The sequence below is a fragment of the Diospyros lotus genome, chromosome 14 (genome assembly GCF_014633365.1).
Source record: "Diospyros lotus cultivar Yz01 chromosome 14, ASM1463336v1, whole genome shotgun sequence".
NCBI classification, from domain to species: domain Eukaryota; kingdom Viridiplantae; phylum Streptophyta; class Magnoliopsida; order Ericales; family Ebenaceae; genus Diospyros; species Diospyros lotus.
In genome coordinates this window covers 32,656,582-32,800,760 of record NC_068351.1, presented here as the reverse complement: position 1 = coordinate 32,800,760, position 144,179 = coordinate 32,656,582, and the positions used below count along the sequence as shown (strand labels likewise).

Genomic DNA, 144,179 nt, shown 5'->3' with positions numbered 1-144,179 from the left:
GAGCAGGGTAGGCAGAAGCAGGCAGTATACTCTTTTTTTTGGAACATTGTTCAAAGGCGGGGAGAGGTGGAGGGGGGAAGGGCCATAATGGGAAGTTGCAGTCTTGCAGAGGTCTCTTCTTGGCCTTGGAAAGTTGGCCAAGCCCTAAAAGTGTTGTCTTCTCTCATGCTCTATGTTGATTTTGCAATGGATCTGAGTATTCTTTCCTGAAACTTAGCTTGATTAGAGAATACTATTGAACTGGCAGACACATTTCCTAACGCTATATAGTTGAAAACCTAGGCTAATGAAGGTGAGCAGTCCTGTATGCCCCAGAAGATAAGGATATATAATGTTTCCAATTACTACTTTGTCCTTCCTTAGCCAAGTGGGGAAAGCTTAAAAATTATAGCCATGCATCCAGAAAAAATAAAGATAGCTAATAGAAGCAGTTGTGTAATCATTCTTAATTAATACTTGTCTTCTACCTTTGCAATAACAGGACGGGCCATTGAAGTCCCCAGCAGGTACTTTCTTTCATAGATAGCACCAGCACGCAAACATGGAAATATGTAGTCACTGACGAATTCCTCCTTCAAATCCTTAACAACTAATTGACAAGCCCCACTTGCCATGGCCTTTTGTTCCAAACCATCCAATTCAATTACACCCTGTGGAAATTTAACATTTGCTATCAGCATTTGAAGCCATAGCATCTACAGAACTTAAAATACTCTTTTATTTAATGGAATTCAACACCAAATACATATTACATAAAAATTGAAAGTTTAAAGTGCATCTGAGTAAAATTATAGCATACCTGTCCAACATCTGCAGTGAAGCAAACAACATCACAGCCATAGTTCTCCCTGCATTATGCAGAACCAGACAAGAATTTAAGAACAGGTGAAAGAATTATTTTGAAAGAAGAGCAGATAACCATGCACCAGAGTTGGAAGCACTGAGTCTCAGAGCAATCAAAAGCAAACTAATATATAATATCCCATGCATGAACAGATGGACACATGTACAATTTGAAGCATGAAACTAAAGAATACACAGCCCTGGGGCTTGACTAAAAGTAACTCCTATTTACCCAATAATAAGAATTTTTTTTTATATAAATGGTTAAATGTACAGGTTTAATATAGATGTACCGCACCTAGTACACTAGTCGTTCTGCGGACAAGAAGTGTTTGCAGAAAAATATATATGCTGTAGATATAATGCACAAAGGTTAACATGCTTTGACCATATTCCAGGATTTATTTTAAAAAAGAATACCTGAGCCATGGGACAATGACGGAGGTATCTAAGCCTCCGCTGTATGCTAGAACCACTTTATTTAGTTTTCTGCGTAGAAACCTGCCATTTGTAGACGGGGCAGTGTCGGATCTTTCGATCTCTTTTTCACTAATTAAGACGGCTTGAATAGCTGCAGGCCAAAACAGTAAAGGAAATGAAAAGAAAATTATAATCATCATCTAGAACAAAATACAGCAAGAGCTTGAGGGACCCCCTAAAAGGAATGTACAGAGAATATGCCACTGGGTAACTAAACACTCACTATTGAAATCTATCATAAACTCCGTTCAAGTTCACAGTCAGGAAAGAAGGAAAGAAATATACCCGGCTGAAGGCCTGAAACTACAATTATAAATTGATATTTGATACGTAACTCGACGCGTATGATTTGGGAGACATATGCAACTCCTATACAGAGCGAAGGTTGACTCTTGGTGTAGCAAATGCAAAACACAGAAAGCGGTTCATAGAAAAGAGCCATAATAAAACCAATAAAACAACTAGGCTGACACCATTAAAATAAAAACCCCTGGTAACAAAAAAAATAATATGGTCTCCTATTGCTAGTGAAAAAATATCCAAAAACAACCCTTTTTGTTTTAGTTGCCACAAGTAGCTGTGACTAGGTCTACGAGAAATAACAAATGCAAAATATTAAAAAAAGTATGGCATCAAATTAACTTCCAAATAAAGCAAACAATATCGCATGACCACAAATATAAAGGTTGGTTGGTAGTGACTCGGTACCTTGGTTGTTACTAGCCTTGGCAATATTCCTATTGCTATGAACAACCGCGTGTCCATGGAGCTCACTCGCTTTCGCCCCCATCTGCAATACACGTCATAAAATTTGGTCAAAACAAATAAAATATAACACAAAAACCCACCCCAGCTACACATCTAGCACGCCTTCAACCCCACCCCGACCGCCCCCAAAAAAAAAATATTATAAAAGAACGCGGAGGAGATCGTGCGGAAAACTACATCTTGAAATGAAGACCATTTCTTCGGCCAGCAGACATTTTCAGGATGCAAGAATGTCCCTGCAGGTAAAATGAATCTCAAACGGAGTTAGGAACTCGTTAACATCATAACGCCAGAAAATATGACAAAATTTGGCGTACTCGCAGCATTTCAAACAATATGGCGAACTCAGTGGACGAACAGATATACATCAGGGTTCTGATTACTAGGCCACGTTCGGTTTGTCAGAAAATAACAGTTGGACTGGAAAATGAAAACAGTTGCAAGACGAAAGGCAAGCCTAATTCCTGGATCTAGCTCGTGACTTCCAAGTTACGAAGACATGACTCGTTGACTCTTCTAAAGGCTACAAGCCATAGCCACATCTAGAAACGACGCATAGATGTATAAACATAACACGCAGAAAGACATGTATCATGTATGTCCGTATGTACGTAAGGATGAATGATTACCTCGGTTGGATCCGGAGAAGCAGAGATTGGAGGAAGATGATGAACACGGCGAAATGGCCTGCAATTTAGCCATTGCTGTGCTCGAAGCTGAATTGAATCGAATCGAACCGAATCGAATCGAATCTCTCTCCCTCTCGCTCTCCGAATCCCTCTTCCTCTCTCTCTCGCTCTCGCTCTCGCTCTCTCTGTGTGGATTGAATCTTCAGGGAGGTGGCGGTATATATAAGCGGTGGAAACTAGCAGCGAAACGCTGGCCAACAGTAAAGTCTAGGGTTTTCGTGGAAAAGCCGTGCGTTAGAAAAATCAGTGCCTTCCCAGTACGACGTCGTTTCATCCAGCCGACAAAGCGCTTGCAACCTCACGCGTCCTCTCTTGCGCTAAATCAACGCAGTTTAGGCCGTCTTGTTGACAAAAGTCTCTCCTCACTAAGTGCCGTGAAAATTTTCGCTCCTTCCTTTATACTTCAATTTTCACACGTTTAGATACGTATTGGTGTTATTGAAGTAATTATTTTTTTATTATTATATAAAAAAGTTAAAATATAAAAATTAATTTAATTCAAAAATAAAAATTTTAAGATATAATTAAAATAACGAAAAATTTAGATGAATAAATACACTAAAAATATAAGTTTGGCTAAATTTATTATTTATTTTTATAATAGAATATATAGATAAATATCATTTCTTAAAAATAATATTGAAATAAAATCTAGTAAAAAATATTATCAACTATAGATTTAAGTGGTTTTTGACTGTTATAATTTAGCTTTTTTTAAGCACAATTTAAAAGATGTTTTAAAAAATCACTTTAGTAATAAAGTTTGAATCACAAAAAATTAAATATTTACTTATGAGATAAAATTAACTACTACCCCAAGCACCAATATTTTTTTAATATTTAAGTAATTATATTGATTAATTAAATTATTCAAAAATATGATTTATTTATCTGTCGATAAAATTGTTTGAATGTTAAAAAAAAGATATAATAAATGAATTTTATCAATAAATAAGATGTATTTATTATTATTTAATTATTGTCATTAATTCAATTATTAGCATGGGTGAGTAACATTTTGGTTAAGCCGTAATAACTGAACCGAATCGATAATTTCGGTTCAAAGTTGTTGGTTGGTTCAGTTCAGTTTTCAAGTTTAGCAATTTTAGTTATTTTGATTCGATTAGGTTTTTGTATTGAAAAAAATTAAAATAATATAACGACATAAATGTCAAAAACGATGCCGTTTTTGCACTTTGTTATTTTAATTTTTTTCAATTTTTTCGGTCGGTTTATTTTGTTGGTTTCCAGTTTAAGTTGTAGGTTGGTTCGGTTCGATTTTCAAGTTCAAAAATTTCAATTATTTTGATTTAGTTTGGTGTTTGTATTAAAAAAAATCAAAATAATCGAATGAACCAAAATGTCAAAAACGATATCGTTTTTGCACTTTCTTATTTTAGGTTTTTTTAGTCAATTTGGTTATTTTATTTTTTTGATTTATTTAGTTTGAGAATCTTTTCTATTCGATTTGGTCTTTAACACAAGTTTAGTCTATTTAATTTAAACAATTTGATGAGGTCAGTAGAAAATTAAGAATAGATACCATTAGTAAAACTACATTTTGTTTAAGTAATGCAATTTTATTTATTTAATAATCATTTTAAGGGTATTATAATAGATAACATGAGTAAAATTAAGGGTAAATTTAACCATTTTGTTTAAGTCATTTTTACAAGACATTTTCTATAATTTAATGTTAGTATTTAAGAATCATGTGTTTATTTATTTATTTATTTATTTTCAAATCATCCTTTTCATTATTAATAACTTTAAAAAAGTAAGATAACACGCTCTATTCAATTTCTAAGATATATAAATGTTGTTTCCACATAACAACCTCTCGATCATCAGAGGCCTCTCATTCATTAGCCAACCATTATTTCTCTAAACCTCCTGATTATTTGTCTCAAAGTCTCCTAAACGTCAAGATCACCTTTATTGCCTTACAAATTAATTGTTATATTTTGACAATAATAATAAGTGTCATTTATTTTAAAATTATAATTTAATTTAATCAAAATACAATTGTGTCTCACACAAGATATGATCTATTTTTTCAATTCAAAGGCACATGGGTGTGACCAGAGCTGTAAAAAAGGTTGTCCTACAGGTTAAAACATCTGCATCTTTTTATGTCAGTGTATGATCGCACGAGTTGTGTCATGTTGGGGCACTTGGTCCATTGTTTGGTTCTTATTAAAATGCAAATATATTTATTTATTTTTTACAAAAAATGTGTGTCAGGTGTAAGTCTACGAGTGACCTACATATAAGAGAAAAATTAATTAGAGAGTCTACGAGTGACCTACATATAAGAGAAAAATTAATTAGAGACGCAAGTGAGATTGCCCATAATCCCTTTGATACTTAAGTCAATTTCATATCCAAAGTGAAATTATAGATTTGACAAAATTGTGAACATATCTTTGCTAAACGAAAAATCTCTTATTTATAGGGAAAAAAAGATTGATAAATGGAGAGAGAGCAACAATGTTCAATAAACATTTCGAGCTTTCTTTTGGATTTGGAGGTGAAGATTATGGGGTATGAGAGTCTTTAAAATAACACTTGTCGAGTGACTCATAAATTCTCAGGAAAGTCTCTCGGTGGCATCAAGAGAGACTCCCATGTGAGATTACTCGATTTCAGTCACTCAACCATACCAGTAATTGAGTAACCTCTCCAGCCTCTAGGCCACACCAATCCTTCAGTTAAGCCTCTCGCGTGTCTCTTGTGAGTTTCTCACAAGCCTCTCACTTAAGTCTCACAACCCTTGGACTGGTATCTCTCGATCTTTCGTGCACCCACAGGGTCTTCCACATGGGCAAAAAAAGAGGTCATAATAAGGTTGCCCACCCCCTATTTATAAGGACAGCCTTGTTGCATCTCCCCCCCCTCCTTATTCTATTCTTTTTTATTTATTTATTTATTTTATGCTTTTCCCTTAACTCTGGAAATAAGTACCCCAATGAACACTTATTTGGGCATGAGCACACTTCTCGAGGACTTATTCAGAGATAACTTGGGTGCAAAAAGTGAAATCTCTCACCTTAAGGGCTCTCCGCACATTGCCCGACGCACGTGGGAGGGATTAATCACGGTACACTACAACACACCAGATAGGAGACACAATACATGATGTCCACAAGGAATCACCCCCACAGGAGGGTGAAACTCCTACACTGCGACTAACATGACTCGAATCTACATTTTTTAATGCAATCTGTTACCTGAAAATCAACCGTGCTATGCCCGTGAGAGTCTTCTTCAGAGATAACTATCCCAAGGCTAGGTTATAACAAGACTAATTTATATCGCTTTAATTTGTGTTAACACAATTTGATTAAAAATCAATAGAAATGAATTAAATTTTAACAATAATTAAAGTTGAATGGTTATGCTGATAAGAATTAAAATACAATGACTGATTTGTTACAAAAATTCATAGACTAATAGCATAATTTACCTTTTAAATATATTTCAAAATATAGGATTCTTGGGGAAAAAAATATACAAAAAATATTGGTAAAAAAAAAAAGCAATAATGAGGAATCCTGGTATTGTTTAATGCCATGCGGATCAAACATCTTTTCTCAATAGAGTGAAGTCATTGTCTCACCGTCCACCATGATTTCTGGTTAAAAGCCATGAAAAGCACCTTAAATCACGTGTCACCTAGGCTTTCTCACATTATTTTTTAAAAAAATATTGTTAACTGATGAAATGTGAGGGTAAATCCTCTAAGAAAAACTTCGCGACTAGTTATGCTTTCAAAATACAGATCAAATGGTTGAATTATGATAAGTTGAGATTCGTATCAGTACATCATGAGTTCAACTTATTGTCCTATGCAATGAAACAAAATTTCTATATGCGATTTATCTCATCTACCAAAATTTATAACACAAGCGACGGGAGACCGCGCAATGACAGTAATCCCAATATTCAACTAGTTATAATTCATATTCAGTAAATATTTTGTAAGTATGTATGTATTAATAAATTGTAAATTACGATAGAACATATTCCAAGCAACCCACAAAGATAATTAAAAACACGGGATCAAACCAAAGAAAACTAATCTCATAACATACTTAAATAAAATTATGTTGAAAGCTAACAACATCATGAAAGATCTACAAGCATATAATTCGAGCCTTTGTCTCATCTTCCTCGTCTTTTCCATCACTTGTTCCTTGTTTCTCTTTTTTTGTATCTCTCAAGTTGAATGGTCGATGACCACCGTGAGAAGTTCTAACAACAATCTATAGGGGTGGCCGACGAAAGTTAGTTACGTCAATTGTTTATATTTTTTGTTTTTAATTATGTGTTCACGTAAATTTCATAAATATTATTATTAAACGACACTGAACATATCACGTTAATGTTAATACACTATTTTTAAATTAATTTTAAATATTTAATAAAATTATATTTAATTAAGCTAATTGTAGTATAATCATTAAAATTAAAGAATCATGCTATTTGTACATTATTTATATATATCTTGGACTGCACAAGATACATATATGATATAAATATTCCTCGCCTTATTACGTCTCACCACTTTGGATGACAGCATTTTAGATATTGGTATATAATTGTGCTACTCAATATGTACACAATAATGTATTAATAATATTTTTTAAAATTAAAATTATCGGATAAAATAGTAAATTCTCGGAAAGATTCGGTATTTTTTTACTATTTACCCTTTATGTTTTAAATGAAAGAGAGTAATAATTTAAAGTCAAATCAAGGGTGTACTTGAAAGTGACAGAATGATTAAATTATGAAGCCTGCATTTGAAAAGCACATGGCGGCCAAGTGGCGTGGAAAGACGAGCCCCACGTGTTGCGGCTGCTCTGCAAAAAGCTGTTATTACTGTTGTTTACCTTTCTTTTAATATTTAAATACTCAATTATAATTCTATAAGAGTAATATTTATTTATAAATATAATATATTAATATATAAATATCATTAAAATATTATAATTAAGTATTTCAATAGTATTTAGGTTTTACTTAGAGTGACTTGGTTTATTTTTTTTTTATTCATTTAAGGTGTCCGAGCTTTGTTCAATTAGTCTTCAGAGATGGAGAAAAATTTTCTCCTGATGCATTATTTAGGTAAATTTGAATGCAAACACAATTTATAAATACTAAGAACTGGATATTTAGTACTATTTAAATAGGACTTAATTTATACTCTTGCCATTGTCTTCTAGTTAAATGTTGCCTTCCAACAATAATTTATTTTTCAAGTCGTGATACTAATTCAAATTTTAGTATTTCATGTAAAACTTCAAGTACTTTATCATTACACTATGTCTGCAAGGCCTTCGTTTTTAAATAACTTAAATTTTGTAAGAAAAAACACAATCAAATGACACATAATAAAGTTAAGTAATTTTTATCTTATTAAATTTATTTTTTATCTTATCAAATTAATACAGTTATATCTGATAATAAATTTGATTATTTCATTAGATAATTACTATAATATCTGTAGAGATATTTACATGAATTATCATGTGAGTCATAAAATAACTCTTATAGTTCCCACATAAACGTTTTGATCAGTAACTCAAACATTGAAGATTTGAATAATATACTAAAGTTAATATCAAAGTGTCTTATTTAAGTATCAAAATATTTACGTAAAAATTTTAACGTACCCTTTAATTGCAGAATACAACTGGCTCGACGGCCACTTAATAAATTCACTTAATAATATTATTATTATAAATATAAATTTTAAATATATATAAATAACATTTCCGAACCTTTTGAGGAAGGAAAGTTTGAAAGAGATTCTACGAGGGCGATGGGGGTGATGGGGATCTTTGACCAAATTGTCCTCCGCAGATTCATTGAACTTTTCTTTCATTTTCTTTTGCTTTCCCTCCCTATTTTCCCGGAAAATGCCAGAGATGCAGTGGGCCCCCCAGCCCCAGCCTCCTCTGATTCCATTCATGTTCCATGCTAGCCCCTGTCTGGGCGCTCCCTATTGTTGGCCGGAAGAAGATGACAACTTTGTTAGGAGAAAAAGAGGGTTGCAAATGGGGCGTGATTGAAAGTGGAGACAGCTCACTCTGTCACGTTTGGGCGAATGCTAATAAATATATATTTTTTTTATATAAATATTTAAATAATTATTTATTTTATAAATATTTTAAAAAATTAAAATATATATATACACATCCCGAGCATACCCCGAGAATCGCGAGACAATGTTAAAAACAAACACACTAAACAAGTGAGCAAAAAAATTATTCAAAAAGAAAATTAAGAAAGAAAACTATACAACAATGTACATGAGTTCGACGATATTTTTCAAAGTCTGCACCGAGAACTAACTCCTAAGCATCCAAAAGACCACTTTCCCGAGCATTATTTCGGCTTTACACTCTAGTGTTATAATTTATTTTTAAAATAAAATGAGTCTCGGTGCGATAGTAAAATTATTTAAAAAATTAATTACTTTTTAAAGGTAGTGAGTTCAAATCTTGTTAAAATTATTATTTTTTTAAATACTAAACATAAAGAGTTTTAAAAATACTTTATTGATATAATTTCGTAATACCAAAATATAGTATTTGCTCGTAAAATAATTTAGATAATGTCTATTTAAATGTATCTTAACTAATATTTTGAGGGTACTCGTTAACAAAACCATTATCATTTAATAGGAAGATTTGGATAATAAAAATAAAATACATTAAACGCACAATGTTTAACAAAACCCGACACTATTTAGTAAACCTCTTTAAGTATTTTTAAGATTTTAGATTCTCGTTCTTTTTTAGCTATGAAATCTTAAAAGTAACATTTAAATTTTGTTCAACGTCTTTTCAACTCGATCCGTCTAGTTGAGTTTTTGGTACTTAAAACTTTTTATATTAATACTTTTCATTTTTTTTTAAAAAAATTATAAACTACTTTTGAAAATATTCTCTCACAAATATAGCAAATTTTGTGGGTAACCACAGATTTAATGAAAAGTGAATAATATAACAAATAAGAATCAATAGTTATATATATACTTTTTCATACTCATGTCACACAATTGGAGTTAAAAGTGTATAATTGGAGCTCCTTTGAGCCTTATTTAGACACGTTAGCATAAAAGTTAAGCGTGCAATTATGACTTTTGTTTTGTGGACCTTCTAACTTTTGCTTATTTTAATTATATCTTTACACTTATTTAATCTTTATATTTTAATATTTTTTATATAATAATTTAAACTTTTTATTATTTTAATTATATTTATCTAATTATATTTTAATTGACTCAAAAATATAAATATATAGATGTAATCGAGATAATAAAAAATTCAGATCGTCATGTAAAAAAATGTCAAAATACATAAATTAATTTAACATAAAAATATAGGTACATAGATATAATTAAAATAATAAAAAATTTAAATTTATATATGAAAATATAAGAATAAAAATGGGCACCTAATATTTGTCGAGTCATTCAAGTAAATTAAATATTCTCATATGGTATCTAAAGAAAGACTGCTATGACCAACGAGATTCATTTGAGAAATTCATTATAAATATCTAGATAGATTCTTTATCTCGTAATTAAAAATACGAAAGCAAGACAAAAACCTAACTGCACCCACCAAACAAAGACGGCTAAAACTTTTGATGGATTTCTTAAACAAACCCAAGGAAATAAATTATTTTATTTTTTTTTTTTGAAATCATCCAACCACCAAACAATACGAGTCAAAATTGAACACCAAGCCCACCCACAATGCAAGCAAAATACATTCGCTAATGCTTGTACCATTGTCAACTAAAATAAGTTATTATATTTGTGACTCCCACAAACATCACGTAATAATAAAGTATAAACAGAATAATAAGAGTATCGAAAGTTTGAATTTTAATGATGTTTTAGAAATTTTTCATCGTAGAGGCAAAATTATGGTGGGTCATATCGTTTTTCTAGATGTTTCGTCCACATGACCAGAAAGTGGGGCCCTTTAAGAAGGAAGCTAATCCTTGAAAAAATAACCAAAAAAAATAAAGAACCGGCAATAGGGGGTAATGCTTGTACTATTGTCAACTAAAATAAGATATTATATTTGTGTGGAAAATATATATTTTAATCATAGCAATGGTTGAAAAGATTCTTAGAACAAAATGATGAATACAACAAGAAGGAGCAATAGGGAGGGGTGGAGGTCCCCAAAAATCTTAGAAAAATTTAGTCATGTGAGGGCACTTACCCTAATGGCCCCCACCATTTGTTACATTCATCTACTTTAAATGTTATTTCACCAGTCCTCCGAATCTTGACCGGATCCTCCTTCGAACTCTGTGCGAATCTGTTAAATTTAATTCGTTGTCGGTTACGAATCTTTGTACTAAATTGGAATCTATTCACTTAAATCAACGTTGTTAAAATCGAGTAAATTACACTGTTACTTGTACCACATCGGTAAATTTATATTTTTATGTTTTTTTATAATTATTTTATTTTAATTATGTATTTAGATATATATTTTTGAGTTAATTTAATTTATATAGTTTGATTATTTTTTCGCCTATTAACTTAATTTTTTTATTATTTTAATTATACCCTTATACTATTAATTTTTTAATCAATTTAATTATTATACTTTAATGTGTAAAATAAATAAATTAATTTAACTCTTTTTTATATTTTAAAATATAAATATTAAATTGAGTTGAAAATGTAAATATATAAGTATAATAGAAATAACGAAAAGTTTAAATTATCATATAAAAAAAAGGGTAAAATATAAGAGGTTAATTGATTTAAAAATACAAATATAATGATGTAATCGAAATAACGAAAAATTTAGATGAATATATAAAAAAAAATGTAAAATTACGGGGGCAAAAATATGAATTTAGTCTATAAAAATTTGTCGTTAATTATATAATAATTTTTATTATGTACTTATTAAATTTTAATATTTATTAAGAAATTTAGTTATTTTTTATTTTTCGTCCAATTTTGTTAATATAAGTTGAGATGATGTAATCACCAAAATTGCTCGATTGCGGGATTTAGATTAATTTTAACATTAAGTAATTTTAGAATCTAGACTTATGTATATTACGTCAATTTTTATTAAAAGAAAGATTAAATTTTAACGAGATTAAAAGTTTAACGGTTGTGCCAATAAAAGTTAAAATACAATAACTAACTTATTACGAAGCTGAAAGTTAAAGACCAATAATGTAATTTATTCTTTTTAAGAGTCAAATCAAGAAAGGGAAAAATAGTTACAAAAAGGTTCACGAGTTAATCATACAATTTAGTGGCGTGTTAATTAGTCATAGATGGTTGGTTGGTACTTGAAGTTTTACTAGAAGGCCTGGCCTGGCTGGATAGCCTTTACAAGGGCCCACAAGTATATATATATATATATATTTATTAATACACTATCACGAACGTGTTTCACGATTTCAGCAAGAGATGTAAATCAAGGAACCAACAGTCAGTTTCTATCCCTAGCATCTCTCCACTGACGTGAGGGCAGTCTGACATTTTCCAATTTGTCTGTTAAGTTTTCTTCCTTTGTCGGATCTCGAATACGAAATTTGAGGACCCAAAAAATAAGATTTTTTCTCTGTCAATTGGGCCCAGCAGCATACTTACTTACTACTTACTACAGGCAAACTCAGATGAGTGAATCCAACGTTAATGTATAATATGAGTTTTTTAAATAAAATATTAAAAAAATTTGACCAAATTCATATACTTTTAGAATTTTATAAAAACTAATAATTAAACTCACAGCTTTAAATTTACTTTCTTCGGAACAATTAAACCGTTTGGTGGGGGAAATATTTTTAAATAATAAAAAGGAGAGCCACTTTTTCTTTTGCTTTTATCATAGCCCTACCCTCAATGTGTCCAAGAAAATAAATAAATAAATATTTTTCTTTTTTATAGATAATAATTGTATTAAAAAAACTTACAAAATTACAACATATTTCAAGTCGCACAATTAAAATTATAAACACGAGAAAAAATTATCTATACTACTATCAGAGAAAAATTGTAGATAGATTCAATGCCTGAATCCGTCAATTCGCTACATTTCCTAAGCGTTATTTTGGATTTGGACTCGAGTATTAATATTTATGATGCCAACCCCTAGTTATTCAACAACTTCATTATCTAGAGTGCAAAAGGTATATTTATAATTCAAATCACCATTTTACGTAAAAATTGACAATTTGTATAAAATTGGATGCATCGACAAAATATGAATTGCAATTTTCTATTACGATGATACATCCACACCATTATATAAGGTTGTATTTGTTAAAATAAATAAGATGCAGTTATATTAAGATAAAGTTTGAATATTTTTCGAACCAAGACATTATATGATCAAAATAAGGCTACGAAACATTTCATGATTTTTATTAAATTGTTTGTTAAATTCTTTGGAATACACTAAATGAAATATGCATCATTTTTTTTTTATTTGTACGATTCAAGATAAATTTATCTGAAAAATCTCTGAAAACCAAGTCACATGACTTTCTTTTAAAGGTTAACAGATAAATTTAATAAATATAATAAAAAATATTTTTGTTTAGAAAATTTCCATATCTCACAATTTCTTGTCTATATTTTGATTAATAAACATTAACTAAGTAAATATCAATTTTTTATATTATGAAGTACCCTTTTGCATTTTGTTTAAAAAAATAAAAATCGACTACATTAGCGATATCTATGGCTGTGTTTTATTTACTGTTTTCAAGTCATTTTTAATTTTTAATTTTTTAAAATAATAAAAATGTGCTCTCTTTACTGTTTTTAAAAATGTATTTTTGAAAATAAAAAAAAATTATAAATAAAACTCAAATCAACTAAAGTTATTTTGAGTGTTTTCATCCAAAACAAACTCTAAATTCAAAATATATTTATTTATTCATATTTTATTATTATAATGGAAAAAAATATTACAAAATTCTTTAACTTTAAAATGTATATATATATATTTAATAATACATTAACATTAAATATTTCTAATTTATTGAATAAAATATCATTATAAAATTATTTTTAAAATTTCAAAGAGAATATGTATTCTAATTTTTTTGTTTTGAGAAATAATTTTTCAAAATAATAAAGAGAACGTATTTTTAATTTTCTAAAAATAGACTATCAAAATATAAAATTATAAATAAATTCAAAAATTAAAAAGTAAATAGAATGTAGTCATGTAAGCTTTTAATCTTTAATTAAAAATTAATTTTATTTAAAAAATAATAGGTACACTGTAACTATCAGCTGTCACTCAATAAAAACGATTAACAGTTGACCCTTTTGTTCGAATATTTAAAAAGAAATAATTGGTTCACTTTTCCAAAGGGTTAAAAACATTTGGTGGGAAAATATTTTATTAAAAAGAAAACTCTTTCTTTTGCTTTTTAGCATGGAAAGAATAATAATTAATCTCCCTGCCCAAGGTGTTGGGAGTAAATAAATAAAATAAAATAAAATAAATTGGATGCATCTCAATGAATCATTAGGCTACAATCAAAAGGACAAAAAAGGAATCACAATTGTTTAATAAATATTCTCAATTCACTTATTATTATAATTATGTCATTTCATATTTATATAATATTAAAATCATTTAATAATATTTTATTTTATTTTTTTACTTTAATCCACGTGTTGAGATTGCCTTGAGTTCAATTTTTTTTTTTTTTAATCCTATGAGAATATGATCGAATCTAATTTTATTTGTCTTATCTTTGAGACTGTCATTAATAACAAATACATATGACAGAAAAATATATATTATTTACATACTTCAATACGACCATTGTACTGTCAACTTTTAGGAGTTCTAAACAGCGAATTTATTTTAATAGTGATTTAAAATTTAAATTTAATTGTGATTATGATATATTTATAATTGAAGGTATATCTTATTCGAGACTTATTAAGATTTATTTTTTTCGTAGCTCATCTGATTAGAATTAGAATTTGTTTAATTATTTTATATATATATCTATAGATGAGTGATAAATTTATAAATTTGTACTTAATACTATGAATTTTTTACAATTATATTACTATTATAGAACAAATATCATCATAGTGATTTTTTTTTTCGATTCGGGTTTTTCATGTAAATTTTTTGTGTTCGTTTGTATATTTAATGATTTGATTATGATTTGTTTTCGATCCTAAATCTTAACAGAATTCTCAATGACGTGATTATTACTAGAATAACCACAACATAAATCCCATAAATCCTGAATATTTATGGAGACAAAGATTTGTATATAGAATGATATATTGGAATTACGCCTCCTTGCAGACGTCCCGCCACAAACACCTCTTTAGTGACAAAGAGGTATTCCCGAATATGATCCACTAGCGACTGCGTTGGGGGATGATTCGAACTTGGGAACCTGGTCAACCCACCTTCTCCCGCTAACTACTGAGGCAACCCCGTGGGGTATAGAATGATATCTTACACTTGTGGAATGAAGTAGATAGTTTAAATAGATAAGTTACTCCCTCAATTATCTTATATAAGAGATATATAATAATATGACTTATCTCTTTATCTTGTATAAGTACAAGATAATTACCATTAATAAATAATTAAGTCTGTGTAAGTACAGTCATACTTAGTATATTAACTCTATGAGAGATTGACATATCATCTTTTTTTATAAGGACATATTACTTAGTGTTAAAATTGTAAGGATTCTCATATTTAATGGATGGATGTGAGTAAAAAGTTAGACCATAATCATAGATTAATGATTGAATATCGTAGCAGAATGTTGATCGTTAATTTGATAGGAAAATATAAGATAGCAATAGATGTGATAATTAGAAGAAAATTTAACTTAATGCTAGAGGCTTTCAAGGGACAAGTTGGGTTGAAGCAAAAGTTAAAATGTAGACAAATCTAAATATAAACTTTAGTACTTGGGGAAAACAAATAATGGAATAAGGATTATACGAATGTGGCGAGAATAAAAATAAGATTATTGCAAATAAAATTATTTTGGGAGAATAAACTATAAATGTTATTAGCACTATACATCATATTTTGCAGACGAGAGAAAGAGAGAGGGGATTGGTAAAAGAAATTTCTAAACAAGATAATAATATTATTATAACAAACAACTTAAATGGTTGTGCTAGTGAGAAATAATGGGCACAGGAGATGTATGTGAAAAAATAAATAGCGAGAATTAAAAATGATTTTGAATTTTGGTAGAGGATACGAGCTTGTTTAGAGCGAGAGATAAATCAAATATAGATTGAAATGGATATTAGTGCTCAAAGTATGATAAAAATGTTATAAGAGACTTAAAAAATGGAAAGGTTATGAGTGAAACAAAGTATTGGTAGTGGAATAAAGAGGTATGAGAGAAAATCGAAACTAAGAAAGTTTGCTATACGACTTACTTTCCCTAAATGCCATAATGAAAAAAATCTAAAAGGGTATAGTTTTGTCCATAGAACAAAAAATAGGGCATTAGCCAAGCAAATAATGATAATTTAGAATATATTAAAAGGATTGATGCTATGAGATAGATAGAGTGGGTCAACCAATTTGGGAGTTTTAGATAAAAAAGTTTGTAGGGTCTTCTCAAGAGTATTAATTTTTTTTATAAAAAAAATAATACACTTTTCTATGAATTTGTTTATCATTTTTATTAAATTAAAAAATAAATAAATAAAATTTAATCAATTACAAAATACGATAATCTCTTAATGATAGTGAATTTTCAACTAAAATATAATATTTGAGAGATAAAAAAAAGCCAAAAAATCTATTACAATAAACAAAGAAATAGTACAAATTGAAAAGAGAAAATTAGAAACAATGAGATTTTTTTAGGGGTGCAATTGAAATATTTATAATTAAAAATAAATTTACAGTCTTAAAATCTATGGGATATTCAAGAAGAAACGATAAAAAATGAGAGGAGAAAATTTGGAATAATGGAAAGAAAGAACGTATAAATTGGGAAAAGAAAATAGGGAAGACAAAACGTTGTAAATTGATAGTTGTGTTGTGTTGAGTGTTCGTAAAAATTTAAATTGAAAGTTAGATTTTATTTTGGGTTCAAATTTGTCTTAATAAAATATGCATTATTAAAAAGAAAAAAAAATTATATAAATTGCAAAATTTTGGAGCCTTTGTAAATGCGGAGCCTTAGGCAGCTGCCTAGATGACTTCATGGTCGAGCCGACTCTAGATGTAGACTCTTCAAATATTATGTCTTATACTGATGGTTCGAACCCTAATAGAAGGGAGTGTAGAAGAAAAATACAACAAAAGTATTTATGATAATCTATATATATATAGAAACCTGGGAGGGGTCCAATTTGGCACAATAGCTCGTGGGTCGTGCCACATGGGCTGGCCTGCTAGGCCCAAATTAAAAAATATATATATTAATACAGTAAGATTGAATATTGTTTTGATCATTTTATTAATGCAACTTCTTGATTGAACAATATTTCAACTTATCCTAACTTTTTCAATAATAAATAAAAAATTATCAAATACATATAAACTTATAACTAATACAATAAAAAATACAGAGAGAGGGCACTTTAACGAATTACATCTCAATATATTTATTTTTAATTATAATTTTAAAAAATTATACATGGCCATGCCTTAGACTCTCATCCTAACACCACACGACACAAATACCATTCACAATAGTTCGTGTCGACTCATTCAATACAAGTGTCATGTAGATTGTAACTTTAATCTATACAAGTTATAATTTATGCATACGATCCATAGTAAGATACAAATAAAAAAGAAAAACACAATCGATAAGTAATCTTGAAAGTCAATAGATAATTTCTTTCACAATTTGTAGCAAATAATAAATCTCAATCGACATTCTCTTTGTAAAATAAGGGTAATCCTACAAATAAGGCTCTCCTAAATTTTTTAGGAATCTCATTTACTAAAAATACATTTTACCGTATTCTTAAAGATCATCTACTTTGCACCTTAGTCCGGACTTTAGAGGGGTTATGAACCAACTTTCAAATAATCTCATTTACTAAAGTTTATTTTACCGAGGTGAGGCGAGGCGAGGCGCGACGGTTGGCGATCGCGCGGCCATGGGAGAATGTAGAGAGGAGGGAGGCGAGGGCTCTGCGTGCGGCCATGGGAAAAGGGAGAGAGGTGAAGCTGTGCAATGACATCCTTGCAAATTTGCATTAGAGGCGAGGGTATTTTAATCTTTTTGACCCTATTATGTAAGTCTCTCGGTGAGGCTTTTTGCCCCTGTAGTAGAACTCAATACCACAAACAAGGCTCTCATAAACCTTTTACTATATTTTTAAAGATAATTTACTTAGCACCTTAGTCCAGACTTTAGAGGGTTCTGAACCAACTTTCAAATGCCCAGTTGCACCATCTTTCTTCAGAGAAATTTCACGACAGAAGTTGAAAAAACTAAGTTTCAATAATCCAAAGACTATATCAAGCCATTCATTGTGTCCAAAGGATACTTCAGTTTCATCTCAGCTACATATATAGAACAGACAGATTGCAGTAACTATAAGAAGTAAGTAGATTAAGAACCTGCAGGCTCCGGCTGCCCCTCCCCTTGCTCCGGCAAGCTTTGATCGCCAGATTTCTCTGTCTTTTTCTTTTGAGCTGCAGCTGAACCGCCATCGCCAGATTTCTTTGTCTTTGCCTTTTTCTTTCGAACTGCAGCTGAACCGCCATCGCCTGGAGGATGCAATAGCCGGCACTCTAGCATATCCAGTAACCGTATTTGCAACTGCCTGTTCATCTCCATCACATTTTTCGCCATTTTTATGGCCGCTTCTTGGCTTGCTATACATTTTTCCATCCTCATTTGTAGTGAAGCTGCTGATCCTTCTTCCTGTCGACACAAATGAATGTATAGTAGAATACTCAGGTGATGCTTAAAAGAAGAACAGTTAAGGACACTGACACAAACACAGAAGACAACGGCAAATGGCACCATAATTTCGATAAAGATAAGGGCAGCGTGACAAGAAGATGAAGGGGAGAGAACCTCCAAGTCAAGAATATACTGCTTCAGTAAACCGGTGCTTGGAAATTCATAGGCAATGTTACGATCTTCGCCAAAAGAAGATGAAGGTAGGGAGATTAGGGGTTCTTTGTATGAATCTGCTGGATTAGAAACCTTATCGAGCACAGAAACTCGGAAATGGTTAGAGGCTCTTTGATGATTCATCCTAGGTTGAAGTGAAGACTGGGGGATCACAACCAAATTTGATATGGAACCTGCAAACAAATAAGAATGGCATTCTTGAGTATTTAACTTTCCAAGAGATAAAGCACATACAAATTCAACGTCACAAGAAAATGAAGGAAAGAATGCAAAGCCATTGTCCTGATTATGATGCCACTAGATCCTGTACCGAAGAGAGCCTTGTGGGCTAGATTGGTTTTGTTCGATAAGATTTTACTTTCTACTGATCGGAAATAGTTTTACTTTGTTGCAAGGATGTATAGAGGAAATGGACCAAGACTATGCCATTTTTGGTAGCACAAATGGAATCACTATAGTTCAAAGAAACTACTTACAGTTTGTTAATTTAACAAGTTAATTAAGATTTCTGCAGATGCAAAACAAAATGTTCACTGACCCTTCAATCTTCAATTATGTAAATATATGTTCCTTAAAAAATTTATTCATTCCACTCTAACAAAGGCTAGGACTTTGTGTGAATATGTATGTGTGCATATAAGATGTGAAAATCCCTGCCCCCTTTCAACTTTGGATCCAATGTTGAACGCCTTAACTCCTGTAAAAGTGAAATTATTTGGCTCTTAAACAAAGCTTGTCCTAATTTCTTTGTTATCCTCCATTATCTTCAAAATTAAACAGCAAATTAGCAGGAAGAATGCAGAAACTCCCAACAAGCAGAGACCCGCAAAAATTGGAAAAGAAAAGGGTAAATACCAATGACTACAAGAGATTGTACTTGCCTTTCTGATGGTTGAATTTGCGGATAATTACATAATTAGTAACATCCCAAAGGCAGGCAGTCCAATCTTCCGATGCAGAGACCAGTCCAGTCCCGCAGAATGCCAAAGCAGTTATAGCTCCACTGCATGAACAATTGATCAATTATAAAATTATAAATTTTTCATTTGAAGCAGGCGCAATAGTTTCTTGATCAGCTGTAAAGACGATCTACATCAACACACTTCTCTATATGTGCGTGCTTTGAGCATGCTAACTGTATTTCACAAAGATTATAAGGTTAGTTATGGGGAGCCCTCCTTCACCTATGTCTTCATATCACTGAACTTCTAAACTAAAAACAGTTTACTTTTGTGCCCCATTAGTATTGGAGGAGTAACTAACATAACACTGTTAAATGAAATAACTTTACCTTATTTTATTGTATTATTAAAAAATACTCAATACACTATTTTAATGTATTATTAAAAATATTTTTAAATTTCTAAATATTGGGCAAAGTGAACCCAGCATGAGACAGACTCATTTGGGCATTGTTGAAAATGGGCAAGATCATAATTTTCAACTTATTCATTTGACAGTATTAACTTTAATTACCCCCTGCAGTACCACAGGTAGTGTAAATGTAAATGTTTCTTTTTTTGGTTTAGATAGTTAAGAGATATAAGGTCTTAGATGAGAGGGTCTCCCAGATGATTAACACGAGACTAGACTAATCACATAGTGAAATTCAACTAGCTTGGCTATTACAACCTGTTATATTCAGGTTGATGAGTTATACATTTTCTTATGGACTTTAAGTTAAAACATTTAACATGAATCCGATCAAGAACAGCTAACTGCAGGTTCCCAAGCAACCGGCATTAATGGGATCAGCAAAAATACATAAGACTTTTAAACTGCTAAAACTGGTTAGATTCAGTAATTTCATGAACTATTACCATGTCTAAAGAGACCGTATTGTCCACATTACCTGTGTCCCTTCAGCACAATCGGTTCATCCTCTGAAACAATAGAAACGTACTCCATTAGTCCAGCATCAAATGCATTCAAGAAAATGCTTCCATCTGCAGCTCCAGAGAACAACATGTTTTCTTCTCGATCAAGAACAATTGCAGTTACTGGTGATGGAAAAGCAGAAGTTTGCAATAGGCTTCCTGTAAGCAGGTCCCACACCTAGAACATATAAATTGTTTTAGTGACTAAAATCTTGAGTCATAAATAGGACTATGAAATACTCTGCATAAGATTGTAACCTTGCATGAGCCATCAAGGGAGCTTGATACAAAAATCAAGCTTGAGCTGGTTGATGTTGTTAATAGGCTGCTTATTGCAGATGAATGCTCTGATGAATGGTGGAATATTGATGGCAGGTTCCTGCAGTCTCTCTCGTCCAGCAAACTTCCATCAAATCGAACCATAAAAATACGATCACAGGGGTTATAATTGATGCTTTAGTAATAAAGAAATGTACCCTATCATAGTCCAAGATATATATTATACATATCATTTTTATTGAAAAAGAATACTAAATCAGCAATGGCATATGACCTGTTGAATTTGAAGAATGGAAGATTCGGTTTGTACCATATCACAGACCAGACAATGACCGTGCCATCTTCTGAGCCAGAAATAAGAAATGAATCATCAAGAGAAAATTTCAAGCAAGTTATTGGTGTAGCATGAGCACGCCAAGTTCTAAGCAACTTCCCGGTTGAGACCTACAAATTATCACAATATTCTCAAGCAGGAAAATATATGACTCCTCAAAATAGAAAGAAAGAATATTGGCCAGCCCCAAATAGGGCAGTCCAGAATATTGGGCAGAATGCTGGGTGTGTTGTAGATATGGTGGCATCACTGTGAATGATATGGCCTCCTATTTAAAGAAGCTTTGTAGCTTACATTTCAATCATCCTATCTAATTTGGGTGCACGTTCCTAGGGATGATCACTTAAGTACCCAAAATCTCTATCTCAGGCTGGTCATGAGCCTGAGTCCCTTAATCAGCAATGCTTAAAAGAAGCATAGGCTACCAAACCACCACACCCCAGGTAGCCCCACATGGGAGTTTCATCTTAAGTTCCTTATACAAGGACTCCAAAGTTGGGAATTACTGGGCAGGCCACAAAGAAGCTCCCACAAGCTTGGGTGCGGGGTGAGGAATACTGAGGGATATGGTCAGGGGAGCTTGCAGCAAGGAACAAGGCTAAAGGGATCTAGTCACAAGGGACAAGGCCGAGGAATTTAGTTGTGAGGGACAAGGGGGCCTGATCACGGGGGACTGGGCCAAGTGATTTTGTTACTAAGAACAACGTTGAGGGACAGTGTGCCCAGGCACATGCAAAATGTTACCTTTTTTTTTCATTCTCCTTTCCATTGAAAAATCCTAGTTCTGAGGATGCCTGAACGTTTTAGTCTCTAAAGGATATCAAAGGGGGGGAAAATATCCTTATGTTCATGCTTAACATGGGAGAGACAAGACATGCATATGTCCTGGAGCTGGGGCTTAAGAGATTCCTGACCTCCCAAACATATGCATTTCCAGAAGGAGCCCCACCAGCAAGATAGAAGCCATTCTTCATGCATGCTACTGGTCCAATGGCCTCCATTGGATAGCTTCGAACTGATGCTTGAGGCTGAACATTAACACCATGTATGAGGTAGTAAGTTGAGTTTCATATCAGAAATCTGGTAGGGTATTTAAATGGAGAATATTACCAAACCATAAATCAACTTCACTAGTTAGTCTTTTTGCAGCAAATTATTCATTAAATTCAAATTATTGTATCAAAAAATTCACAATGGTCGATGAAATTGAAAGGGGCATGTGAAAGTTGAAAAGTCAGATAGCTTTCAAAGATTCACTAAGGTAGACAGTGATTTGAATTTATAACGCCAATCTTTCTCCTGCATGACAAACAGCTTCTTCAACTAATCCAAAGACAAAATGGTTGTCTACAGAGAATTTAGGGCTATTTTTAAAGAAGAGATTTGGTAATGCAACAATGATCTGTTCAACATTTATTATTAATTGGGATCTATAAGGACCCCATTCTTTCTAGCTCCTTTTTGTGCTTGAAAATAATATCTGGCCGATGGTTCTGCAATATGTTATCTTTTAGAGAATGTGATAATCCAATAGATTTTTGCCAAAAAATAAAAAATCATTGTGATAGATGAAGATGGAAAAAAAAAGGGATGAAAAATTGCTTCTGTCTCAACGTTATAATGCCAGTCTCCTTCCCTGGATTGGATTTCAAATAACACAAAAATCATACTAGTAACCAGTTTACCACACATCGAAAACTGTTGGTTATCACTCAAGATGTCATGGAAAACAGAGGAAACTAAAGTGTGTTGTCTCTTCTTGCAAAGTGCAAACTATCAAGCATTCTCTGTCAGTAGTGTCTAGCTAGTTTTTGTTCCGTTCATTATGATAAAAAACCAACAAGCATCTAACTACTTTTTTGTTTTTTCAGCATGTATGACAAGGATCCAATTAGTCGAAAACAGTAAAGAGCTTTTTCTTTGTCGCTATTTGAAATTTTTTTATTCAACAGTGTGAAAGTCACTGAGCCACCATTGTTTTTTGATGCTCTAGATCATGTTTCAGATGAGGAAAAAAGATGACAGACAGACCAGATTTAAACACATACAAAATCAATTCAAATCTTGACATTAATTAATTTCATAATTACACATAAACCAATTATGTTCTAGGAACAACCAATGGAACAGTGCTTGTGATATTTGACAAAACTCCAATTGAAAGAACAATGCATCGTTCTTGGGAAGGGAAGATTAATTAGATCTCGCCGTAGGGGCAGACCTAGGATTTTTTACCTAGGGGGGCTTCAAAATTTTTTCCCAACTGTGAGCTTCACCAATAAGAGAAAAACCAAAAGGCAAAAATTGGAGTTTAAGAGCTTTACGTGCATATTTAACATAATTCATTAACTTAAAAAGAGAAAGCAAAAAAAAAAAAATGTGCAATACAAATACCTTATAAAACTACTTAAAGCCGCAACCTGCTCATGCATTATCCTTAGGATGGCCTCAAGGAGAAATATATAAGAAGATACATCAATAAAGCATATGGCTAAAATCATTTTAACACATATGATAATATTAATAAATAAGACATACTAAAAAGACAATCCTACCAAGGTTCCTTGACTAAGGCAACTTCCATATATCTTATGAAGATAGACTTAACTTATCTTTAACCAATATTCTAAATAAGAATACAAAACATATTAATAAGCTTAAGAGAATATAATATAAGAGAATATTAAAGTTTTGGCATAAATGCAGCCATCATCAAAACATCCATAACATAAAACTCAACAGAGTTCACACAACTTGCTTGCAAGCATTTGATTACACAGTTTTTCACATCTCACAATCACAAAACACAAACCTCCTTGAAGAAATAGGCCAAACACTCCTTAGCTTCAAGAAAGACGTCATTTTTCTTTTGCTTTCATCAATGTAGCACAAATGATCATTCAACAAGCTTAGCCTTCTCCTTAGAGGTACAAACTTTATTACTTTTCACATTCAATATGCTAACATGAGCAATGAAGCTCAATAACAGTTTTAAAAATATTATTTAACATTAACATAATGCCACACAACATACTTGAATGCAAGATAACGAATAACCATAGCATATGCATGCTTAAAGATGAACAAAAGCCATTTCACCCCTAGGCTGTTCAAGCCCGGGGGGGGGGGGGGAGCTGGGCTTGGCTCCCCTTGGGATTGGGATTGGGCTGCTCTTGGGGGGGGGGGGGGGTGTTGGGAAAAAAATTATTATTTTTTAGGCCACAAAATCTTTGTTTTTTTAAAAAAAATTCCCACCCCCTGGTCCGCCCCTGCATAGTGGGTTAAGGGTTCTTGAATCCATAAGAAAGAATGTAAGATTTCTGAAAAAATGAAATATGATTAATTGGTGAATGATTTTATATGGAGATTAGAGACATTGAAAAAGGTTAGACTTCATGAAACAAGCAATTGAAGAAAATACAAAATTACTAAAAATAGAGCAAATGAGAGTTAAGACCAAATCTATATTCTAAATTGTATAGAAAAGATGATAACAAAATCTTGCAAAAATCAGATTCTATTGGGACAAAAAGAGGGTATCCTTAGAGCACAAGGCTCCCCACTTTGAAAAATCTCTAAATCGAGAATTAAGAAAACTATCAAATTTACAATTCTCCAGTCCCAAAACTCATCGTTTTTTAGGTGTCATGTGTGAAATCTATATACAAGTCCTAGCTTAGCCAAGCATCCTGAAAGTAAAGCATGATCGCGACGGGACAAACAACATAGTTCAAAAATTTTGAACCTTATCTCGATCCCGGCAATTGGAGCAACGTCGAAATCAAATCATTCACAAACAAATAAATAAATCTAACCTTTAGATTATCGAGTCGTTCGCGGATTCGAGTCGTCCAAGCGTCCGGCCTCTAACTCGTGATACACTGCACGTGTCCGTTGGCAATGAGAGCGGAATAGGAGTGCTAGCTCCTTCTTCTTTTCGAGGCTTGTGTATGGACGGAAAAAGAACGCCCTCGTTTCGTATTGATGCCAAAAGAAACGAGGAAGAGTGATCGGCAATAAGTTTTTCAACTCTTGAAAAACAACACCAAAAAAACCCCTTAATTTTGGGCAACCCATAAAGGGATATTTATAGTGAAATATCCTAGGGTTTCTAACACCCTAATAGATTGGGCTAACTCATTAATTCTAATTTAATTATAATATTAAGTGGGCTTATTCTAGTCCAACTAGAAATATAATTAAATGGCTCAAATCCTTTTATAAGTTTAAATAAAATATTTTGGCCCAAATCTAATTCAAGCCCAAATATAATATTTAATATTTAGCCCAAATCTAATTTAGTCCAAATATAATATTTAATTTAATATTTAGCCCAAATCCAATTTAGTCCAAATATTAACTTAAACCCAAATATATTTGATTTCCTATTTGCCACTCCAACAAATAGAAAATTATTAAATTAGAAACTCCTTCCTAATTTAATTAATTTCCATTTTAGGAAACTCTTTCCATTATGACAACTTTTCGTCATATCGACGTCATTACGCCTATTTGTTCTTTTTCCGTGAGAACCTACGACAGCACAACTTCTTGCCGAAGTGTCCCACTTAACCATACGTCCACTCTCCTGGTTTAAGCCAGGGACCGTGCCTATTGCGTATGACTCATTAGGCTTCCAAATATGTTGGCAATGTGTCGGTACAAACACATAAGACAAGATTGGCCTCTAGCAAGGCATCATGCCTACCCAATTATTCAGAAGGATTCATAATCCGCAAATAACCTTTCGCAAGCATAGTTACCGTGTAATTCGATCATCTTGTCAATGTATCTTATGTGATCTCAAGTATGGCAGTGTGTTGCTTGATAACGATCACATGAGTTTTCTTCGGTCTTCTGGATATCTTCACTTAATAGAAAGTAAATCAATAACTCATTATTGATCTCTTTTACCATGGCCATGGATTTAAAGTGAATATCTACCGAAGGCGCCTTAGATACATCATCCTCTATCAAGGGATAGACGAGTCCCATCTTGGTTATACACCCATCTCCATAAGCCTCACGATATACCCAACGATCGCCCACGTGCAGCCTTTATCTAGGCCCATCGAAACGATGTCAAAGCATACCGGTTTTCTTATGAGATGACCGTGACAACCTCAGATCCAAGGATTAGTTACACCCATCTCGTATGAGAATTCCATTAACATATAACCAAAATGGATTCTTATGGCGAGTCATGTCCAGTGACACGTTCTACAACATTGGTCACCTATGTACTTGTCTAGGCATCCCCATGCCTATGAGTGTGAGAGCCCCATTGCTATCACATAGCAAAAACATAGCACATACAAGTCTTACCGCAATTGTCAATGTCCATTCTTGACATTGCTACGACTTGAGACGTTTAATGATGTTTAGAAACTGTGATGCATCATCTCATATCTTTATAGATTAATCACAGTATATATCATATGGACTTCTATCTAGTTTCATTCGGTTATTATAATAATAACAAGAAACTAATAGAATGACTTCTTGTGAATTTGAACAACTCCTTATTCAAATAACAAATATGATTACAATTGTCAGTGTACAATTTGCCCAATTTGATTGGGTCTAGAACACCTATACTAACACAATGCATATGCATGTATCATGTATGAAAAAAAATCTAGCAAGAATCATACCCTTGTGGGGCAAAAAAGGGATGTCCCTAGTGCATGATGTTCCCCTGTTTGAAAAATCTTTAAATCAAAAAATTAAAAAAAAAAATTGCAAATTTACTATTCATGGGTCTCAAAACCCATCTTTTTAGGCATCGTACATCAAATCTGTAGACAAAACCCAACATAACCAAGCGTCAATATATATGTATATAGCTATATATTGAAATAAATCTACCAAAAATTTGATCATTTAGGGACAAAAATTAAAAAGAAAGTCCTTAGTGCACAATACAAAGATCTCGCTTCTAAAAATCCCTACATACAAAGCCCAACATAACCAAGCATCAATGCACGAATATAGAAGTAAGATAACAATGACAACCTATCAAAGCCCCACTTCATCGAATTGTGGAAAATTCAGTCTCCGCACAGAGGGGGAAACTCTACATTTCATCAAAGCTCATGCGAGTTCATGATATAAACTAAAATTTCTTGACCGATCAACAGCAGGCGAATGCATGCATTAATTAAGCAGTGGAATTGAAGCACTTGAGCGATCAAAATGGTGGATCTGGAAGCCCCAACTAACCCCAATGACATCCATCTATCCATATATGAACATACAACTGCAGAGCCCAATTTCACAAGACGACCTAAAAATTTGAGAGGGATAGAGAGATTATTACCTTGTCCAAAGGCCACATGAAGATGACGCCGCCGGCGACTGAGCCTCGCCGGCTAATCTGAGAGGCCACGAGACACTGGTCCGCCAAGCAGGCGAGCCCATGAGGCGGCGACGCCGATGTCGGAATGTGTCCAAGAACGTCCCCTTTCTCTATGTCCCAAATCGTTATCCCAATGCCCAAACTCTTGTCGCTGCACGCAACCAGCGCCTCCTTCTCTCCGGCCATGGCAGCTTCCGTCCAGCTCTTGCTTGCGCCACAATTAATCATCTCTCCCTCTCTCTCAAGAGATATGAAACCACTACTAAGGTAAAATATGAAAAATATAATTATACCTTAGCGCTAACGCTAACGAGACTCTTTACTTTGTGAAAGTCGGAGACGATCATTCTCGTCTTTTGTTATATAAGATAATTTTACGAAATATAGTAAGTTGTTGTACTATTATAATATAATATTCTCACAATCTCTATTACAAGAATAAAAGATAATCGTTCACGTTTCTTGTGAGAGTCGGAGACGATCATTCTCGTCTTTTGTACGCAATTGACTTGTCAATTATAAACGAATCGTTTTATGGTTAAATAAAATATTTTTATAAAATATATAAGTTCGAGACTCTTTACTTTGTGAAAGCCAGAAAACGATCATTTTCGGCTTTTGTATGCAATTAACTTGTCGGTTATAAACGAGTTGCTTTATTATTGCATAAAATATTTTTATATAATATGGTAAGTTATTACATTAATATTTTTATAATATCCATTACGGGAATAGAAAATAATCGTTCATGTTTCTTGTGAGTAACCGACGACTTGTTGGTTATGAACGAGTGTCCTTATCGTTAAGTAAATGTCGAAGAGAAATACAATAAATATTTATTGAATTATAAATTATTTAGTAATTTTTGATATATACATCCAGTGCATGCTTGTCACTCGGACGCATGGGGCTGGCTGTTCAACAGTTGTTTGCCATGCAGAGACGCCGCCAACGTTAGCAGGCCACGTCACTTGGAGTCAACTGTTTGGTCAAAATGGGAATTTCGTTTGACTTGGTGGCTGGCAAATAGCTCTGTCCCTAGGAAATTTATAAATAAAATTTTGAAATAATTTTTCAATTAACACTCTGCAAATAAAATTTAAATTACAAATTTTGTAAATGTCATGTTATGACTTAAGTTGATATCAGGTGGTTGAATTTCTTATTTGAGTTCATGAATCTTATGATTAGTTACTTCATCTTTAAGAAAGTTGGATCAATATTAAATTCTTTTATAATAGCGTAGTTGATTCTTTTATTTAAGTTCATGAATCTTATGATGTAGGGTTAAGGTGGTGATTTGATTTGAACCGAACCGAGATTGGAATTCGTAAATATTCTAGATCGGTTGGGTTGGAACTAGTCCAAAACAGTCCATACTCATTTTTTCTCTATTTATTTTTAATATAAAATTATAAAATATATCAAATGTATTATATAAGTATTGGATATTATGTATTATTATTTTTAATTATTATTAATATTTAATAATTATAGCCAATATTATGTCTTAAATCAATATTATATTGGACCAAACCGAAAACCAATTATGACTAGTATTAGGATCGAGGGATCAGACCAATCAATTCGATTTTTCTAATTTAGGTTGAAATTTGAACATGTTTAATGGGACCATCTAAAAACTTTAATAAAATTGAGAATCGGCATTTTTTTGTGAGCTAGGCTCACATTTTCATTTATTTGGCATCTTTGTTGATTTTTTCTATGTTCATGAATCTTGTGGCGTGGGACTACATAAACTTTAAAGAAATTGATAATCGATAATTTTTACACAATAGTGGGCTCGAGTTATGACATTGTTGGCATCGTCATGGTTTTATTGTTTAAATTTGCAATTTAGCATCTGAGAGAAAAGTTAAATACTTGAATTTTGACTAGTATAATTGTCTCTATCTATGGTTACATTTTATTAATTCGGTAATTATACCTTACATATACTAGGTGTAAAGATTTTCCATTGATATTTTGTGACATGAGCTGGAGTGGTCATACGTAAGATAAAAAATAAAACAAAGAAGATCCGAAAAGAGTTTGGCCTGCTTTTAAGTCTCTTACTCGTAAGTCCAAAAATAAGCCCAAGACTCTTAACTGACCCTATTTGCCCATTTAACATATCATATCTCAATCAATGACATGATTTTTGGACCGTACTAGTTTTATTAGGCCCGACCAAATAATAAGCCCATAACTCGTATGATTAGAGTTATTTAATCTTTAGATAAATTTTGTAAGCGTCATGTTATGACTTAGTTGATATCAGGGGATTGAACTTTTTATTTGACTTCATGAATTCTACGATTAGAGTTACTTAGGGCCTGTTCTCTTTGTTGTTTTCGACTTATTTTGAGTTTTCAGTTTTTCAAAATACTGAAAACACATTCTCTTTGTTATTTTTAAAAACACATTTTCGAAAACAACAAAAAAATCTACAAAGGAAACCCAAAACAACATTTTGTTGTTTTGGGTGTTTTCTGTGAAAACATGCAGAAAAATGGAAAACACGGAAAACGCACGCACAGGACCCCCCCACCCTCCAATCTTGCATTTTTTCTCCGTCTCTCTGTCTCTCTCTTCTCCTCTCTCTCTCGTCTCGACCAAACACCACACCCGCCATCTCCTTCACTGCCGAGCCGCCATCGACCTCGCCCGCCACTGCCAAAAGTCGTCGTCGACCGCTCCCCTCCCCCCGCCATTCAATCTCTCAACCGCCATCGACTGCTCATCTCATGTCTCATTTTTTCTTTCGACTACCCTCTATCTCCGTCATAGTTGCGAGCCGCCATTGACGCCCTCCATCTCCACCACCGCCATAAGCAACCATCATTCTCACCCGCCACCATCGACCGCCCCTTGCCATTAGATCTTGCTGGTTCTATAATCTCTCATCTTTTCTCTCAATCGCCCTTTGCCATTAGATCTAAGAAGATTTGACTGTTGGATCTTACTGGTTATTGGGTATGTCGGTCGATGGGGCCTTGTGTATCGGGTGGCTGCCTCTGATCATCGGAAACCACCAGCCACGGTGGCCGGTGGCGACTGGCAGTGTCGAAGCTGTAGGGCGCCAGGGGAGAAAAAGAACAATGAAAAAAGAGATGGAAGAAAAGAAAAAAAAGGAAAAGGAAAAAAAATCAAAAATGAGAAAAAAAAGAATTAAAAATATTATTATTAAATTTAAAAAAAAAATTACATATTTATTTAAAATTTTAAAAATATAATATATCTATATTATAATTAAAAAAAGATATATTATATTATCAAGTGTATAATTTAATATAAATTATTGTTAAGATGTATGTTAATAATTTATTAATTAAATTTATTATCTTATTTTAATAATACAATTTTATTCAAAAAAGTTAATTTTATTATTTAATAATTAAATACATTGAATAAAATATCATAATAACAAAAAAGAAATAATTTTTCAAAATTTCAAAGTAAACGCGTTTTCTAGTTTTCTGTTTTGTGAAATAGATTTTCAAAATGACAAAAAGAACACGTTTTCAAAAATCTCAAAACAGACACTCAAAACACAAAATTAAAAATAAATTAAAAACTCAAAACTAAAACATAAAAAGAACACCACCTTAATTTTTAAGAAAGTTAAATCGATATTAAATCTTTTTATGATAGTGTAGTTGATTCTTTTTATGATGGGGCTATGGTGGTGATTTGGTTTGGATCAAATCAATATTGGAATTCGTAGATATTCTGATCAGTTGGTTTGGGAGTAGTCCAAAATGGTCTATACTCTTTTTTTTAATATAAAATTATAAAATATGTCAAATATATTATATATGTGTTGGATATTATGTATTTTTTTATTTTAATTATTAATAATATTTAATAATTATAACCAATATTGTCTTAAACCAATATTATATTGAACCAAATCGAAGACCAAATATGACTAGTATTAGAATTGAGAGACTGGACTAATCAATTTGGTTTTTCTAATTCAGGTTGAAATTTGAACACCCTTAATGGGGCCATCTAAAAACTTTAATAAAATTGAGAATCGACATTTTTTTTTGTGAGTTAGGCTCACGTTTTCATTTATTTGGCATCGTTGTTGATTTTTTCTATCTTCTTGAATCTTGTGGAGTGGGACCATGAAAACTTTAAAGAAACTGATAGTCGATAATTTTTACACGAAATTGGGCTCAAGTTATGACATTGTTGGTACTGTCATGATTTTATTGTTTAAATTTGCAATTTAGCAAGCGAGAAAAAAGTTAAATAGTCAAATTTTGACTAGCTAATTGTCTCTGTGGTTACATTTTATTAATTAGGTAATTATACCTTGCATATACTAGGTGTAAAGATTTTCCATTGATATTTTTGTGACATAAGGAGGAGTGGTCGTGTTATGCATACGTAAAATAAAAAATAAAACAATGACGATTTAACATGAGTTTGGCATGTATTTGAGTCCCTTCCTCGCAGGTTCATAAATAGGCCTAAGGCTCTTAACTAGCCCATTTAACATATCCTACCTCAATCAATCACATAGTTTTTGGATTGTGCTAATTTCATTAGATTCGGTCAAATAATAAGTCCATAACTCGATAATGGGCTTGGTTCCTAGGACTCATCCCATCAACATCAGCTCAACAACATCCTTCATGCCATCAACATTAGCTCAACAACATCTTCCATTCCCTCAATGCCATATCTAGATCACCCGTATAATACCCAAGAAATTATAATTATTTGAAAATAAGCGTTTTATTATAAAAACGAAATTTCGGGGACGATTTATATCTAAATAGCTCAAAAATTTGATCGAATCGACTGTAGGGAGTGCCCTGGAGTCGAGATGCCAAAGGAAAATGATATGACCGTAATGAGTATTTTGAGGCATGATTTATGGCATCGAAAGAAATAAGATCGGGAACGATTGTCGGTATAGCTAAAATGCAGCTGCCAATTAGGTTGCAATACCGAATTGTTATAGACGACTTACAAGAAGTCAACGGAAACTTAAGGGGATTTTGATTTTTCATAAGGATCAACCCTTTAATGGTTTCAGGAAGAAACGAAAGGATTTAGGGCAAAAAACGAAGATTCGGGCCTAAGTGCAGTTTTGCAAAATTACTAAAGGGATGTCAAAACAATGTTTTTTCGGAATCTTCAAGGGTCAAATGAATTTTTTAGGACTTAAGGGTCTTAGATGAAATTATGGAAAGTTAAGGGGCAAAGTGAAAAGGGTCAAAAAGGTAAAGGCCAAAAGTTAAGGGGCTAAAGTACAAAAAATCAAAAGTTTGGCCAATGACCAGCACATGGTCAGTCGGCCATGACCGATTTTGGCCACAGGGTTGCATGAGGGATGGTCAGGAGAGTATCTTTTGTAAAGGAAGATTCGACAACGGCCACTGAGTTGGCCGGAAAAGCAAGAAAAAACGACCGAAAGTGGTCGCGCGATCGAGTGCTTGCAACTCACTTTTTTGGGTTGGATAAGGGTGCCTCGAGGTCGATCCAAGATAGGGTTATGCTCTAAGGGCCATGGGCTAGCCGAGCAAGGGCTTTTGAAGCATCGGATTTGCCTATAAATAGGCATCCATGGTGGCCGAGATTTTCAGAGCTTTGAAGCTCAAATCGAGGGCCGTTTCAAATGAATTGAGAGTCAAAACCATGGAGTTTTTGTTGCCCATGGCTTGATGATTCTTTCTGTGCATTTTGAGATATTTTGAAAGAGGTTTGATGGCGATTCGAGGCTTCGCCGGAGATAGAAACGGGCGACCGATCTGAGAGTTTGGCCGCTAAATCGGAGGTCTTCCCGAACTTATTTCGAGGCCCAAGTTATGCCATGTTGATCGAATGGAAGAGAGGGATCAAATGGCATCAGTTTCCAATTTTTTCAGTGTACCGTGGTCGGGGAAGATGACCGGTGCGTGGCCTGCACGCGCAGACCACGCGCCAGCGCGTGAGGACACGTGGGTGCTTGAAAATTTGTGCAAAAATGTCCCAAAAATCGAGAAAAATATTTTATGGAGGTTTGTGCAAGAAGATTTGGATTTGGCCTTCCCAATATCTCAATTTTTGCATCGAATAACCTCGTTTTGCATGAAAATACAACATCCGGGTAAGTTCAGTAATTTTTCTTTGAAGTTCATTGGATATTATGAATTTTTGTGGAATTAAATTTGAGAAAATAGCCTCGATAGTATTTATCGAGATTTTTAGAAGGCAAAATGGAATAAAATAAAGGAAAAATCAAATAAAATGGAATATTGAGATATTTAGTGATTAAATATGATTTTTATGATTTATGTGCTCGAAGAAAAGTGATTGGTGTAACTTTCGAGAGTTGGCACAGAAATCGAGGCCGAACACGCATATTGAGGCAAGTGCACATTTTTCGAGGTATTCCAAATCTCGTGAAAATGTGAGTTATCCTATCATATATGATATGATTGTTTATTATTCATTATATTTATGAAAGATATGATTGTTTATTATGCATTATATTTATGAAAGATATGATTGCTTATATATGCATGATATTTACGAAAAATATGATTCATTTTATCATATTGCATGGAAAGTCGTGATATTTATATGGCACGATATGATTGTCATATTGATATTTGTGCATGGAAATGGAATGTCACCCTATGAGTGTAACCGTAATTTCTCAAGGGCAATTGATGGAATAACGTTAAGATTATTTTGCCGGAGGTGCCAAGATTCTACCTAGGATTCCGTGCGGGGCTGTGCCTGAAAAGTTACACTAGAGCAATATTTGTTCATGTATTTGCATCATGCATTCAAGTATCATGTTTTTAAATCCTCACTAGAAGATTCATCTTCTAATCGGGTTATGCCCCTAGAATATTCAAACGTTTCAGTTAGGATTTACAAATATGGCAAGGAGATGATTGAGACGTAACGACACGTGATGATGTGGCCGATGAGTTTGGCGAGTTGTCCTGGTGTTTGTTTCCTCATGAGGATTCATGATATATTATTATATTGATGATCATGTATAATTGTTATGGTTTAATGTTCTTGAGGTACTTAGTTGTTATCTCTTGATAATGAGTCTCCATGTAATTAAGTATTTAAAGATGTAATGGTACGGATTCTTATTTTATGATTAAAGTGGATTGAGATTCTGTACCATATCAGGTTTCGATTTTAGCTTCCGCATTTATTATGATTACTTGTTTTAACTTATTGATTCTTATTTAGTATGCTGAGAAGGTAAAACGAGATTGTCGGGAAATGATTTATATTGAAAAAAAATATATATTCCCAAAGTTCATAAACTATTTAACATTCGGGAAAAATGGGGCGTTACAACTCGAGCCCATGACAGGGCTCAACTACCTCGAGATCCTCGACTCCTTACTCACCTGCAACAACTAATGACACGCAATAGATCATCCCCTTTTTCTCCTATATAAGCTAGCCAATCACCGGTCAATATATGTTATTTTTTTAAATTATAAAAACTCTGTTACTTTGAACTCTTACTCGAGCGCTAGAGTACTTGTAGATACCAGTCACCCCCCGCCATGTAAATCATTGTTGCCTCCAACTCTCCATCTAATCACCATTTTTAGGCCAGAAGGAACAATTTTATTTTCACTACTCTCTTAGCATGGACAACTTATATAATGACACAATATCCAACAATAAGACATGCCATTAATTACATTTGTATTATATCATTATGACGTCATTTCTAAGTATACATATTCACTTGAGTATTAGATGATTCACCAAGGGAGAAAACATTGGCATTTTTTATTTTTTGCTGAAAAATACACTTTGGGACATGCTCAATCTCAAAGACTATCAATACAATCTTGGATATGAGGTTTACTTAAAATGGATACAAGCAAGTTGTAGACTAGGTGGTGATCGACCCTTCAATTCTCGTCAAGGTTAAATACCTAATTCCTAGCCAGCAGAGTTATCTTTATCCATTACTACATTTTTTATTATTTAGCCAATTATATTTTGCACATATCATATTCAAAAGTTCTCAATTGATGATTTTTTTTCCCAAGTGGGTTAATATGTGTTTTGCATATCTAACTAAAAAAAATAAAAGATTTTCATCTCTATGTTTATGTGTTAAACCATCACTAAACCATGGGGAGAGCGATGCATGGGAGAGAAACGAATGTGAGATGAAAGATAAAAGAATAACGAGTTTAATTACAGGGGTAAAATAATGGGCAAATAGAAAAAAAAATTAAACTTTTTCATGGATTTGTAAATTTATCAAAATGTTTTTAATTTTGATAATGGTATCTTAATTGATTCAATTTTGTGTAATTTTATCTAACACTTAAAATTAATTTAGGATGCGTGTGTCATTGTTGACGTGTCTTGTTACGTCATACAAAATATATATGAATGAAACTCATATGTACACGTATATAAAAATAAATAAATTATACATGTAGGTCCCATTCTTATGTATTTTTTATGACAAGTGGCCGTCACTTTAGTAATAATACACACCTCTCAAATTAACTTTATTGTTAGATAAAATTGCATCTAATTAAGTCAATTGAGATACAATCGTAAAAATTGAAACATTTTGATAAATTTGTAAATTTACGAAAAAGTTTGAATAATTTTTATTATTTGCTCTAAAATAATTTAATATGCACATTACATTAATAATAAGGAAGGTGGTTATTATTTTTTTTTCAAAAAGCTGGCTATTGGTATTTTTTTTTATCAAATATATTATCAATTCAAACAAATGCTCACCACACACTTTTTAGATACTATTTTTCTGCTACGCTTACTCTCATTGCCACCTTATCATCACTATGGTTATTTTTGTTATTTAAAATTTTTAATAATTTGACTTCCACCAAAAATAATTTCAATACCGATGAGATAACACAAAAAAAAAAAAAAAGAGTTATAAAAAGAGAATGTTTATGAAGATATAGCATTATAGGTATAATTTTGGGTGTGCAAACTATCGATTTAGTTATTAAATTGATCGAACTTCACAAATCAAATAAATTGAATTGGGGAAGATAACCGAACCAAACTGACGGATTAATTCGAAAATCAAACTAATCGATAATCAAAAAAATTGAACTGATTAAACTGAATAAATACAAAAAATATTGATAGAATTGAAGAAAATGACGTTATTTTATAAATATCAAAATAAAAATATTTTAAAATTCGATCGATCCAGTTATTTTAACAAAAAAAATCGAATTGAAAATTAAACTTTTGAAAAAAATTAATCAAATCAAATGGAATCGACAAATTTGATCAATTCACTTAAGTTAGTTTGAGTAAATTGAATGTTTATTCTCCCGTACTTATAATACAACCCACAAAATCATCAAATTGCAAATAACTAACATTAAGTTACAAATTTTATACAAATAATATAGCATTCGAATATAAAATCCATGCCATTCACAAACATGATTCTATTTTTTTATTTTAGACCATGAAGACAATATAAATTTGGAAATTCAATCAAATAAATTACAAATAGATCATGTTACAAAATTTGATCGATAATAAATCACAATTAAACCAATCAATAACACATGAATACAAAATTTCACTTAAAAAACTCATATAAAAAAAATAAAATATCACTAACCAAATATTAGTAATACAAAAAGTGATATTAACACATGCTCTGTTTTTGATCTCATGTGACCTAACATCTATTTATAGACTTAAAATCATATGTGGATAAACACATAAAATCATATTCTAATCAGAAGATAACACGTGGGGATATTCTTCTAGATAAGATAAGTATCACGTAAATTCAAATTTGATAACAACATAATCACACTCAAATAAGAAATTATAGTCACGGTCAAATTATGAAATCTAATCACAAATAAACAAAAAAATTGAATCATAATTATCATAAATCATTATAGTACAACAAAATAACTACTAACAAAAGGTTGAAGAAAAATTATAAAAAAAATCTATAGGAAATAAAATCTAAAAGCCTATTCTCTAAACCATAAATTGGAGAAAGATTGTGACTTCTTCTTTGTCACCAAACAGAAGTTAATTGATAAATTTTAAAATATATATTATAAGTCTTTAACTTATTTAATGAAAGTACTACTCATTATCCATATTTTAACGTAAAATTACAAAATTATCACGTCATTTTCCCACGTAGGGAAAGGGAGTTAGCGTGGAGTTGTGCGAGGAAAACTCATAATTCCTAATAGAGAATTTGTCTCACTCTTCAGAATGGAGTATGTAGTAAAGGATTCGATTATCGATATTGAGAGTAACAAGTTTGAAAAAAATAATAACGAGTTTGCCCAAATTAATCAAAATTACATGCAATACGCATAAAAAAAACTTGTCGCTTGGAGCAACGAGTTTTGAATAAAAGAGTAGCGTGTTTGTCTCAAATAACATTAACAAAACTACTTACAATTTGTCATATCCTTCTTTAAAGGACTTGCTATTTGAAAAGAGTAAAAGTTCGGTTTATTCGAACTAACAAAACCAACTCGACTGAACTTGTCGGTTCGGTTCAATTCAGTTTTTTTTTTCAAAAGTTTGATTTTCAATTTTTGGTTCAATTTTTTAGTTTGAAGAATCAAACTAACTTAGTTGACAAAACTTTAAAACGATATTACTTTGATATTTATAAAATGACGTTATTTTTTTTGCTTTTGTGTGTTTTCTATCAATTATTTTGACTTTCTTTGATTTTTTTGCATTTATCTAGTTTAATCAGTCCAGTTTGATTTATTAGGTTTGGATTCAGTTTGTTTGGTTATTGGTTAGTTCAGTTTTACGAGTTAATCGGTCAATTCAATTCAATTTTGCTCATCAATTCAATTTAATCAGTTAATGAATTTCGATCGATTTGATAATCGAATCGACTGTTTGTAGACCTCTACTCGCTATTCTATTAAATAGATTTTATCTAAAACACAATAAATAACGTAAGTAAAATTCGCTACCTCAAAATAGTAAATTTTATTCGCCTAACTCTAAGTTGGCCCTCATCCCCAATATAGAAAATTGAAGTGAGGATTTTATGATATTATGTTAAAATGCTTGGGAATAGTAATATTTAATTAAATAATTTTTAAAATAATAAAAAGATATTTAAAATTTTATCAAAGCTCATTGGCAATATGGGGCTACTTGAAAGTTAAAACGATTGAATATTTATATATATAAAAGTAAGATAGTCATTGAAAATAGTTTACTCACATAGTTTCCTATTTAAATTGTGTTAAAAAAACATATAGCACAGGTTCCAATGTCATTGAAGCATTTCCTTTTGATTGTCTTTTCGTTAACCAACAATTAAATTTGTTGAATACAACAAGTTTTAATATATACAAAATAAATTTGCATGCATATTTAGGACTCTTTATACAACAAGTTCCACGCAATAAGATGGTCATTGCACATAGTTGACTCATTGAATTTCTACCATAACATAATGTATTAATATTCCTACAATTTGCTTAAATTATTTACAGAATCTTTTTTTCATAAGTAAATTATTTATAAGAATAGTTGATTATCGTGACATTTTTTATATAAATATTTTTCATTCGTCAAAAGGTATCAACCTTTATAATGTTTCAGTTGTAACTTTACCAATCTCAAATGCTAAGTTCATAATATTACAAAATACATTATTATTTTGTGTTTTTCCATATAAAACGTGCTACGTAGAGAATTTCGAAATATGAAAATTATCGAGCCCAAGCAACTTGTGTACATGTATGGGTATATCATGCTATTGGTACACGATCGGGCAGTAATTATCCACATAGATATGTGGACTTCAGGCAATTTGTGCTGACATATATAAATAAGAGAAATTAACATATTGTAAAAAACATAACTCATTGATAATAATTTAAATACAATTGCACATAAATCATTGAAAATCATGAATATGAAAAAAAAAATGCCACTTCATATTTCCCGTGCTTACATATGTCATTTAAGTCATGTGTTGATGCATCATCTTCCCATGCACACAACTGTTGGTGCATTTAATTGATCCAATTTTTGTTTCTACACATTCCTTTAACATATCTAAATCATTTTGTTGGCATATTATCTCTTACATTTGTTCTATCCTAGACCTATCTTTTCACCATAGTAAAGTTCTATAGATTTTGTAGACAAAGGAATTTTGAACTTTTGGCCTTTTCAAATTTTTGCTGAAAGTTGACCTACGTACGGCCGGGATGACAGAGCTTCGTCCCAAATCGATAAAGCATATAAGGATTTGTGTACAAGAAACAGGTGCTTCCATATGTCATTTAAGTCATGTTTAACTCATTTAATTGCTTCCACCTTGCATTGCATTTGCTAAGTCTGATTACATTTATGAACATTCTAATGGCTTCATGCTACCAATTATTGTTTTTTCTTTTATTTTTTTTATCGATTTGCTTCGTGTTTATCTTTTTCTCTTTTGGAGATTGAAAATATATTGCGTAGCAGAAGGAAGAGTCTTCGTGAATTTAAATCAATGCCATTTCCGTATGAGGTCGACATTTCACTTTTAGAAAATAGGCTTATCCATGATGAGATCCGATATGATAGAATGTCTCTTGCCAATGATCACAAGTTGTTTGTTTTCAGACTGACAGATGAGCAGATAAGTGTTTATGATACGATAATGAATGTTGTTCAGTATGATCAAGGTGGTGTATTCTTTTTGTACAGATGCAATGGCACGAGGAAGACATTTGTATGGAAAACCCTTTTTGCAGGTTTGCGATCAAAAGGGAAAATTGTTTTAAATGTGACATCAAGTGGAATTGCATCTTTATTCTTGCCTGGTGGTAGAACAACCCATTCAAGATTTGCGATTTCTCTTAATCCAGCCAAAGACTCCACGTGCACCATTAAAGAAGGGAGTCAATTGAATGAATTGATATTAAAGACAAGCTTATTATTTGGGATGAAGCCCTTATGATGCACATATATTACTTCGAGGCGTTTGATAGAAGTCTATGAGATTCAAAAATCCATCAAGTTTATACCAACCATTTGGAGGAAAAACTGTGGTGTTTGGTGGGGATTTCAGGCAAATTTTATCAGTCATACCAAAAGATAGTATGGAGAATATTGTGCATGCAACAATTAATTCGTTTTATTTGTGGTGATACTGTAAGGTGTTGAAATTGACAATGAATACGAGACTCCAAAATATCATCGATAATGATCATAGTGCTGACTTGAAAGAATTTTCTGAATGAATATCAAGGATCAATGACGGGATTTTAAGTGGTCAAAATAATGGACATACAACTGTGGAAATACCGAATAATATTTTGATACATGGGTTCGATAGTATGATTGAATCGATTGTTGATATCACTTACCCGTCATTTTCAAACAACATTGGTAATACATCATACTTGCAAGGTAGGGCCTTGCACCAGCATTGGATGTCATTGAATCTGTTAACGATTACATGGTTTCTATTAGTGATTGTGAATTGACATACTTTAGTTCAAATACAATTTGCAGGTCAGATACAAATGTTGATTTGTTGGAAGATCTTCATTCCACATAATTTTTAAACAGTATCAAATGTTTTGGTGTTTCTAACCACGAGTTGAGATTAAAGGTTGGTATTTTCGATTATGTTGTCGAGGAACATTGATCATACCATCGGACATTGCAATGAGACTAAGCTAATTGTTACAAGACTTGGAAGTCACGTCTTGAAGGCTACAATATTGTTGAGTACTAATACAGGGCATAAAGTGTTTATTTTGAGAATGTCGTTGATTCCCTTCGATATAAGGCTGCCTTTCAAATTTCAACGGAGACAATTTCCTATGATTGTTTCGTACACCATTACTATCAATAAGAGTCAAGGCCAGTCTTTGACCCATGCAGGTATTTTTTTTGAAGAAACCTGTGTTTAGTCATAGACAACTATATGTTGCAATATCAAGAGTCATAAGTTACAATGGGTTAAAAATGTTAATATGTGATAAAAAGGATAAACAAACAACTTTGACTACAAATATTATATACAAAAAAGTCTTCTAAAATTTATTTTAATTACAATAAAATAAAATTGTTATTTCTTGGCTAATTCATGTAATATATTAAATTTATTGTAATACATATTATATCTTTTAAATTATTATTTTATACATATTTTTATTAAATATTGTATTTCGTTCATCCCACGGGTGGCGAACAAGGGTCGAGAACTAGTTTGAAAAGAAATAAATAGAACGTCAGTCACGTGCACCCGGCACGTGCTTTGCTGCTTCTGTTCCCGGTCTCCATCTCCCGTAAAATGATAAGAAAAAGATATTTCACTTCTTCGCCATAAAAATCATTCGCTCTGCAGTCTCTCTCTCTCGCTCTCTATCTGCATTTCCCGCTTCGAACACGAGCAAAAGCAAGCCTTCTAGGGTTTCCAGTTCGCGGTTCCGAGTCTTCGAGGCCTCTTGGCAGTTCAACCTGCTCCGCTTTCGCAGTTAAATTATCGGGAAACGAACAGCAGCGGGAGGAGGAGGAGGAGGAGCAGCAGCAAAGAGGGGGAAATCGCAATGGCCGCTATCAACGCTATCTCGATCTGTCCGTACAACTTGTCGTCTCGCTCGAACCCTAGCAAGCGTCATGTCTCCTGCTCCCTCGCCTCCCGTTCTGAAACAGGTAACGCGCTGTTTTTGACCTCGTCGGCGACTGGTTTGGTTGCTCAGAAAGAGGGCTGGCTGGAGTATTATCTTTTCCTTCGCCGAAATGTGTGATTATGTTGCTTTTTCGTTCTGGCACATTTTCCTGTTTGAGCACACGGGTATGACGGCTTAAAGAATTTTGAGTTATCATGTGATTGTACAAGTATGTTATTTCGCCGTTTTTGTTGTTCGTCTGAGCGTTGATTTGCTGAACTGGTTCCTCCATCGTTTGGGTGTGTCTGTGAAGGAGTAATTGCGGTTGCTTGTTTGTTACAAGCAAATTCTAATGCTGAAGGGACCTTGTGCAAGTTGTTGTACGGATTCATAGTTGAAATTGGAAGTTGATGGTTGAAGTTCCCTGCATTGTTAACATAGTTTTCATAAATTTATTATTTTTTTTATAGATTAGTGACTTATGTGCTTTACTTTTTTCACTCCCCTTAATGTCTGGTTTTATGCACTTCTGCACCTGGTTAGCATTAAGAAAGGATGATTTATGCATAGACAAAGTTTGTAAATTCTTAGGCCTGTTTTTGGTGTCCAAACTTTTGGGATAGGACTGGGATTGTAATGTTTCTGGTGTGACGACTTAATTCAGTTTGTGTTTGGCTTGTGCTTGTTAAAAAGCTACAGTTGGAAAGGCTTAACTGAGCTTGTGTTTGTTATAGCTGTAGTTACCTACCTGCACCCTCTCTGTTATTCAGTTACTGCCACTCTGTACATCTGAGAAATTGCATAAATACCTTATTCTCTGATTCACTGCTAACATTTTCTCTCTTTGAGATCAATCAAGTCAAAGCTTTCTCCTTCTGCATCTCTATTGTTTTTCTTTCAAGATTTCATCTCTGTTCTTGAAGACATCTTTGCATCTATTGCAGAGTTTCATCTCTGTTCACATATAGGTCACAGGAAATAGAAAGTTGGAATACCTTGAAGTATTAATATCATATTTCTTCATTTATATTTTGAAACTACCTGACAGATTTTATTTTATGTAACATGAAGTTTTGTCTTGCCTGTAGAATGCAAAAAAGCTGTTTTCAGAATCATGAAATATCTTATGCAGTTATTTTTTATTTTTTTTGTTCTGTTAGCTTATGTTCTTACCTGTTACAAGGCCTCTTGTTTACAGTTTTCAAAATTACTTTACTTGGATTACTGGTATTATATCCGTAATTTAGGTACAAGTAGACGTAAAACACCCCAGAAAAAACGTGGAAGATTGGAAGGGCCTGGAAAAAGTATGGAAGACTCTGTCAAACGGAAGATGGAACAATTCTATGAAGGGTCTGAGGGTCCTCCTCTCCGTGTCCTTCCAATTGGAGGCCTGGGTGAAATTGGGATGAATTGCATGCTTGTTGGAAACTATGATCGTTATATTCTGATTGATGCTGGTGTTATGTTTCCTGAGTAAGTCTTAACTAACTGATCCAGTTTACATTATTTTTTTTTTGATAAGTTGTAGCTTGGTTTGCTCATCATTTGTTGGGCCATCTTAATGCATATACAAATTATATGCTCTCATGTATTTCCCTATTTTCTTGTTCTCCTTATATTCTCCTTTTAGATTTGTGTTTTTTGTCACATGATGAACTACATGTCCAATTCACTGATTTTTTCTACAATGATACACAACTTTTTGCTGCTTTTGATCCCTGTTCCTAGTTCAGGATCGAATTCTGTTAATCAAATTCCATTCATGCAATGAAAATTTTGAGCATTACAAATTTGTAGGCATTGGTTTTATCTATGTAATTCTTTAATTTGACTTCCTGCTTTCTTTCTGATGCACTGCCCTTGGAAAACATGTTGTGCATCTCAGCCATGACGAGCTTGGTGTTCAGAAAATTATACCTGATACCACCTTTATCAAAAAATGGAGTCACAAAATTGAAGCAGTTGTTGTAACTCATGGTCATGAAGATCACATTGGTGCGTTGCCCTGGGTAAAGTTTCTTTCACTTTTTTTCTGAGTCACATGCTTCACTTGTGCTCCAACTAAGAATAAGGACACACCATTGGAGAGGTTCATATTTTAATTACTTGTGCAGTTGAGAATGCACTGTTGAAGTAATTCCTATATAAAATTACTCTCTATGTTGATGATTTACTTGGTAAGAGGTTAAAGTTCAAATGTGAGGGTTGGGTAGCTAAACAATAAATGGTGGAGATTATCTTCATTGGTACTGAATGTTGTGATGGCAAAGATCCATCACTTTGCGTGTTGATTTAGGATGAGGTTGCAGTGCAGTGTGCCCCCAACTAAATTTTTCCCATCTAATTTTCTGCCCCCACTCATTTTTTTCTGTTATTTTTCTTTTTCTCTTTCTGGCCTTTGAACATATTTTTGTAGGAATAATGTGTAAAACTTCAGGTATCTACCCTTGTTTATTTATTTCACTATACTTATTACGTGTAAGTAACTTTTTATAACATATTTTCTTCTTTCCTTTTTAATTTATACATACATGTCAGATTGCATGTGCTCTTACTTATTTGGCTTTATATTGGAATAATTGAGGTTAAATATATATGTCACAACCCTAGGGTTTACTAGGGTTTGAATAGGAAATTTAGAAGAAGAAAGAACAGAATTGGAGGGAGAAAGGAACAGATAGAGTGAAGGAAAGGAAGAAAGAGAGAATGAGAGAGAGAGAAGCAGAAATGAGAAAGGGATTCTGTATTATTCTCCAATGATACCTTCCTTACTGCCATGGGTCTCTATATAAAGCCTCTAGCTCAATTCATCAACTATGCAACCACCTAACTAACAGCCAAAACAGATAGCTGTTCTACAGTTAGCTTTTACCCACCTACCCCTTTCAGTTAGACCAATGACTCATACAAGGTGAGTGTCTCTCAATTACAGTTATATCCCTAGGGTCGTGACAACATACTCATATTTTATTGTTAAATTTTGTCCAAAAGCTCTTTTCATTGAGTTTGATTTAAGAAAATATTTTAATTTGGAACTTAATAATTTACTATATCCATCAATTATTAGATAATGTATGAAATGCATGAACATCAATCATTACATTTTTTTTTTACTTCATAATATTATTAGTTTGTTCTTTCATGATTTGGATTGTTTTTATTTTTTCTTAAAAATAAACTAAACTCTTCACTACAATATATTGTGAATTAAACTGTTGTTACAATTACAATTTTATGAATATTCTTGTCTCATATTTAGAATTGTAAATCAGATTTGATTATACAAAATATATCCCCTATAGCTATTAATTAAATAATAATTTTGTGCGTTATTTTGTTTTAATATGCCCATTGAACAGAAGTTCTAGATCCACACTAGATAGGTGATATCTACATCTTAGAGTGCCACCACATGTAAGGTTGGCTGACAGAAACATGTTTCTCATTTCCATGTAGCATTTTTGATGGCTAGAAACTAAGTTGATCCTCGTTTGTTATGAGTGAGTTCAATGTTTTCTAACATGTTTTAATAACATGGTCAATTGGATGATTTTAAGATGGTTGAACTTAAAATTTAGATAAAATCTTCTTTCTATTTATGTTTTTGTCTTATCCGTTGGCTCTCTTTCTTGATCTGGTAACTTTCTTGCGTAGTCTCTTTGTTTTATGTGATTGGCACACCTCAATTACCAGCTCCTAAGGCCATCTCTAACCACACTCCCTATTCTACTCCTTATTATATTATAAATAATTCACTCCCTATTCTGATTTTGCTTAGAAAATTATACGTGCTCCAACCACACTCCTTATTCTCCTCCCTATCACACTTGTTTATTAATAAATTTTAATTTTGTTTTTTTTACCTCATTTATAATTTTTATTATTATAAGATTTTTTTACTTATTTGATAATTTAATAATAAATATGACAGTATTAGATTTTTATAATATTTAATATATTTATAAATAAATTTTCTAATATTTTTTAAAAATAATTATTTATCAAATTTATTTAAAATATTTTCATAATTCAAAATTTAATTGTCAAATTGTGTAAAAAATCACAAAAATAAATACTATCCTTGTGATATAATAGTTATTATTTTAAATACAACATTAAATAATCTAATTAAGTAATTTTGACATTCATTTTTAGGATCAATTTCAAAACATTACATTAAAACATATAGAAAAATTATGTAATGCACAAAATGAATTAAATACACATAATCAATAATCAAATACACACATACACATATAAACAGATACTCACATACACATTATATTAAAATAATGAGATACACACATATACATAATCAATAATTAAATACACAAAATAATCAAATACACACAAAATAAATAATCAAGTACACAAAATATATAATCAAATACATAAAATAATTAAATATTTACATACAAATAAATATATAATCAAATACACAAAATAATTAAATACATGTATATAAAAAAATAATAATCAAATACATAAAATATAATTCACTCAATACTTTAATACATATAAAATGGAATAGGGAGCAAATTTCAACTCCTCATCTATAGGGAGCTATTTTAACCAAAGTCAAATTTTGAGGAGTGACAAGACATATAGGGAGCTGCCTTGGAGATGAATTCAAGCACTTCCCTCCTCATTTTTTGACTTAGGGAGCTGCCTTGGAGATGGTCTAAGAGTTCCTATCACATATGAAAGCCATTACTATATGTTTAACTAGCACTAAAAAGTCTACTTTAAGTAAAAGTGGTAGTAGAATCACTAGGAAGGATATTTAGGTGCTCCGTTAAAAGCAAAGTCAAGATGAGAGGGTTGAACTAGAAGAATAGCTTGTAGGCTTTTGTTTGCCAAATGAAAATAATAAGATTGTATTATGCCTTCAAAAACCATTTATCCGGAAAAATTCCTTAAAGAACTATTTCATTTCATTGAGGATATTAACCTCTTTGTTATCTGGTTAAATAAAATAAGGGAAAATATTATTGATTGTAAAGAGAGAAAGAAAAAATGAATTGCTAAGGGAAAATGGACCTAAAATTTGAGAATTCTGATTGACATATTTAGGTATTAATGCATGAAACAAAAATCTTAAAATAAATGATAAGACATAAAAGGATGAATGAAGGTCACTCAATTACATAATCATGGTAGTCATCCAATCACGCAACATTCCAACAATATCATGCTAATCACACAATCTATTAACACTCCCTCAAGTTGATACATAGATGTCTCACATGCCCAGCTTGTTCAGAATTGTGTCAAAATTATTCTTTGCTATTATTTGGTTAGAACATTTGCAAGTTGATTTTTTGTCATCATATATTGTGTGCAAAATATTCCTTTTCACAGTATCTCCTTGATGAAGCATTTGTTTAACCTATTTAGTACTATTATGTTGAATAGGAGTTGGTACTTACAGCTGGTTCTTTATCACCCAAAAAAAAAAAAAAAAAAAAAAGATGGAATCTCTGTTTTCATATCCCTAATATTTCAATAAGACCTTCAGCCATAGTAGCTTACACATCACTTAGGCTATAGCTGTAAAGTCTGCGGTTGTAGTGGATATTGCAACTATTAAATGCCTTTTACTAGGTCACTTGACTAAATGACCTCCTACAAACGTGAATTTCTAGAGGTAGATTTCTTATGCTTAATAGGATTGCCCAATCAGCATATGTAGGCCTTTATCTTCAAGTGATCATGATGTGAAAGCAACCTGCCAAGTGAGAACTTCCAAGTGTGTTCTGTAAATAGCTCCATATATGTCTCATGTGATGAATGGATAAACTAACTTAGCACCCCTTCTTTATATGCAATGTTTGGTTTAGTGTGAGACAACTAAACATTGGTATCATTTCAATGTATGATAAGCAGTCTTGGGCACACCTTGTGATTTGGGTTTATTCAAGTTGAACAGAATTTAACACCTAACTAAACTGTTAGATTGAAGAGAACGTAGGAAAAATATCCCTCGTTATCATGTATTGAACCATATGCCAATCTCTTATACAAAATGTTTCCTACTTAAGTTAGAATTCTACCTAGCTTCAAACACTATAAAGGTATATCCATTCTAAGATACATCTATTACTTTACATTATCTCTATTATTTAGGTAAACTTATCTTCACAATCTTATCTCCTATAATTTTTTTGGTTATCTAGGAACTCTCTTCTTCTTCTTTATCCGCATCATCTTGGCTTCATCTCTATCTTCATCTCTCTCTTGTAGCACGTTAATGACCTCATCTTCTTATCATAAGCACACATATTCCTAAACACCCCCCCTCAAGCTGGTGAATAAATATCTTCCATTCCTAGCTTGCTAATTAAAGCTTCAAACCCCGGTCTTGACATGGCCTTTGTAAGAACATCTGCTTCTTGATTTTCTGTAGGAACATAAGTTAGCTGGATTCCTCCTTCCTCAATTTCTCTTTGTATGAAGCTTCTATCAATCCTCACATGCTTCATCCTATCATGTTGTATAGGGTTATTGACAATGCTTACGACTGACTTGTTGTCGCTGTATAGCTTAGTTGGTAATTTTAGAGGCATTCTCATATCTTCCATTATCCTTGTCAACCAAATTAATTCACAAATACCTTGAGCTATTGCCCTGAATTTTGCTTCGACACTGCTTCTTGCAACCACGGTTTGTTTCTTACTCCTCCAAGTGACAAGATTTCCTCATAGTTTAGTGTAGAAACCCGAAGTAGACATGCTATCAGTAATAGATCTGACCCAATCAGCATCAACAAATCCTTCTGCCCCTATATTCTCACCTTTCTTAAATAACAAACCTTTCCCAGGCATCCTCTTTAAGTATCTCAAAATATGGTAAGTAGCATCTAAGTGTTGTTGAGTAGGTGAGTGCATAAATTGGCTCACAATGCTTACTGCATATGTTATGTCTGGACGTGTGAGTGAGAGATAGATCATTCTGCCAACAAGCCTTTGATACCTTTCTTTATCAACTGGAGGATCATTATCCTTTATGAGATATTTCCAATTTCTTTCTAAGGGTGTGTGCCTTAGTTTACAACCTAGCATACCTGTATCTTTAAGGAGGTCCAGAGTGTATTTCCTTTGAGAGAGTTGTATGCCTTGCTTGCTTCTTGCCACTTCCATTCGCAAGAAGTATTTCATTTCTCCGAGATCTTTAACCTCAAACTCTTTCTTTAGTCTCTGTTTCAAATTGTCAATTTCTGAAACATCATCACCGGTTATAATTATGTCATCCACATATACAATTAGGATACACCTTTTTCCATCTGTTTTACACTTGGTGAAAAGTGTATGATCTGCTTCTCCTTGTGTATAGCCAAACTTAGTGATTGTTGAGCTGAATTTTTTGAACCATGCTCGTGGAGATTGCTTTAGCCCATAGAGTGATCTTTGTAGTTTGCACACTTTGCCAGTTTTTACTTCTTCTCCAAACCCAGGTGGGATTCTCATGTACACTTCTTCTTCTAATTCCCCATTTAGGAAAGCGTTTTTAATATCTAGTTGGAACAATTTTCAATCTAGATTTACAACAAGAGATAATAGAAACCATATGGAATTTAACTTTGCTATAGGTGCAAATGTCTCCTCATAGTCTATTCCATAAGTTTGAGAGTGCCCTTGTGCTACTAACCTTGCTTTGTATCTATCTACATAACCATCTAATCTATACTTGATAGCAGTGTTCTAAAAATCGGGCTAGGCGCCGCCTAGGCGCTAGGCGGCCGCTGGTCGCCCCGAAATTGCCCTAGTCGGGCCTCTTAGGCGCCGGCCCGAGTAATCAGCCGGCTTGGGCGCCTAGGCAGCACCTAGTCGGCCAGTGCGCCTAGGGCTTTTTTCGGCTTTAAATATTAGCTTTTTAGGGCTTTTTTTGCTAAATCATAAATCGAACCTGTTAGCGTCTCCCCCTCTTCACTCTCTTCTCACCTCAACGCCGTTAAGCTTCATCGGCCCGCTAGTAGCTCATCGCCGTCGTTGCGTCTAGCTCCATCCTCGCCGCCAAGCTTCATCGTCACCGCCTCTTATCTGTCGCGTCCTCCTCGTCCTTGTTGCCTCAGCGTCGTCGTCGCCGCCCTCGTCCTCGCCGTCGAGCTCCATCTCCGCCGCGGCAAGCTCCATCTCCGTCGACTCATAACCTCTCTCTCTCTCCCCCCCTCTCTCTCTCTGTGGGTTGTTCGTTTGCTGTGTTTCTGGTTTCTTTTTTATGTTTTTTATTTTTTATTTTATTTCATTTTCTTTTCTATTTATATATAATTATTAGATTTATATTTAGTTTTTATTATTAATTATATATATTCTATAATATTTCCAAAAAATCTGCTGCTCGCTTATAGTATATTGATGTTTTTATTATTGATTATATTTATGTTTTTATTATATTGTAAAACATAAATTATTTTGCTATTTTATTGTCTTAATTTGAATCATTTGATTATTTTACAGCCATGATATGTTATTGTTATTTTGAATATTAAGTGAGGTTATTGGTTATATATAGGTTTCTATTGCAAGTTTCTTCAATTAAATTAAAAATGTCGGATGGGACTCGAAGTATGAGAGCATCGTCTGATGCAGCTTCAGTTTTTAAAAGGAAGTCCAATGATATTGGATGGGAGTATGGAATGTTAATTGATCCGAAGAATATGGATAAAGTTAAATGTAAGTTGTGTGGTAAAGTTATGTCTGGCGGAGTTTATAGAATAAAAGAACACATAGGTCATATTTCCGGAAATGTTTCTGCATGTCCAAAATCTTCTCTGGATGATAAAGCCAAATGCAAGAATGCTATTGCCGAGGCAAAGAGTAAGAAGAAGAATAAGAAGAAGGAGGAAGATTTGATGAGATCTTCTGTTAATATTTCTGAGGGGGGGGATGATGAAGATGAATTGAAAGAGTTAGGTAGCAAAAAAATGCCCCATACTCTTGGCCCTATGGATAAGTTTGCAACCTCCATCAGTCTTGAAACTTGTTTGACGAAAAGACAGCAAAATATCAATGAAGCACTCTTTAAAGAAAGAACACAGACTGTTCGTGAGTATTGTGCTAGATGGGTGTATGAAGCTAGTATTCCTTTCAATGCTATAGATCATGATAGCTTCGAATTGTTTGTTGAGGCGATTGGTCAATTTGGCCCGGGCTTCAAACCTCCTAGTCAATACCAGTTGAGAGAACCGTTGTTAAAGGGAGAAGTGGATAGAACTAAAGAATTACTAAAGAAGCATGAAGAAGAGTGGGCACAAAATAGGTGCTCCATTATGACAGATGCTTGGATAGACAGAAAAAGAAGGAGCATCATGAACCTATGTGTTAATTCTAATGCAGGTACTGTTTTTTTGTCTTCCAGAGAGTCTTCAGACGAAGCACATACAAGTGAACTCATTTTTGAATATGTGGACAAGTGCATTGAGCAAGTTGGCCCACAAAATGTCATTCAAGTAGTAACAGACAATGCTGCCAACAATATGGGAGCGGCAAAATTATTGAAATTGAAGAGGCCAAATATCTTTTAGACATCACGTGCTATTCACACTATTAATTTGATGCTTGAAAGTATTGGAAAACTACCGAAGTTTAAAAAAGTCATTGATCAGGCCAGGAGTTTGACAATCTTCATTTATGCACACCATAAGACCTTGTCCTTAATGAGATCATTTACAAAGAAGAGAGATATTGTGAGACCGGGAGTCACTAGATTCGCTTCTTCTTTCCTTACTTTGCAAAGTTTGATGAAGAAAAAAGCTCAAATGAGGACAATGTTTACTAGCTCTGAATGGGATGAGTGCAAATGGTCAAAGACTGTTAAAGGGAAAGCAACATATGCTACTGTGATGAGTATTCTTTTTGGAATGGTGTGAATTTATGCCTTAAGGTTTTTGCTCCTTCGGTGAAGGTGCTTCGAATTGTTGATGCAGATAAAAAGCCTTTTATGGGCTTTTTATATGGAGAGCTTAAGCATGCAAACGAAGCTATTAAGGAGGCCCTAAATAATATTGAGAAGAACTATTAGCCTATTATAGAGATTATTGAAGCAAGGGTGAAAGATAGGCTAGATAGTCCACTACATTTTGCGGCTTACCTTTTGAATCCCTATTACTTTTTTAAGGATATGGGTATAAAACTTGATCATGAAGTCATGGATGGATTTTTTAACTGTGTGGAGATGTTTTATGATGCCAATGGTGAATTGCAAGGTCATGTTGTAAATATTGAGTTGCCAAAATGTACTCATAAAGAAGGAACTTTTGGAAAATCGTGGGCAACTCAAGGGTGTGCAGAAAATGATGTGCTACTTGCTAGTGATGCCAGCAATGCACAAGGATGGATTGTTGAAGGAGGAGATGATGAAGAAATTGATCCTGGTACGGGGCTTACTTGGGAAGTGGTTGGTGAAGCATCTGGAGTAGACGAGATGCTTCAACCTCGAAAAAGTTCTAGGATGAGAGAGCTTCATGAAGATGATTTCCAATCAGAAGAAGAAGAAGATGAGCAAGAGCTCAATGAATTTGATTTTGAGTCTGATGAAGATCATGTATTAGAAGAATATGGAGAGGAAGAAGTCTAATTAGATAGTTAGATACTTAAATTCTTCAAGTATGGTTTATGTTGCATTATTGTTGCTTTTATCTTATTGAACCTAGAACTGATCTACAACAATTTGTTTTCTCATGCTTAATTCTATATTTCACTTGTCATTCCATTATTGTTGTATTATTGGTTTATGTTGCATTATTAATGCTTTTCAACTTTGATTTAATTGAAAATAATATCAAATTACATCACAAAATTTAAAAAAAAAAAAAAAAAGCAGTTTTCCTAGGCCTTAGCCTGGCGCCCGACTAGCGCCTAGCGCCTAGCGCCTTTTAGATCATTGCTTGATAGTAAATACCCATTTGCAGCCAATGATCTTTTTGTCTTTTGGAGTTTCAACAACATCCCATGTGTGGTTCCCAATCAAGGCTTTCATTTCCTCCATCACTGCTTCCTTCCACTTAGGATCTCTTAGAGCTTCTTTGATATTTTGAGGTACTGTTGTTATTGCATCAACAGTAGTTATGATAGTTTTCATTATTCTATCAGATTTCTTCATAGTATCAGAGCCCGATTTTGAGTTTCTGTGGCCATCAATTATTTAGAGTTCTAATTGTAAAAGAACTCTTTAACTTGCGCCATGGTTGATGATCAAACAGCCAGTATAGGGACTTCTATTCCTCTTCCAACAAAGAGTAGTCCAGTCCCTGCAACCTCGTCACATTCTTTCGCAGCCTTCGATGGATCTTCCCTCCAGATTACTTTACACAAGCTGAATGGAACCAACTTCCGAGAGTGGTCTTAATCAGTTATGTTTGCGATTAAAGGAAAAGGGAAGGTAGGCTATCTAATTGGAGAAATCGTAAAGCCTAGCCAAGATTTAACAGCATATGGAGTATGGGAAGTTGAGAATGCCATTGTCATGGCATGGCTAGTGAACTCAATGGAGCCAAAGGTAGGAAGAACTTACCTCTTCTACAAAACAACAAGCGAGATTTGGAATGCGGTTTGAGAGATTTATTCAGATATTGAAAATACCGCTCAAAGCTTCCAAGTTCGATCCACCATTCGATCAACAAAGTAAGGTAACAACACTGTAACTGAGTATTACAATACCTTGACTGAATTATGGCAAGAGGTTGATCTCTTTCATGAGATCACATGGGAATGCTCGGCTGATGGAAGGAAGTATAACAAGATGGTGGAGAAAGAAAAGATATTTGACTTCTTGCATGGTCTAAATTCAGATTTGGATGAGGTAAGAGGACGATTGCTTGGAACTAAGCCCTTTCCCTCTATGAGAGAAGTATTTGCCGAAGTAAGAAAGGAGGAGAGTAGGACGAAAGTGATGCTACCTAGTGGTTCAACAAACGAAGGAATGTTATAGAGTTATGCCTTAAACATATCTCGTGGCCGGTCATCTATTACGGCTAAGGGAGAGATGCAACGAGATAGGCAATTGTGTGACCATTGTAATAAGCCCTATCATACTAGGGACACCTGCTAGAAGCTGCACGGGAAACCAGCCAATTGGAAACTGAGGAACCAGCGAAAAGGAGTGCAGTTCGCCTGTGTGGTGGAATCTGAAAAGGGGAATTCAGCACCAACACCAATCTCTTTAACCTTAGATCAACTAGAAGCTCTCCAGCAGTTGCTGAAACAAATCAAGATGCAGAAGACAATCGAAAGTATGGACATCAACAGCAATCAGGTGGTATCCTTAGCTAAACAAGGTAAGATTAGTCGTTCTTTGTTCTCCAAAAGGCTGACCACAGGTGTTTGGATTATAGATACCGGTGCATCAAATCACATGACATGTGATCTTGAAATTCTATCCAATTTTAAATCTTGTGATTAGAATATTACTGTATTTATGGCTGATGGAACTAATACTTTAGTCCAAGGAAGGGGCACAACTTATGTAGCAGGGCTAAGATTAGAGTTAGTTCTTTATGTGCCAAATTTGAGATGTAACTTGTTGTCAGTAAGCAAGATTACTCTAGATAAGGACTGTTCAGTGATATTCTCTTCTTCCTATTGTGTTTTTCAGGACAAATCTTTGGGGGAGGACGATTGACAAAGCTGAAGAGAAGGGAGGTCTATATCAAATCGTTAATCTTGATTACCAAAAGGAGTGTAGGTCATTTGTTCAATCCTCTTTAGCTGCAGTTTCAGATTCTGATTTAATGTTATGGCATCAAAGATTAGGACACCCTAGCTTCGAATATCTTAGAGTTTTGTACCCTTCAATTTCTATCAATAAATTCAAGATTTCTATTGTGAACATTGCATTCTTGCAAAACTAACTAAGAGCACTCATCCGAAACATTCCTACAAACCGTCTCAGCCATTTCATTTAGTCCACAATGACATTTGGGGACTAGCCAGACTTTCAAATCTAACAAACACTCGGTGGTTCATCACCTTCATTGATGATCACACACGAGTTTGCTGGGACTTCCTCATGAAAGATAAATTTGAAACTTGTATGGTTTTCAAACGGTTTCATCTCATGGTTAAGAATATTTTCCAAACTTCCATTTATTTTAAAAAGTGACAATGGTTGAGAATACTTTTCAAATGACTTTAACCATTATCTAAATGAACATGGTATTGTTCACCAAAGCTCTTGCCTATATAACCCTCAACAAAATGGGGTAGCCGAGAGGAAGAACCGACACTTACTTGAGACGGCTAGGGCTCTTATGTTCACTCAATCAGTTCCACATTCTTATTGGGGAGAGGCTGTTCTTATAACATCCTATCTCATCAATCGTTTTCCTTTAAAGACCTTAAATGATAAAACTCCCTTAAATGTCTTTCTTGAAGCTTTCCCTCACTATGCCAAGGCCTTAAACACTCTTGCCCCTGAGGTCTTCGGGTGTACCTCATTCGTACATAAAAACCAGTTAAATCCATCCAAGCTTGACCCAAAAGCACTTAAATGTGTGTTTGTTGGATACTCTCCTACCTAACAAGGCTATAAGTGCTATAACCCAACAACCCGCAAGTTCATTATTTCTTGTGATGTCACCTTTCTTGAGAATCAACCATTCTTCCAAAATATTACTCAAAATGAAAATCCAGTCCACACTTGGAGTACAATCATCTCCGTGCCTCTCAATCCCCTTACTAGTCTTCCCTTTATTGAAACTCATTAAGGGAAGGAGAAAGAGGAGACTGAAATCCAGCAGGGTGATCAAGACCTAACTAAACCTCTAAAGGTTTATTTCAGAAGATCTAAAGCTGCTACTCTTCAGCCAACCAGTCTAGAGGTAAGTCCAAACAAGACAGTTGATACTGATATCAATATACAACAGCAGCTTGCTGATGGCCTAAGTGTCCCAATTGCGTTGAGGAAAGGTAGAAGGATGTGCACCAAGCATCCTATTAATGATTTCATCAGGTACTCAAAATTGTCTCCCTTCTTTAAAACATTTACTATCAGTTTAGACAGTGTAGCTATCCCTAGAAACGTTTATCAAGCATTGCAGGATGAAAACTGGAAGATGGTAATTATGGAAGAAATGGCAGCCTTGGAGAAAAATGGTACATGGGAAATTACGGATCTTTCGAAGGAAAAGAAGGCAGTTGGCAGCAAGTGGGTATTCACTCTAAAGTATAAATCAGGTGGAAGTCTGGAAAGGTATAAAATAAGGCTTGGAGCTCAAGGATTTACTCAAACTCAAGGTTTGGATTATGAAGAAACGTTTGCTCCCGTGGCCAAACTCAATTCAATTCGGATTCTACTGTCCTTAGTCGTAAACTTGGACCAGAAACTGCACCAATTGGACATAAAAAAACACCTTCCTAAACGGAGATTTAGAGGAGGAGATTTACACGAGGATGTCATCGGGGTTTGAGAAAGACAATACAAGAGATAAGGTATGCAAATTAAAAAAATCTCTATACGGCTTAAAACAATCACCACCTAGAGCGTGGTTTAAAAGATTTAGTGATACTCTATACAAGCTAGGATATAAGTAGGGACAAGTAGATCACACACTCTTTACAAAGATCAAGGAGAATGGTAGGAGAACAATTCTAATAGTCTATGTGGATGATATCATTATCATGGGAGATGATAACCAAGAAATTGAAAAGCTTAAAGAACAGTTAAGGCAGGCCTTTGAAGTAAAAGAGCTGGGGGAACTGTGATATTTTCTTGGTTTAGAAGTTGCAAGAAGTAAGAATGGCATTTTTGTATCCCAAAGAAAGTACACTCTTGACTTGCTAAAAGAGATGGGCAAACTAGGGTGTAAATCAGCAAGCACACCTCTAGAACCTAACTAGAAGAACAAAGAAGGAAAAGAAGAGCATCCAGTGGAGAAAGGCATGTACCAACGATTGGTAGGCAAACTCATTTATTTGTCTCACACAAAACCGGATATTACCTATGCTGTGGGTATTGTTAGCCAATTCATGCATTCATCGACTGGGAGACACTTGGAAGCAGCGTATCACTTCCTTAAATATCTTAAGGGAACACCGGGTAAGGGTCTACTATTTACAAAAAGCCGAGACAGAGGGATAATAGGTTATGCAGATTTTGATTGGGCAGGTGTTGTGGAAGATAGCAAATCCACATCAGGCTATTGTACAAAATTATGGGGTAACTTGGTGACTTGGCAGAGCAAGAACCAACAAGTGGTAGCTCACAGCAATGCTGAAGCAGAGTATCGCTCAATTGCTCAAGCAATTTGTGAAATGGTATGGGTGGAAAGACTGTTGAATGATTTGTCTATGCCGATATTATCTCCTAAGTTTTTTTATAGTGATAGCAAATCAGTTATCAACATTGTCAACAATCCGGTGCAACATGACCGGATGAAGCATGTCTGAATTGATCGCCATTTTGTCAAACAAAAGCTTGAGGATGGTAACATTAAGCTGACTTATGTTCCAACAAAAGAACAACATGCAGACATTTTGACCAAAGCAATGGGAAAACAAGGTTTTGAATATATAAGAAGCAAGGTGGGAATATTTGATATATATTCCTCAGCTTAAGAGGGGGGGGGGGTGTTGAAAGATAAAGATGCAACAACCAATCCTAAAGGATTGAGAAGATGATCCGTGGATGAGATGAGAGGAATAAGAGAAGGATAACTTTCTCGAGTTATCCTCAAGTTGATCTTATATATCTTGTGTATTATTTGTAGATTAGTTAGAATTATTTTATCTTGTAATCTTGTGCAAGAATTTTGGAGTTTATCTAGTAGCTAAATTTTAGGAGATAAGTTTGTATCAAACTAGGAGTCTTGTATATTTAATCCTAGTTGCTAATGGAGAAGTGGTACGATAGTTTTCATTATTTTATCGGATTTCTTTAGTTGTGAAAGCCTTAAACTGTGTAAACAACTTGGAATATGTTGGATAATTAGAAATAGAATGCTTAACACATGATCTCACCCCCTTTAGGATAGCAATGGGAATGCCCAGATCACTGCTGTGGCTGGCATCATGCTCTCTGGTTGATTCAGTATGTTCAGCAGGTTCTTCCTCTCTTGTTGGACCTTCCCCTGGTTCTAACAATTGGCCAAGATGAGGATCAGAACACTTAGACCTTCTTGAATATACTTTGATAGCCTTTTCTCCCCCTGAATTAGTCACCAAGGGCTCAATTTGTTGGTCAACAGGAGAGTTAGAGGAGTCAAGGTTTGCTGATTCCGTAAGAATTGGTTGAAAGGAAGGCGGGAAAGGAAGAGATACCATAGGATCCCAATGATTTTCGACTTGCTGTAACCCACTGTTGGAATAATAGAATTCATTTTTCATAAATGTTACATCACAAGAAACAAAGAATTTTTGTGATGATGGGGAATAACATTTATATCCTTTTTGTGTGGGAGAATAGCCAATAAATATGCATTTGAAGGATTTTGGCTCGAGTTTGTGATGGTTAGAACCCGTTTGATGAAGGTATACAACACAACCAAAAACTCTAGGAGAAATAGAGTTAAGGATGCGTGTATGAGGATAATAATGCAGGAGATGATTTAAGGGAATTTGATAGTCTATTACTTTGGATGGCAGCCTATTGATCAAATAAGAGGCTGTTAAAATCGCCTCACCCCAATACCCATGAGTAGAACTAGCAATCACTAGGGATCTAGCCACTTCAAGGAAATGATGATTTTTTCTCTCCGCTACCCTATTTTGCTGAGGAGTATAGGGGCAAGTGCTTTGATGAAAAATATCATGATTTGTTAGATATTGGGTGAGGGGTTGAGAGAAGTATTCATGGCCATTGTCAGTCTTAAGGATGCAAATAGAGGACTGAAAAACATTTTGAACCAATTTATGAAAGGCTTGAAAGATAGCGCCTACTTCGGATTTGTCTTTCATTAGATATACCTAACATACTCTTGTGTGGTCATCGATAAAGGTGACAAACCATCTAGCACTAGTCAAGTTTGGAATTCTTGCCGGGCCCCAAATGTCGTTATGAATAAAGTAAAACAACTTAGAAGGAGAGTAAGAATGAGGCTGATATGTATTGTGTGTTTGTATTGCAAGAATGCAACTTTCACATTGAAGAACTACTCCCTCTTTATTGAAGAATAAATCTACATACAGTCGTTTCAAATAAGAAAAACTAGGATGACCAAGCCTATTTTGTTATGCCTATTATGCCATAACAAAATATTGGAATTAGAATGAATTGTAAACGGGAGTCTAGGAATGAATTGATTTGAGGGAGATAGGTTGTCTGATATCCAATAAAGCCTGTTCTTTTCCTCAGCACTGCCAATCATCTTCCTTGAGGTTTGGTCTTGAAAAACACAAAGAGATGGAAGAAAAATCACAGTGCAGTTCATATCCCTTGTTAATTTGCTAACAAATAACAAATTGCATGTCAAATTTGGCACATATAGTACTGTTTTAAGTTGCAGTCCAGCCACACATATATTCCCGTGCCCCTTAACAGTGGACATGCTCCCATCTGCCATTAACATTGTTAACTTCTTATTTTGAGGCTGAAATTTTTCAAAAAACAGGTTTGATCTGGTCATGTGATCGGATGCATCGGTGTCAACAATCCAACCTTTTTCATTCATGCTTCTAGTAGTTAGAGAGTACTTTAAGTTACCTCTTTGGACCAATGATGTAGACGTGTTGGCTGTTGAGATGTCTGGATCCTTTGTCAGTTGAGTGTTGAGTAGTTTTTTGTAACATTTGCATCTGATCGCTAGTTAGAGTCATACTTATACCTTTCTCGGGTATAGGAGGGGCTGCAATTGATGCTGTGTAGGCTAGTCTCTCTTTTTCTCTTATATTCTTTGGTTTCCAATTGGCTGGCTTCCCATGCAACTTCTAGCAAGTTTCCTTGGTGTGATATGGCTTGTTGCAATACTCATACCATGGTTTATCCCTAGGGAATTCCTCCCTCTTGGTTGTGATAAGTGCCGATCCTGCACTTGGATCTCCTGCTGGAAGCATGACTCGTTTTCTACTTTCCTCTCTTCTTACCTCTGCAAATACCTCTCGGAGGGAAGGAAGAGGTTTTACACCAAGTAGGCGGCCTCTCACTTTGTCTAGATCGGAATTAAGGCCCTAGAGGAAGTCAAAAATCCTTTCTTTCTCTAGCATTTTGCCATACTTCAAGCTGTCAGTTGTGCACTCCCAACTTAGATCATAAAAGAGATCCATCTCCTGCCAAAGTTCTAGCAGAGTATTGTGATATTCAGTCACATTCATATTACCTTGCCTAGTGGTCTGAATGGCTGATCGAATCTCGAAACATTGGGCTGTATTTTCGAGATCCGAGAATATTTCTTGTACTGCATCCCATGCCTCCTTAGCTGTCTTGTAGAAGAGGTATGTGCAACCAATTTTCGGCTTCATCGAGTTGATGAGCCATGCCATAATAATTGAGGTTCTCGACCTCCCATGTTTGATAATCAACAGAGGTTTTTGGTGGTGCTACAACATCACCATATAAGTAGCAATATTTGCCTTTTCCTTTAATCACTAATGTAACTAATTGACACCACTCTCGGAAATTCCGACCATTCAATCGGTGTTGAGTGATTTGCAGGCTTTGGCTATCCAAAGACAGGGCAGTCCTTGAGTCACCATTGGTTGTGGGTTCGGATTAGGGGACGATTTTGTAGATGCCGTAGATTTTGAAGTGGCCATGGCTGTTGCAGGAATTTGCCTTGATAAATCAGACTTGGATCAACCAAGCTCTGATACCATGAACAAAATTTAACACCTAACTAAACTGTTAGGTTGAAGAGAACTTAGGAAAAATATCCCTTGTTATCATGTATTGAACCATAGGCCAATCTCTTATACAAAAGGTTTCCTACTTAAGTTAGAATTCTACCTAGCTTCAAACACTATAAAGGTATATCCATTCTAAGATACATCTACTACTTTACATTATCTCTATTATTTAGGTAAACTTATCTTCACAATCTTATCTCCTATAATTTTTCTGGTTATCTAGGAACTCTCTTCTTCTTCTTTATCCACATCATCTTGGCTTCATCTCTATCTTCATCTCTTTCTCTTGTGGCACGTTAATGACCTCATCTTCTTATCATAAGCACACAGATTCCTAAATCCTAACACAAGTGGTAGAGACCATCTTTGAGGCTGCCTTGCCTCCGATCATATGGCTCGCAACTAGGTATTGCATAAAACATGATTGTAAATAAAAATTATTTGACAATTGAACCTGGGCCAACCTTTTATTTTAATTTGGGTTTATTCAAGAAGTAGAGACCATCCTTGAGGCTGCCTTGCCTCCAATCATATGGCTTATGACTAGGTGTTGGATAAAACATGATTGTAAATAAAAATTGTTTGACAATTTAACCTGGGCCAACCTTTTAATTTGGGTTGAGTAATCAAGTAGTAGAGACCATCCTTGAGGTTACCATTGCCTATCATATGTCTTGTGACAAGGTCTTGGAAAAAAACACAATTACAACAAAATATCAAACATTAATCCCACTAGGTGGGTTTGACTATATGAATTTTAGCTTGCCGATTGTTTCTATATATGGCCATCTTTGTTCATGTTCACAACTCACACCATGCAAGGAGGGAAGGAATGATGGATGTTATGATGAATGAATCCAAAACTGGAATTCTCATTTTACAGTTGTGCATTATACACATAATAGAAATCTCAAGATAAATTATAGACATAAAACTACAATTACTCAATCACTAGGGAGTTGTGCAATCTGTCAACATGTGGTTCCCTTCTCCCTTGCTGTCCCCAAAAGAGAGCTTGTCAGATTTGCTCATGGTTCTATCTCCACTGGCATCTTGTTCTCCATGGGGGCAGAGGGTTTTGAGGTGCATCACTCCCCCCACCTAAAAAAAAAATATATTCAGTTAAGGCAACGCATTTTGTGAGCGTAAAAAATGATGGCTCAAGATGAGCCACCATACCTCCTTTGGCTCCCCTTTGTTAGATCCACTTTGGTCTTGATCCTGAAACTCCCTTGAACCACTCTCATTGATTTGATGCGGGGCACAATGTATTATAGTTATGGTGGAAGGAAAAGGCTTTCCTATTGGTGCGGGTTGGCAGAGTAGCTAAATCTTTCCTATCCCCTTAGTGCAGACCTGTAGACTATTCATAACAAGCTTATTCATTGTGTCATTTTCTAAGAAGGTCAAGGGGCTGAGGAGATGTAATAATGTAGAAAACATTCAAACAGAAAGTCTTTTGTAGCCTTTTCATTATTTTGATTCCAGTTCTAATGTTTGATATCTTTTGAGACTGGCAGTTGACATCCTAATTGATGTTTCCCCACCTTCCTCCAAATCCCCTACATTTTGAGTATTCTTCTATACCTGTTCTTGGAGAACACCAACATGTTTGATTTTAAGGGGTTCTGGTCTATGTAGGTCTGTGACATAGATAGTCCACCAATGTGAATTCAGTTGGTCTCTTTCCTCTCCTTTATTTTTTCATGTTTTTTTGCTTTTGAGTAATGTGGGGAATTGAGAAGGAATTTGGAGCATTATCGGAAGTATGCAACCGAGATAATGGTCCTAAATATTAGGAGTGTTAAAAGTTGAAGATAAATCAGTTGAAGATGAGACCGAATAATTCTCCTAGAAGATTAGTTGTATTCCTATTTTGTAGATAGCTGTTCTGTAAACTTAAATAGCTTAGATAACTATCTTGTACTTGTAGATGGCATAGACTTGTACATAAGGTAGGACTCTTATAGGTGTGTATATATAGGATACACTATAATGAATAATTATTCCATTCCCTTCTCTCAAAATAATTTCTACAAGTAACTAGATTCAGATCCCCTGAGATTTGCCCAGAATCATCCTCCCTTGATTTGGGAAATTACTTCCCCTCCCTCTGGTGGAAACTTGGTAGCAGCTCTGTCATTTAGGTAGTGTATATTTTAGGCTTGGGAGGAAAATCTTATTGAGATCATACAAAAAAGAAGCAATCTTCCAAAATTTAACCTTACTGATAGACAAATTACTGAAGTAGTTTAATACGGCATATGTTTGAGATAAATACTACAGGAAAGGATATATTCTTGGAAAAAAAAACTGCCCCACTATCATATAGTACATTTGCATTTCTCATTTCATTTTTCCCTTGCCCACATTCCTCATCAATGGCCAATGTCACAAAGTATATTTGCATCCAATGGATTTTGACTGAATTCTATCCCTAGCTTCTCTTTTTCAGTAATGATAGTTTATGGTTATGCTGTTCTCTTCTAATGCATGGTTAGCCCTTACTGTGTGTTTGTTGCCTATACTCTTATGCAGGTTATCCCAGCTTTGGATTCCGGAACACCAATCTTTGCCTCGTCCTTCACAATGGAGGTATGCTTGAAAAGCTCTTGCAAAAATTCACGTGATATCTCAAAAAATGTTATTCTTATAAGGAAAAAGAAATGTTGAATGGTCAGAATAGTGATCCATGTTTTATATGGACTTGGATACATGAGGAGTAGTGTGCAAGTGTATCTAATGATTCTAACTGTTGGATTCATCTAATTTGTGGTGAAGAACCTGGGTACATAGACAAATTCTTTTCTATTTTATGGAAACAAATGTTCTTCTGATCTAAATTAGAGTGTTGAGCGTGGCACTTCACTCATTATGGAGCTATAATGAACAATAGAGTGACATAGTAATGAATATTTTGCTATATACACTTTCATTGTGGAGTTTATGCCCAAGTGCATGTTATATGTGAATCATAGGACATGCTTACTTGACATGTTGGACATGTATTTAATCAATTATCTAGTATTTTCTCTCCAAGAAGGTATTTCACACTTTCATATATTTAAGTAACATATGTTGATAATGATGCTTCTGGCAATGCAAACAGAGGTTCCTAAAAACTATACACATATCTAAGAAGCATAGATACAAAATGTAGAATACAGATATGACATAATACTAACATTCCAAATGGAAATTTTCAGGAAAAGGAAAGTGGGAAATTACATGGCTGAAGCTTGATAGAGAATAAATATATATGGCTTTATGTACACTCATAAAAATAAATGGTTCCTATTTTTGTATCTCAAGTACATTTATGTATATAAAGGTAGTAATCACACCTTGGGGTGTTTGTCTGATGAGTTTTTGCTGGCACAACATCATGGATATAATATGATATGTATCAGGCAATTGTGTGGAAATTTGCTTGGAGAATGTCCTTGTATATAATTTTGGGCCTTAAAAGTTTTATACTGACCAAGTAGCAATGCAGATTGATTCAATCCTCCAGTCCTTCTGCAAATGACATGTCTTAAGTTTGCATATATTAGATCTATCTTCTGTTGAAGTGTTGTCTGTAGTTCTCTTTTGTTTCTTCATTAATATAGAATGTTGTCATTCGTGTTTTTAAACAGCTTATTAAGAAGCGCTTGAAGGAGTATGGGATCTTTGTTCCGTCTAGGCTGAAAGTATTTAAAACTAGGAAGAGATTTAGTGCTGGGCCATTTGAGATAGAGCCTATCAGGGTAACCCATTCTATTCCCGATTGTTCTGGATTGGTTCTCCGATGTGCTGATGGTACTATTCTTCACACTGGGGATTGGAAGGTATCCTACTTTGTTTCTTGACTTTATTTCATTTCAATTTCTTTGTGTTCATTTCTGGAGCTACACGTGAAACTATATTCAACAGATTGATGAATCACCACTAGATGGGAAGGTATTTGATCGGGAAGGTCTAGAGGAACTTTCAAAAGAGGGAGTAACACTGGTACGTCTGCTGAATCAGTGTTTCATTGTTTTTCTGTTAGACTGTAATTGATGAAACATGATCCTGGCTCTCATTCCCGATAAGAAACCTGGCTTGGCTTTTGAGGTCCGGGATAGAGAACAGAGGTGGATTATTTGCTAAATGTTCGAACTCAAAATTTCTTTGAAAAAATTCTTATTATTATTTCAAATTAAGGGTTAAGGGTTGGTTGCAAGGTTATGCTTATGGTTTATATCACCAGAGGTCAAGAAATATTGTAGTTTGAGTGAGACAATGAGAAATTTCTTTTTGATAGATAAACGAGAATATAGAACCAAAAATGTGCTTTAAGGGGTGAACCTTTTAGAAAAGAATGAGCAGGTAACCAGAGGCTCCTGCAATCTGGAGACATGTAATGGTAAAAACATTTCTAAAGAAGTGCATATTTGACACAAGCAAAAGGACTCTCCACCCTCAACCATAAATAAATAAGTGATAGTGTGACACTCAGAAAAAAAAGAGCCTCCTTGTCAATTGTAGCACATACACATAAAAAAGTTCAACCAGGCTGGTGTCAAATCCATTTATCCCCCCTAACTTGGTCAAAGGATGATGTGAAATACGCTAGAAATGTACCAAGTGGCAATTTCCAGTTGGGAAATTTTTTTCTAGGCTTACTGGCTTAGAAACCATACTATTGTAGGAGGAAGAGAGAAGTACTGTGCCACGTCCTGATGTGAAATCAAGGGACGAGAAGAATAGGAAAAGGACAATAAGAAGATAAGAGGAAAGATAAGAAATCAAATGGAAGAGAGGAGAAAAAGGCGGATAACAAGAAGAAAATATAGCAGGAGAAAGAGACCAGAGTTTTGCGCTTATCTTGTTGACTACTAGCTAATGAACCTGCACAATGCAAGGGTTTAAATGCATAAAAATTCTATTAAATTATAATGTAATTGTAAAATATAATTTAAATATATTGTGGTCAATAGATTAATATTTGCCGTCATAATTGGATTTTTAAATTCGAATATTGTATTATAGTCGTTTTAACAATGTTTTCATCATTATGTTAAAAGGATATTGAACGTGGAGTATAAAATAGTAATATTTATTTCCAAATTCAACAAGCATTTTAAAAAGATTTAAACTTACTCCTTGAAAAAGAAAGCAAAAATAGGAATTGAGTGTTTTAACATTTTATATTTATGACAATCACTTTAAGGGAAAAAACAATTTCCCGGTTTGAAGGCTCATGAACTATTGTTTCTAGAAAAGGTATTCTCACACTTGATGATAATTTAGAGAAAAAAGCTTTTGTTATAAATTTCTTAGTTATTTAACATATTATTAAACACTGAATTATCTGATTACTTGTCTTTGAATTACCTGTTGCTGCAGATTAGAGGTCATTCTGATATTCCAACTTTTTAGGTGGCACTGAATGTGCTATAAAGCTAATTCTAGTTGGCATTGATTTTGGCTTAGGAATGATTACAGAAATTGGATATCTTGCTCCATTGATTTCTAGATTTTGGTGGCAGTTTGGTCTTTGTTGTTAAAATTTTCTGTTGCATTAACTATTACTTGGATTAGATAGTAAATTATTAAAGACTAACTCATCTAAAAGATTAATTTATTAAAAAGAGGGGTAAACTTTTAATTAATATTTATAATCTCAACATGACCCTTGGTCCAAATCCATGCTATTATCTGAACATTGCATTCCCAGTGAGGTTCAACACATGGCCTTTTACTTGCTCTACTGTTATGTTAAATTCTTGATTGCTAACTCATCTGAAGGTAGGTTTTGGGGGGGGGGGGGGGGGGGGGGTAAGTTTATTTTTTTTTTCCAATTAATATTTTTAGTTTTATACCCTCATCATCAGTTTCTGTTTGTGTTACGTTTGCATCATTTTGGTTTTGTGTTCCATCATCATCATTATCAAGAACTGCACCTTATCCTAACTGAGTTAGGGTTAGTGGCACAACATCCATAATGTCATTTTGCTTCTAAAAGTCACATTGACAATTCATGCAAGAGAACAATGTGTCAAAATTTTATGCCAGATGCCTGAGATAAAGTTCTAACACTATCTTCATATGGAAAAGTTTCATGAGATGGTGAAGGAAGATAATTGATATGGTCGTGTTCCATCATATAGTTGATTTATGTTTGTATAACAGAATTTACATCCTTCGTCAATTGCTGGCAAAAAATAGCAGTCATGATGGACGTCACTTAGTTCTCATTCTTTGCAGATGATGAGTGACTCGACAAATGTACTCTCACCTGGAAGGACATTTAGTGAGGCTGTTGTAGCTAATGCATTATTGAGGCATATTTCAGCTTCCAAAGGAAGGGTTATTACTACTCAATTTGCATCAAATATACATCGTCTCGGTAGCGTGAAAGCTGCAGCCGATTTAACTGGCAGAAAATTGGTATGCCTTATTATTTTTTTGTTCTTGGTTATTGATATGCCTTCTATTGATTATCCTAACCAAATTATGGTCATGTTCCATTGCATAGTTGATTTTGCTGCTCCTGTTGTTTTGACACTCTAACCTGTAAGGGTGTTGGTGTTTTCCTTATTGTGCTAGGTATTTGTTGGCATGTCCTTGAGAACATACCTAGATGCTGCATGGAAAGATGGGAAGGCTCCAATTGATCCATCAACTCTAGTAATGACCTCATTCTTTTCCTTTCCTAATGCCCTTCTTGATGGTGGATTGCTTTAGTTTCTTCTGGATGGTGGTTTGATATGGTGCCAACTTAAGAAGGACAAAGTTCTATCAGCTCACATTTAGTTTAACCATGTTGAGAAATTACATCAATGTGTCAGCTGTAAAGGTTTGAGTTGTTTTCAACAGTCTGACGTAATTATTTAGTGTAGAATGTAGGATGGGATAAAATAGTTGATTATTCAACTATTGTGTGTGTTCCTTTTCTACTACTATAGTTTTGAACATTGCTAATTGTGATGTGGAAAATTTTAGTACTGCGGCCATTAAACTTGCTGCATATACATGAATTGACCATATATTGTTTCCCTCATCTAAATGGTGCTGACTTTCACCAATTTTTGGCTTTTTGCTACATGCCATTCAATAGATAATACAGTAGTACATGCATGTTACCATTGCATTAGGCAGTCAAAAGTTGTGCTACAATGTTAGTTCCTGAGAATACTGCTTTTTCTTGTCTTTTGTGTTTCTTTGGCTGATAATTTCTTCATTTGATTAAAACTTCTCATAGTAGAGCCCTTTGACTCAAGTAATTGTATTTCAAGAAATTGGTGAGAAAAATCACAGAATGAGATCTGGGACGTTTTCTCTGACCAAGAGAATGTTTAGAGGCAATATAGTTTGTAGGAGATCTGTTCTTTTGGTTAGCTTGACCAAGCTAACCACCCAACATATCAGAGTTCACCTTTTTCTAATACTTTAGATCTTTGAATAACTCCAAATCAATATTGATTGAGAGTTCCAGTGCGCCATGTCTGACACAGCTTTATGTGCATCTGTCTTTTTGGCATAACAACAAATTTTTATGTTTTTCATTTTGTTTGACATGTAGGCAAAATTATAAGCAACTCAATATGTTTTCTAGCAAATAATTTTCAAAAGAAAAGAAAGAAACTTTTTTTTTTCCCTAGCAGTACTTCCAACCCTACATTGGACTGTCAGATTATGAATTTGACAAGGGTCGTTTCCTCGCAATTCAGCAAGGCTTGCGTGGGAAACCCGTGTATGAGGGAGAGAGAGAATAGTAAGGGAAGAGAATTTGAGAGAAGAGAGTGAAAGAGAGAAAGAGAGCGCGAGAGAGAATTGAGAGGGAAATATTGAATCAATTATATTCTCCAAGTTGCTTTCTCTGGACGCGAAGGCTGGTTATATAATACCCATACATTGGTGCCACTATTTGATTACATTTGAAATCGGCCCATGTGCTGTAACGGCCAGCTTACTCCTTATTACACTAATATCCTATAATCTTCTCTTATTTACATACTGATCCCGTGACATGCACCTCAAAAATTAGTTCTTTTTTCCTTGCAAAACCCTTTTCCTCGACTCTTTCTCATATTGCATATGTGCACTGCATAGGTGAAAGTGGAAGACATTGATGCTTATGCCCCGAAAGATTTACTAATCGTCACAACTGGTTCTCAAGTAAGTAGATTATGATGATTTTCCATATTTTTCTTGTTTCTTTAGCTGTTCCTGCCTGCATTTGATGATATGTGATATTGTGTCAGGCAGAACCACGTGCTGCTCTGAATCTTGCATCATATGGAAGTAGTCATTCACTCAAATTGAGCAAAGAAGACATAATACTGTACTCTGCTAAGGTAATGAAAATTAAAGATGCTGCATATGGAGGATATGTTTCTTTCTAGCCAACCTTTGTTTCTCTTGAGAAGTTAGACATCTACTGAGTTTTATTTAGCATTTATTTTGAGTTTATCTTTTTGCAGGAAGGAATCGTTTCAATTCATCATACTTAAAATCTTCATTAATTATAACTAGGATAAAAGCTCAATTTGGCCTCAGTACTTTTTGTTATTTGTCACTTTGGCCGTTGAACTTTTTTTGGGGGGGCTCAAATACTCTCCTGTATTTTACTAATTGTTCCACTTTGACCCTATGACTATAACAAACTGGTTAATATACTTCAAATTTTGTGACCACAACCACTAACTTTGATTTTTGTTAAAATTTAGTCACTTTTGATTTTTTATCAAATTCTGTTGACAGAAGTTGACGTGGCATACATCAATATAAACTCCAAAATTACTTGATTGTGGGGTTTGGGTTAATTTTAACATAAAGTGCTTTTGGAGTTTATATTAATGTATACTATGCCAGTTTTCATTAATACGATTTGATGAAAAATCAAAAGAGAGACTGAATTTTAGTGGTAATCCAAGTGTAGTGGTTGTGGTGAAAAAAATTAAAATACAGTGACTAGTTTTTTTATGAAGGCAAAAGTTTTCAAGAACTAGTAAATGTGCATACTAATGGCCTTCTAAATAGTAGTTTCCACATGTTCTTTTCCTTTTCACGTAGAAAAAAAAAATCTAAATCTCAAGGTTAGCTTAGTGGTAAGGGGTTATGATCACCTTCTCTGTTAAGATTGTGCATCCTAAAAAAAGAGTGATCTTTTAGTGCTTGCAAAATAGGCATGTCAATGGTTTCTTATCAGGTTGGAACTAATAAATTCATATTCAGACTGTTTATTAGATTTATAATCGGATTCAAAAATTGAGTTTGGGTAATACTTTTCGTATTTTGTCACTTTAGCCCCTGATTTTTTTTTTTCTTTTGGCTCAAATACACCTCTGTACTTTATGAATTGCTCCACTTGGATCCTAACTAATGGACTGTTTAACTGATGAATGACAAAAAGTTCAGGGGTCAAATGGAGCTTTTATCTTATAAATTATCATTTTTTTTGGATTTCTTTTCACAAACCTTAATATTTCCTGGGAAAATGGGAAATAAGAAGTTGAAAGCAATTTGTCCTGTTCCATGCAGTGTCTGTGGTTGGTTATATGATATCAAGCTAATTGATGTGAAAAGGTTGATGGATGCTTTGACTTTTTATCTATAGATCTTTGAAGGCTATCTTGTTTTAGTTGACCACCCTTATGTAGGATGATGCATCATCAATTAGGTGAAGATGTTTCATGTTTGCATTTTCATTGTTGAAATACATCATAAAAGCTCATTTCTGAGGGGGAAAAAATCCCTCATGTTGGTCATGCCAACGTGATCATTTGTTGAGAAGCTTCATTATTGAGAAAACACAAGCGCTAGATTTGATTTCTAGTTGTAGCTCAACTGTCTTCTACTGCGGTGATGACTACTTGGATTCCTAAATCATTTCTTTGTTGCTCTCTTTAGTTTGCTCATCTTCTTTGGTGCAGCTGTCAGTGTTCTTGATAGTTCATATTTTCAGGTGATCCCTGGTAATGAGACACAGGTGATGAAGATGCTAAACCGTATATCAGAGATTGGATCAACAATTATAATGGGAAAGAATGAACAGCTGCACACGTCTGGTCACGGTCATCGTGATGAATTGGTCAGTCACCCTCCCCCAGTTCAGGATCTTCTTTCTTTTTTTCTACCTGCCCTTTATGAACTATGAATTTCATTTGCATCCCCTAACCAATTTAGAGCTAGTAAGGAAAAGAAACGAGGATATCATATTTTTATAATAATAATTGCTTACTGTAATCTCTTTTAGACTACTTTCATATTGTGACTGAAATATAAGAAGATTATAAAACTGGTCTCTTTTTGCAATAGATCACTAAAAGAAGATTGTACTAGTCTCTCTATGCGAAGTCTAATTTGTTTCGGAAAACAATCTAAAAGAAGCTTTCCTTCTTTTTCCCACCTGAAGGAGGAAGTATTGAGGATTGTGAAGCCGCAGCATTTTCTGCCCATCCATGGAGAACTCTTATTCTTAAGAGAGCATGAATTACTTGGAAAATCAACTGGGATTCGGCACACCACTGTGAGTTTGTGACTCTTTTTGGCATAATAAATTATTTATTTCTGTTGGAATCTAGGATAAAAGAGAGCCTGGCAAGACAACTGTTACAGCTGTAAACATATGATTATTATGGAAAGGTTGACTTTTGTGGTGCAAGATAGTAAATGGCAGATCCTATGGAGGCAATCAAGGAAGACAACAAAATAATCAAATCTAAAAAACGTGAATGTATATGAGTTGTAATTATGATGATTCTTGTATATTCTTTCATTTTGTGTTCTTTCCTTATATATTCTTTCCTTTTGTTTAAGATTCCTAAGTTGTAAATTATGAGGTTATAAATAGAGAATAATCCAAACGGGCAAGGTGTCTTTGCTTACAGTTTCAAAATCTAGTTGCTGTTATTTTTACATGGTATCAGAGCCACAACTAGGCTAGGCACAAAAAAGACAATAGTTTGAGCGAAAATGTCCCAAAAGAAGTGTGAGAAAATAATTATGAGAGAAAAACTTAAGAGATTAGCCTCTCTTAGCTTGTTTTTTATAATAGGCATAATGGGTCTTAAACACCTATGAGCTTATCCTAATTACAAAAGAAAACACAAACATATAATAATTACAATTATTACTAATAATTCTAACACTCCTCCTCAAGCTGGAGCATAGATATCATATGCACCAAGTTTGTTATAAATATATTCCACTTGCGGACCCTTTAAAGACTTGATGAAGACATCTGCACGTTAATCATTGGAGTTAACAAACTCTGTAACAATAATATTTTCAACCAGCTTTCCTCTAATAAAGTGACAGTCGATTTCAATATGTTTAGTTCGCTTATGGAACATTGGATTGGAAGCAATCTGTAAGGCACTCTGATTATCACAAATAAACTTCATAGGGGACACTCTACAAAACTTAAGTTCTTGCAGGAGTTGTTTAAGCCATATAAGCTCACAAGTTGCATTAGCCATAGCCCGATACTCTGCCTCTGCACTATATCTAGTTACTACATTCTGTTTCTTATTTTTCCAAGAAACACAATTTCCTCCCACGAGAACACAATACCCAGAGGTTGACTGACGATCAGAAGGAGATTCTGCGCAATCTGCATCTGCATAATAACAAATATCTGTGTGTCCCTTATCCTCATAGAGTAACCCTTTATCTGGCACTTTTTTGATATATCTCAGAATCTGAATAACATTCCAGTGAGAATCACGTGGAGAACTGAGGAACTGACTAACTACACTCACAAAAAGAACAATGTCAGGACGAGTGATTGTGAGATAGTTCAACTTACCTACCAGTCTCCTATACCTACCAAGGTCTGAATAAAGCTCCCCCTGTCCCAGCACGAGTCGAACATTTGGATCCATTGGGGTGTCAACTGGTTTGCAGTTCACCATACCAATTTCGTCTAGGATGTTAAGGGCATACTTCCTCTAAGAAATTGAGATACCACCTCATAACTGAGCAACTTCAATACCCAAGAAATATCGAAGTCGGCCTAGGTCTTTGGTCTGAAAGTGCTGATGTAGATGTTCCTTCAGCTTCTGTATTCCAACCTGATCACTCCCTATGATAATAATATCATCTACATAAACAACAAGGTAGATACATAAAGAAGAAGAATGGCGATAGAAAATCAAATGATCAGCTTTACATCGAGTGAGACCAAAGGTTTGAACCACAGTGCCGAACCTGCCAAACAACGCTTGTGGAGATTGTTTCAGACTATAGAGAGATTTCTTGAGTTTGCAGACTACATTAGACTCTTCCTGAGCAACAAAACCAAGTGGACTTCTTCCTGCAAATCACCATGAAGAAAGACATTTTTAATATCGAGCTGATAGAATGACTAATGACGCGTGGCAACCAGAGAGAGAAAAAGACGAATAGATGCCATTTTCGCAATAGGAGAGAATGTATTACTATAATCCATCCCATAGATTTGTGTAAAGCCTTTGGCAACCAAGCGGGCCGTAAGACGTTCCACTTGGCCATCAGGACCCATTTTGGGAGTGAATACCCACCAGCAACCAACGGGAGTCTTTCCTGGTGGTAAAGGCACCAAATCCCAAGTACCATTCGAATGTAAGGCGTTGATCTCATCTAACATAGCCTGACGCTAACCAGGATGGGGTAGAGCTTCACCTGTTGTTTTAGGAATAGAAATAGAGGAAATACTTGCAACAAAAGCACTGTAAGAAGGGGACAAACGGTTATAGTATAAAAAATTATAAATAGGATGGGGATCACGAGTAGACCATGTACCTTTGCAAAGAGCAATGGGGAGATTGTCGGGCTTAGGATTTGAAGCAGGAGGGACCACAGATGGAGAGAGTGAGTCAGGAGAGTCTTGGGATGGAGGAATACTGGCTCCGGTAGCGAGATGAGGACGACGGTGCCATGTTAGAAGTGGAGGAGTTGTGGAAAGTGGATTGGAAAATGGTACGGTAGGTGCCACGGTGGGCACCACAGAGGAGACAAACGGACCTGATGAGGACAACGAAAGAAAAGAAAAAGGAACAGGCAAAACCTGGTGAAGACTCCGTGAATTAGGCTGAGCAACCGAAAAGAAAGATTGTTGTTCAAAGAATGTGACATCAGCAAACAACAGATAATAGTTCAGCTCAGGAGAGTAACACTTATAGCCTTTCTACAACCGAGAATAGTCGAGGAAGATACACTTGAGAGATTTTGCAGCAAGCTTATCCTGTCTAGGTGAAAAAGATTGCACAAAACAGATATAGCCAAAAACATGAAGAGGAATAGAATAAAGCGGTTGTGTAGGGAACAAAAGGGAATGAGGGATTTGGTCCTGTAACGCTGAAGATGGCATGCGATTGATTAGATAATATGCAGTTAGAACATCTCCTCAAAATTTGGTGGGAAGATTGGCATGTAAAAGGAGTGTCCGGACAGTCTCACCATTTTGTTGAGGCGTGTAAGGATAAAAGGATTGATGCATGCCATTACCAGTCATAAAGGTAGCAAAAGGAGAAGAAAAATACTTAGGGACATTATCACTACGTAAGACACGTATAGAAACTTCAAACTGTGTTTTTATTTCAGCAGTAAATATCTGAAAGATAGAAAACAACTCGGACCAATACTTCATAAAAAACAACCAAGTGCAATGAGAAAAATTATCAATGAAAGTAATGAAATATGAAAGACCAAGAGTAGAATTGACACGATTGGGCCCCCATACATTAGAGTGCACGAGGGAAAAGGGAGCCTCAGCCCTATTATGGACTTGATGAGAAAAAGAATTACGAGTGTGTTTCCCACGCTGACATGACTCACAATTAAACATGGACAATGACGACAAACTAGGAACTAATTTCTTCAGTTTGGAGAGGTTGGGATGATCGACACGATAGTGGAGAAGAGTTGGGGAAGCGGCATTGGTGCAAGCTATCGGCGAACTAGGCATAACAAGATGATAGTGACCTTGTGACTCACGCCCGACGCCAATTGTTTGCCCCGTATCCTGGTCCTGAACACAAATAGAGGGAAGAGTAAAGATAACAAAACAGTTAAGGGTTTTGGTGAGTTGGTTAACTGAAATCAAATTAAAAGGACTATCAGGAACATATGAAACAAAATTTAACGAGAAAGACAAGGTGGGTGTGATTTGGTCGATTCCTTTGACTACAGTTTTGGTACCATCAGTCAGGGCAATAGTAGGCAAGGTATCAGAATAAGTAAGTGAGGAGAAAAGAAGTTCATTACCACACATATGGTTAGTGGAATCAGAATCAGAATCTATAATCCAAGGACTAACGGATGAGCCTTGGGCAACACAAGCAACGGGATTACCAAGATGAGACTGCTGGGTGGCTTGAAACTTCTGGAAGGCATCATACACAGCTACAGACATAGGTACCAATTGCGTTGAGCAAGACTAGGATCGCTCTGAAATACATGAACTGTACTGGTAGATGATGCAGGTGTAGTAGCTAGCCGACCATGTTTTTTCCAGCATTTGTCCTCAAGATGATCCAGTTTCTTACAAAAGGTACACTGTGGACGTGAACGATTATTATTGCATCCTCTATTTCCTCCTACGGTGGAAGCCTGAGACACAAGAGCTGAAGATTCGGCTAGAGGAACAATATGAGAAAAATAGGACATATCATGCGCACCTGTCATATTCAACAACCTTTTGAAAGAGTCCTTCATGGTAGAGTTAGCGGAGCTGGTCAAGATTTGATGCCTGATGGCATCAAACTCTGGTTTCAGATCGGAGAGAGCAATAACCATAAAAAACTTCTCTCATTGAGCAATCTGTTCGGTGCAGGTCATAGTGAGAGGAAGAAGAGCATCAAATTCTTGTATGAGAGCCCGAACCTACCGCAGATAAGATTCCATGGGCGACTCCTGCTTGAGATTCTTGATATTAGAAATCATAGTGTACAAACGTTGGATGCCATTTGTATAACACTCTTCAGCTTCCTTCCACACATTAACACAAGTTTCAAAGGGGCGAAATAACTGCATGATGGAAGGATCAATAGATTACCATATGAGGCTACATAACTGGGCATCAACTTGTTTCCATCTAGCCCGATTCACTTCTGGCTCACTTTTACCCTTTGTGGTAAGATGATCCGCTTGACCCTACCCTTTGCATTACATTTTGACAGAGGCTTCCCATAAGAGATAACTGGCTAATCCTATCAACTTGACAGTGGTAATATTGGTTGTCCTAAGATTGGAAACAGTAAAGGATTAAGAGGCAGCAAGGGCAACAAGTGCTGGAGCGAGAATAACACTGGCAGAAACGGCGTCATTGAAATTAGACATGGCGAGGGTTTCGACATCGGTAGTGGCTTGAGGGGTCGTCGGAGATCAGATTTGGAGAAGTTGAAGAAGATTGGCCGACGGACGCGCTGTCACTCGCCGGCGCGTGGGGGCGCATGGGTGGTCCGGCGGCGATGAGTCTTTGGCGGTCGGTCGATCTAGTGGTGGCGAACCCTATGGTGGGGGCGATGTTATCCAATGGTGGCCAGACAGTGGAGTTCTGGTATTGGGCAGTGACAACGACGATTAGGGTTTGACGGTTGCTGGAAAAAGATACACAGCGATGGCTAGGGTTTTTCTCACCGGTAGTTTTGATACCATGTGAGAAAATAATTACGAGAGAAAAATCTAAGAGATTAAGCTCTCTTAGATTGTTATTTATAATAGTAGGCATAATAGGCCTTAAACTATTATGGGTTTTTTCTAATTACAAAATAAAACACAAACATATAATAATTACAATTATACTAATAATTCTAACAAGGAGGTTAGATCAACCAGTGTTATAGGGGGCTGTGGTGCCTACTGAGGGGCTTAAAATTACAATTCCTTCCAATAATCCATCCTTGCTTATTAGTCCAGTGAAAGTAGATGGCAGTAACTATCTAGCCTGGTCTTGCTAATTGTTCATCAAAGCCCAATGATTGGAAGACTGCATCACTAGCATGAAAACTCAAAAACCTACCGCTGGAGATGTATAAGCTCGGCAATGGGAGATCGAGAACTTCCTTGTGATGTCTTGGCTGATCAATTCAATGCAGCCAAACATTGCCAAGGGGTATCTACTGCTAGATACAACATGGAAGATTTGAAATGTTGCATCACAAACCTACTCTCAAATTGAACATGATGCACAAATTTACGAGATCATAAAAAAGGTACATGAAACTAAACAAGGTGAATGGTCAATTTCTCAATATTATGCTGAATTAAATAGTCTGGCAAGAGTTGGATTATTATCAAGATTTCCAGCAGAATGTTCTAATGATGCTTCTAAGATCCAAACGATGATTGATAAAGAAAGGGTATTTGATTTTTTAGCTGTCTTAAATATAGAGTTTGGCCAAATAAGGGTTCATATATTAGGAAGGGTGCCTTTTCCTACTTTGAAGTTGGCTTATTCCTATGTTCATCAAGAGGAGAGCAAAAGGAGTGTTATGCTCCATCTTGCTACAACAAACAGATCAGCCATGATGGTGAAACCATCACTTGATAGAACCCCTACCAGCCATGGAAGTATCAATAAGAATTAGATAAGGTGTGAATATTGTGGAAAACCTAGGCATACAAAGGAGACTTGCCGGTCTTTACATGGTAGACCTACTAAGGGAAAGGATAAAAGGCATGAGGGACGTCATCTATCAGAAGCTACCCAAACTAATGGGGGGCCACAACCAGAACCTGAAAAGCCTAGTCTCTCAAGGGAAGAATTGGTTTTCATACAACAGTTGATGAATAAAATGAAGATGGACTCAAATACCCCTTCTACGTCACACTGTCCAAGCAGGTGCAACTGGTAGTGCTCCTACTCAAGGTATTGTTATAACATTCTATTTCTCAAATTTTGTAGAACAACCAACTTGGATCATAGATTCTGGGGCTTCAACCCACATGACTAGTTTATCTAATTCCTACTTAACCTACACCCCATGTTCCGATAGGGAAAATGTTAGAATTGCAGATGGTACTCTCTCTCCTATTTCTGGAAAAAAGACTATTAATTACAACAAAAACCTCAACCTGTCATCTGTTCTTTATGTTCCTGATTTTGCAAATAACTTGTCATTTTTTTCACAAATTCCCTAAACTATAAAATTACTTTTTTTCCTACCCATTATGTTTTCTAGGAGGTGAGCATAGGGAAAACGATTGGCTCTAGTTGATGGCTTGTACTAACTGGACAATAAATCATTCTCTCACCTTGAAGATCGAGCCCTAAAGGTTAACCAACTAACCTCAGTGGAGAAGGAGCTAATGTAGTGGCATCAAAGATTAGGTCGTCCTTTTTTTTTAGTGATAGGGAATATTATTCCTAGTATGAGTAAACAATGTAGTAATACTAGTATATTTTGTGAAACGTGTGAGTTCAGTAAACACACAAGAAGTACTTACCCTGCACTTAATAAAGAGTCCTAAGCCTTTCATGATTGTCCATTCAGATATTCGGGGACCTAGTAGGGTTAAAACATTTGTTGGATACAGGTGGTTCATTACCTTTATAGATTGTTTTAGTCGAACAGCTTGGGTTCATATGACACATAAAAGTGAGGCTAGTCATTGTTTCAAGTCATTTCACAATATGGTAACTACTCAGTTCAATACAAAAATCCAAGTTCTTAGAAGTGATAATGGCTTAGAATATAAGGATATTGCTTTCCAAGACTACCTCCGAGATCAAGGAATCATACACCAAACCAATTGTGTTGATACCCTTACTCAGAATGGTGTATAGCAGAAAGGAAAAACAAACTTTGCTATGCATGTTCCCAAAGTTTACTGGGGTGATGCAGTTTTTACAGCTACCTATTTAATTAATAGGATGCCACTTACAACTCTCAATTTCAAAACACCTTTGAAACTTTTAATAGGAGTTTCTTCCTATATTATCCCTTCCAAGGTGTTGGCTGCACTTGCTATGTATGAAACCACTCTTCTACAATAAGCAAATTACATTTGCGAGCTCTCAAATGTATTTTCATTGGGTATTCTACTATACAGAAAGGGTACAAGTGCTACCATCCACCTACCTGAAAGTTCTTTGTCAGTATGGATGCCACATTTAGAGAGGATGAGGCTTATTTTCAGTCCAACATCTCACCTCTTCAGGGGGAGAATTTCAGTCCCAAGGTATAGGAAGATGTGTCTGTGCAGTGGATTAATACTGTTGTTGATTTGAGGGCAGAAGTTGGAGAAACTATTGATGATTTGAGGGAAAAATGAGGAGAGGCTGCTGATGGTTTTTATAATTCAGCTAATTTTGATAAGCCCAGGCAGGAGGAAGATCCAAGAAATGTTGATCGACAACAGGGACCAAATAGACTTGGGAATGAGGAGTGTTTGACTTATTTCCAAAGGAAACAAGCCCATCAACAAAGGCTACCTAGCCAAAAAGATTCCTAGGACCTCACCGATCTAGGTAAACACTCCATTGAATCTGAACAACTTCCAATTTCTAGTAACTAACGCTGATCTTGCTAATCTTGATGCCACAATTTCTGAAGCTAAACCTGTTTCTGACTTTTCATTTAAACTCTTTGATTTGTATCTTCCTATAGCTATCAGAAAAGGAGTTAGGAGTTGTACACAACATCCTATCTCCAAATATGTTATTTATGATTCTTTGTCTGTCACCTATAAGAATTTTCTATCCTCTTTAGAATATGTAACATTACCCATAAATTGGAAACATGCTATCAGTAAACCAATTGGTTGTAAGTGGGTTTTCATTGTTAAGTACACGACAGATGGAACAATTGCAAAATATAACACAAGGCTGGTGGCTAAGGGGTTTACTTAAACCTAGTGGACTATGAAGAAACTTTTTCCCTGGTAGTAACAATGAACACAATACGAATTCTTCTATCATGTGCTGCTATTCTAGATTGGGACTTACATCAATTGGATGTAAAGAATGCATTTTTACATGGAGAGCTGGAAGAAGAGGTATGCATGGAAATCCCACCATGTTTCAACAATTTGGAGAAGCAAGGGAGAGTTTGCATGTTACAGAAGGCCCAATATGGTCTTAAGCAATCTCCCAAGGCTTGGTTTGATAGGTTTAGCAGGGCTGTAATAAGACTTAGTTACCAACAAAGTAATGCTAAATCATACCACGTTCTTTAAAAGAAAGGAACACAAGCTAACTGTTCTTATTGCTTATGTTGATGCCATAGTGGTGACAGGGAATGATCATGAAGGAATACACCAATTGAAGGAATACTTGGGGGAAGAATTTGAGATCAAGGATCTTGGGCAACTAAGGTACTGATTGGGATTGGGAATTGAAATAGCTAGATCAGATAAGGGCATCTTTATTTCCCAAAGAAAATATGTTTTAGATTTATTGATTGAAACATGTATGCTAGGATGTAAGCCTACAGATTCACCCATTGAAGTAAATCATAGACTTAGAGTTGATGAAGGAGAGAAGGCTAACAAGGGCAGGTATCAAAAACTGTTCGGGAAGCTGATATACCTGTCCCATTCAAGGCCTGATATTGCGTATGAAGTAAGGGTTGTAAGCTAATTCATGCAGAACCCTAAATCAATTCATATAGAGGTTGTCTATAGGACTTTAAGGTATCTGAAAATAGCACCTGGGAAGGGTTTGCTATTTTCTAACAATAACCATCTAAATGTATAGGGATACACGGATGCAGATTGGGCTGGATCCCTAGATGATAGAAGATCAACCTCAAGTTACTGCACCTTTGTTGGAGGTAACTTAGTCACATGGAGGAGTAAGAAAGAATCAGTTATGTCTAGGTCAAGTGCTGGAGTTGAGTATAGAGCAATGGCTCTAAGCGTATGTGAATTATTATGGGTGAATAAGGTTATGATAGAGCTAGGATTGCCTAAAAAGGAGCCACTCTTACTATATAGTGATAGCAAAGCTACAATCAACATTGCTAACAATCTTGTTGAATATGATAGGACTAAACACATTGAGATTGATAGACACTTCATAAAGGCGAAATTAGTCAATGGACAATTGTGCATCCCATTTGTTCAGTCAAGGCATCAGCTGGCAGATACCTTCACCAAGGCTTTACACAACAAGGACTTCATCACTATGATATCCAAGATGGGTATAGAGGATATCCATACATCATCTTGAGGGGGAGTGTTGGAATCTCAAGTAAAAGAGGGTTGGTAAGACAACTGTAAACATATGGTTATTATGAAAATGTTGACCTTTGTGGTGCAAGACAGTAAATGACATATTCTATGGGGGCAATCAAGGAAGACAACAAAGCAATTGTCAAGCCCTTAAATTATGGGCTGGATAATTGAGGGAATTCTGATTGAATTCCAAGAAAGAAATGAATGTAGGAAAACAGATAAAGTGGGAGAAAGAGAGAATGAGAGAGAGGGCGAGAGACAGAATTGAGGGAAAGACTTCTTTATTATTCTTCCATGATAATCCTCCTTACTCTTGTGTAGGTCTCTTTATAGAACCTCTAGTACAATCACCCACCTAACTAACATAACAACCAAACCACTAGCTGTTTCTACAATTCAGATAGTTAGCCCCTCACGGCTTATACAAGGTAAATGCCAATCAATTACAATCCTACCCTAGGGTCGTGACAAATCCCCACCCCTTCAAACAATTCTTGTCTCCAAGAATTGATAGCGAAGACTATGGTTCAGCCAATCCCTACCTTCAATACTTGCTTATGCCTTCTCTTCTCCTTACTGTTTTGCCTTTCCCCTTTGAGTAGTAGAAGTGTAGCAGCGTTCACAACCTTTGGTTGTTCCACTCCTGCCTCAGTTGTTCCTTCAAAGACTTCAGTTGGTATAGAATGTAGCTGTGATTCCTCCCCGATAATCAATTTGCACTCACTGATTTCTTCACGGGAGACATCTTCCTCTTCTTCTTCCTTTTCCCCTTCTATATTCATCAGTTGTCTCTTACATTGATGGCTGGGGCTAAATTTGTCTCCACACCTAAAGCATAGCCCTAATTGTCTCTTCTACTCTATTAGATTACCCTTCATGCCATTATTATAGGGCTGTGCTTTGGCTGCCTCTGGATTAGGCCCTACAAGCAAAAACCTAGAGTTACCACCTCCGCATTGCCTGGCTAATAAACTCGGCTTGTAGGGAACATTATGCTTCTTGAAAATGGCCTCTAAGGTCGTTTCTTGCAGCCTAGCTTTTTCTGCAGCCTGCCCTATCGTCGTTGGCGTCATCATCTATACCATGGGTCGTAGCTCCTCCTTCAACCCACTCACAAAAATTGATACCACATATTGTTCAGTAAGTTCAGGCTGAATTGTACGTATCAATGATCTCAATTCTTTGAAACGGGCAAGGTACTCCATTACAGTACCTTCTTGCTTCAGCTTACTAAATTCTTCAATAATATCTGTTATCTTCTTCTCTTTGAAGCGTTCATAGAGGCCATCTGAGAAAGCTCTCCAACCCCCTTGCCCTCCATCTTGGACCCACCCCTGGTACCAAGAATTTGCTAGTTCGTTCAAATAGCCTGCCGCTAGAGTCACTCTTTGATCCTTCGTAGTCTAATAGATATGGAAGAATCGTTCACACCACCTTAGCCACCACCTTGGGCTCTTTCCCTCAAACAATGGTATTTCCAACTTTGGAATGGGTGCATGGCTGTGCACCATTGGTTGCACAGTTCTTCCCATGTTTTCTCGAACTAACTGTTGCTCCGCCAACTCCATAACTCCTTTCACTCCCGATCGATCACTGTGATGCAACAATATCGGTGCCAACGCCTGTCTTGATGGAAATTCCAATGATAGTAGGAATTGGGGCAGAGAGGCCAACATGTTCATGTTTAACATATTGTTGATCCTCTGCCATTGTTGTTTCACAGTTTCTTGACACCTTTGGACTGATTCTTGGCATCTTTCGACTATTTCTTGCTGCTTTTCCGAGACTGCTTGCATGAGCTCCTTCCACTCGGTCAATTCTTCCGTCGTTTAGCACAAGGCCTCTTGGGTATGATTCATGCTACACTCCATGGTTTCCACTCTTGTCTCCAGTTGCCTCAAGTGTGTTCCTTCAGCCATCGCTTCTTGCTTCTCAATCGCATTGGGCCTCACGATTGCTGGTTCTTTCCTTCCTCATCGTAAAAGCTGTTACCTGCTTCTTCCGATGCCTTCCTCGTCGCTTCTTGAAACACGTCTGCTTCAGGCTTCCCTTACTTGCTAGGATTACAATTGTGAACTTGAAAATTACGAAATTTACCCCATGCCTTCAAGACTTGACCGAAAGTCATTACTCGTGATCGTCTCCCCAAGCCGTGACATTCCTGAATTTGATACCCCTTAATTCAATGCAATTACAGTAATTGGGATCAAGATTGCTTGGAACACGGTCGCCTCACCCCAAACCTATGTCACACTTCAATCAAAAACGATTCTTGCTTCGAAATCACTCCTTTAAGATCACTGGTCTCAGCTGCAATCGCTAGAATACACCCAATCACCGACCTCAACTACAATCGCTGGCTCCGTGCTTTTTGTAATCACTGTAATGCACTATTTCTTGAATCGCCACATGTGGGTTTGTTCAATTTTTTCCACCCAAGATTTTTCGACTTCGCTTAGGCGTCTCTGTCGTCAAATCTTCCTCGTTGTGATGGCTTATGCCGGTTACTCCACAGTTGGGTCATCTGGCTTTGATACCACTTGTCGGGTTATCCGGCTCTGATACCATTTGTCAAGCCCTCAAATTATGGGCTGGACAATTGAGGGAATTCCGATTGAATTCCAAGAAAGAAATGAATGTAGGAAAACAGATAGAGTGAGGGAGGGAGGGAGAAAGAGAGAACAAGAGGGAATGAAAGAGAGAACGAGAGAGAGAGAGAGAGTGAGAGATAGAATTGAGGAAAGACTACTTTATTATTCTTCCATGATAATTCTCCTTACTCCTGTGTAGGTCTCTTTATAGAGCCTCTAGTACAATCACCCACCTAACTAACATAACAGCCAAACCACTAGCTGTTTATACAATTTCAGATAGTTGCCCCCCCCCCACGGCTTATACAAGCTAAATGCCAATCAATTACAATCCTACCCTAGGGTCGTGACAGCAATCAAATCTAAAAAATCGTGAATGTTGAGTTGCAAGTAGGATGATTCTTGTATATTCTTTCCTTTTGTTTAAGATTCCTAAGCTATAAATTATGAGGTTATAAATAGAGAATAATCCAAATGGGCAATGTGTCTTTGCCTACAGTTTCAAAACCTAGTTGCTGCTATTTTTACAATTTCTACATAAGCCATCAGGTTAAAACAGTTGAAGCTGTGCTGTCTGGTTATTTATAATGAGATATTAACAACTGCAGTCCTATGCTTCTGTTATGCAATTTTCAATGAATACTATTTGGCCAAGTTCAGTTAAATAAGCTTACAGGTGATATCATGAAAATTCTATTTGCCTCTTTAAGCTAGATTGCAAATGATATGATAAAGTATTATTCAAGTCCTTGAAAGTGGAAACCTTTTCTTTAGGTACTTATTGTTTTCTTTAATCAGATGAACTTACTAAGAATTGTTTTTTTAGTGTATAATACTTATCCCTTTTTGTTAATTGGTGATAGTTTCTGCAATAACCATCGAATGTATCATTTTATTAACCAGATTTCTGTAGTTCAATTATTGGGTCCATTTTTGGAGTTAAAACCTATTATAAAGTGGAAGGAGAGAAACAATAGGTCTGTACATTTTGTTAGCTTTACTGTATTATACATGCTTAGACTTGTACATAGTGCTTTCGAAGTTATACCTAGTAGAGTTGTATATATATCTAACACATGAATAACATATTTAACGTTTTTGTCTCTTTCTCAAAACATCCTTGCTTCCTCCGCCTCGTCGCCACCATTCATTGCCAACAACCAAGCCCTTACCTTGCCTCCTGCGCTGCCGCCGCCTATTCATTGTCAGTGGGTTCTCTGTTACGCTTCTCTGTGTTGCCATCAGTGCTCTCTCTCGTTCGTCTCCCTTTGTCATGTAGCTCTTTTCTGTCACTGCCACTTGCGACAACGACAATTTGACAACAATGACCTGCATCTGGTGCCACCCCCCTTTGTGATGGTGACTCATTTGGCGATGACCACTTGTCAAACAACCCTCTTTTCTCTGTTATTTGGCGATTGCTAAATCTATGGTCTTCAGATCTACCACTTATAGATCTACAACCTATGACATGTTCCCGTTGTCTCATCCCTTCTCCATCTACAACCTTAAGGTCTGTCTCAGTCAATTGTGGTTCCCAGTCGATATTCCTTTCAAATCTAGTTTGGGTTTGTTTTTGGTTGATTATTACTATTGCTTCAATTTGTGAGTTATGGCATCATTAAATCTTGGAGTGGCGAGTTCATCTTCATTTGCAACTATCCTTGTGATTGTGCTGTTGCTTTCTAGCATTCCTACTATTACTAGTAAAAAATTGAATGACAAGAACTATTTATCATGATCAACCTCTGTTTGCATGTGGTTTTGAGGACACAGTGTGAGTGGCCATCTAAATATGAAACTCTTTGATATTATTGAGTCTAGTAGGACTGTATGGGATCGCGTGGATGCACAGTTAGTTACTTTGTTGTGGTAGTCGATAGATGTTGAGTTGATCCCATTATTTCGTGTCTATGAGACTTGTTTTCATATTTGGCCCCATGCCCAACAGCTGTATACTAACGATATTATATAGTTATTAGCAATTTATTCTATCTTCAGTAGGGAGATTCCAATGTGGGTATGTCCTTGGATTGTAAAGTCCACTATGGCAGATTTTAATGCAATGCTCTTTGTTATAGCCGATCAAACTGGGCAAAAGAAACAAACTGTTGATACAGAGGACGTTTGTACCTAGATTTAGTAGTCCCACTATACCTACTATGGAAGAGGTATTTGCTCAAATTCTTCAGCACATAGGCTTTTTCTGATGTTTCAATTGGAGAGTGATTCATAGTTGCCTCTCAGATTCATGGCTATTCTTCTAAGATTGGATCTGGAGGTTGTCCTAGTCGTGGCTAGGGTGGTAAGTGACTCTATTGTAACTACTGTCGTTACCTTGATCATTATAAGAACTTGTTATGCACTCTATGGTCGACCTCTTAAGCCAATATTGCAGTTCTTAAGGTTATAGAAGTGCAGTCAGTGTTAGTTGATACTTCTTCCCATATTGAGACACCGACTCTTACATACACGATATTTGTTGAGGAGTTACCAAACCATTGTCAGTTACAAGCGGCTTGACATACATCTTCTTTTATAGCCTCTATTGCCTCGATATCTTTTTCTTCTGCTTAGTCATTTGCTTGTAATCCTCATATATGCGTTACTCATGCCCCACTTAGTCCTTGGATTCTTGATTCTGCTACTTCAGAGCATATTGTTGGTAATAAATCTCTATTTTCTCATTGTGATTCATCTACCTCCTCTTGCCTATTACTATTGCCAATGGTTCTAAAACTATTGCCACAGGTATCGGCAAGGTTGATCTGCTCCCTTCTATTTGTCATCTTTGATTTTGTTCTTGTGTAGAACTGGTGTATGGGACGGATGATTGACACTTAATGTGTGTTCGAGGGACTCTACCATCTTGCTCTCCCTTCACCTTTGATGCCTGCTTGTGCTATTACGGGGGCCTCTCCTCTCTGAATTCTTTCCCACCTATCCACTTTGTGTAAGATGGCCCCTTCATTGTCCTCCTTGACTGTTCTAGAATGTGAGTCTTGTCATTTAGGAAAACATGTTCATATTTCTTATTTGAGTCGTCTTAACAAACAAATGAGGCTCTTTTTGATCTTGTGCGCTCAGCTTTGATATTTGGGGTCCTAATAGAGTCAAGTCTAAACAAGGTTTCTCTTATTTTGTTACATTCATTGATGATTATTCTTGTTATACTTGGCTTTACGTAATGAAAGATTGTATTGAGTTGCAAGCTTTTTTCACTTCTTTCTGTAATAAAATATCTACTAAGTTTAGTCGTCCAATTCAAATTCTTCAAAGTGATTAAGAAATATTGTTCTACTACATTTTAGGCTTTTCTCTCATATCGAGGTATTGTTCATCAGTTCTCTTCCCCTTATACCCTGCAACAAAATGGGAGAGCCAAACATAAAAATCGTCATCTCATTGAGATTGCTTGCACACTTCTTCATGCATTTTCCTGTTTCCTTGTAGGACGTGGCTATTCTTACCTTTAGCTATTTGATCAACCGTATGCCATCCTCTGTTTTGAATGGGGTCATTCCCCATATCTTACTTTTCCTTGCGTTCCCATTTATCCTTACCCCCCTCGTGTCTTTGGCTCAACTTGTTTTTTCCATCTTCTTTACCTTGGTTGTGGTAAACTGTCTCCTTGTTCCATCAAATGTGTGTTTCTAGGCTACTCTCGTCTTTAGAAGGGTTGCAAGTGCTACTACCCTAATCTTGGTAGATACTTTCTCTCTTCTGATGTTACCTTTTCTGAGTTTACCCTATTTTTTCTCTTCTTTATTTGATGTCTCGTCCTTCTCTCTTCTTGAGGTTCTTCTGGTCCCATCTTTTTCTTCTTTGATCCCCTTTCCTGTTCCTATTCCTCTTGTTCCTATTCCTCTTCAAACTTATTAGCGTCTTTCTAAGCCACCATTTGTGCCTCCTGAAGTCCCTTTCACCACCACCTATTGTAGATGTTGATGTTCCTCCTGATGGTGCCGTTCTTTCATCTTCTTCTGGTTTTGTCCATACACTTGTTTGTTGTGGTGCACATTCGATTGGGAATTATCATCCCATTTATACTTTTATGAGTTATCATTGTTTGTCACCTGTTTATTTTGCTTTTGTCTCTGCTCTTTCTTTTATTCCTAGGATTGATGTGGAGGCTCTATCTCACCCTGGGTGGTGTTATGCCATGGAGGAGGAGATGCCTGCCTTGTTTGCTAACATGGGATCTTGTTCCTCTCCCTATGAAAAAGTCTCTTGTTGGTTGTCGATGGGTGTTCGTTCACCATCAAGGTTGGTTTGGATGGCATTGTTGATCACTTGAAAGCCAATTGGTTGCCAAGGGCTATACTCAAATTTTTGGTCTTGATTATGGTGATGCCTTCTCCCCAATGGCTAAGATTGCTTTTGTTCGAGACTTTCTTGCCATAGTCGCTATTCAATAGTGTCTTCTTTATCATTTGGATATTAAAAATGCTTTTTTTCATGGCGACCTTCAGGAGGAGGTTTATATGGAGCAACCACTTGGGTTCATTGCTCAAGGGGAGGCTAACTTGGTTTGTAGCCTACAAAAAATCCTTACATAGTCTAAAGCAGTCTCCTAGGTGTTGCTTTGGTCATTTTAGTTATGTCATCCAGTCCTTTGGTATGATTAGAAGTGAAGTTGATTATTCTATGTTTTATCGTCATTCTACTAGTGGATAAATGTTTGTGGTGGTGTATGTAGATGATATTGTTATTACTGGTGATGATGAGATTAATATTGGGCAATCGAAGACTCAATTACACTCTCATTTCTAAACTAAGGATTTGGGCAAGTTAAAAGTATTTCCTTGGCATTGAGGTTGCTCAATTTGTACATGGTGTGTGCATCTTTCAATGGGAACATGTCTTGGATATTTTGGAAGAGATTAGTATGCTTGATTATTGGCCTATAGATACTTCTATAGATTCTAGTGTTAAGCTTGTACCAGGACTTGGGGAGCCATTGGAGGATTCTTGGCGATATAGGAGACTGGTTGGGAAGCTTAATTATCTCACTGTTACGCTACCCATAATCCCTTTTGCTTTTAGTGTGGTGAATCAATTCTTGGACACCCCTTGTGATACCCACTGGCATGTTTTAGTTTGTATCTTGAGGTATATTAAGAGTGCTCTAGTAGAGGCTCTTTGTTTGTGAATAAAGGATGCCAACAGGTTCTTAGATATTCTAATGCAGATTGGGCTGTTTGTCCTACAGTTAGGCTCTCTATCTTGGGCTACTGTGTTTTGGTTGGAGGTAATTTAGTGTTTTGGAAGTGTAAGAAGCAAAATGTTGTGGCTAGATAAGCAGAGTATCATGCCATGGATTTAGCCACTTGTGAATTGGCATGGCTTAAGCAATTTTTTAAGGAGTTAAAATTTGGAGATTCAGGGCCAATGAAGCTTATTTGTGATAATTAAGCAGCCCTTCATATTGTCTCTAATCTAGTTTTTCATGAGCAAACTAAACACATAGAGATAGACTGTCACTTCATGTGACAAAAGTTGATTTTTTGAGAAATTATTACCTCATCTGTTGGCTCTAATGATCAGTTGGCTGATCTTCTTACAAAGGCATTAGGGGGTCCATGGCTTGACTACATTTGTACCAAGCTAGGCACATATGATGTGTATGCACCTGCATGAGGGGGAGTGTTAGCTTTATTGTATCATACATGCTTAGACTTGTACATAGTGCTTCCTAAATATTCAACGGTACACATTTAAACCTGATAAAAATAGCAAAGAAGCAGCGATAATGAAACAAGAATTGAAAGATTGAAAGAAACCGTACTTCTTGATTAATCTTGGATACTCCACGAGGAGTTTAAATAACAAGAGATCCTAAAATCTAGGAATTTAAATTCAAACAAAAAAACAGCAACAAGGATAAAACAAATCTCCTAATTTTTAGAGGAGTAGATGAGATTCTATCTCCTCCTAGAATATAGGAAAAGTGAGCATTATCTTAATCATAGATTAAGATATTATCTTCGAATATTTCAACACTCCCCCTCAAGCTGGGAAATGAATATTTATCATCCCAAGCTTGCATATCAGATTCTCAAACCTCTTTGCTGCCAAACCTGTTGTAAATATATCAGCTACCTGTTCCTCAGATGAAACATGGGGAATATTGATTATTCCTGCATCCAATTTTTCTTTGATAAAGTGTCGGTCTATTTCAATGTGCTTTGTCCTGTCATGCTGAACTGGGTTATGAGCAATACTTATAGCGGATTTGTTATCACAAGACAACTCAATTGCTCCTTGTGTTTTTATCTTCAAGTCTTCTAGGATAATTTTTAGCCATAACAATTCACATATCCCAAGGGCCATAGCCCTAAATTCTGATTCTGCACTTGATCTAGCCACAATGCTCTGTTTCTTACTCCGCCAAGACACTAGATTCTCACCTAGGAATACACAATATCCTGTGGTTGATCTTCTATCATTGATAGATCCTGCATAATCAGCATTTGTAAAGCCTTTAATATCCAATTCTTTTCCTTTTCTGAACAATAGGCCCCTGCCTGGATTAGTCTTGAGATATCCAAGTATTTTCCTTACAGCTTGCATATGTTCCTCAGTAGGGTTATGCATGAATTGGCTCACAAGGCTGACAGCGAATGTAATATCAGGTCTAGTATGTGAGAGATATATCAGCCGGCCCACTAGCCTTTGATATCTTCCTTTGTCAATTGGTTGACTGTCAGGATTCTGTCATAGTTTTCCATTAGGTTCTACTGGGACACTGGATCCTTTGCCTCCTGTAAGCCCTGTTTCAGTAAGTAAATCCAGAACATATTTACGTTGAGATAGAAAGATACCATCCTTAGAGTAAGCAACTTCAATGCCTAGGAAATATCTGAGAATACCAAGATCCTTGATTTCAAATTCGTGAGCTAGGTTTCCTTTTAGCATCATTTGCTCCTCCTCATCATCTCCTGTCACAATTATGTCATCTACATATACTAACAAGGCTGTAATCTTTCCTTCGCTTGAATGTTTCATGAAGAGAGTATGATCACCTCGACTTTGATTGTATCCCATAGTCTTCATGGCTTTAGAGAACCTACCAAACCAAGCCCTTGGGGACTGTTTGAGTCCATAGAGAGCTTTCTTGAGCCTGCACACTTTTCCTTTTTCTGTTTCTTGAAATCCCGGAGGCAATTCCATGAAAACTTCTTCTTCTAGGTCTCCATGTAAGAAGGCGTTCTTGACGTCAAATTGTTGTAGTTTCCATCCAAAAAATGCTGCCAAAGAGATTAGAATTCTTACTTAGCCACTGGTGCAAAAGTTTCAAAATAGTCTATGCCATAGGATTGGGTATATCCTTTGGCTACTAATCTTGCCTTGTACCTGTCCAAAGTTCCGTCAGCTTTGTATTTTACATTGAATACCCATTTACAACCTACTGGCACAACCCCTTGTGGTCTTGTTATTATTTCCCAAGTCTGATTTTTCTTCAAGGCTTTCATTTCTTCCATCATGGCTTGCTTCCAATTTTAATCTCTTAGGGCCTCTTCTACTGAATTAGGAATGACAATTGAATCTAAAGATGCTAGGAATCCTTTGTGTTTGTGTGACAGCCGATGGTAGGATAAGAAGTTAGTTAAGGGATGTTGGGTACAGCTTCTAACACCCTTTCTAACAGCAATAGGCATATCTAAATCATCATAACTTGGGTTAGGAGGATTAGAGCAGTCTGAATTTGATGACTGAGAGTCGTTTTCTGCAAAAGAGGGTTGTATAAATTCCTTACCTTGAGTAGGATCAGATAATGGTGCTTGCTGGGAGTCCAGAGCAGGCTGTTTTCTTCTTTTGAAGACATAGGGAGATCCTTTGAACCGTCCTGAAAGTTGTTGGCTGGGGCCTGAGAGCGGTTGGCTGGCTGGATGTTCACTGCTTTGCTGAGATGAGGGAGAGAGAGGAAGCCGAGATAGAGCTTGAAAGACATCTTCCCCAACCCCAATAGTCTGGTCACCATCTAAACACTCCCCCTGGCGACCAGTTTTATGTGAAGGAAAGAAAGATTGGGTTTCAACAAATGTAACATCCTTGGAGATGTAAAATTTCTTTGTAGAGGGATGATAACATTTGTATCCTTTTTGGGTAGGAGAATATCCTAGAAAAACACACTTTAAGGCCCTAGGATCAAGTTTGTCTCTATTTTGTTTGGGAATATGAACAAAAGAAACACATCCAAAGACCTTTAGTGGAAGAGGAGAATGTAGATTGAGATCTGGAAAATAAGTAGAGAGGAGCTGGAATGGAGTTTGATTTTCTAAGGTTTTTGAGGGTACTCGATTGATTAAATAGGCTGCTGTAAGAGTAGCTTCCCCCAAAAAATTTTTAGGCACTCTATGATGATGGAGGAGACTTCGGGCAACATTCAGAAGGTGTCTCATCTTCCGTTCCGCAACTCCATTTTGTTGTGGAGTGTGGACACACGAAGTTTCATGAATTATCCCTTCTTGTTGAAAGAATTGGTGCAAGTGATTATTAACATAATCCTTTGCATTATCAGTTCGAAATTTCTGAATTGTACAATTGAATTGTGTGGAGATTAGCTTACAAAAATATGGCAGCATGGTGCTCACTGCAGCCTTATCTTTTAATAAGAAAATCCAAGTCATTCGAGTACAATCATCAATGAATGAAATAAACCATCGGGCCCCCGAACAATTTGGTATTTTAGAAGGTCCCCATAGATCGGAATGAACCAAAAAGAAAGGTTTAGATGACCTCTTATTGCTGGATGGATAGGACACTCGATGATGTTTGGAAATAGCACATACCTCACACTGAAATTTACTAAGATCTAGGGACTGAAATAAGGAAGGAAACATGGTTTTTAGAAGAGGAAATGGAGGGTGACCAATTCGGTAATGTTGCAGCCAAACAGGAGCAGCAGAATCAGGAGTAACCTGGGAGAATCCAGCAGCCTTCAAGGATCGGTTTTCAATCAAAGGATAGCCTCCCTTTTTCTCCAGATAGTACAGCTCATGCTGTTCCCTAGCTGCACCAATCATCTTCCCTGTCTTCAAGGCCTGAAATTCACACACATTAGGAGAAAAATTGGCACAGCAGTTTAGATCATCAGTGAGTTTGTGAATGGACACAAGATTGGTGGATAAATTGGGCACGTGTAGGACCTGTTTTAGTGTAATACTTGGGCTGAGGGTGACTGTCCCTTGACCCTTAATGGAAACCGAAGTTCCATTAGCAATGGTAATTCGTTTGGAAGTAACAACAGGCTCATAGGTGTCAAAGAGCAATGGATTAGGGGTCATGTGATCAGTGGCTCCTGAATCTAGGATCCAAATGTCATTCCTATCAGTTTTAAAGGCATTAAGAGATACTGCATGTACAAAATTACCTTGTTGGGCGAAAGTGCAGTTTCCATCATTGATAGTCTTAAGGAGAGCCTTAAGTTTGTTAATTTCCTCACCATCAAGTTGTGCAGTCTCAGTACCTGGGATCGATTCTGCCTTGCTGATTGTTCCTTCTTCTTCGTTCTCCTTGGATGATATGTAGGCCAGCTTCGATGCTATCATATTTTTAAAACCACCCATCTTTTTCAACACAGCCTCCTTACCATGAAGTTTGAAGCAATAATCTCGAGTATGCCTAGGCTTGTTGCAAAAACTACACCAAAGTCCTTCACGATTCTTGTTTGCCTCTGGTTTCCCTGTCTTAAACCGTGTTCCATCCTTCTTTGTGGCAGTCATAGCTGATCCTTTTGTCCCTCCATCACTGAGCATAACTCCCCTTCGGTTTTCTTCACTTCTTACCACAGCGAAGACCTCATTCAGGGAGGGTAGCTTCTCCCTTCCAAGGATTTGAATCCTTACTTGATCAAATTCAGCATTCAACCCAGCAAGAAATTCAACAATCCTATCTCTTTCAATAATCCGACTAAGAGTGGCTGCATCATCGCTGCATATCATCTTTATTTCCTGATATTGGTCTAGTTCTAACCAAAGGCCATTCATCTTGTTAAAATACTCGGTGACTGTTAAAGATGCTTGTCGAGTGCTATTAATCTTTGTTTTGATATCAAAGATTACCGATACATCTTGTACCTTGGAATACGTTTGCTTAATGGTGTCCCAAATAGCTTTAGCCGAATCTAGGAACATATAATTCTTACTAACCTCGGGTTGCATGGCATTCCACAGCCATGACATGATAAGAGAATCTTCAATATCCCAAATCGGAAAGGCTGGATCAGTGGTCTTTGGTGGTGAGGCAGTGAGGTGTCCTAGCTTTCCTCGCCCTTTGAGAAAGGTTCGAACGAACTGTGCCCATTGGAGATAATTTCTACCGTCCAATCTATAGGAAATATGCATTCCGGGCAACTCTCCACCGCTGGTTCCAGAGAAGTTGACCGCACCTCCATGTATACTGGTGATTGAATCCGGTTCTGATTCTCCAGTAGCAATACCAGGATTAATATCCGAGCTTGCTGACATCTTGGGTGATTAAGGAATCAAGGGAAGGCAATAAAGGCCTCGGAATGAACACAAGATGTGTGAAACGCTGACTGAAGAAGAGAAAAAAAAAAAAAGAGTGCAATGAAGGCTTTGGCTGAGATCTAAGAGCAGAATGAAGGCTCTGATACCATGATAAAAATAGCAAAGAAGCAGCGAGAATGAAACAAGAATTGAAAGATTGAAAGAAACCGTACTTCTTGATTAATCTTGGATACTCCACGAGGAGTTTAAATAACAAGAGATCCTAAAAACTAGGAATTTAAATTCAAACAAAAAAACAGCAACAAGGATAAAACAAATCTCCTAATTTTTAGAGGAGTAGATGAGATTCTATCTCCTCCTAGAATATAGGAAAAGTGAGCATTATCTTAATCATAGATTAAGATATTATCTTCGAATATTTCAACAAAACCAAATGAAGTTGTATATTTGTACATTTGAACTGATACATGACTGTACCTTAAGAATAAGATGCTTAGGTGCTGCAAAAACTGAGGCGTCTTTGACAAGGTATGAATATTATTGCAAAAGATGATAATTGTGGTCTGAAAGGTATACTTTTGATTTCAAGCCTGACAGCATGTAATTAAAAGATTTAACCTGTGAAAATTCAATTTTAAGGAATATTAGGACCTGTTCAGTTGTAGAAAACATATTCTGTTTCCAACTCCAATTTTCTATTGAATGATCGAATCTTTCAAGTTTATACTATCTATTGGAGAACATCTTTTTTTGTATGTTTCCTAAATTTTGTAAAAATGAATGTTATGGCTTTTTGAAACATAAAGATAAAATGTTAAGACATGTTTAGTTGTGAAATTAGAGTTGAAAACTAGAAAATGTTTTCTAAAACTAAATGCAGCCTTAGATTTTCAATCTTGGATTCTGCAATGTTGGCTCACTCTTCTTTTGGCTAATAATGAACAAATCTCACATAAGTGGTGTGTTTGAGAATTTTCATGACTCAATAATATAAGAAGTAAACTCACTAACTGGGATCCTGGAGCACAAGTTGTGGTTCCATGGGCGTGCTGCAATCTTGTTATCACTGGTATGCAATAATATACGTGATATAAGAATATTATCTATGGGAATCAGAATTTATCTTCTGGCTATATGATGTATTGTTACATACCATTTAATGATAAGTTTAATGCTAAATGGGCAAGGAACTGTTTAGATTTGGTGCATAATGAACTGTTTAGAATCCTATTGATACTATAGTGTGACATATACTGGATGCAAATAATGTATCAGGTTATAAAGAACGGGGAGATGCTTGGGGTTTCACATTTGAGGAACAGAAGAGTGCTGTCTAATGGTTTTATATCACTAGGGAAGGAGAATTTGCAGGTCAGTGATCGTTATATGGTCCCAGTCCCCTCTCTTTTTGTCTGTTGTCCTTTTCTTTCTGGTTGTCTCGGTATGATATGATATGATATCATTCTTAAATTGGGAAAAGTTCCAATAAAGCTTCTTTAAAACTGCAGTTGATGTATAGTGATGGTGATAAAGCATTTGGTACATCCACTGAACTGTGTGTTGATGAGAGATTAAGAATTGCATCCGATGGTATTATAGTGGTCAGGTAAATCTTTTTGCTTAAGGGAAATGTACTGCATATTCATCTGTAAAATGGCAGATTAATCTTTTTCTGTTGCAGCATGGAAATTTTACGCCCTCAACATGCTGATGATTTGTCCGAGAAAATATTGAAAGGGAAAATAAGAATCACCACGCGTTGCCTATGGCTTGACAAGGGAAAGCTTTTGGATGCACTCCATAAAGCTGCCCACGCTGCACTCTCAAGCTGTCCTGTAAATTGCCCTCTAGCCCACATGGAAAGAACTGTGTCTGAGGTTTTGAGAAAAATGGTAAGGAAGTACAGTAGTAAAAGGCCCGAGGTGATTGCAATTGCCACGGAAAATCCAGAAGCAGTTCTCTCTGAGGAGCTCAATGCAAGGCTATCTGGCAAGTCACATGTTGGTTTTGCTATATCAGCATTAAGAAAAGAGGTGTCTGGTCATTCAAAAAAGAGAGAGACTGCTGACGTCCAAGAGGATAAAAGCAGCAGCAGGATGCATCACATAAATAACACTCAAGAATCAGAAGGTTCCGATTATTTCTTATTGGATTATGCTCGGTTATGCTCTTTTCCGTTCATTCTCCATTTCTCTCCATGTACTTATTCCCATGTGTATGCATGCATAAATACATGTTATATATCTATTGCCAATGCAGAATTCGGTCACAATGATATTCTCCACATTTTCTATAATGTTTTCCTTCATTCCCAATTGACTTCAAATCTGATGCTTAACCACTGCAATATCTGCTCCAAAAAACTGAATTTGGGCCCTCTTTTGTGTGTGTCATGCATAAAATCAGTGGGCCGATTTTCTTTTACTTGCCACAGAGAAGCGCTGATTTTCAATGTTTTGGGTTTTACCTAGGGCACTATTGAACTTTTTATGTTCTTGTTGTCACTTGCTGAAGTGAAAATTTGTCGCTTCTATTGATTATTGTTCTTAATTCTACAATGCAGGGGATGTAAATGAAGATGAAGGACTCCTATCTGAGGAAGCCACTACTTCCGGTTCTGACTCAGCAGAGAGGTCTTCTCTTAATTCTGAGTCAGATGATTTCTGGAGGGCATACATGGTGTCATCACCAATTGAACAACAGGAAAAAGATAGCAACGGATCTGTCCCACAAGAAGAACACAGGGAGAAGATTAAAAAGGAAACCAAGGCTGATGACTTGGTTGAAACTCCAAAATCCCAATTAAAATCCTCCAAATCTGCCAAACGAAACAAATGGAAACCTGATGAAGTTAAGAAGGTAATTACCATGCGTGGTGAACTCCATAGCAGATTCCAAGTTGCAAAGCGGCGCATGGCACTCTGGGAAGAAATCTCTGTAAGCTTACTGGCAGATGGGATTAGTCGGAGTCCTGGCCAATGCAAATCTCTTTGGACATCTCTGGTCCAGAAATATGAGGTTTGTTCTTAAGAATTCACTTTTTTGGTGCGTTATTTATCTCGTCTTTGGTAATTTGGTGAGCTATGTGCCAACCATATATCATGGCACAAATTACGTTCTTCTCCTTTAATGCTTCATGAAATTTCAGATGTTTCTTCTCTCATTTGCGTACCAATGTTGCTGAAACTCTCAACCTTCCCAAAGCTGCTATATTTAAAAGTTTTATACGCACTAGTTTAATTTATACATGAAATTAACCATGAGTTAAGTGGTATTAATCTACTATAAGCCTGGAGGCTAACAGCTTCACAAACCCCTACCATTTTGCATGCTGTAGTATGTATCTTACTATGTAGGGCCAGCTGTATGAATTCTTGCCCGCTTGTTATTTATGCCTTAATGAGGGTTATGTTGCTAATTTGACAGTGATGCATTTTCTCAAACAGGAAAGCAAGAGTGATGAGAAAAGCAAGGAGAGCTGGCCTTACTTTGAAGAAATGAACAAGATTTTGTCAGATCTGGAGGTAACAATAAAAAAATGATTGGAATGGGGGTTATTACAATTTTACCCTTGACAAATTTTTGGCCAACACCCTATCAAAGGTATGTATGTTGTATGTTTGGGAAGATGATTGGATGGTGATGCAAACCGTCATGATGATGGTAAATTACATTGCTAATAGAACATTTGTCCTTGAGAGAGGAAGTTTTAATTAAAAAGAAGGCTGGAACAACACATAGAAATTGATTGGTTTTGTAGCCTTTTAGACCCTTTTGAGTAATTTATCAATGAATGTTAGAAAGTTTTGATATTTACAATTCACAGGTTAGAGAATCATTTCCCCATTCTATCAATCATATTTCTAATTTGACATGTATGCGGATTGTACAGTTCCAAGGATAATCCTTGAATAATTGATTCAAAGGCGGCAAATTATAGTTTAGTTAGTAAGTTGAATCATGGAGGGTAGTGTTTTTTTTTTTTTTGGGGGGGGGGGGTGTGGTTTATGACATTTTCTTGCTGATATTTTAAGGTCTTTGTGGTTCATTTTAATTTTAGTGAAAGCCTTTTTCCATTAAGTCAATAACCTCAATCAGTGGATTATCTTCGACGTTGAATTTTAATTATTAAAGTTAAACTAACTCATAGGGGTTTGAAATATCAGAAGTCAAGCTATAGGAAATCAGTGAGTGTTATCTTCGCACCAAACTGCTTTAAGAACGTACGTTAGAGATCAAATATTTTGGTATACAATTTTAAAAATTAAGGGTATGTTCTCTTTATTATTTTTAATTTGTTTTGAGTTTTTAATTTTTTTAAATACTGAAAATACGTTTTCTTTATTATTTATAAAAAAGTATTTTTAAAATTAAGAAAATTCAAAACAGTAAAAAAATGTGTTTTGACTATTTTTAGCTAAAACATGGTGCAAAAATGAAAACGTGAAAAACGTTTCCCTTTTCCTTCTCACATAGTTCAGACATTGGCCATAGGCTCCTTCTCTCTTCCGGACTCTCTCTTCCTTGTTGGCTTGCCACTGCCATTATTGTCATCTATGTCGTTTGCCTACGTCGTCATCGCACATCGTTCGCTTACGCTTTTATCTCTTCCAAATTTGCTATGCACACCTGCCATTGCCTAAATCCACCATCATTGGTCGTTTCTTTGTTCTTTCTTTTGCCCTTCTGTCATTTCTTCCTTTTTGCATTTCTTCTTTTCGTCATTCCATTTTTCCATGCTTAAATGATTTTATTATTATTATTATTATTTTTTAATTATATTTTTTTAAAATTTTGAATAAATCAATATTTTGTTATTTTATGATTTATAATTTTTTTTAATATTTATATTGTGGGTAATCTAAATCTCAAAATTAATATCAGATTTTAATTTGTAGGTAAAAATAAATTTATCATAAAATTAATAATTGAATTAAATTAAAAAATATTTATAATCTTAATATATTATATACGATTAAATTATTTGTATCATATTTTAAATTTTTTGAATTAAATTTATAGTTTATAAAAAAATATTTACAACTTTAAATCAAATTTATTGACTAAAATATTATAAAATATTTTTTTTTTCAAAATAATTTTTTTTTAATTTCTTATTGTAAGAAATAACTTTTAAGAATGACAAAAAAAATATATTTTCAAAAATTTCAAAACAAATACTCAAAACTAAAAATGAATTAAAAACTCAAAATTAAAACACAAAAAGAACACTATCTAGCCTCATCTGCTAAATATAAGGTTAGATATGCTAAATATAAGGGATCCTAAGGAATGAGACAATTATGATTAGAAATTAAAAAATATATATCATCTCCTCGCCCGTCACTCATTCATGGTACTAAGAATTAAATTAAATATACAAAAAAATTGGTTTCTATTATCGTTAATTAATTAATAACGTCAAGATGCACCTATTCGAAACAAGAAATGAACCTAGGGCATTACAAAAATAGAGGGGGAAAAAAAGGTGGGAGATGCCTATGGTAGAGCAAATTAATAGAAAACAAAAGGGCAGGCCACTCAAAGAAACAAATGCCTTTCTTTCTGGTTTCTATTTGCAAAGGTAAAACAGCACCAATCTGTTGCCCATCTCTGTAGCTGAAAGCTAGAAACTTACGGCCTGCTGCCTATCCGTTGGAGCAACACACTGCCACAAGGATACATATGCCGGAATTTTTGCTGCATCAACCCCGAGCGCAGAGAGGTTCCGCCCATATTCCTGGTCAGTAAGACGAGAGGCGGCGAACAAAGATACATCAGGTACAATACAACATCATCATAACCATCAAAGACCAAACAAGCGAGAGAGAGAGAGGTGGCCAACCTGGATATCAAGAAACAATTGCATACAGATCTTGTCAGTATCAGATACATTATGGTCGGATACATCTGAGCTTGCTCCCGCCCGCCTTTGTGCACCTTGACGTATTCTCTGAAGCGATGTCTCCGTTTTCCTAGTCTGCTCAAGATAACATGTTTGGAAGCTTTTAAATCAAGGGTGTCGAGATGAACAAGTCTCTAAAGAACATAATGTCAATACTCTTACTAACCATGTTAACAAGGTCCACAGCTAATTCATGATATCGGCCAGTTATCTCAAAAGCAGCACCTTGTAAAATTTCATGCCTAATTTCCTTCGCCAAATATGTCGCTGCTTTCTCTCCATCCAGAAATGCCTGTGAAAGAAGCGAGTGGTTCACTGCATGCTCTAATTATTTCATAGTGTTATCACTCGACAAACGTGCCCATGTAAGTATAAATCACATATAGGGTTGACATTTCCGGGGACCCCATAAAATTTTCTCTCTGTAGCCAAAGCTTTTAAATTTGAACCCACCATGCTAATAAATCAAGCTTGATTAATTAAAAGAGTACTAGGAATGGGCCAGGACTATGCAAATAGACACAGGATTATAATACAACTCTTTTCGTAAAAGGGAATCCAATTGCTCACAATCCCTTTTTTTTTTTTTTTAACAGAATCTCAAGTTTCAAAACATATTGCATTTATTAAAGTCAATATCTTGCTATTGTGCTCAGGACGTCCACCTTGTCTTCTACTAACAGCATGCACCAAAAGACCATTAAGATTGAGCCTTAGTAGCAATAGCAAGGTTGCTCCTTTCTGACATGCGACTTATAGGTTTGAGTTGTGAAAATAGTTTCTTTTGAAAAATGATGCTACGGTTGTGTAAAATAATGATATCTTCCTCCAACCTTCACAAAGCAGGGAGCATCAAGCATTTGGGATAACCTTATACATTAAAGACCACTCAAAAGAATATGACTAGCCACCTAGAGCCAACAATTTCTAGCATGCATCATCCAAATAAATTTTTCAAGAGGTTGATGCATTGATGTTATACATCTATAATATTATGCAAAAGAAAACCCACCTTTTTGCTAAAAACTAGATATTCAATTGTTTTAGAAACTACTTCACTCAACATCAACCAGCCTTGAATATGGGAACCAGGATTCATGTTGTTTGTGAATCTAACACATCTGAAATTTTCAGGAAGAGCAGATATCAATCTCAAAAAAAAAAAAAAAGTCTATTATCAATAATAAATTACAAAGGATAGTGCACCAATTATTTTTCTTGTTAGTTGTCTGAACCATCAACTTCTGCACCTCTTATTCATTTATTGCTAGGCCCAAACTCTACACTTATTAAAGATCCTAATAATTGTTTTTAATTAAAGTTTCAGGGTCAAAGGTAGGATCACAGGCCATTTTTCACCTTAGGTCCCATAACATCTCTACCCTCTTAACCATGATTCTGATAGCATGGATGACACCACAGTGATTTTATCACTATTTTCTTTACTATGCCTCAATAATTGAGGATCACTAAAAGTGATAAAAACGTAACAGAAAAAGTTCAATATCAAGAGCTGCATCATTTAAATTAACAGAGGATACAGCTGAAGGGAAGCATGCACGAGGATCCTTTCTCATGGAAGGAGCCAACAAACAACAATCACAAGCCTTAGTCCCACCAAGTGGGATTTTCTACATGAATTTTAAATTTCCAACCATCTTTAACCTAAATAACATATCAAGACTTAATCTCCCACAATGTGGGGCTGGCTACATGAACTCTAGTTCATCAATAGTTTGTATTTATTGTTATATTTTCCGCAAGGCCTTTATTCATCATACTTCCCATCAAACTTTTCTTGTTCTTGTTTGGTCCAAAAAGTTTCACATTAGTCATCGGCTATCTAACAGAATCCTCCTCCATTCTAGGTTGGGAAACCACCCAAAATATAAGAACGATTGCATATAACAACAATAGCAATCACAAAACCTCTATCTCATTAGGTGGGATAATCTAGATGAATTCTAACTCTCCACCCATTCCTATTTACAGTCATATCTTTTGTAAGGCCATTATATTCTATGTCGCATTTAATAATTTCTCACGAAGTTTGCTTTGATTTTCACCTACCTCTTTTGCTACAAATTTCTTCCATTTCATCTATTTGCCTCACAAATAAGTCTACATTTATTTTCTTCTCACATATTCAAATTATCCTACACCAACCCTAACTTGATTAGAATAAGATGCAATTGATGATGATGATGATATCTAAATCATTTTAATCACGTCTCAAACATCTTATCTTCAACATACTCCATTCTAATCTATAATCTCGTATGATATCATCAACACTAAAATTTTTAATCTTGCATTTAATCAAGGTGTCCAATGTAGGTGAACTGGAACACATTCCATGGGATTCTAGTGTTAGCAAACTGGAATATGGTTCCAGGCAGGGGCGAACATGGAAACCATGCTTTAACCATCACACCTTGAGTTCATGAGTACCATCCTCAATCATTTTTCCTTCTTTTTAAACAATTGATTTGAGATATCTAAACTAATGTTTTTGTAGAAATAACTTGATCTTCAAGTCCCACTATGATATCATCAACACTAAATTTTTTTACCGAGCTGACGTTTCATATATTTGGTATCAATCTACTCAATTTGAAACATTAGGATTCCAAGGTGTCATATTTCAAGCTTAATATCCAAGACTTCTTTTGTCTTTTAATATTGTCTGCAAATAATGTACATCAAGTCATCTCTTTTTGGATGTGGATTGTGAGTTCATCAATTACAATATGTTGGAAGAAGAAAGAGTTAAGAAAGAGGCTGGACAGATAAGGATTAAGAGTGATTAAGAGATCACAACAAATTAAACTAACAGATAAGAAGAATAAGGATGAAAGCAATCTTGGAATCAGCTAAGGATATCCATGATATACTAATCCAAATCTGTAAACTAGATTAGTTAAATATTGTTATCTATTCCTGGAAAATAGGAGAGTTTGTAGGAGATTTTTTAGGAATTTTCTGTATATATGTCTTCCTAAATCAATGAAGTTTGTATGGTGGAAGAATTAACCATTCCCTTAACTCATTCATGGTATTAGAGCCACGTTCTTGTGGTTCCTGATCTCTTGTTTCCTACCACATGGAGGAGTCTTAAGTCCACGATATGGCTGAAAAACAAGCAGCTAATGAGACTTCTACCACTAATACTCCTCCAATGAAGGATACTCAAGTTCCAATTGTTCCAACAACCCTTGAAAGCCACTCTCTACATATCACTCAACATAAATTGAATGGAACCAATTTCAAAGAATGGTCCCTATCAGTCTTACTAGTTGTTCGAGGAAAGGGGAAGATAGGCTATCTAACTGGTGCAGTTTCAAAGCCGAGCCCTGAGTCAACAACCTATGGCATATGGGAGGCCGAGAATGCCATTGTGATGGCTTGATTGGTTAATTCCATGGAACCAAAGATTGGAAGGACCTACCTATTTTACAAGACAGCTAGTGAAATTTGGAAGGTAGTCCAAGAAATCTATTCAAACCTAGAAAATACAACCCAATGTTTCCAGATCCGGTCACTCATTCAAACCATAAGACAAGGTACAAATTCAATTACTATATAATACATTAAGGTAGTATTTGTTAACCAAGATATGAGGTGGAAAAGATAAGATATGGGAAGAATTCCGGACCTTTTAACTTTCCAACGTATTTGTTAAACTTATCTGACAATCCCTAAAAAAACCTTGGCATGACTTCTTATTTGACTTTTTAAAGATAAATTCATCTCCCCCCCCCCCCCCCCCCCCTTTCCCCCCTCAAGATAAATTTATCTGAGATTTTACAGATAAGCGTAAATTACTCATATGCCCATTCTAGGATAATTAATGTCATTTAATACATTTTTAAAATTTAAATTTAATAAGTCTTATTTTTACAATAAGGTTGGTTTTAAAAGAACTTATTTATTAAGTCTTATAATTAATGTCATTTAATACATTTTTAAATTGCCATATGTTTTGGCAATTTTTAAAATTTATATGACATTATTCCTTCCACCGATTTTTAAAATTTAAATTTCTCTCTCTCTCTCTCTCTCTCTATATATATATATATATATATTTTATTACCTAATACAAATTCCTTTCACTGATTTTTGAAATTATTTTATTCAATTTTATATTTTATTATCTAGTATGAAAATATGTTTTGGCAATTTTTAATCATCTAAGTGGAATTATTGTAATTCCACCAATAATTATTTCTACTTTCTGAGTTTTTTAGAATCTATTTTTGAATATGGATTTAAAAAATAAAACACTATTTTTAATTTTTATTTTTATTTTTGACAATTCACATTAATTATAAAACACTATTTTAATCATAAATTTGTTGTTGATGTTAATATACAGTTTCAAATGAATTTGGTAATAGAAATATTTTGATAAAAAACTCTTTATCTCAGTGCTTATCATATGCATTTAACAAACACAACAACAACAACAATAACAACAACAACAACAACATATCCAGCCTTTATCCCACTATGTGGGGTCGGCTACATGAATTCTAGACTTCCATGTATTTCTATCTTTTGTCAAAATCACATTTAACAAACACATGGAAAGAAAAAGTATAATTTTCAATGAATTACAAAAAATTTAACAAACAGTCTAATAGAAATTTTGGAATACTTCCTAACTTTATCTTGACCATTCTATATCTTGGTTCGGAAAACATTCCAACCTTAACCCCTCGAGGGAGCTCAAGTGGTCGACCGCATGGGATCCGGGTGCTGGGTATGCCAAGGTTGTGTGTTCGAATCTTGGGCAATGCAACAGGTATTGCTTTACTACACGAGGGGCTACAAGCACGGGTCTTTGACTCGATCTTACTCGGCCCAGCCTAATTGTCTGGTTTGGGTCGGTGCCCATAGGTTATAGGGGAGACGGTGACGGTCTTGGCTGAAGGCTTATGTACTGGGCCTTCCTCTGATTCCTTCGTTACCCAAAAAAAAAAAAAAAATTCCAACCTTATCTTACTCATTTTAACAAACGCTACCTAATAGAATTGTGGCAAGAGATGGACTTGTTTTATGAGATTACATGGAAGTGTTCTGTGGATGGAAGGAAATATGACAAGATGGTGGAGAAAGAGAGTCTTTGACTTCTTACATGGTCAAAACTCAGACCTAGATGAAGTAAGAGGCAGGCTACTCGGGACAAAACCTTTTCAATCTATAAGAGAGGTCTTTGCAGAGGTAAGACAAGAAGAAAGTAGGAAGAAGGTGATGTTATCTGATTCAAGGCACTCCAACAGTGAGGTCTACACTCCAACCTCAGCCTTGAATGTTTCCCGAGAAAGAATACCTACCACAGCTAAAAGAGAGTCTCAAAAGGAGAAGCAATGGTGTGATCACTACAATAGACCTTATCACACTAGAGAAACTTGTTGGAAGATTCATAGAAAGCCAGCAAATTGGAAGACAAGGAATCAAAGGAAGGGAGGACAATCCGTAGGACAATCTACCCACATGGTGGAGGCTGAAAAGGGAAATCCAACAAACTTCACCTTAACAATAGATCAATTGAAGGCTTTACAACAGCTGTTAAGCCAAACCAAGGTGATTAAGTCCAAAAATCCAGACAACTTTAATCCGGTGGTATCCATAGTAAAGTAAGGTAATGCTAAATACTCTATCTCCAAAAAAATTTCTACAAGCTGTTGGATCATAGACACTGGAGCATAAGATCACATGACAGGTTCCCTTAATATGTTATCCAATTATGAACCTTTTGATCGAGACATTACTATATTTATGGCTGACGGAACAACATCCTTTGCAAAAGGAAAAGGAACAGCTTGTATAGCAGGATTAACTCTAAAATCAGTACTACATGTACTTGATTTAAAGTGTAATCTGCTATTAGTTAGAAAATTAACTAAGGAAAAGGATTGTTTGGTGACATTCTTCCAATCTTATTGTGTTTTTTAGGACCTATCCTCAAGGAAGATGATTGGCAGTGCTGAGGAGAGAGGAGGACTCTATCAAACTCCAAGACTTGATCATTCTATAGCATTTAGGTTACCTATTCAATCTTCTTTATCTATTGTTTCAGAATAAAAAATTATGCTATGGCATTAGCGTTTAGGACATCTTAGTTTTGAGTATCTTAGAATTTTGTATCCTTCTCTTTTAAGCAATAAAATCCAAGATTTCCATTGTGAATATTGTATTCTTGCAAAGCAAACTAAAAGTCCTCATTTTAACTGTATCTATATACCTTCAAAACCCTTTCATTTGGTCCATAGTGACATTTGGGGACTAGCTAGAATCCCAAATCTCACTAATACTCGATGGTTCATCACTTTCATAGATGACCATATAAGGATTAGTTGGATTTTCCTAATGAAAGAAAAATCTGAAGCCTATCTTGTGTTCAAAAGGTTTCATCAAATGGTGCAAAATGTCTTTCAAACATCAATTCATGTATTAAGGACTAATAATGTCAGAGAATATTTTTCAAATGAGTTCAATTAGTACTTAATGGAGCATGGTATCATTCACCAAAGCTCGTGTCCTTATAGCCCCCAACAAAATGAGATAGCTAATAGAAAGAATCGCCATCTCCTTGAGACAACCAGGGCCCTAATGTTCACTCATTCAGTTCCAAATTCTTATTGGGGAGAAGTTATACTTACATCTGCTTATCTCATCAACTGGCTTCCCTCAAAAGTTCTAAAGTTTAAGACTCCCTTAAATGTCTTTCTTGAATCTTTCCCTCATCATACTCGACTCTTAAACTCTCTTACTCCTAAGGTGTTTGGATGTACTGCTTTTGTACACAAGAATCAACCCATTCAATCCAAACTGGATCCTAAGAAACTCAAGTGCATCTTTGTGGGCTACTCCTACTCAGCAAGGATATAAATGCTACAACCCAATTACCCAAAAATTTATAGTTTCTTATGATGTCTCTTTTATCGAGAATCAACCATTCTTTTAGAAACATTCTTAGCAAGGAAACATCACTGAAACAGAACACCATTGGGACCCAATGATGCCCACTCCAGATTGTTCCACTGCCTCACCTATACCCATTCCTAATTTTGAACCATCTCAACCTATACCTTAATGTTGTTAAGCACCTATTTCTCCTAACCAAAACCATCAAGGGGGAGAGAATAAGGAAAACCAAATTTAGGAGGATGATCAAGTTCAAAGTAAACCACCATTAATGGTTTATTCAAGAAGGCCTTATGATCCTCAGCTAACCATATTATCTGAACCAAGGATAAGTTCGAAAGAGGTAACTATAAGAGATGTTGAGACTCCTAATAGGGAGGAAGACAAAGGAAGGAATAAAGAGTATGATCTTGATATTTCAATTGCTCTAAGGAAAGGGGTAAGATCTTGCACTAAACACCCCATTTCAAATTTTCTAGGATACTCAAAATTATCCCCTCAGTTAAGATTTTTCACAATCAGTATTGATGATGTGATTCTTCCTAGAGATATCTATCATGCACTATAAAAGGAAAAGTGGAAGGTAACAGTCATGGAAAAGATGAACGCCCAAGAGAAAAATGATAATTGGGAGTTAGTGAGACTACCAGATGGGAAGAATACAGTAGGCAGTAAATGGGTGTTCACCGTGAAGTACAAATTAGATGGAAGTATTGACAGGTACAAGACAAGACTTGTAGTTCAAGGTTTTACTCAAACTCAAGGCCTTAACTATGAGGAAACATTTGCACCAATGGCTAAGCTTAACTCTATTTGGGTATTACTATCCTTGGCAGTAAACTTAGACTGGAGACTACATCAATTAGACATAATGAATGCCTTCTTAAATGGTGAGTTGGAAGAAAAGATTTACATGCGGATACCACCTGGATTTGAAAGAGATGACATAAAAGGAAAGGTATGCAAACTGAAAAAGTCTTTATATGGCCTTAAGCAATCTCCTAGGGTATGATTTAAGAGGTTTAGTGATATTCTAGACCGGCTTGGATACAAACAAGGGCAGGCCAATCACACTCTTTTACAAAGATGGAAGCTGATGGAAGGACTATTCTAATAGTCTATGTAAATGACATAATCATTATTGGAGATAACACCCAAGAGATTGAGAAATTGAAGAATCAACTAAGGGAGGCATTTGAAGTAAAAGAACTAGGAGAACTGAGATACTTCTTAGGCTTGGAAGTTGTTAGAAGCAAGGAGTGTATATTCATATCACAAAGGAAGTACACTCTAGACTTGCTAAAAGAAACAATCAAGCTCGGGCGTAAGCCTGCAAGCACTCCTCTAGAGCCTAATTGAAAGAATATAGAAGAAATTAATGAAGATAGTCAAGTTGACAGAGGAAGGTTTCAGCGCCTAGTAGGGAAATTAATCTATCTACACAAGGCCAGATATTGCCTGTGAGTATAATTAGTTAATTTATGCATTTTGAAGTTGCCTACCATATCCTCAAGTATCTCAAAGGAACACCCGAGAAGGGGCTAATGTTCAAGAAGAGCAAAGAATGAGGAATCAGGAGTTATGTAAATGCAGATTGGGTTGGATAAATTAAGGATAGCAAATCCACATCAGGGTATTGCACCAAGCTATGGGGAAATTTGGCCACATGGAGAAGCAAGAAACAACAAGTTGTTGCTCGTAGCAGTGCAGAGGTTGAATATAGAGCCATTGCATAATGCATTTGTAAGATTATTTGGATAGAAAGATTGATGGAAGACTTTTCTTCGCTCGTGTCCTCTCTTAAACTACTTTATAGTGACAACAAGTCAGCTATAAGCATAGTAAACAATCCGGTACAGTATGATTGAATGAAACATGTTAAGATTGATAGACATTTTGTCAAGAGTGAGATAGAAAGAGGAGACATAAGCCTACTTATGTTCCTACTGAAGATCAAGAAACGGATATCTTGACTAAGGCTATGCAAAAACAGAGATTTGAAGCTCTTAGAGGCTAACTGAGAATGATGGATATATATTCTTCAGCTTGAGGGGGAGTGTTGGAAGAAGAAAGAGATAAGAAAGAGGCCGGACGGATAAGGATTAAGAATGATTAAGAGATCACATCAAATTAAACTAACAGATAAAGAAGAGTAAGGATAAAAGCAATCTTGGAATCAGCTAAGGATATCCAAGATATACTAATCCAAATCTGTAAATTAGATTAGTTAAATATTGTTGTTATCTATTCCTATAAAATAGGAGAGTTTGTAGAAGATTTTTTAGGAATTTTCTGTATATATATATATATATCTTCCTAAATCAATGAAGTTTGCATGGCGGAAGAATTAACCATTCCCTTAACTAATTCTTTCACAATAGCACCAAAGTAAAGACTCTTGGCAGATCCTAGTGTAATTCACGGCATCTTCCCACAAGTATTAACAAACCTTTTTGCTTGATGATATATGCTGTTAGTAACATGTATATAAGTAATTCAGACTTTTTTTTTTTCTTCCAAAACAGCCCTCCACAAGGTTTCTAAAGGGACTTTTCATAGGCATTTTTTCGAATCTATAAATCTTCTTTTTATTTCTAGATCTTTTCGTTAGGCACCTCAATAAATATACAGCTTCAATCCCTTGGGGTAGCTCAAGTGGTCAACTGCATGGGATTCGGGTGCTGGGTATGCCAAGGTTGTGTGTTCAAATCCTTGGCAATGCAGTAAGTATCGCTTTACTACACGAGGGGCCACAAGCATGGGTCTTTGACTGGGTCTTACCCGACCTGGCCTAATTGCCCAATTTGGGCCAATGCATGTAGGTTATAGGGGAGAAGGAGACGGTTTCTGTCGAAGGCTTATGTATTGGGGCTTCCTCCAATTCCTACGTTACAAAAAATAAATAAATAAATATATAGCTTCCATTGTTAACCTACTAGGCATATAATCAAATTGATTTCCAAAGACCTTCGATTCTCTACTTAATCTTTGCTCAACTTTCTCAAATTTCACAATATGACTTCTTATATTTGATCTCTCTATAACTTTTACAACTTTGAACATTTCCTTATTCTTGTAAATGGGTATTAGAAGGCCTTTTATCTACTTGTCAAGCATCCTCTTTGATTTAAGGATCATGTCAAATATAATTTTGTTATCCAAAAACTGCCTCTTCTTCCCATGCATTTCAAAGCTTCTATCAATATGTTATTTTACCTAACTATTTTACCATTCTTCATCTTTTTCATAACTTGTTTTATTTCATTCAAACAAATAAGTCTATAGAACACTAATTTCTATCTTCTTTATCAATATGCCCAAACATAAGATTTGTTATTGCAAAATTCATTGAAAACTTCGAGAAATACTCTTTCCTTTAATCCTTGATTGTGCCCCTCATTTACAAATACCCTTTGATTTTTGTTGTTTATGCACTTCATGTAATTCAAAACCCTTGTTTTTCTTTATTGCTTTGGCCATGAACAGCAATTGCATTTAGAATCAATTCATTATTTTTTCCTTTGTGGTGCATTTATAATAACACAACCAACCTTTGCAAATGATCCATCATGAAGTTATGCGAAAAATGAGAGGGCACAATAATATAAACGCCTCAATTATGCACCTTGCAAACACAATTTTGTTATTAGGCTTATCTAATACTAAATACAAATAGATTAAATTCAAAATGGCACATATTAAATTCAAAATGGCACATTTGAACAACCTAATATTGTTGCCAAATCAAGGATTCAGCAACTAAAGATGGAGATAGTGAAGACTGAAATATGAAGAAAGAATGATATTGAATGCACATAAGCAAGACTACTTACCTTCAAAGGACGTAGTACACCTGACACATATGGAGAATGCCTAACAGGAAGAGGCTTATTAGTCATCCTATAGGTTGCAGTTATTCCCTTCAATTGTCTCAAATCCTGAAACATATTTCGAATAGATGATAAATCACAACTTTGGAGGAGAACAAAATCAAATTGCAAAACCTACATAGCACCCCCGCAATATGATAAAGATCCAGTAATTTATGTATGCCCCTCAAAGGTATCACTGTGCAAGCAACCAAATAAAACCTTTGGTAAAGTATCCAGCATACCTCAACAGGCTTCTCAACTATTGTTTCTATTATTTGTTTCATCACTTGGGGTACAAGATCCTTCAGAGATTGTCCACCCTGTAAGATGCTTTGCTTTATGAGATCTAGTACTTCAGCAGAGCATGAACTAAGTTGCTGGGTAACATGTTCAAGGAAGTCACTGCCAATCTCTGCTACCAGGCAATTGATATCATGAATTATCTGCAAGACAATCACAGTGAACATCGAGTTAAGCATGATTATCTATGAGCATGGCATTTTAGTGGTTTGACTCTCATAATAGAGTATGTAATACATTTAGATACAACAGCAAATAGCCCAAGCTTTGTCAATATACCAAGAAAAAGAAGGGGACTAATATATCCATAATCCATGAGAGTGTCAATAAAATTGATGCACTTAAATCTGCACTTGGAAATTTAAGAATTGAAATGGTAGAAAGTAAAAGTGATGCAAGGAAGAGACAAGGATTTATCCAACCTATTTTTCATGATTGTTATTATAACCCTTGATCTATAAAGCACATACACTTCTTAGGAGTTTCCATACATGTCCTTGGTGTGTCAGACACTCCGACATGTATTGGACACACCCAGGTGGGTAGGACATGCATGTCCCTTATGAGGACACTTGTAGAACGTGCATGTACCCTAGGTGAACAATTCAAAGACTAAAAGGTAAGGGTTTTCTTTTTTACTCTTTAGTTTTATGATGACTTGGTAATTGCATGATTCTTTTGTTTTTCCATGTTTTGATTGCATGACTATTTAGTTGTCATACCCTTCACGCTTTTATTCTCTAGCTCTTTAAACATCTACTAGATTGCAAGGGATGAAAACGACTAGACTATGAGTTGATTGCTAATTAGATTAGAGTTATTCATTTGGAATTTTGGCTTTCATATTGTGAGTTTGGAATATAGTTTTGAATCTTTTGATACTTTATTACGCTTTAAAAATATTAAATTTTTTTTATTAATTAACATATCTCAACCCTTTTGTGTCCTATTTTGAAAAATATCGTATCCCTGAGTCCCATGTCCTCATGTTTGTTTTTCATAGCCCTGGATTAATTATAATTTATTAAACTCAACCCAAGGCAAGCTTTTGCTGGATGAATAAACTATCAATGATACGATTTGCTGAGATCAGTAGATGTATTCATGTTAACACTCACAGAAATCTAGGTGATAAGGTTAACAACATCAATAGACAGCAGTTGTGGTCTGAGGTCTAGCAGCTTGCAAATGGAAGTCAGCAACTTCATCAGTGAATAAGAGATGCCAACAAGCAAACACATGCAGAGGCAGATGCAAATGAACAGATATAAGATGATTCACTGTTGATTACAGAAATTAGGCTTCCAACCAGTTTTTGTGTTTTTTTTAAAGGGACATTCTTAAAACCTAGAAGAATAAATTTAAATATAACTTATGTGGAAGCATGTAGCATTTGAGTAGCAACCTTTTACTTATGTTTGATGATTGATAACTGTAATGTTTATTTGTGCTGCTGTTGTGTTAGTATAAGTGGTTGTTTTGTTAGTTAGGCTGTTAAGGCATGCAAGCTGTATATAAGTGCAGCTAAGCGCTCTATCTCATGTATCCTTAGTTACATTCTTATTTCCAGAAAGTTGTGCGAATTTCTCTCTCTCTCTTGCGCTCTTCTTTTCTTGTGCCCTAGCCCCTAGGGTTTCATTACATGGTATCAGAGCCACAGTTCTATCTCAATGGCCTCCAATCCAGGTCTTAGCTCTTCCTCTTCTCCACCACCTTGTTCCTCTTCTTCCTTGTCATCTGCTTCGCAATCAGATTTTGCGGCGGTGGCTAAGGCTTTTAGTTCCATTCCAATTAAGCTGGATTCCAGCAATTACATTTTCTGCGTAGATTCTTGCAACGATTTGAGCATTTGATTTGCTGTCATTCCTTAACAAATCACCACCTCCGGTGAAGTATTTGACAGATCCAGAGGTAGGCGAGGCTGCATCTCCTTTGGTCAATCTTGATTACTTGAATTGGATCAGATTTGACAAGTTGCTGCTCGGATGGTTGTTTTCTACCATTGATAAAGAGGTATTAGCATAGGTGATTCACTGTGAATCATCTGCAAAGGTATGGTCTTCTTCAGAAAACCTCTATTCTTGACAAACTACAGCTAAGTCTTTTCAATTAAAGCAACAATTGAAGTCTATTAAGAAAGATTCACTTTCTATTAATGATTACATCTTAAAAATCAAGATGATAGGGCATGCTTTTGCAGCCATTAGAGAACCTTTGAATGATAAGGATCTTTTGTTTGCTATTCTAAATGGTTTGGATCATGAATATGAGACTGTTGTTAGTCTCATAACTTATCAAATGGATGATATTGATTTAGAGAAAGTGCAATATCTATTGTTGATGCATGAGCAGAGGTTAGCAACCAAAAATTTTCCACAATCCTTTGCTAATTTTGATTCTGTTATGTCTTCATCTATGAACGTTAATGTGGCGTCATATTTGTTGAGGAATGGTAGTGGATCTGTGAATAATAGAGGTGGTTATGCTCCAAGGGGCAGTGGTTATGTGAATAGAGGCGGCAGAGCTCGGGGTAGAACATCTGGTAGGAGAATTTATTGTCATTTATGTGGGAAACCAGCGCACTTTATAGATAAATGTCATATAGGTTTGATAGAAATTTCCAACGAACACCTAGCCAAGGGTTTGGAAGATATAATAATGTTGTTCATTTAGATTCAAGAGCATATATGGCCTCCCTTAGTGATTCTAAGGGAGCCTACATGAGTGAAATAGGATTAGTACAAGGGGCTCAATATGGTAACTTTTCTCAACCTTCAGAAAACCTGTCTCAATCCTCTTTGCTAGACCCCTCATGGTTTGTTGATTCTGGAGCAACAAATCACATCACTTCTAATCTCAACAACCTATCTTTGCATGCTCCATACAACGGTGTTGGCAAAGTGGCCGTTGGGAATGGTAAGAAACTTCCTATCTCTAATGTAGGTCTCGGTCAATTGTACACACAAACCAAACCTACATCCATTATTTCACTGCCTAATGTTCTTCATGTTCTTAGTATGAAGAAAAACCTAATTAGTGTTTCACAGCTTCCTTGTGATCATAATGTTGTGGCTGAATTTCACTCTAATTCTTGTTTGATCAAGGACAACGGTTCTGGCCTAGTGCAACTTCAAGGACATATTAGGATGGGTTTTATCGGTTGGTTCCAGCATTTGATCATGCTGCTCACAGCAACTTGGCCCAATCCATCAAGCCTAATTTGTTTGCTAGTCATGATATGTCTTTGAATAAATGTAACAAACAGGACTCAGTTTGTCATAAGTTGTCACATAGTGTCAATGTAGCTCAAAATACTAGTGTGTGTCAACAATGACATGCAAGATTAGGGCATCCATCTTTCAATGTATTGCAATCTGTTTTGAATAAAATTCATGTTCCTTGTTCTCGTTCAACCCTTCCATTTTGTGATTCATGTAAACTTAGAAAACTGCATCAACTTCCATTTGCTGATTGTGAAATCAAGTCAAATAAACCACTGGAATTGGTATATTCAGACCTATGGGGTCCTTCTCCTGTCATATCTACTAAAGGGTACATATATTATATTCTCTGTGGATGCATACACTAGATATACTTGGTTATATCCTTTGAAACTTAAATCTGATGCCTTGTCCACCTTTGCGATTTTTCACAAATTTGCTGAGCTTCAATATCAAAGCAAACTTAAACCCTTACAAACTGATAATGGGGGGGAATTTAAAACCTTTTTACCCTATCTTAATAGCAATGGCATACAACCTCGATTTACTTGCCCCTATACTCACCAACAAAATGGTGTTGTTGAAAGGAAACATAGACATATAGCTGAGAAGGGTCTCACACTATTAACTCATGCTCACATGCCTCTAAAGTTCTGGGTAGAAGCCTTTCAAACTGTAGTTCATACAATCAACCTGCTACCAGCTTCTCCCATCAAGTTTAATACACCATTTGATTTACTTTATCACAAACCACCCAATTATTTCTTGCTACAACCTTTTGGTTGTGCTTGTTTTCCTTACCTTAGACCCTATAACAAGCAAAAATTTTATTTCCATTCCACCAAATGTGTGTTTTTTGGATATAGTCATACTCAAGTTGGCTACAAGTGTTTGTATCCATCGGGAAAGGTTTATGTTCTAGACACGTGCAGTTCAACCCTAATGACTTTCCATTTCCTACTTTGTTTTCATCCACTTCTACATCTCAGTCAGTTCCTACTAGGTTTTCTACTATGTTCTTTCAATCTCGTCCTTCATTCTCTTCTGTCTCTCCTTCTCCTCGAGCAGCACAACCCCCAACTCCTGTCTTGTCTACCTCTGTTCCTACTGATTCTCATGTTTCATCTACTGATTCTTTGTCTCCTGATCATGAGATACAATCTTCTCATTCTCAGCCACCTGCAACTAAAACTTATTTACCTAGAACCAAAGTTGCTCCAACTCCCACCATTCGTCCTATGCTCACTAGATCAAAGTCTAAACAACTTGTGGCCTCTTCACCTCATGCCTTAGTGAGTACTCTTGAACCTAATTTAGTTCATGAGGCTCTTTTAGACTCACGATGGGTTAAGGCTATGGAGGAGGAATTTTCAGCTTTGTAGCACAATCATACTCGAGATCTTGTTCCATTTTCTAAGGATATGAACCTTATTGATTGCAAATGAGTGTTTCAGGTCAAGTACAATTCTGATAGGTCAATTCTTAAACACAAGACCCGGTTGGTAGCCAAGAGATTTCTTCAAATTCCAGGGGTTAACTATGCAGAAACCTTCAGCCCTATTGTTAAGGCACCAACTATTAGGGTGTTGTTTTCCTTAGCTATCACCTTTGGATGGAATATCCAATAGGTGGATGTAAATAATGTCTTCCTCAATGGTGACTTGATTGAAGCAGTCTTTATGTCACAACCTAAGGGTTTTGTGAGCTCTCAATTTCCCTCACATGTGTGCAGATTGAGAAAGTCCCTCTATGGTCTTAAGCAAGCTCCTCGAGCTTGGTATATAAAGCTAAGGGTTGCATTACAGAGTTGGGGTTTTTCTAGAGCTCCTTTTGATGCCTCTTTGTTCATTAAACAGACTTCTGGATATGTGCTATTTGTTTTGGTGTATGTTGATAACATCCTTATTATGGGTTCAGATTCTATAACACTTAAATTGTGCATTCAGGACATGAACACTTTCTTTAATCTTAAAACTCTAGGATCAGTCAATTACTTCCTAAGGTTTGGGGCGTATAGAGATGATAGCAATATTTACTTGACCCAATCTAAGTACATTTTGGATTTGCTAAAGAAGGTTGCAATGCAGGATTGTAAACCTTGTGTCACACCCATTACCTCGGGTATTTCTTTAACTGATGAGGGTGATTCATTTTCCAATCCATCATGGTAAAGGACCATCATTGGTTCTCTACAATATTTGGCGTATACACAACCAGATATTGCCTTTTCGATTAACAAGTTAAGCCAATTTTTGTTCACACCTAAGCTGCAGCACTGGTTAGCCCGTAAACAGTTGCTTAGATACCTTAAGGGGACTATTGGCTTAGGTCTATTGTTCTCTCCATCTCCTAATGATTTGTCTCTAGCTGTGTAATCAAATGCTAACCATGCAGGCTGTAAGGTTACAAGGAGGTCCACCAGTTGCGTGTTTCTCGGCAAAAATTTGATTGTATGGGGGTTAAGGAAGTAGTCTGTGGTAGCTAGGTCAATTGGGGAAGCTGAATACCAGGTAATTGCACAGGGTGTTACAGAGCTCTTGTGGCTGAAATCTTTGTTTTCAAAGTTGGGATATCTATGTATTACTACACTAATTGTGTGGAGTGATAATTTGGTTGCAAAGAGTATTGCTGAAAACCTTGTTTTCCATTCTCGTACCAAGCACATCGAGATTGATGTGCATTTTGTTCGAGAGTAGGTGGAGAATGGTGAAATAGAAATTAGATATGTTCCTACTTCTCATCAAGTGGTTGATATTCTTACTAAAGGATTCTAAGGAATCGGTTTCTATTTTTGTGTGAAAAGTTTAGGCTTAAATTGTCGCTAGTGCATATCAGCTCTAATGATTCTACAAGCATTCCAAAGATCAAAAACTCTTCTTCTGCTATGGAGTCTGTTTTGAGGGGGAATGTGGAAGCATGTAGCATTTGAGTAGCAGCCTTTTACTTATGTTTGATGGTTGATAACAGTAATATTTATTTGTGCTGCTGTCGCAAGTTTCTTTCTCTTCATTTCTCTCTTGCACTCTTCTTTTCTCGTGCCCTAGGGTTTCATTACAACTTACAAATCCCTAGAAGAATAGACCAGAAAAGGCTTGCGGAAACATCAAATGCAACAACCAGTAACCTAAGCTAATTGGCAAATCTCAAATCAAGGTGATAGCCAAGTTATGACTAGAAGAATAAATAGAACATGCAGGTCTCGCTTAAAAGAGTGACTAAAAATTTAAAGCTCAACTGACAAATCCAGAAGATTCTATCATCTCTCAAAGAGAGATAAAAGCCCCGGCATCCATACGGTTTGAGCATATAAAAATAGATAGTCATATCCATCACAGCCCTCATATATTTGCATTTGTATCCCACATTAACAGGCTTAAGTGAGAAGATGATCTGCTAGATTTGACAAATGTTTATCAAATTCACATACTGAAAACAAATCAGCAGTTCCTTCTGATGCATGCTTTCCCTGGAAAATCCATGGATCCTCTTAACCAATATAAATGTAAGATGATCTAGCAGAACTTGGTTTTTTGATGATATTTCTTTTGTTAAAAAAGATTAGATGTTGGCCATAAAGTATTTCTTTGATTTTACGGTCACATGAACAAAGACACTTTTATCCAATATAGCCAACAACTTCATATGCATGATCTTAGCAATCTCATAATTTCAAAAACAATATATATATATATATACACACACACCATTAAGATTAAGGTTTTTTTTTTTGCCTGGGGAGGGGGGTTATGATGTTTCTTAGGGGGCGTTTGTTAATCAAGATATGGGATGGAAAAGTCAAGATATGGGATGCATTCCGAACATCTATCATTTCCAACATGTTTGTTAAACTTATCTGACCATTCTTAAAAAAATCATTAATGACCTCTTATCTTGATTTTTCGAGATATGCATATTTCTCGTTTCCTTCAAGATAAACATATCTTGATCCCTACATATAAGAAAAAAATGACGTATGTCTCCTTTAATGCATTCCAAAGAATTTAACAAACAGTTTGATAAAAATCTTAGAATACTTCCCAACTTTATCTTGACCATTCCATATCTTGGTCCGAAAACCATTCCAGACTTATCTTGATACTCCCTTATCTTGCTCATTTTAACAAACGCTGCCTTAGTGTAGATCCTAAAAAGACTTGCTAAGAAGAAGTACAATCACCAAGAAAACAGTCTCAGCAAGTGCCTATAGAGAGAATGCAGGAAACAGGAAGACGACGGAAAAGTTCATTTCTGAAAGAGGGAAGTCTAGAACAGTCAGTTCAAGAAATAATACGTACATAGACAAAATCATCCGCCCTGGCAGAAATAGCCCATTCAGATCCAGTATTCTCTCCTACATTACCAGCTTTGCGAGCAGTCAGCCCAGCTAATAACCAATTGGAGTACCTATAAACATAATCCAGTTACATATTTTGACATGTCAGCAAATTAGTCCAGCACTTAAAATGCAACAATAAACTTCACAAGATGTGCTGACCTAGAAAGAAGTTGTAGTGACAAGCGAAGGAACTTGTCTGAGCACGAAAGGATAAGAACATCTTCTCTCCAGCAGGATCTCAAGCAATCCAAAAGTGTAACACTTTGTTTTAAAGTTAAATCTTGAGAATTTCCACTGTATGAATCTGACAATGTAATTGGGACAAGACTAGCACCTGCAAGTGCAGAATCTAAAGCCCCTGCTATTTCCTGGAATCTGAAGCAACCTAAATACATCAGTCACTACTGTCTTTCCTTTTCCCTCCCTCCTTTTCTTTTGCAGAGGGGATGGGCACAGTTGAAGACTAAATTGTAACACACACAATTTGATAAAAGCAACCCTCAGAATCAGCATAAGTACCTCAGCAAGAAATAGACCCCAACATTCCACTGCTTCATGAATTCAACATAGGCAGCTTCAGCACGGAATTTTGCAACAGCATATCTAGAGTGGCAATAGCCTTGCATGACAATTGGATGTTACAAACAGGAATTAACCACAAATATGAACATATCAAGGTGATTGTTAGAACTCACAAATCCAAAGGATACGCCAGGCTTGCAAATACCTTATAAATTCAAACCCAAAGTAAAATGGAGAAACAGAAAAGAAAAGAACATAAACGAGAAGATCTACCTTCTAAATGAGCCAAGAATTGAAGACTTGATTTGTAATTTCTCAGAAATTCTGTAGGTCTTCCAGGAGAAAAGGCCCCTGGCTTTCCCTTCTGAATTGCAGAGAGAACCTCTTTAAGTATTGAATTGGCCAAGAAGCTAAAAACATGTAAACCTGAATTTTCTGCACAGTGCATCAAACATTATTACCAATTTAAAAATTGTTGGAACAGTGAAGTGTGATCTAGTCTATAGTCATTTATCCAAATGAATGAATATTGATGAAAGAAAATGATAAGTGAAAACATAATAGAAACAAGAAAGGGACACATGGACAGAGAAATATGCAGCAAGGAGTAATAGTTGCAAATCCATCAATAAAAGGGCACAAGAAGGAAATTTTAGAAACCATAAAGACACAATGCTTTAATTACAAAAGGTCTATGGCAGTGAAGGTGCAACAAAGTTTCTTATCTGATACATGAATCAATGATACAGAAAACCAAAGTATTCAAAATGAAAAATAGTGAATGCTTTGTTACTAAAAAGCAGTGTTAAGAGGACAGGTATCAGTACGTGCCTTGGGGCAAAATGTCGTGTACCTAATAACTAAGGGGAATACATTCTCGGGTAGGAGGAATGAATAGATGAAAGGTCATTCTTCTAGGAGGAAGTTAGATAGTTGCAATATTTTGAAAGCTGTAACTTTGAAAAAAGTGGTAGCCCTTTTGGCACCAAAAGCTAGATACAATCAGTATATAATTACTGATTGCATTCATTGTAAGAAAGAATCAAAGAAATTAATCATAAACTTATGATTTCCCTCTCAATCTCCTTCTCTATCTCTATCTTGGATTTCCCTCCTATCTCTCTGTCTTCCCTCTCCCTCTTGAATTTTTTCATTTCCCTCTAATTTCTTAACTGGATTCTCACCAATTCAATGAGAAGTTCCTATCAGATTCAAGGATCTGACATTTTGGTATCAGAGCAAGTCCTAGGCCGACAATCTTGCAAGAATCTTCCCTTCCAATGGCAGAAGGCACCAGAATGAAGCAAATGAAGTTGCAAACTGCAGAATCGGATGGGATCCATGGAATCAAGGGTGGAAAAGAAGGTTGAGGGACGATATTGGAAGCCAGATGAGGGAACAAAATAACCAAATGCAGGAGCAAATGCAATAGTTCATGCTAATGTTTGCAAGACAAAACCAAGTAAGTCTCTCTCCTGAATTCCCTCTTAGGGAGAGATCGGAACCAATATTACTTGGAAGTGGGGTCTACTGCGACTTCTGAAACTAAAGAAGATTCAGTTGGTAGGGAAACTTTTAAAGAAAGAAGACAAGGGGTGCAAACTGTCCAATTCTAGCCATATATGCCCCTATCTAAAATGGAAATCCCAATATTTGATAAACAGAAACCTAGGTGGTGGGTGAGAAGGTGCGAGAGAATGTTTAGTGTGTACATTTCGAACAACAAAAGGTCACATTGGCCTCTGCTTACCTTGATGACGTAGGAGACGCCTGGTTTCAAGATTGGATTTGGGTTAGCCATCAATGGATAGAATTTGCAAAAAACCTATGCGATAGATTCGGAGACAGAGGTTTGATGGATTTTGTTGAAAAATTTAACAAGCTGAAACAGGAGAATTGGTGCAGGAGTATCAGTCAAAGTTTGAGAAATTAAAATCACTTATGCTAAACCTTGACCCACATCTAATTGAAGGATACTTCGTCCCAAACTTTATCAGTGGCTTAAGCAAAGAACTGAGGGTCAAGGTTAAAATGTTGAGGCCAAGAACTGTAAAGGAAGCAGCAAAAAATACTAGGTTATAGGAAATGACGATCGAGGCTTTAATAAAGAAACAACGACTGCAAGCAAAAGTGACAAGTTCAGAGGCCTTCCAGCAAGGAAACAAGGGATATGGCAAGGAGGCAATCAAATTCAACCTAGGGTTGATAGCAACATCCACTAATAATCCAGCTCAAGCACAAGGAGGAAGGACTGTGGAACAAAGAAGGCAAGCAAGGCTATGTTTCCATTGTGGAGACAAATACATTCCTGGGCATCAATGCAGAAAGCAACTACTTTGGCTAGAAGGAGAAGAAGAAGAAGTAGTAAAAGAGGAAGAGGAGTTGATGGCTAACCCTGCACCCGAATAACAACACATGGGAATACTTGTCGGACTTGCTCTAACAATTTTCTCAAGCGACCCAGCTTCTCTACATTTCTTGAGGACAAGAAAAAAAAAAAATTCGAGGAGGGGGGGGGGGGGGGAGGAATTGTCATGTACCTAATAACTAAGGGGAAAACATTCTCAGATAGAAGGAATGGGTAGATGAAAGGTCATTCTTCTAGAAGGAAGTTAGATAGTTGCAATATTTTTAAACCTTTAACTTTTAAGAAAGTGGCGGCCCTTTTGGCGCCAAAAGCTAGCTACAATCAGTATATAATTACTGATTGCATTCAGTGTAAGAAAGACAGCAACAACAACAACAACAACATATCCAGCCTTCATCCCACTATGTGGGGTCGGCTACATAAATTCTAGACTTCCATGTATTTCTATCTTTTGTCATATCTTCATTGAGATCCATACACTTCATATCAAACTTTAATGTCTCCCTCAAAATCTTCTTAGGTCTGCCTCTACCTCCTTTTTTGATTAATTGTTCCATTTCATCAACTCTCCTCACAGGAGCGTCTCTTGGTCTCCTTCTCACATGACCAAACCATTTTAGTCTAGTCTCTCTCATCTTCTCCTCTATTGGCACTACTCCTATCTTATTACGAATAACTTCATTTCTAATTTTATCTTTTCTTGTATGGCCGCACATCCATCTTAACATCCTCATCTCCGCTACATTCGTCTTTTGCTCATGTTGGTATTTGACTGCCCAACATTCTGAGCCGTACAACAAAACTGGTCTTATAGCTGTCCTATAGAATTTTTTTTTCAATTTTAATGGGATTTTATCATCACATAACACCCCCGCAAGCATTTTTCCATTTTAGCCAACCTGCCTTAATTCTATGTGCGACATCCTCGTGAATTTCTCCATCTTTTTGAATCACTGATCCCAAATATCGAAAATGGTCTTTTCTTTGTAAGATTTGGTCTTCCAATTTTATTATAACATCCTCCACTCTTGCATTCTTACTAAATTTACATTCCATATATTCTGTTTTCTTTCTGCTTAATTTAAATCCCTTAGATTCTAAATTGTTTCTCCATAACTCAAGCTTAGTGTTCACTCCTTCTTTTGTTTCATCCACCAACACTATGTCGTCTGCAAATAGCATACACCATGGCACATCTGTCTGAATATCTTTAGTGAGTTCATCCATTACTAAAGCAAATAAGTATGGACTTAGTACAGAACCTTGATGCAATCCTATTGTAATTTTAAACGGTTCAGTATCCCCTCATTATGTTCTGACCCTTGTCTCTGCACCATGATACATGTCCTTAAGGGCTTGTATATAGGCTATTCGGACTCCTTTCTTCTCTAAAACCCTCCATAATACTTCTCTAGGGACCCTATCATAAGCCTTTTCTAGATCTATAAACACCATATGTAGGTCCTTCTGATGATCCCGATACCTTTCCATTAGGCGCCTCAGTAGGTATATAGCTTCCATTGTTGACCTACCGGGCATGAAACCAAACTGATTTTCTGATACCTCTGTTTCTTTTCTAAGTCTCTGCTCTATTACTCTCTCCCAGAGTTTCATGGTATGGCTCATTAACTTAATTCCTCTGTAATTTTCACAGTTTTGAACATCTCCTTTGTTCTTATATATAGGGACCAAAGTACTCTTCCTCCACTCATCTGGCATCTTTTTTTATTTAAGAATCGCGTTAAATAATTTCGTTAGCCAGGAGATACCCTCTTCTCCCATGCATTTCCATGCTTCTATTGGTATATTATCCGGTCCCACCGCCTTATGATTTTTCATCTTTTTTAATGCTTGCCTTATTTCATTTGGACTTATGCGTCGATAAAATGTATAACTCACGTTCCCTTCGGAGTTACTAAGATGTCCCAACCTAACTCTTGTGTCGCCATCATCATTGAATAATTTTGTGAAATACTCCTTCCATCTCTCCTTAATCACTCCCTCATTCACTAATACATTTTGATTTTCATCTTTTATGCATTTCACTTGATTTAAATCCCTTGTTTTTCTTTCTCTTGCTTTAGCTAATTTATATATATATACCTTTCTCCATCTTTTGTATCAAGTCGTTTATATAGATTCTCGTATGCTTTTGACCTTGCTTCACTAACGGCTTTTTTTGCTGCCTTTTTTGATTCTTTATAATTTTTTTGATTTTCTTCATTGTTGCACTGATATACAGCCTTATAGCAATTTTTCTTATTTTTAATTTTCAATTGCACTTCTTCATTCCACCACCAAGACTCCTTAAGGTTAGGGGCTCTACCATTTGTCTCTCCAAGCACTACCTTTGCTGTGTTTCTCAGGGCATTAGCCATTTCTCTCCACATTTGGTTTGTCTGTCCTTCTCCAATCTCTCTGTCTTCCCTCTCCCTGTGGAATTCTTCTCACTTCCCTCTAATTTCTTAATCGGATTCTCACCAATTCAGTGAGAACTTCCTGTCAAATTCAAGGATCTGACACAAAACAAATAGTATTGGCTAACCAACAGACTCATACCTCTGCTGAAAGACATAATCAAAGAGAATGCATGTTAACAATGACTAGTTTGTACACCCCCACCACCCCTCAAAAACAATACATCGAACCTTGATCCCACTAGGTGGGTTGCTACATCAATTTTAGTTTGCCAATCATTTTTATTTTTGGTCATATCTTCTATGAAGCCCTTATAACTCATATCATACTTAAGAGCTCCCTCACCCAAAAACATTATAAATAAATAAATAAAAGTGGGTTTAAATAATGTTCAAATCAAATGCAACAAATTGAAGGCTTAGCAATTTAAGGTAGTGTGCTATACCAGTAGAGGAAATTTCCAGTAAAAATTTGCAATCTCTCTCTATATATTGCTCAATTTGTTTATAGTCCTCCTCAAGTTCATCTCCAGGTGCTCCACTAACCATGCCTGACAAACTCTGTGGAATAACTTTGTGAATGAGTGGTGCGACAACACTTGAGCCAAAAATTTCTTCCGCACTCTGGGTGTTATCAATTGCTGCATATGCCCGCAAGCAGTTATATATTGTATTGGCATCCCTGTGTTCAAGTCCAGCTACAAAACAATGCCGCAGACTAGCATCCAATAACAGGCTAGCATTTTGTATCCTCTTTTCCATGTTTTCAATGAATGGGAGGTCCTGTACTGCCACAATTTAGGAGCAAAAAGATGCAAGTTATTAACACAGCCATTTAGGAGACACTGATTCTTCACATCAGGCCACATCAACTCCATGAAAGTGCAAAGAAATAATTATCCATGGAAGTGAAAAGCTGGATTGAGCATAAAAAGAGTAAAAGAAAATAGTTGTTCAAGCCAAGTAGGGGCATAGATGAACCACAGTTAAACCACAATCTGTTCACAAATTGGGCACTGGCATGTGAAATTACTTCTTCAACTAGGCAATCTGATTGCAGAGTAGTACCTCATCATTAAGAATTTGTGGCACATAACAGTTCAATATTTTCTCTTCTTTCCCCTCCAAAAAAGGCATTTGTTTACAAAGAAAAATTTTCCTGTGAGATTAGTCTAGATTAAACCAAAGTGAAATTGTACAAATGGTTGGCATGGAGAAGTGAACAGACAGCAGTTCAAAACACATTGTCCCTTCTGACCAATACAGTAATTTCTAGTCAATAACATCAAGAAAGAGCATTATTTTTGCTTGTCATCATAAAGAACCCATAGTTTTAGCTCAATAAGCTATGGTTCTGGAAACAGGACTGCAAAAATATTTTTTTCATTCTGCAATGCATGTTATCAGTAGTGGTCACTGATTCAGTTTATAGATCTCGTAGCGATGCATATTTCTTGGTTCTTTTCTGAACACTGGTTATTATGATTCTCAAATTCTTGAAGAAAATGGAGTTCATTATTATGAGCATCGTACAGTGGGAAATGTGCATTAAAAATTTCAAAGTTTTCAATCTCTTTTAAAAGACCAATAAAGCTACTTTCCTATTTCGGTTTTTATAAAAACTTCAGCAGTGCAGCCAATAGATTAGACAAATTATTATAAAAATTATTCCTCCCCTCTCTTGGTAAATCCACATTATTTCTGCAGAATGAATAACTTCTATCTCTGATAAAGCTCTTATCTCAACTTCTCAGACTATTATAGACAAAAACAAAATGACTCATATTTCAGTAATTTCACTGCAGATTTCCCTGCTAGAGGTCCTACCCTTTAGTAGGAGTGTCTACCTATCCTCTAGCAGAACTATCTTAATTTTCCAGAAAACTTTATCAATCCTTCTAGTGGAACAAAACAACATTTTGTAAGCCACAAGGCTGAATCAACTTGCCCATTTCCTAACAACTAGTCAAGCGGCTTGACATGATTAACATTTACTTGGAAGAAATTTAAAACATGGAATCTGCAAATGCTCCAAATAGGAGAGGAAATATTAATTCCCACTCAAAACAACATGGTAAGGCTCCAGGGAAACACCAGGAATAGGCTTTGAAATGCTCTTAATTCACACTCTGCTATAAGTTTTCATTGCCAAGATATGTCAATGGCCAATGAGTGACAGAAACAAAAGGTTAAATGAAAAGAGAAAGAGAAACCCGGAAATGCAGCATCAGCAAAGAGAGTTTAAATAGATTATTGCCATAGAAATGATAAAACAAATGAAAGAATTGAGAAAATATGATGCTGCCAGCAATATAAGACAGACACAACAACCATGAGAAAGCTAAAGGAATTAACATGGGATCAGAGCAAAGTGGACCTTTGCATGTGTGATGTAGAATTTCAACCGATTCATTTCACTGGCAATTCTCTCTAAGAGCATGCTTTGAGTCTCCCTGAGATTTGCTTCATTTTCACCCTGGTGTAAGGAGATCCCATTGTTTATCTGATCCTTTCCTACAGAATTTACAACTCCATTGAGCCAATCAGCAGGCACACTAGGCAGCTCATTTATGAGCTTCTCAACCTGCATTCAGTTAATAGATTTAACCAACAGATTCCTTGGCTTGCTCAATTGAAGACTAAAGCTTGCAAATTAACGTCAAGGATATTTGTCATGCTTTAATTATACATTGGGTTGCATACTCCCTGGCTTCATCCAGTGAATTTTACTTCAAAGAAAATCAAATAGAGAGGTGAAACCACTTCCAACCGGGGTTGAAATTATTCTGATAGGTAACATAGTGGTACCTGAAGCCACATCTCTTTGTTGGGAAAATGCAGACTCCCCCCAAGGGCTAAATTGGTTGAATTAAATAAATTACAAAAACCTTGAACTCTGTGTGAGAATGGAATACTTTCATTCATATTTTACACACAACAATACAGCCCTAGTTATAGGGTTAAGGAATTACAACATAGGAAAGATTACAATAGTTAAAATTAGAAAAGATTACCTATACAAAGTTTAAGAAAGTATCCTAAACTGATTTTAGCAATTTCTAAGAAACCAGAGATTAGATCAGCTTCAAATCCTAATCCTTCCTTATCCTTTCCTCTGTGTATCCTACAGGAATCAACACTCTGAATTACATAAATCATATTCCAAATTAGGGACCTTGAAAAAAACCTTCAAGTCAACTTAATCCATGTAATATTTTTTTTTTTTACTTGAATTGAAGTGCTTGTCTCTAGCACCAAAACTAGATACAACAATAATAGTAACCATCACAAGCCTTTAATCCCACTAGGTGGGGACCACCAAAACTAGATTAAGAGATAATAAATATCCCTTGGGCCATGGTGAGGTTAATGCTCAAGGAGGAGGGAACCAAATTGATGTGGAATGAGATAGTTAAAAGAAGACATTTTTATAGGTGGTTTAACCACAACTATGGCCCTTCTTTTGCTGAAATTGTCATACATGTTACTGGTTTCAAATATCAGAACAAGGCATTGTTCAATGATTTGAAGTTCAAAGAGCTTTCCATCAAACATTTTCAATAACAAAACCAGGAAAAAAAAAAGAAGAAAGAGAGAGAAAAATAAAACTTCAAATTTTGAATACACCAGGTTTTAATATAGAAGTCTGTCCTTGATAAGAAAAATATATTAAGGACGAAAAAAACAAAAAGAGAAAAAGACAACAGCAATTTGACTGCTGCGAACTCATAAATTATTGCAAGTTTGTTGATTGATTTGGTTCATAGATGAAATTGAGTGGAGGCCTGAGATCTTTTTTGCCATTGCAATAAGAGAGAATTTACATCTAAAATTCTGTAGAAGATAAATATATAGTTGCTTGTGGCACTTATAGCAACTACACAAAGCAACAGCAAGTCTTTCACTCCCCCACCCAAAAAGACATGTTCTGGAAAGCGATAAATATTTTTTCTAGATAAATACAAAACTAAATAATATGAGTGAAATTGAGAAAATCAGTTAAGCATCTATAATTGAAATAACTCAAGTCACTCAACTTGTTTTAGATTCCAAGTTTTAGTAAATCCTAATTTGATTTGTTTTCCTGCTTCTAATCTCCAAGGAAAAAAGGACAAGAATCACCCAAATGTTGGAGGATGTTGTCTATAATCACATAGGAATCTGTTAACCGAAGTTTCAATAATCGTCAATAGAAAGAAAAAGGAATTTTAAGTATATATACAGATAGTAAATTGTGTATACACATGTTTTAAACAGAAATGGAATATCCAAATTCATAATTCCTATTTATTGCCACATTTTCTCAAGAAGCAAGACACAGGTAAAATTGAAATCTCGAGTGGCTATTTCCAAATTCCAATTACCCTTTGAGATAAGGGAAGAAAACTAAGCTCTCCCCCCGCATTCCTTGAGCATAACGCACGGACTGAAACCAAGTAGACAATTCAATTTTTAAGAGTCTCAATCATTACTATCTGACAGCCAAAACAAGCACCTTCCAAATGTCACACTTCCTCGTAAAAGAACATTAAGTAATGTAACTAAAATGAAATTACTCTACGTAATTTTTTTTTTTTCTTTAAGGATAATCAAACCAAGAATATGGTCTTTCTGCTCATATTTCTATCTATTGTTCTATAATATTCTGAATTAACCAGGAAAACAAAAAAAATCCATTCAATTCCTTCGTCTAAATCTCTTATTTTCCCCTCCTCTTCGTTTTTCCGACAAGAACTAGTAATTCCAAACAGTTTGCATTGGATAGGGTTCGGTTAAAATCCAATTTGCAGGCATACATACCTTGGACACGACATGAAACGTGTCGAGCAACAATTCCAACATCTCTCTTGCGGCCGCCGCCTCCGCGCGCTGCCTCAAGCCGCTCTGCAGCGCAAGGAGCGAGCCTTCCACCGCGGCGCGGAATGCCGCGATCTTCTCGCGGATCTCGGCAAGCGGCGCCCGCATCCGGACCACGGCGGCGTCGACGTCGACGAGCTTGGTGCTGAGGCTGACGAAGTCGGCGTAGTCGCGGTTGATGAGCTCCACAAGCTCATGCTTGAGGGAGTCCAGGTGCGACCGGAGCTCGGATCGGAGGGTGTCGAAGGGCACGAAGGTCCGCAGATCGGCTATGTACGCCTCGGAGTCGAACTCTGGCTGGAGGAAGGACGACTGCTTGAACCACTGCGGGTGCGCGCCGATTGGATCGCCGAAGAAGTCGGCGGTGGAGCGATGCGGCGGATGCGGTGAAGATTGCAGATCCGCCATCGATTTCGATTCAATTTTTGTCTGAATCTGAAGCAATGTGGAATTCGATTGCTTCGATGCAGAATTTGAGAGGAAATGACCCGTGACCACAGCAGAGAGCAGAGAGTTGGGGCGGTAGTGTTTCGAGTTTAGATCCCGGGATTGGAGATGGAGGCGTCGACGGTTATAAATTAACGGTGTTAAATGTTGAGGAAGATAACGGTGTTAAATCGGTGTCAAAACGGCAAAGGAACATAATCATGGGGGTAATCCATAATTAATCATAATTATAATTGAGTTCAGAATTTTGGATTTAGAAACTGTAATCAACTCAATAAATTATTTCGAGATTATTGCTTGATCCATGGGTAAATGGAATTTTTACTCTAAACTTCATAAAAATTATATCAAACTTATAATTCACTAATATATTAAGGGATTTAAATTTTATTTTAGACATAATTACAGATATCACCTATTTAATTTAAGAATAATGTTATTTATCTAAACTGGATATGGATCTTCAGTTTAGGTGACACATTTTCATTGAACAATGAAAATGGAGATGAATAACATTAATCTTAATTTAAATAATTACAATAACTATACACTGGAGATGAATAACATTAATCTTAATTTAAATAATTACAATAACTAAAGTGTATATAAAGAAAAAAAATATAAAGGCAACAAATGAAGGAGATAGAAGTTTAAATATAAGAGTATTTTTTTATTTTAAAAAGTTAATTATCATTAATTAGTGATAAGGTACTCATTGATATAGGCTTTCAATTTCGAACATAATATTTATAATTATGTCAAATCTCAAATATGATTAGTATAATTTATTCTAAAAGATATATAATTTTAAAAAATTTAATTTTATATTAGCCAACTTAAGTCATAATTTATGGATTTGATCTAATAAGATTAGATATTTATAGTTTACAAACATATAAAAAAACATACAAGTGGCACCTAAAGATGATAATGGATTAATAAATGGGTCATATTTAATGATTTGTAATTAAAATAATATGAAATTTATTTGGACATTTATTAACATAAATTTTAATTATTTATTTAAAATTAAAATAATAAAAATATTTATTTAAAATATATATAAAGATAAATTTTAAACATTTACTAAATTAATACACAAATAAAAAAATAAGGAGTTATTCTCTTTGTATTTTAATTTTAAAATTATTTTTAATTTTGTATTTTGAGTGTTTGTTTTGAAATTAATGAAAACTCATTTTTTAATTGTTAGTATTTGAATAGGTTAATTGGTTTGGTGTGCTCTCTTAATAATTAAAAAATATGGTGTTTTGAGGTACATAATTTTAATATTTTGTACATTAAGGACCAAACGTTATATTTTATAATATTGAAAGACCACAACAAACTAGTCAACTTATTCAAATACTATATACTAGTCATTCATGTGATGTAATATTTATAAAAATGAATATGTTCATACACGTGATAATATTCTGCTATAGTAAGAAGTCAAAGCAATAAATTTTAATAATTAAGATACTAAACTTTGATGTTTTATACTTTCATGGATTAAACATAATATTTTGTAATTATTAAATGGCGTTATATATTAAGCCCATAATTTAATTATAAGATCTGAACCCCATGTTTCTCTTTGATCTCTAATCCATCGGCGATGAAACACATGCAGCATCATCAATACATGAACATGCGCAACACTGGATCAAGTCCTCGCACCAGATAAAAACACTCCACACACCTACTTTAGCCTCGTATTCTCCATTTCTAAAAACCCTATAGAAGAAGAACTGAAGAAAAATAATTTAAAAATAATTTTTAAATTAATGTTATGGGTACGCCGTGGGCTACATCCACGACTACCGAAACAATTTAAAAATAATTTTTATTTTATTTTTTGGATTTTGCAAGCCCAAGAAATGTACCCTTTTGCCCGCCCACCCAAAGTCATCTTCTCCATCCTCTCTCTCCCTGTTACCCGCCCAAATCCAAAACCCAAAGCCATCTTCTTCCTCATTTATTCAGTCTCTCTCTCTCTCTCTTTCTTTCTCACGCTCATTTCACACACACACTCTCTCTCCCCTTCCCCCCCCCCACACACACTCTTTCTCTCTCTCTTCTCAAACCCACCACTCTTTCTCTCAAACCGTCGCCCCTCCTCACCCCACGATCGCTGCGAGCACCGCCGTCGTCCCTCCCTCCCGGTCGCGAGCAGCGCTTGCTGTCCTGTCCGTCGCCCCCTGCCGCGAGCACAACCTCGCCCGGTCACCCTCACCACCTGCCACAGACGGCCGTCCCCCTCCCCAACCGCCTCTAGGACCGCTATCGCCCCCTGTAATATTTAGCTTTTAAATTAATAAATTATTCAGCTGTTTCAATAAGTTATTTTTTCTTCCCTTAGCTTATGCCAGAGATGGAACTTGGAAATGCAACTGTTATGCTGATATTAGGGATTGGCTGATGGTATAATGTCATTCTGGCATTTGGTTGCCTGTATATAGGTGAACTGGTGCTTGCTCAATGATTTTACATTTCAGAGAAAGTTAAGCAAATTTATTTTTTCAAGTTATTGACAATGAATCAAAGAGATGCTAATTAGAATCAAAGCGATGCTAATTAGTGACAGATGAATAGGTATGTGGCTGCAGAAGTTGGATTTGAATTAGATTAAGAGAAGAAAAATAATTTATTAATTATTCAGTTGTTTTTCAAATTAAGTTTTGATTTTTTAGTTATTTGTATTTTTTGTTTTAAATTGAATAAACCAATTTGACAGAAATATATAATTATTTTATAAATTAGATTTTTACCCTAACAAGCTATGAAGTAAATATACGACATTGATTTTTTTAAATTTTGATTATGTAGCTTCAGTTTAATTTCATAATAAAATAATTTAATTTATGGTTAGAATTTTCTTGTTGATCACTGTTCAATTTGTCCAATGGTCATGCGCCTTTGATTTGCTTCTCTCAGTTTCAAGGCTAAGTCCTCAATGTAGAGTATTGTTTTGGAACTTTTATACTTGTAAAAAAGAAGGCAGAACTCGATCTCCTAATTGATTCTCAAACAATCAAATTAATTATTAAATTTAAAATTAAATGATTAATGAAGTATTTAAATCTCAAAATTTTACTTCTTTACAGAGACGTAACTGTAAAATTGATAAAGGATTTATAGAGACGTAATTGTAAAATTGGTAAATGACTAAAATTATGTATGTATGGTCAGATATTATTCCTTGAATAATTTTAACTAATTTATAATATATATATATTTTTTACAAACAAAGTCTAAATTCCAATCTTCTAGCACAAAAATAATATTTAGACATTTTATTTTTCTTTAACATCATCCTCAATTTTTTTCTAACTACATTCGTTAACTGATAAATTTCATTCCCTAACCACATCATATAAATTTGATATTCTATAAATTTAAACTCCAAACTCCTCTCACAATTAAATAAAAAAATAAATTATATTTTTCTATAACTCAAAATAAATCATATTCTTTATTTTACATTTTCACAATCAACTAAAAAAACAACAGAAGCAAAATTTTGAGATGGGTGGCCGTCCAAGCTGCCATGTGGTGGGTGCGCGCGGTTGCTCGTGGCGGAGGGAGGGACGAGGACGAGTGGGAGCGAGGCGTTGCGACCGGCTGGCATGGGGGGCGATGGCGGTCCGAGAGCCGGTGGGGAGGGGGGCGTGACGACGGCCGTCTGTGGTCGGTGGTGGGGGCGACCGGGCGAGGCGATGTTTGCGGCAGGGGGGGCGACGGACAACAAGTGTAGCTCGCGACCAGAGGGGGCGACGACGATGCTTGCAGTGGTCGTGGGGCAAGGATGGGCGACAGTTTGAGAGAGAGAGTGTGGGAGAGAGAGAGAGAGAGAGAGAGAGAGAGAGAGAGAGAGAGAGTGAGTGAATGAATGAATGAATGAGGAAGAAGATGACTTTGGGTGGGTAGCAGGGAAAGAGAAGATGGAGAAGACAGCTTTGGATGGGCGGGCAGAAAGGTACATTTCTTGGGCCTTGCAAAATCTACAAAATAAAGTAAAAATTATTTTTAAATTATTTCGGTAGCCGAGGGCGTAGCCCACGGCGTACCCATAACATTACTCCTGAAGAAATACACTGCCGCTGGCGCCAGTCAGTCTTTTATCTTCCGTTCTAAAAATTTCCGCTCTCTACAATTTATTCTCTGTATGTTTCTGAACGCGCAATGTATGCCTTTTATGAGGGTTTTTTTTTGGTTTTGTTTTTCCTTGAAGTCATTTGAGCTCTTATACGTTCACTTGCTTTCGAATTGCGAATGCGCGGAGATGTTCCTATTTGATAGGAGATGAGATTGCCTGTTCTTGGCCTCAACTGTGAACGTTTTGATGCGAGTTGCCGAGAGAAAACTATATAATTCAAAGGCTGGATGTTTGTTTTGCAAGAAAAATTGAATCAGTTTATTTATGTGAAATGCTTGTCTTTTAATGATGTGGTGGTGGTGATCTATTATTTCTAGGATTGCTGAATAAATTTTGAATCTTTTTCCACTTTTTTTGCCGAATGCCAGGTCATGTGATAGATAGTATGCGAGTTTAGTATTTCTCTTTCAGGATTGCCATGCATAGTGTTGGGTTGGATTTAATTCACAAGTGAAGCAACATTGATCCTTTTTTATCACACGTAGTTCCCATTCACTAGCTTTGGTAACGGAATATAGGTTTGCTATTACTGTTAGTAGTTGGGATTCCTGGGAACTTTTTTAAAGTAAATAATCGTACGATGCAGAAAGAACCTTTATCATTAGCTAGCAATGGCGGTCACACTCTCTAGTGTCAACTCAGAGACTGGCCTTAAGAAGCTTGATGAATACCTTCTAACGCGTAGTTACCTAACTGGGTGGGTATCATTCTGTTGAAATAGTGGCTAGTAATGTCTCAGTTGCAAACATTTGTGATATTTCTTTTTCTCTAGTTGTTATTTTTTTTGTGTGTGTGGTTTTTGTTCTTGTTATTACTGTTCCAAGTTTTATCTGATGTATTAGGTACCAAGCCTCAAAGGATGATATTACTGTTGCTGTACAAGCATATAAATTCTGCTATTGTTATGTGTGAGTGTATATGTGTTGTGAATGTGTGTGCGCTTTGTCTCACATTGCTTGTGATAATACTAGATCGATCACCGAGGTTTGCCTCGAACCAAGTACCTGCAAGGGGGCTTTAATCTCCCGGGAGGACTCCAACGCTCAAGTCAGTAGAAGAAAATACCCGAAATGGAAAGTCACTTAGTAGTTTGATGCCTATACTTGCAGAAGTTGACTTCTATTTATAGATGGCGTAAAACTTATTCCAAATAAATAAGATAACCTTTGAAAGAGAACGTTGGAGAGAATCTCGGTTGACCAGGTCTTTCTTGTCCAAATCAAATCTGGGACGGAGATCCGGAGGACACGTGACGCTTCCTGAGATAGACACGTGGCGGTTGCGTACTAGCAATCACGTCCCCAGGTTGGTAGTCTCCGGGGGTAGTGGAGTAAATTTTCCCTTATGTAAAATATCCTCTCACCACTTGCCCCCCCCCAACTCCTTAAGCTGATTGGGTGAGGAGCTCGGGCAGCTGAAGGAGTAGTAGTCCAAGATTTTATGTTTTCCTGCAAAAAATAAGGTTAGCTATCTCAAATATTAGGCTCGCTTCCCAAGTTACTTAATGTCCTCTCACATTTCCCATGCCTCCCATAAAACTTTATAAAAGGGGATGGATATGGTCCCCTCATTCTAAGCATTCTTGGAGTAGAGTAAGAGGTAATAGGGATCTAATCTCTCTTCTTCTTTTTTTTTTAAGCCGAGACCACTAGTAGAGTAAGAGGTAATAGGGATCTAATCTCTCTTCTTTTCTTTTCTTTTTTTTTTAGGCCGAGACTAGTGGTCTTGGCCTTGCTGTCGAGGCAGCGCGCTGGCCGAGGTTGTGCATCTCATCTGAGCACTTTAGCGCTCGGGGGTGCGGCTGATGCGACCCCTCTTTTTTTTTTTTTTACCTCTCCTGCCTCTAATTGATTTGTCTTTATGTGCAGGCTTCTCACAAGGTACGAGAGATTCTGGACGACATTTTCAGGTTCAACAGGGGATGGATTGGCTCCTTAAGCGTTCTCCCGTGCATTTTTCCCTTCATATCTGGAATTCTTCTAATCAGTCAGTATTCTCTTGCCTCTTTTCTCTTATTTTTATAGTTTTTCGCCGTCTCTCTTCCCCATGTCTCGTCGTTTCGGTAAGTCAATCCCCATGACCTTTTTTAGCAACTCAGACGGAAATAGTTCGGACTCTTCTAGCTCCTCTAGCTCTTCCTCTTCTCAGTCTGGTATGAGAATAGGAGATGCCGAGACCTCCCAGCCCCACCTTGATGCATTTTCTTTTGATAACGACATTGACATAGAGCTAGAGGTCGATTATAGCTGTCTCCCTCAGGACCTAACCCATGCTTATTCTACCTTGACCGATGACGAGATGTCTGAACTGGTAAAAAAATATCATCTCCTCGTCAAGGGCTTTTGGTATGTTGCGCCTTCCAACCTTAGAGCCCATCAGTCTTCTCTGGTTGGATTGTCTATCTATGAGGCATCTCTTGAAGCCGGGTGCCGATTTCCCTTTGAAGACAACTTAGCTGAGATCTTTCGCCTCGTAGGGTTGTGTCCCTCTCAACTAATGCCCAATGGGTGGAGGAGCTTAATCACCTTTGTTATATGTTGTCGGGGAAAAGGTATCGTCCCTAAGGCTGAGCTCTTCTTGAAACTATTTCGTCTTGTATGCGTGGACAAATATGAATTTTGTTATTCCTTCATGGCCTACCCTGGTTGTAAGTTCCTCGTAGATACCCCGTCTTCCTTGAAGGGTTGGAAGAACTGATTTTTCTTTATGGGTTTTTCCTCTATTTCTATGGGTGTGCCATCAGCCTGGCGTCGACCTCCCTTCACGAGTTTCTCGCGCAAAATGTCCCATTAGAGAGGATGGATGCTGAGCTTTTGATGGGTCTGGAGCACGTCAGCACTGCTAGATTAATTAATAAGCAAACTTTGTTTCTTGAGTGTGTGTGTCGATACCCATGCCCAGCAGTCGACATTCCCTTAGATTGATTTTTTCAATCCTCTTGTTTTGCTTCATGTCTCTAATTTATGTGTGTTTCCTCATCCTAACACCCATTTTATTTTGTTATGCTTTCTAGCCAAGATGATTGACGATGCAGAGATATGGGGGACTGATAAGCAAGTCGCTGAAGAGGCTAAACGGTCTAGGAAGAATGTGAACAGGTATACCAAAGACTCTTGTCTCCCACCTCGGCATAAAAAATCGAAGGCCTCTGGGTCCTACTCTGTTGTGCCTTTACCCAAACCCGAGGCAGGAGGCTCTTAAGGCACTAAACACCTTTCTAACATGATCCAAGAGGAGGCCTCCATCTCCACCCATGCTCTTCACCGGTTGAATTGGAATGTCCATGAGTCAGACCATAACAGTGAGGCTTGGGTGGCGACTCAACTTATCCAGGGCCTACTGACTCCAATGAACATGGAGCGGGCCACAGATCTGATTTCGGAGACGTTGGAGTCTTGCCACTGCTAGGGTTTAGTTCAGGTTAGTCTCTCGGCCCCTTGACATGGAAAATTTTTTGCCCCCATATTCTAATTTTTTGCTATTTGAATACAGAATATTGTTGCTCAAAATGAGCTGCAGAGGCGAATGGTGAGGAACTCTCAGAAAATGCTTGAGCTGGATAATGCCCTCGCTGACAGCTATAGGACCATTGAGCAGAGGGAGGAGGATCTGAGGGCTTAACATCAACGAGTAGTGGAGCTAGAGGCACGTCTACAAGGGCTCGAGATTAGCTGCTATACAATGGAAGAAAAGTTGGGACGCTCTCAGGAGCGTATCCGGGAGCTAGAAGAGAGATATGAAGACCTTACTCAGCTCCCCGAGATGAAAGGATATATCAGGCGGGAGTTGCAAGGTGTCTGGAAGAGAGGTTTCCTTCGCTACAATGAGGAAGTGCAAAAAGGCTGCCCTGACTTCGACTTTTCCCCCGTCAAATCCATGGATGACGTGATCGCTGAGCTCAGCTGAGCATCATCTTCCCAAGCCTACGCCATCGAATCAAAGGAGTCCGAAGAAGAAGCCTAGTTACTAGTTTTATCTTCGTATGTATTTTCTTGTCTTGAGCTCGAGTTATACTAGACCCTTGTCACTTTGTTGAATAAAGCGCCTCAAAGATATGTTCCATTGTATGGCGGCCAATCTTGAGCCCTTGTAAACGTGCCTCTAGCTCCGCTGCTCGTTGATGTTGAGCCTTCGGATCCTTATCCCTCTGCTCGATGGCAGTTAACGAGGGCATTATCTAGCTCAAGCATTTTTCGAGAGTTCCTCACCATTCGCCTTTACAGCTCGTTCTGAGCCACAATATTCTGTATTCAAATAGCAAAAAATTAGAATATAGGGGCAGAAAGTTTTCTGTGTCAAGGGGCCGAGAGACTAACCTAAACTAAACCCTGACAGTAGCAAGACTCCAAGGTCTCTGAAGTTAGATTTGTGGCTCGCTCCATGTTCGTTGGACTTGGTAGGCCCTGGATAAGTTGAGTCGTCACCCAAGCCTCACTACTGTGGTCTAACTCATGGACATTCTAGTTCGGCCGGTGAAGACCCCGGGTGGGGATGAAGGCCTCATCCTGGACCATGTTAGAAATGTGCTCGGTGCCTTGAGAGCCCCCTGCCTCAGGGTTGGGTAAATGCGCAGCAGAGCGGAACCCAAAGGCCTTCGATTTTTTATGCCGAGGTGGGAGACAAGAGTCTTTGGTATGCCTCTTCGCATTCTTCCTGGCCCGTTTAGCCTCTTCAGCGACTTGCTTATCAGTCCCCCATAACTCTGCATCGTCAATCATTTTGGCTAAAACGTATGACAAAATAAAATGGGTGTTAGGACAAGAAAACACACATAAATTAGAGACATGAAGCGAAACAAGAGGATTGAAAAAATCAATCTAAGGGAATGTCGACTGCTGGGCATGGGTATCGACACACACACACACACTCAAGAAACAAAGTTTGCTCATTAATTAATTTGGCAGTGCTGACGTGCTCCAGACCCATCAAAAGCTCAGCATCCCTCTTCTCTAATGGGGACATTTTGCGCGAGAAACTTGTGAAGGAAGGTCGACGCCAGCGGATGGCACACCCATAGAAATAGAGGAAGAACCCATAAAGAAAAATCAGTTCTTCCAACCCTTCAAGGAAGACGGGGTATCTACGAGGAACTTTCAACCAGGGTAGGCCATGAAGGAATAACGAAATTTAGATTTGTCAACGCATACAAGGCGAAATAGTTTCAAGAAGAGCTTAGCCTTAGAGACGATACATTTTCCTCGATAACATATAACAAAGGCAACTAAGCTCCTCCACCCATTGAGCACTAGTTGAGAGGGACATAACCCTACGAGGCGAAAGATCTCAGCTAAGTTATCTTAAAAGGGAAATCGGCACCCGATTTCAAGAGATGCCTCATAGATAGACAATCTACCCAGAGAAGACTGATGGGCTCTAAGGTTGGAAGGCGCAACATACTAAAAGCCCTTGACGGGGAGATGATATTTTTTGACGAGTTTGGAGATCTCGTCCTTGGTCAAGGTAGAATAAGCATGGGTTAGGTCCTGAGGGAGATCACTACAATCGACCTCTAGCTCTATGTCAATGTCGTTATCAAAAGAGAAGGCATCAGGATAGGGCTAGGAGGTCTCGACATCTCCTATTCGCATACCAGATTAAGAAGATGAAGACCTAGAGGAGTTAGAAGAGTCCGAACTATTTTCGCCTGAGTTGCTAAAGGAGGTCATGGGGATCGACTTACTGAAACGATAGACATGGGGAAGAGAGACGACGAAAAATCACAAAAATAAGAGAAAAGAGGCAAGAGAATATCGGCTGATAAGAAGAATTCCAGAGATGAAGGGAAAAATGCACTGGAGAACGCTTAAGGAAGGAGTCGGCCCGTCCCCTATTGAACTTAAAGACGCCGTCTGGAGTCTCTTGTACCTTGTGAGAAGTCTACACGTAAAGATAAACCAATTAGAGGCATGAGAGGTTAAGAAAAAAAAAAAGAAGGGGTCGTATTAGCCCTGCCCCATGGTGCGCGGCTTGGCCAGGCCGCGGCCAGGCAAGGCTAGGGCGCACGACCTCGGCTAACGAGGCCGAGGCGCGCAACCTCGGCCAGCGGGGTCGAGATGCGTGGCTCGACCAGCAAGGTCGAAGCGTGTGGCCTCGGTCAGGGGGCCGAGACGCACGGCCTTGGCCAGGGTGGCTGCCTCGGCCCACGCACGGCTTCAGCCAGCAAGGTCGAGACCAGTGGTCTCGGCCTAGAAAAAAAAAGAGAGAGATAGATTAGATCCCTATTGCCTCTTACTCTACTCAAAGAAAGTCTCTATTCCAAGAATGCTTAGAATGAGGGGACCATATCCATCCCTTTTATATGGTTTTATGGGAGGCATGGGAAATGTGGGAGGACATTGAGTAACTTGGGAAGCGAGCCCAATATTTGAGATAGCTAACCCTATTTTTTACAGAGCTTTTTTTTACAAGAAAGCATAAAATCTTGGATGACTACTCTTTCAGCTGCTCGAGCTCCTCACCCGATCAGCTCAAGGAGTTGGGGGGGGGGGCAAGTGGTGAGGGAATATTTTACATAACGACAAATTTACTCCACTACCCCCGGAAACTACCAACCTGGGTACGCGTGTGTTAGTATTCAACCTCCACGTGTCCTCTTGATCTCCATCCTAGATTTGATTTGGACGAGAGAGACTCGGTTAACTGAGATTTTCTCCAACATCCTCTTTCAAATGTTATCTTATCTCTTTGGAGTAAGCTTTACGCCATCTATAAATAGAGGTCAATTTCTGCAGGTATGGACATCTGACTACTGAGTGATTTTTCATTTTGGGTATTTTCTTTTATTGACTATATTTTACATAAGGGCAAATTTACTCCACTACCCCAGGAGACTACCAACCTGGGGACGCATGTGCTAGTACGCAACTATCACGTGTCTATCTCAAGAAGCGCCACGTGTCTTCCGGATCTCCATCCTAGATTTGATTTGGACGAGAGAGACTCGATCAACCGAGATTTTCTCCAACGTCCTCTTTCAAATGTTGTCTTATCTCTTTGGAGTAAGCTTTACGCTATCTATAAATATAGGTCAACTTCTGCAAGTATGAGCATCTGACTACTTAGTGACTTTTCATTTCGGGTATTTTCTTCTACTGACTTGAGCGTCGGAGTCCTCCTGGGAGATTAAAGCCCCGCCCTTGTAGGTACTTGGTTCGAGGCAGACCTCGATGATCGATCTAGTATCATCAGCTTGGTTAAGAGAAATGCCAAGAGTATTTAGACTCCTCATTTGGTAAATGGTTTGGGCCCTGAGGGGCACCCATATTTTGCAAACGGGTGAGCCCTTGCCTACATGTGCGCGTCGTCGTCCGTTCGTTAGGTCGGTTTGGATTGAAAGAATAAAAAATAATATATTTTTGTTAAAATTTTATTTAATAATATATATTTATATTTTTTCTTTTCTTTAATTCCAACCCACTTTTTGGATTTTTTTCCATCATGCTTTTGAATTTTTTGTTGCGACTTTTATGGCTTTCTTGGCTTATCTGCAATAGTGTCGGGTTCGATTATATATATACCCGAACCTTCGTCCCTCTAAAATAACTTGACCAAACACCCTTCGTCAGTTTTCGTTTTCACCCTCGTTTAGACCTTCGTCGCACATAGAAAGCAAGTACCCTGAAAGTTCTGCCAACTCCGGCCGTCCGTGGCTGTCGTTTTGTTGGAAGAGATTGTTTCATCCTGTTAAGATAATCGCCAAAGTCTGCTTGCCACCGGTGTAGGGCGATTTTGTTTTCAAGATAATGCTCAAGCGCGACTCAATCTAAATCATCCTTCTGTCCTTCCCGATCTATTGCAGTGGTGTCGTCTTCTTCGGTTATTGTTGTTGTTGCTGTACAAGCATATAAATTCTACTATATCCCCAACAATCTGAAGACATATATTAATTAACATGGCCACCAACGCTGCTGATGCCAATGCTACGCCCTTAGCCTTTTTTGCTGCCCTGGTCGCTGCTTTGACAATTGTTCTTGCTCCTGCCACTACCACTGTTGTCAGACTGACTATTGCCAATGTGACTCCTCATGTTGAAAAGCTATAACAGTTCAACGGCAAGAACTTCAAAAGATGACAACAAAAAATGGTGTTCTACCTCACGACGTGATTAGCGATTAATTTTTTATATTTTGTTATAATTATATCGTTATTTTAATCTTAAAATTGGGTTTAATTGAATATTTTGTAATCATATGCAAGTTTATATGAAAAATGAAGATTAAATCAACATCAGGTATATTCAAAGATTTAAAAAATATAATAATAATAATAATAATAATAATAATAATAATAATAAAGAAATAAATATAATATATAATATACATATAATATATACATGTTCATGCATAATATATAAATATAATATATACACTTATATGCATGCGTGCCATGATATACCACGCTATATAAATATATATATATAATATTCTCAATTAAGTTGGGATGCTTGCGGTGTGAATCAGTGAAGCATGGAGCCCAATTTGAATATTAATTTGGAGAAGCTCCCAAGCCCAAATGCAATGATTAAATGAAAAGTCCAGCCGCTCATGCAATTTAAGCCCATAATTGGATTGAAGCCCAACTCATGGAAGTCGGCGCACAACAACCTCTATGCGGTCCCTCCTTTGTAATTTCATTTACATTTCAGGGGCAATTTGAGAGTGATGTATATGAATATATGTATGTGCGCTGGACGGAGAGAACATAATCCCCCATCCGCCATTTCTACAATCAGAATAAGGGGAGGAATTTTACAGCATAGAATAGGTTTCTTCTGTTCTTCTTCTTCCGCTTTCTCTGCATTGTTCTTTCTGTTCTGTTGATTTCTTTATGTTCTTTAAATTACAGTAGCATTGTTCCTTTGATTCTATTCTTGCAATATACTGTTACTTTTTTTTTTTTTTCCATTCAAGTTCTTCACATTTACATTTTTGCTCGCACATTCATATTCCGCTACTTTAATTTCTGTAACGATTTCAATTTCTGTCAAGTTCAATAAGCTTAATTCCTTGCATTTTAATTTTTGTCTCTTTAATTTCATTCATTTAAATACTACAATTTAGTTCCAGTAACTTTAATTTCTTGTTGTTTAATTTCTGTCGATTTCAATACCACAAATTTACAATCTGTATTTTAATTCCCACAATTTTTGTTCCGTCAGTTAAATAAATTACACCATAAATTCTGTAATTTCATTTCGGCATTTACTTTCCAGTCAATTTAATTTTTTGCATTTAAATTATGTTATTTACATACCGAGTATTTACTTTTCTATATTTTATTTTACCCACACTTTAATTTTTTATATTAAAAAATGATGATGTATTGCTAATAATTCTCGGCCCAAGACAAGAACGGTGTCCAAAATCAAAATTTCCCGAGATAGCTGAATTTCATTGTAAGTTGAGGTATTAAAATTAATTTTTAGATCTTTGTCAAATACTTGAGTTTGGATTGAGATATATGCTTAATTTGGAACACTCATGCCATGTATGTGAGTTGTCCAATCTAAAAATATCATCATCCCCAAACTTAAGTGTACATTATATACATTTCGGTTTAGGTGGTGGCTTAAGTTAGAGTCGGTATGCCATGTATGTCGGTTACTAGAATTAGAACCATCATCATCCCAAAATATAATTAATAGCAAACATCTTAAATTTAATTTAACCCGATGATACATCATTTGTGAGTCTTGGGAAATATTTGGATTGACACTGAAATCTAAAAATTAATTTTAACATCTTAACTTACAATGAAGTTTGGTCATCTCAAGAAATTTTGGCTTTGGATATCGTCCTTTGTAATGCCCCGCCTCTCCAAATACGCAATAACTTGAAATATAAGAAGACATCACCTACGAGCGTTATGGAAACCCTTACCAAATCTTACCTTGTTAATATAACTGTTGGTGCGATAGTAGGTACACTCTGGTATACTCAAGAGCATGGGTTTTGGAAGAAGGGACGTTGTGTGTAATATTATATTACCTATGATTTGGAGATTTGGGCTGGTACTAAAAGAAGTATCAGAAGTAACGGGAGTCGGGTCAATTACAACTCTTGGAGATGGAGTAGGAGGTTCTAGCTTAACAATAACACCATGGGTGTGTGGCCTGAAACAGTGGATTTGAGCCTAAAAACCAAGGCAGGGGGCTAATGATGGGCCTATGACTAATTACCGGAGCGTTGTGATATGGGCTTGCACAGGGAAGCGTGTTTCCCAAAACAGTAAGCATGGGGATGCCTGATCCCTAGATTTGGCCTTTGGGGAAGAAATTTATTCTGGTTACTGACTTGACATTCGATTTTGTATGTAGACAGTTGTACATCCCAAAAGTTATGAACGGCTAGCTTTGGTCTAATTGTCCCAAATCTTACCCTGTTAATATAATTGTTGGTGCGATAGTAGGTACACTTTGGAGCATGGGTTTTGGAAGAAGGGAAGTTGTGTGTAACATTATATCACCTAATGCATAAATAAGAGAAAAT

The 144,179-nt window shown here is 35.9% G+C and overlaps 4 protein-coding genes across 5 annotated transcripts in view; 1 reads left to right on the top strand and 3 right to left on the bottom strand.

The window, feature by feature from the left end:
* Positions 1 to 2,931, bottom strand: part of LOC127790255 (argininosuccinate synthase, chloroplastic) — a 5,543-nt gene extending 2,612 nt beyond the window's left edge. Inside the window, exons 1-6 of the mRNA XM_052319609.1 lie at positions 2,721 to 2,931; positions 2,269 to 2,327; positions 2,032 to 2,113; positions 1,264 to 1,414; positions 800 to 848; positions 468 to 650 (exon numbers count right to left, since the gene is read on the bottom strand). Coding sequence (XP_052175569.1) covers positions 468 to 650; positions 800 to 848; positions 1,264 to 1,414; positions 2,032 to 2,113; positions 2,269 to 2,327; positions 2,721 to 2,793 — 597 coding nt within the window. The 5' untranslated portion in view covers positions 2,794 to 2,931. The remainder of the gene's footprint in view (positions 1 to 467; positions 651 to 799; positions 849 to 1,263; positions 1,415 to 2,031; positions 2,114 to 2,268; positions 2,328 to 2,720) is intronic.
* Positions 2,932 to 18,312: 15,381 nt separating this feature from the next.
* On the bottom strand, positions 18,313 to 27,945 carry LOC127790796 (protein ROOT INITIATION DEFECTIVE 3-like). The gene is made up of 8 exons (XM_052320483.1): positions 27,721 to 27,945; positions 22,316 to 22,429; positions 21,378 to 21,511; positions 21,047 to 21,191; positions 20,764 to 20,966; positions 19,793 to 19,914; positions 18,852 to 19,084; positions 18,313 to 18,695 (listed from the first exon to the last, which is right to left on the bottom strand). Exons 1-8 carry the CDS (start codon positions 27,943 to 27,945, stop codon positions 18,381 to 18,383), a joined length of 1,491 nt encoding a protein of 496 aa, XP_052176443.1. The 3' UTR covers positions 18,313 to 18,380.
* A 14,143-nt stretch (positions 27,946 to 42,088) lies between these two features.
* On the top strand, positions 42,089 to 98,297 carry LOC127791041 (ribonuclease J). Of its 2 annotated transcripts, XM_052320769.1 has the most exons (17): positions 42,089 to 42,426; positions 43,631 to 43,859; positions 44,272 to 44,395; positions 63,698 to 63,754; positions 64,798 to 64,989; positions 65,075 to 65,152; positions 67,394 to 67,576; positions 67,736 to 67,816; positions 69,242 to 69,307; positions 69,394 to 69,486; positions 71,097 to 71,222; positions 71,547 to 71,660; positions 95,634 to 95,729; positions 95,867 to 95,964; positions 96,040 to 96,488; positions 96,922 to 97,376; positions 97,805 to 98,297. In XM_052320769.1, the coding sequence occupies exons 1-17, from the start codon at positions 42,321 to 42,323 to the stop codon at positions 97,898 to 97,900; spliced, it is 2,643 nt and encodes an 880-aa protein (XP_052176729.1). In that variant the 5' UTR covers positions 42,089 to 42,320; the 3' UTR covers positions 97,901 to 98,297. The 2 variants fall into 2 exon arrangements, with proteins under 2 accessions (XP_052176729.1, XP_052176731.1); XM_052320771.1 differs by lacking the exon at positions 42,089 to 42,426 and having other exon boundaries at positions 43,711 to 43,859; positions 44,272 to 44,381.
* Positions 98,298 to 99,729: 1,432 nt separating this feature from the next.
* On the bottom strand, positions 99,730 to 129,647 carry LOC127791042 (conserved oligomeric Golgi complex subunit 2). Its single transcript, XM_052320772.1, has 12 exons — positions 129,030 to 129,647; positions 126,607 to 126,813; positions 124,676 to 125,012; positions 119,718 to 119,879; positions 119,442 to 119,541; positions 119,082 to 119,297; positions 118,882 to 118,990; positions 111,308 to 111,508; positions 111,027 to 111,131; positions 100,430 to 100,555; positions 100,204 to 100,338; positions 99,730 to 100,098 (listed from the first exon to the last, which is right to left on the bottom strand). The coding sequence occupies exons 1-12, from the start codon at positions 129,492 to 129,494 to the stop codon at positions 99,985 to 99,987; spliced, it is 2,277 nt and encodes a 758-aa protein (XP_052176732.1). The 5' UTR covers positions 129,495 to 129,647; the 3' UTR covers positions 99,730 to 99,984.
* Positions 129,648 to 144,179: the final 14,532 nt, after the last annotated feature.

Coding starts and splice junctions, on each gene's coding strand:
- LOC127790796 (XM_052320483.1), bottom strand. CDS start 27,945: ATGGCCGGAGAGAAGGAGGCGCTGGTTGCGTGCAGCGACAAGAGTTTG. Junction 21,192..21,377: donor ATTGTCTGGTCTGTGATATG/GTACAAACCGAA, acceptor ATTTGATGGAAG/TTTGCTGGACGAGAGAGACT. Junction 19,085..19,792: donor CAAATTCAACCATCAGAAAG/GCAAGTACAATC, acceptor ATTTGTTTGCAG/GTTCCATATCAAATTTGGTT.
- LOC127791041 (XM_052320769.1), top strand. CDS start 42,321: ATGGCCGCTATCAACGCTATCTCGATCTGTCCGTACAACTTGTCGTCT. Junction 69,487..71,096: donor TAATACTGTACTCTGCTAAG/GTAATGAAAATT, acceptor TCATATTTTCAG/GTGATCCCTGGTAATGAGAC. Junction 95,965..96,039: donor GATGGTATTATAGTGGTCAG/GTAAATCTTTTT, acceptor TTTCTGTTGCAG/CATGGAAATTTTACGCCCTC.
- LOC127791042 (XM_052320772.1), bottom strand. CDS start 129,494: ATGGCGGATCTGCAATCTTCACCGCATCCGCCGCATCGCTCCACCGCC. Junction 119,880..124,675: donor ACTGGAAATTTCCTCTACTG/GTATAGCACACT, acceptor TGCACTGTGCAG/AAAATTCAGGTTTACATGTT. Junction 100,339..100,429: donor CTGTGGACCTTGTTAACATG/GTTAGTAAGAGT, acceptor TATCTTGAGCAG/ACTAGGAAAACGGAGACATC.